This window comes from Cucurbita pepo, chromosome 6 (assembly GCF_057944985.1).
Source record: "Cucurbita pepo subsp. pepo isolate OVF chromosome 6, ASM5794498v1, whole genome shotgun sequence".
NCBI lineage: Eukaryota > Viridiplantae > Streptophyta > Magnoliopsida > Cucurbitales > Cucurbitaceae > Cucurbita > Cucurbita pepo.
Genome location: NC_141803.1, coordinates 13,961,098 through 14,102,984, shown reverse-complemented (window position 1 = coordinate 14,102,984; position 141,887 = coordinate 13,961,098). Strand labels below are relative to the sequence as shown.

Sequence of the window (141,887 nt, the reverse complement as noted above, 5' to 3'; positions counted from 1 at the left end):
AACTAACCCCATAAAAATACTCTAACTCTTCTTTGATCTAATCAAATTCTTCGAACATGAAGTGGTACGAAGGTTGTGTTTATAGGGAGTAGAAAGAGAGGGGCGAAGGGTTGTTTTAAGAGTATTGTTTGGTATTTAGTTTAATTATTTGTCATATAGTTAATATTTCTATTGTTATTTGTAAAGTTGTAAAAGCCAGGTTGAGTATTCAATAATATCATAACTTGACACTACGATTGTTTAGGTTTTCCTGAGTTATTACTAAGTCAAAATCTAACGCTTAATTGGGTTTTCATCTAATTTTCTTAATAATCATTTAAAACTCACCGTTCTTCCTTCTCAGACGGTGGCATACTCGTTGTGGCTAGTGTCTTCGTGCGGAATCCTAATGTCGCATCGTTCAAATACTCAAAAGCCACGATGGTGATTTACTACCACGGCGAGGTGATCGGAGAAGGGGAGACGCCGGCGGATTGACGAAGGCAAAGGACATGATGACGATGAATGTGACGGTGGAGACCGAGGCGGAGGAAATGGATGAGGGTCTGAGTTTGATGGAGGATTTGAAGTCGGGAGGTTTGAATATCAGTAGCCACACGGAAATGCCAGGAAGGGTCAAAATAATTGGATTCATCAAGAAAAGGATTGAGGTTAAAATGAACTACTCATCTACTTTCAATACTAAAACCCAAATGACTCAAAGGGAAGATTGTGACAAGCATGTACAAAATTTCTGATTAATGAAGAATTATGGGAGGAATTTGAAACCAAATGGCTACTAAGTTTGTAGTGTTTAATTACGAGGAGTATTAAAAATTTTAATTATGGTACGTAGGTTGTTTATACATTTTTTGGATTATATCACTTTTTACTTTGCTTATGTAACTATATTTGTACGTTGGATCAAGAGTGAATTTGTTTGACCATGAGTGAGTGTGACTCCCAAACCTTTGTAACGACTCATGTCTAGGATTTGACATGGTCAGGTTACCTACTCTTTGTTTCTAAGAGTGAAAGCTATTCTCGCGAACTAACTCGAGTTCTTCCGGCATGTCTTTTCCATATTCACATGCATCCTAGAAAAATTCTCCACAGGTTACGTGCATCATAGAATTGCTCCATGCAAAACATACCTAACCATGAAGTTCTTATAATTGAGCTATCGAAAAGGAAAATGAACCTTATTGGTATATGGAGTGACTATCCATGTTCTAAAGTATTTCTTGGCTATCATATCCTCAGGATACCTCTCGTTTGGAAGTGGTTTGGGTTCAGTCATGTACCCCTCATTTGCTCGGGTGTCACATACCTACCAACTTTCACATTAGTTCGTTTTGAAACCACATCTTACTGGGAGAGATACTGCCCTAATACAATTTGTAACGGCTCATGTCCAAGATTTAGAGCCATTAGGTATCGAATCTGCATTACAAATCTTGATCTATCCTAGACATGACGCGTTACAATTTTGGTCGACCCTAAAAGCTTGATCAAACATTTTAGAATGATCCACTAATCCAAAACCAGTTCGGTGTAATGGCTCGTCCCTTCAAAAGTTGGCCTGAGTTTAATGACGTGACTTTTTAACCCGCCATCAAGAAAAAAGAAAGAGAATTTGTTTGAAAAAAAAAGGTCAGATGGGCAATTTATTTTTTTATCAGTGGGGACATAAAATTATAGACCTCATTTTTTCTCCTTCCACACAATCAAATTCAAAAGGTGACATTTTCCAAGCGTGGGCATGGAGGCTCATAATATAAGTTCTTACCAAACTACACATCGAATAGCAAAACTACACGTCGAATTGTTTACGGTCAAAAAGACAAAGCAATCTGAATTTATTTATTGTATGCTTTGGACCTTCTAAATATGCGACATAAAAATTCAATGTTCAGAATATTCTACTTTCTCTCCTAGAATATATATATATATATATATATATATATATATATATATATATATATAAATTAATAAATGCATAGTATTGTATGAAAAGTGTATAAATAAAATATTTTCAATAATTTGATTACATTTTTTAAAATTAGATAATTAAGATGTTAACTATTCTATTTTTATTAAAATAATTTTATGTATTTGTGAATTATTAGGTGGAAAAATGTCCCCAACTCAAAAAATGTAGTAGGGGTATTATATAAGAACTTATCATAAACGTAGTTAGCTACTATTTTAATTTTTAATTTGAGACTGGAACAAGCTTCGAGTTTTATTTAAGAAAAAGGGGCCATAATGTTAAAATATTGGTTCTGTGGGCAAGATATGTATGAACGTTGCTAGCTTTGTTAGAAATATTTGCTTATTACTCAACAAATTATCAAAGTTAGAAACACAATTTATTAACAAAGCAACTGAATTAAGAAAAAAATGGAAGGAGTTTCACCGTTACATCGATCTTTGATCTTTTGAACAAATTTCAACCTATTAATGAGATATATAAGTAACCTTTGGGCTATGCTTCTCTCACCCCGATTCATAAAAGAGAAGAAAAAATGGGAAGAGCTTTTCAAGTTGTTCTTTTTCTAGCATTGTTTGTGTTTTTATCTCCTTCTGTTTATTCTTTACCGTTGTCAACAAAAGGAAGGTGGATCGTTGATTCGACAACAGGGCGTCGAGTGAAGCTTGTGTGCGTGAATTGGCCTTCCCACACACAGAGCATGCTAATAGAAGGTCTCAACCACAGGCCATTAAAAGAGCTGGCAGATGAGGCAATCAAGTTGAGGTTTAATTGTGTACGACTCACGTATGCAACTCAAATGTTCACTCGTTATGCAAATAGGACAGTTGAAGAGAATTTTGACCTCCTCGATTTAGAGCAAGCAAAAGCCGGATTGGCTCAATATAATCCTTTTGTGTTGAACAAGACTATTGCTGAAGCCTATGAAGCTGTTGTTGATGTGCTTGGAGAGAGTGGTTTAATGGTGATTGCCGACAACCATATGAGTCAGCCAAGATGGTGTTGCTCTCTTGACGATGGCAATGGATTTTTTGGAGACCGCTATTTTGACCCTCAAGAATGGCTACAAGGTCTTAGCTTAGTTGCTCAACGCTTTTCCAAGAAATCAACGGTACGTACAAATTAAGGAAAATTCTCACACTCTTGAAACTAAATTCTCACATTCTTTTGTTATGACATTTAGGTGGTTGGAATGAGCCTACGAAACGAGATACGAGGAACCAATGAAAATGCAAATGATTGGAACAATTATGTTACTCAAGGAGTAACAACAATCCACAACATTAACCCAAATGTTTTGGTGATTGTTTCGGGCCTAAATTTTGATAATGATCTTCGATGCTTAAAAGAGAAGCCCTTGAATGTAAGCACCTTAGACAACAAGTTGGTTTTTGAGGTGCACTTGTATTCGTTCAGTGGAGATCAAGAGAGTAAATTTATAAACCAGCCACTAAATAATATTTGTGCAAATATTATCGATGGCTTTGTAGACCATGCTGAATTTGTTAGAGAAGGACCAAACCCATTTCCTTTGTTTGTCAGCGAATATGGGTACGATCAGAGAGAGGTTAACGATGCAGAAAATCGGTTCATGAGTTGCTTCACAGCTCATCTTGCACAAGAAGATTTAGATTGGGCATTATGGACTTGGCAAGGTAGCTATTATTACAGGGAAGGTCAAGCAGGGCCGGCAGAAACTTTTGGAGTTCTCGACTCCAATTGGACTCAAATTAAAAATCCTAACTTTGTCCAGAAGTTTCAACTATTGCAGACTATGTTGCAAGGTAAGTATAAATATATTAACGATTTTGAATATATGGATCTATAACAAGTGTATAAGACATTTTTTTACGGTGCACAGATCCAAATTCCAATGCATCGTTCTCGTATGTTATATATCATCCACAAAGTGGCCAATGCATCCAAGTCTCAAATGACAACAAAGATATTTTCATGGGTAATTGCTCCATCTCAAGTCGATGGACTCATGACAATGATAGCACTCCAATTAGGATGTCAAGCACTGGTTTATGCTTAAAGACAAGCAGAGAAGGCCTTATGCCATCTCTCTCAACGGATTGCTTCGGCCCTCAGAGTTCTTGGAGAGCCATTTCAAACACTAAGCTTCATTTGGCCACCGTAACTCAAGATGGGAAGAGTCTTTGCTTGCAGGTTGAAAGCTCTAATTCTTCAAATATTGTGACAAACTCATGTATTTGCACTGATGGTGCTCCAAATTGCCTCCAAGACACCCAAAGTCAATGGTTTGAACTCGTTGAAACCAACACGTTGTGAGTTGCTTATGTATTGGGAAGAATAAATATATGACATGTCCGACTTTGAATTGGCCCCTATTTTATCTCTAATTCTATTCATGCTCGTGCTTGACTATAACCGATTTTATTTATCGTACAAACATATATGAAAAATAATACCAACAATAATGATCGTATAAAAGATTGGACATATAATAAATAATAGAAAAATAATTATTGACCATTTAACTGCGAATTTAAGCATAAAATCGACAACCCTAATATGACTCCGGCATTTTCAAAACTTTCATGCCAACCCTAAATTCAAATTCCAACAACTACTAGTATATTGGACCAAATTCTAAATTTCTATTTTAAACTAATTAATAGACTAAGCAACATTTGTTGGAACAAGTTTGAACCATTGGGGTTGAGGATCATCGGTGCAACTTCCCTCGTCTCTAAAGCAAATGCATTTCTTCACAACAACTATAGTATCAGATTCCTTCTCCAAACAAAAATTGTCTTCGCCAATTTTGTTGGCCAATTGGAGATTTGCTTTCGAAGCCACCGTCCAATTGCTTCCATCGCCAGAGCATTCGTCGGATACCACCGGTGCTTTTCCATCTCTGACGGATTTCAAACCCTGCCCGTTTGACAACAACTTCATCGGGACTTCCATCTCCACTATGGTTCCATTGCTTCGGAGTGGCACAATCGCCGAGTTCAACTCCTCCTTTGTCCTCGGATTTGACACATTGCCCTGATACGGGATGCAGCATTATGTATGATATTGGTGCTTTAGAATTTGGATCCGCAAGAAAAGAGCTTTAGTTTCAAATTCTAACTAAAGAAATATATAAAGGTTTGATTTGTTATAATGCACGGTTAGATTGAGAAGCAACAAATTAACCTTGATTCACTCTCTTGATAAGTGGAAGCATTTGTTTAAGTGACGGGGGTACTATCTTTAGTCCAAGAGTGGTCCATAACACCAAAACTTTCACTCAGGATCTTCATTACATCGTCTGTACATATAACTTCCTTGGAACGCCCACAAGCCCCAATCAATATCCTTCCCGGCAATTCGAGCCAAAAAGCAGCTCATGAACCGATTCTCAGCCTCGTTGCCCCCCGAACAAAGAAAAATAGATTAAAGAAATTAGAGAGAGTGAGTTTGCCATTGTGGGAAGGTAGAAGTGACAAGTACTGGTTTTGACGTAACAAAGCCAAAAACATAAACAATTGAAGTTTGAGGTGATAATATTATTGAAAAGTGAACTTGGCTTTTATAGCCTTACAAATAACCCTACATAGAAACGTTTCTATCCACAAATCTTCGAAATGGAAACAAATCTGGTAAACAAATCTGATAAATATTTAAACTAAATTCCTAAAAATACTCTTAACTCTTTTTCATCTAATCAAATTCTTCTCACCATTTCTCCCGTGAACTTATTCTTCTTTGTCAAGAATTAGTTCAAGTCAGAAAAACTCTGCACGCTAAGTTCTTCACGCAACTTCCGAAATGCTTTCTTATGTGTTTGGAACGTCCGTGTAGAACTGAATTTTTGGATAGCTTAATAGTTGAAGTATTACACACATTAGCTTTGTTCCTTCTATTTGAGAGTGACCAATCTCTTTGAGTATATCCTCCTCATCCAAACATCTTGACATGCACAAGAACTAGCAGCAACGAACTCAGCTTCTCTGGTTCATAAGTGACTATAGGCTGCTTACGAGAAAACCAAGCTACTGCTCCTCCACTAATCACAAGCACATGGCCTGAAGTACTCTTGCTTTCTTCCATGTCTCCGGCACAGTCACTACCAGTCGATCCAGTCAAATCACCGACTCCTCCTTTTTTATAAAATACACCATAATCTACCGTACCTTTCAAGTACCTTAAAACAGTTTTACCTGCTGCAAAATGTTGTTGTGTTGGACATGCCATAAAACGACTAATCAAACTTACAGCAAGCATGAGATCAAGACGAGTAGTTGTGAGATACATCAGACTTCCCACTATTTGTTTATACAAAGTTACATATACTTTTGCACCATTTTCATCTTTGCCAATTTTCTTTCCTGGAACAGTGGGATTACAAACAGAATTGTAATTCTCTATGCCAAGTCGATTTAAAACTTCAACAGCCTACTTTCTTTGACATGTGAAAATACCATCTAATCTTTGTATTACCTCTATTCCAAGAAAAAATTTCATCTGACCTAAGTCAGTCATATCAAACTCTTTCTTCAAGGAACGTTTAAACTCGTCCAATAGTTCTTCATCTGGTCTCCAGTAAATAAAAAATCATCAACGTAAATGCTTACGATAAGAATTTTACCTCCCTTCCTCTTGATGAAGAGTGTTTGCTCACTGGAACTGCTTTTGAATCCTTCCTTGATGAAGTAGGATTCTATTCGACCAAACCAGGTTCTAGGTGCTTGTTTTAATCCGTAGAGAGCCTTTTGGAGTTTGTACACCATCTCCTCACTTCCCTTTTTCTCATAGCCTTCACCGGAATCTGTTAACCATACAGGTGGATGTCGATTTCTCCCCTCCCTTACTGTCAAATCTGGTGCGACGGTTACTGGAAAAATTGTTTTCAGCAACTTGTTCAATTGTTTCAGCAACCGATTCAGTCGTTTCTTCCGTGATTTTTCTTTCTCCGTTTTCAGCAACTGGTTCAATTGTTTCAGCAACCGGTTCAGTCGTTTCCTCTGTTATTCCTCCTCCTTCCGCTGTGTTCTTATCTATTTCAATGTTTTCCCCCAGTCTAATTTTTCCGTTGCTCTCCATTTACCCATTTTTTGAAATGGAGTTCCGATGTTGCTTGCCTTTCATACATGCCTCACAGGTGGGGTTTGGAGCCCCAATTTGCGGAAGGCCTTTCACCTTGTTTTTGTGTTTCAAGGTGCACAAGCCTTTGTAGCCGAGATGACCATATCGATGGTGCCAAAGTGTTGACTGGTCCGTATTTGAAACTTGGAGGCATCTTTCTTCATTTGTTGTGGTAGATGGTTCAGCACCCAAAATAAACTGCCGATTTGCGATCATAATTGACTCTGCTATTTTTCCTTTTTGTGGATGATAAATGCTACATACACCATCTTCAAACAGCACTGCTACTCCTTTTTTCTTGTAGTTGTCCAACGCTCAAGAGATTATTTTTTAGTTCAGGTACCCAATACACATTACTAATAGTGCAACGAACCCCATGCAAAGTTAATTTCACTGCACCCTTTCCCATAACTTTCCTACCTGTATTATTTCCAAGTTTTTCAATGTGGGAAAATGTCTTGTCTAAGCTGGAAAACATACCTTCACTTGCACACATATGGTTTGAGCAACCCGAATCTAAGAACCAAGCATCACTCCTTTTTGCTTCATGTCTTAACATATGAGCCATTAACAGCATTTCATCCTCTTCTTCCAGCTCTGCATAATTCAATTCCTTATTCATCTTTGAACATTCATAATTAAAATGAGCTAAGTCATGACACCTATAACATTCAACCATTGCTTTGTTGAAAGTTGATCTTCCTCTTCCGCGTCCTCTGCCCCTGTAAGTTCCTCTTCCTCCATTACTTATTTTCGTTCGTCCTTCGACTTTCAGAACTTGCTCCTCTCCATTAATGCTGGATCTGTTAGTTTATTCAATCTTGTATTAACCGTAATTCATTCGTATTTGTTGTTTGTATTTTAAATTATGTCAGTTTTAGTATTTGTGGATAAGATCAAGGGAAGTTATTAGCAGTTATTAATGTGTGGCTGAGATTGTAAGAAGTTAGTTTTTCTTTCTGTCTATATATGTACTGTGTAACAAGTTGAATAAAATAAGTAACTTGGTTTTGTTTATTTTCTAAGTATTGTCTCTCTTAGAGAATAACGTTATTGTGCAAAAATCACTTCCTCGTATGTGTGTTTTCTGTCATTTGGTATCAGAGCACTGGTTACATGCCAAAGATCATGCCGAGAAATAATAACAACAATGGAGAGAGAGGAGAGTCGTCGAAGTCTGCAACAAAGGAAGGTCTGGTATCACTCCAATGCCCGACGTTATCGAGAACCAACTACTCAGCATGGGCTATGAAGATGAAGGTCTATTTGCGTGCTCAAGGGGTGTGGGACGCAATCCAATCAACTGAGTCTCTGGATAGTCTTGATGAAAGGAAGGATCAAATGGCCTTAGCAGCTATCTATCAAGCAATCCCTGAGGAGATGTTGTTTCCGTTAGCAGAGAAAGAGACAGCAAAAGAAGCATGGCAGACGTTAAAAACTATTCATGTGGGTGCTGAACGTGTAAAGGAGGCAAAGATCCAAACTCTGAAGATTGAGTTCGAAGTTATGAATATGAAGGAGTCCGAGACTATAGATGATTATGCAGCAAGATTGACATGAGTTGTTAATAAAATACGTACTTTTGGAGACAACTTCGAAGAGGCATGCTTGGTGAAAAAATTTCTCCGCTCAGTACCTTCTAAGTTTCTTCATATCGCATCGGCAATAGAGCAATTTGTCGATTTAAATGTGATGACCATGGAGGAAGTCATCGGCCGTCTTAAAGCATACGAGGAACGGATCGGTGGCAACAAAGAGAATGCTGAGCATGTCTTATTTACAAAAGGAGAATGGAAAGCAAAAGAATCGAAAGGCAAAGGTGAAAGTTCAACTTTCAAGAAAAAACGTAGCGACAATGGAGGCCATAGCCGAGGGCGAGGTCGCAGTGGTCGCTGGAGAGGGAGAGGTCATGGACGTGGAAACGACTCGTTACATCAAGAGAAGAAGAGTGACAAGAGCAAGGTAAAATGCTACAATTGTCAAGGCCTAGGCCACTATGCCTCAGAATGTCGGAAGGTGAAATGTTATAATTGTCAAAAGATTGGCCATTATGCATCCCACTGTAGATCGAAGAAAAGGGAGGATCAGGCGCACTTGACTGAGATGCAAGGTGATGAGGATGAGCCAGTCTTACTTATAGCACAGGTTTGTGAAGTCCGAACTCTCGGTTCACCAGAGTTGACGGAGATGGCTCTTTATGAAGAGAAGGTTGTCCCGGAAGAAATTGACAAGAAAAACAACACTTGGTTCCTAGATACGGGAGCCAGCAATCATATGACTGGTTGTCGAAGTTGGTTCTCGGAATTGAACGAGTCAGTGACCGGCACGGTGAAGTTCGGAGACCGATCACTTGTAGAGATAAAAGGACGTGGAGACGTGATGCTGCAATGTGAAAATGGAGATCACTGTATCCTTTCCGATGTATAATTCATTCCTAAACTTAAAAGTAACATTATAAGTTTAGGACAATTGGATGAACAGGGCTGTAAAGTTGAGATCGAACATGGTTTACTTGTCATTTTCGCAAAGGCAAAGGAGTTCTTGGCAAAAGTGAAGCGGTCACGAAATAGGCTATATACAATTAGCCTAAAAACAACGAAACCAACATGTCTACTTGGTAAGTTGTCTGAAGATTCTTGGTTGTGGCATGCTAGATATGGGCATTTGAATTTTGAGGCTTTAGGAAACCTGTCTACGAAACAAATGGTGAAAGGAATTCCGCACGTTGAAAGGATCGAACAAGTTTGTGATAGTTGTGTAATCACTAAACAACGAAGAACACCATTCCCACAACAAGCGAATTTTCGAGCCGTTAGTGTTCTACAATTGGTGCATGGCGATTTGTGTGGTCCAATTACTCCAACAACTCATGGAGGTAATAAATTCTTTTTGCTGTTGGTAGATGATTTTAGTAGATATATGTGGATTGAATTGCTCAAAAATAAATCTGATGCATTCTTGGGATCCAAACGTGTTTAAAATAAAATTGAAGCTGAATCCGGAAAGAAATTGCAAGCGCTTAGAACTGATAGAGGTGGAGAATTTACAAGTATTGAGTTCAAAGAATATTGTGAGAGCAGTGGGATTAAAAGATATTTAACAGAACCCTATTCTCCGCAACAAAATGGTGTGGTTGAACGACGAAACCAAACGGTTATTGCAATGGTGCGAAGCATGTTGAAGTGCAAAAATTTGCCGATGCATTTCTGGGCAGAGGCAGTGAAGACAGCTGTCTAAATCCTCAATAGATCCCCAACGAAGAGTGTAATTGAAGCAACTCCTCATGAGAAATGGAGAGGAAGAAAGCCTAATGTAGAGCATTTTAGAGTGTTCAAAAGCCTGGCGTATGGAAGAAATACAACACCAAATTTAACCAAATTACAAGACCGAAGTGTGCCAATGATTTTCGTGGGATATGAAGCAGGTTCAAAAGCTTATCGTTTGTATGATCCTAAAGCGAAAAGACTTCATATCAGCCGAGACGTCAAGTTTCTAGAAGAAGAAGAATATAAATGGGATGTGCAACAATTGGAAGAAAATAAGAAGGAAGGTGGTAAATTCGCTGTTCATTATGATCCTCAGGTCTATGTGAAGGACGAGGACATTTTAGAAGAGCGGGGAGAATCATCAGGGACTCTATTGGGAGACGATTCATCACCAGCAAATGATTTATCAATAGGAGACGATTCATACGTCTCATCTAGTCCAAGAAAATTTCGATCGTTAAGAGAAATTTACTCTGATTCTATTGAGTTGAATGAAGAAGCTGGGATGTGTTTTCTTTCACTTGAGGAGCCAAATTCATATATGGAAGCAAGAGATAATGAAAAATGGCAGCAAGCAATGCTAGAAGATTTGTCTGTTATTGAAAAAAATGGCACGTGAGAGTTCGCAAAACTACCAAAGGGACATCGAGCAATCGGGTTGAAATGGGTATATAAGTTGAATAGAAATTCGAATGGGGAGATCGTGAGGTATAAAGCCCGTTTAGTCGCAAAGGGTTTTGTCGAGAAATATGGAGTGGATTTTGATGAGGTATTTGCACCTGTTGCAAGGCTTGAAACAGTGCGAGTCTTGATTGCTATAGCAGCGCAGGAGAGTTGGGAGATTCATCATATGGATGTCAAGTCAGCGTTTCTTAATGGTGAGTTGAAGGAAGAGGTTTATGTAGAACTACCAGAAGAATTTGCTGTGGAAGGTCGAGAAGGGAATGTTTTACGACTTAGGAAAGCATTGTATGGCTTACGTCAAGCACCTCGTGCCTGGAATGCAAAACTGGATAATTTCTTAAAGTCTCTTGGATTTCAAAAGTGTCCTTTAGAGCATGCTGTGTATACACGTTGGAAAGAAAATAAAATTCAGATAGTTGGAGTTTATGTTGATGATTTAATTATTGTCGGGTCGAGCAAGGATGATATTTTGAGCTTCAACCAACAAATGAAGAAGTTGTTTGAAATGAGTGATTTAGGATTCCTGCCTTATTATTTGGGAATAGAAGTTAAACAAGACTTCGATGGAATCAGGTAATCTCAGTCGAGTTATGCGGCAAAGCTTTTGGCAAAACTTGGAATGATGGATTGTAATCCGTGTCATGTTTTCCTATGGAGCCGAGAACAAAGCTAAGCAAAGCGAGTAATTGTCGATCTGTGGATTCCACTCTTTACAAGAGTATTATCGGAAGTCTTCGTTATTTAGTGAACACACGACCTGACTTATCATATTCCGTTGGAGTTATGAGTCGTTATATGGAAGCTCCGACCATGGTTCATATGGAAGCTGTGAAGCAAATACTCAGGTACGTGAAAGGAACCATTGATATTGGATGTCATTATGTTAAGGCAAAGCAAGTAGAAAATCGATTAATCGGATATAGTGATAGTGATCTTGCTGGAGATATAGATGATCGAAAGAGCACTACGGGGACATTGTTTTTCTTATATGGCAATCCAATCACATGGACTTCAAAGAAACAAAAGATGGTGGCACTTTCATCCTTTGAAGCGGAGTATATTGCGGCGACGTCAGCTGCTTGTCAAGGAATGTGGTTAGGACGTTTACTGAAGGAATTGCATGGGAAGGAAGTAAATCCAGTTCGTTTAAATATCGATAACAAGTCTGCTATAGCATTAGCGAAAAAACCAGTTCATCATGATCGCAGCAAACATATAGACATGAGGTTCCATTTCATTCGTGAATGTGTGCAAAAAGGAGATTGAAGTGGATCATGTAAAAACTGAGGATTAATTGGCTGATATACTTACGAAGCCAATAGGACGACAAAAATTTGTGGAGCTTCGAGAAAGAATTGGTTTGAAGAATGTAAGAATGTGAAGATCGAAATACAAGATTAAGGGGATGATTTGTTAGTTTATTTAATCTTGTATTAACCGTAATTCATTTGTATTTGCTTTTTGTATTTTAAATTATGTCAGTTTTAGTATTTGTGGATAAGATCAAGGGAAGTTATTAGCAGTTATTAATGTGTGGCTAAGATTGTAAGAAGTTAGTTTTTCTCTCTGTCTGTATATATACTGTGTAACAAGTTGAATAAAATAAGTAAGTTGGTTTTGTTTATTTTCTAAGTATTGTCTCTCTTAGAGAATTACGTTATTGTGCAAAACTCACTTCCTCGTACGTGTGTTTTCTGTCAGGATCTTCGCAATTTTTGTTCATGCACCACCAATGAACTTTGTAATTCATCAATGGACATGTTATCAGTATCTTTGGATTCCTCCATGGATACTACAACATACTTAAATTTTTCAGTCAGGGTACGCATAATTTTTTCTACAATTTTCTTGTCTGGCATATCTTCTCCACTGCTTCTCATCTTGTTGGAGGTTATCATCACTCTTAAAAAATAATCTTTGATGCTTTTATCATTCTTCATCTCTAGGATCTCAAATTCTCTCCTTAATGCATTAAGAAGAGATATCTTCACTTTTTGGTTTCCACAAAATTTTCGTTTCATTGAGTCCCAAACAATCTTGGCTGTGCGACGATCCAAGATTTGCTCAAAGACAGCTCGATAAATTGCCTGGAAGAGGTAATGCTTTACTTGGTGATCTTTGAGTCTAGCATCATCAAGGTGGCCCTTTTGTGCCTCAGTCAACATTGTTCCTTCCTCTTGACCTGAGAAACCAATCTCCGCCACACTCCATAGACCTTTTGCTCTGAGCAAATATTCCATCAGCTCACTCCATCACTAAAATGATCAAAGTGACCATCGAAGTGAGGGATCTTCGTTAAAACTTTGTCTTCACTCATACTCTCTCTATTTGATCACTAAAAAATTGGGGCTATGATACCAATTGCTAGGTTTTGACACAACTAAGCCAGAAACATAAACAATTGAAGCTGGAAGTGATAATATTATTGAATATTGAACTTGGCTTTCGTAGTCTCACAAATAACCCTAAATAGAAACTAACCACAAATCTTGGAAACAAAAATCTTGTAAACAAATTTGGTAAACAAATCAAATATTTAAACTAACCCCATAAAAATACTCTAACTCTTCTTTGATCTAATCAAATTCTTCGAACATGAAGTGGTACGAAGGTTGTGTTTATAGGGAGTAGAAAGAGAGGGGCGAAGGGTTGTTTTAAGAGTATTGTTTGGTATTTAGTTTAATTATTTGTCATATAGTTAATATTTCTATTGTTATTTGTAAAGTTGTAAAAGCCAGGTTGAGTATTCAATAATATCATAACTTGACACTACGATTGTTTAGGTTTTCCTGAGTTATTACTAAGTCAAAATCTAACGCTTAATTGGGTTTTCATCTAATTTTCTTAATAATCATTTAAAACTCACCGTTCTTCCTTCTCAGACGGTGGCATACTCGTTGTGGCTAGTGTCTTCGTGCGGAATCCTAATGTCGCATCGTTCAAATACTCAAAAGCCACGATGGTGATTTACTACCACGGCGAGGTGATCGGAGAAGGGGAGACGCCGGCGGATTGACGAAGGCAAAGGACACGATGACGATGAGTGTGACGGTGGAGACCGAGGCGGAGGAAATGGATGAGGGTCTGAGTTTGATGGAGGATTTGAAGTCGGGAGGTTTGAATATCAGTAGCCACACGGAAATGCCAGGAAGGGTCAAAATAATTGGATTCATCAAGAAAAGGTTTGAGGTTAAAATGAACTACTCATCTACTTTCAATACTAAAACCCAAATGACTCAAAGGGAAGATTGTGACAAGCATGTACAAAATTTCTGATTAATGAAGAATTATGGGAGGAATTTGAAACCAAATGGCTACTAAGTTTGTAGTGTTTAATTACTAGGAGTATTAAAAATTTTAATTATGGTACGTAGGTTGTTTATACATTTTTTGGATTATATCACTTTTTACTTTGCTTATGTAACTATATTTGTACGTTGGATCAAGAGTGAATTTGTTTGACCATGAGTGAGTGTGACTCCCAAACCTTTGTAACGACTCATGTCTAGGATTTGACATGGTCAGGTTACCTACTCTTTGTTTCTAAGAGTGAAAGCTATTCTCGCGAACTAACTCGAGTTCTTCCGGCATGTCTTTTCCATATTCACATGCATCCTAGAAAAATTCTCCACAGGTTACGTGCATCATAGAATTGCTCCATGCAAAACATACCTAACCATGAAGTTCTTATAATTGAGCTATCGAAAAGGAAAATGAACCTTATTGGTATATGGAGTGACTATCCATGTTCTAAAGTATTTCTTGGCTATCATATCCTCAGGATACCTCTCGTTTGGAAGTGGTTTGGGTTCAGTCATGTACCCCTCATTTGCTCGGGTGTCACATACCTACCAACTTTCACATTAGTTCGTTTTGAAACCACATCATACTGGGAGAGATACTGCCCTAATACAATTTGTAACGGCTCATGTCCAAGATTTAGAGCCATTAGGTATCGAATCTGCATTACAAATCTTGATCTATCCTAGACATGACGCGTTACAATTTTGGTCGACCCTAAAAGCTTGATCAAACATTTTAGAATGATCCACTAATCCAAAACCAGTTCGGTGTAATGGCTCGTCCCTTCAAAAGTTGGCCTGAGTTTAATGACGTGACTTTTTAACCCGCCATCAAGAAAAAAGAAAGAGAATTTGTTTGAAAAAAAAAGGTCAGATGGGCAATTTATTTTTTTATCAGTGGGGACATAAAATTATAGACCTCATTTTTTCTCCTTCCACACAATCAAATTCAAAAGGTGACATTTTCCAAGCGTGGGCATGGAGGCTCATAATATAAGTTCTTACCAAACTACACATCGAATAGCAAAACTACACGTCGAATTGTTTACGGTCAAAAAGACAAAGCAATCTGAATTTATTTATTGTATGCTTTGGACCTTCTAAATATGCGACATAAAAATTCAATGTTCAGAATATTCTACTTTCTCTCCTAGAATATATATATATATATATATATATATATATATATATATATATATATATATATATAAATATATATATATATAAATTAATAAATGCATAGTATTGTATGAAAAGTGTATAAATAAAATATTTTCAATAATTTGATTACATTTTTTAAAATTAGATAATTAAGATGTTAACTATTCTATTTTTATTAAAATAATTTTATGTATTTGTGAATTATTAGGTGGAAAAATGTCCCCAACTCAAAAAATGTAGTAGGGGTATTATATAAGAACTTATCATAAACGTAGTTAGCTACTATTTTAATTTTTAATTTGAGACTGGAACAAGCTTCGAGTTTTATTTAAGAAAAAGGGGCCATAATGTTAAAATATTGGTTCTGTGGGCAAGATATGTATGAACGTTGCTAGCTTTGTTAGAAATATTTGCTTATTACTCAACAAATTATCAAAGTTAGAAACACAATTTATTAACAAAGCAACTGAATTAAGAAAAAAATGGAAGGAGTTTCACCGTTACATCGATCTTTGATCTTTTGAACAAATTTCAACCTATTAATGAGATATATAAGTAACCTTTGGGCTATGCTTCTCTCACCCCGATTCATAAAAGAGAAGAAAAAATGGGAAGAGCTTTTCAAGTTGTTCTTTTTCTAGCATTGTTTGTGTTTTTATCTCCTTCTGTTTATTCTTTACCGTTGTCAACAAAAGGAAGGTGGATCGTTGATTCGACAACAGGGCGTCGAGTGAAGCTTGTGTGCGTGAATTGGCCTTCCCACACACAGAGCATGCTAATAGAAGGTCTCAACCACAGGCCATTAAAAGAGCTGGCAGATGAGGCAATCAAGTTGAGGTTTAATTGTGTACGACTCACGTATGCAACTCAAATGTTCACTCGTTATGCAAATAGGACAGTTGAAGAGAATTTTGACCTCCTCGATTTAGAGCAAGCAAAAGCCGGATTGGCTCAATATAATCCTTTTGTGTTGAACAAGACTATTGCTGAAGCCTATGAAGCTGTTGTTGATGTGCTTGGAGAGAGTGGTTTAATGGTGATTGCCGACAACCATATGAGTCAGCCAAGATGGTGTTGCTCTCTTGACGATGGCAATGGATTTTTTGGAGACCGCTATTTTGACCCTCAAGAATGGCTACAAGGTCTTAGCTTAGTTGCTCAACGCTTTTCCAAGAAATCAACGGTACGTACAAATTAAGGAAAATTCTCACACTCTTGAAACTAAATTCTCACATTCTTTTGTTATGACATTTAGGTGGTTGGAATGAGCCTACGAAACGAGATACGAGGAACCAATGAAAATGCAAATGATTGGAACAATTATGTTACTCAAGGAGTAACAACAATCCACAACATTAACCCAAATGTTTTGGTGATTGTTTCGGGCCTAAATTTTGATAATGATCTTCGATGCTTAAAAGAGAAGCCCTTGAATGTAAGCACCTTAGACAACAAGTTGGTTTTTGAGGTGCACTTGTATTCGTTCAGTGGAGATCAAGAGAGTAAATTTATAAACCAGCCACTAAATAATATTTGTGCAAATATTATCGATGGCTTTGTAGACCATGCTGAATTTGTTAGAGAAGGACCAAACCCATTTCCTTTGTTTGTCAGCGAATATGGGTACGATCAGAGAGAGGTTAACGATGCAGAAAATCGGTTCATGAGTTGCTTCACAGCTCATCTTGCACAAGAAGATTTAGATTGGGCATTATGGACTTGGCAAGGTAGCTATTATTACAGGGAAGGTCAAGCAGGGCCGGCAGAAACTTTTGGAGTTCTCGACTCCAATTGGACTCAAATTAAAAATCCTAACTTTGTCCAGAAGTTTCAACTATTGCAGACTATGTTGCAAGGTAAGTATAAATATATTAACGATTTTGAATATATGGATCTATAACAAGTGTATAAGACATTTTTTTACGGTGCACAGATCCAAATTCCAATGCATCGTTCTCGTATGTTATATATCATCCACAAAGTGGCCAATGCATCCAAGTCTCAAATGACAACAAAGATATTTTCATGGGTAATTGCTCCATCTCAAGTCGATGGACTCATGACAATGATAGCACTCCAATTAGGATGTCAAGCACTGGTTTATGCTTAAAGACAAGCAGAGAAGGCCTTATGCCATCTCTCTCAACGGATTGCTTCGGCCCTCAGAGTTCTTGGAGAGCCATTTCAAACACTAAGCTTCATTTGGCCACCGTAACTCAAGATGGGAAGAGTCTTTGCTTGCAGGTTGAAAGCTCTAATTCTTCAAATATTGTGACAAACTCATGTATTTGCACTGATGGTGCTCCAAATTGCCTCCAAGACACCCAAAGTCAATGGTTTGAACTCGTTGAAACCAACACGTTGTGAGTTGCTTATGTATTGGGAAGAATAAATATATGACATGTCCGACTTTGAATTGGCCCCTATTTTATCTCTAATTCTATTCATGCTCGTGCTTGACTATAACCGATTTTATTTATCGTACAAACATATATGAAAAATAATACCAACAATAATGATCGTATAAAAGATTGGACATATAATAAATAATAGAAAAATAATTATTGACCATTTAACTGCGAATTTAAGCATAAAATCGACAACCCTAATATGACTCCGGCATTTTCAAAACTTTCATGCCAACCCTAAATTCAAATTCCAACAACTACTAGTATATTGGACCAAATTCTAAATTTCTATTTTAAACTAATTAATAGACTAAGCAACATTTGTTGGAACAAGTTTGAACCATTGGGGTTGAGGATCATCGGTGCAACTTCCCTCGTCTCTAAAGCAAATGCATTTCTTCACAACAACTATAGTATCAGATTCCTTCTCCAAACAAAAATTGTCTTCGCCAATTTTGTTGGCCAATTGGAGATTTGCTTTCGAAGCCACCGTCCAATTGCTTCCATCGCCAGAGCATTCGTCGGATACCACCGGTGCTTTTCCATCTCTGACGGATTTCAAACCCTGCCCGTTTGACAACAACTTCATCGGGACTTCCATCTCCACTATGGTTCCATTGCTTCGGAGTGGCACAATCGCCGAGTTCAACTCCTCCTTTGTCCTCGGATTTGACACATTGCCCTGATACGGGATGCAGCATTATGTATGATATTGGTGCTTTAGAATTTGGATCCGCAAGAAAAGAGCTTTAGTTTCAAATTCTAACCAAAGAAATATATAAAGGTTTGATTTGTTATAATGCACGGTTAGATTGAGAAGCAACAAATTAACCTTGATTCACTCTCTTGATAAGTGGAAGCATTTGTTTAAGTGACGGGGGTACTATCTTTAGTCCAAGAGTGGTCCATAACACCAAAACTTTCACTCAGGATCTTCATTACACCGTCTGTACATATAACTTCCTTGGAACGCCCACAAGCCCCAATCAATATCCTTCCCGGCAATTCGAGCCAAAAAGCAGCTCATGAACCGATTCTCAGCCTCGTTGCCCCCCGAACAAAGAAAAATAGATTAAAGAAATTAGAGAGAGTGAGTTTGCCATTGTGGGAAGGTAGAAGTGACAAGTACTGGTTTTGACGTAACAAAGCCAAAAACATAAACAATTGAAGTTTGAGGTGATAATATTATTGAAAAGTGAACTTGGCTTTTATAGCCTTACAAATAACCCTACATAGAAACGTTTCTATCCACAAATCTTCGAAATGGAAACAAATCTGGTAAACAAATCTGATAAATATTTAAACTAAATTCCTAAAAATACTCTTAACTCTTTTTCATCTAATCAAATTCTTCTCACCATTTCTCCCGTGAACTTATTCTTCTTTGTCAAGAATTAGTTCAAGTCAGAAAAACTCTGCACGCTAAGTTCTTCACGCAACTTCCGAAATGCTTTCTTATGTGTTTGGAACGTCCGTGTAGAACTGAATTTTTGGATAGCTTAATAGTTGAAGTATTACACACATTAGCTTTGTTCCTTCTATTTGAGAGTGACCAATCTCTTTGAGTATATCCTCCTCATCCAAACATCTTGACATGCACAAGAACTAGCAGCAACGAACTCAGCTTCTCTGGTTCATAAGTGACTATAGGCTGCTTACGAGAAAACCAAGCTACTGCTCCTCCACTAATCACAAGCACATGGCCTGAAGTACTCTTGCTTTCTTCCATGTCTCCGGCACAGTCACTACCAGTCGATCCAGTCAAATCACCGACTCCTCCTTTTTTATAAAATACACCATAATCTACCGTACCTTTCAAGTACCTTAAAACAGTTTTACCTGCTGCAAAATGTTGTTGTGTTGGACATGCCATAAAACGACTAATCAAACTTACAGCAAGCATGAGATCAAGACGAGTAGTTGTGAGATACATCAGACTTCCCACTATTTGTTTATACAAAGTTACATATACTTTTGCACCATTTTCATCTTTGCCAATTTTCTTTCCTGGAACAGTGGGATTACAAACAGAATTGTAATTCTCTATGCCAAGTCGATTTAAAACTTCAACAGCCTACTTTCTTTGACATGTGAAAATACCATCTAATCTTTGTATTACCTCTATTCCAAGAAAAAATTTCATCTGACCTAAGTCAGTCATATCAAACTCTTTCTTCAAGGAACGTTTAAACTCGTCCAATAGTTCTTCATCTGGTCTCCAGTAAATAAAAAATCATCAACGTAAATGCTTACGATAAGAATTTTACCTCCCTTCCTCTTGATGAAGAGTGTTTGCTCACTGGAACTGCTTTTGAATCCTTCCTTGATGAAGTAGGATTCTATTCGACCAAACCAGGTTCTAGGTGCTTGTTTTAATCCGTAGAGAGCCTTTTGGAGTTTGTACACCATCTCCTCACTTCCCTTTTTCTCATAGCCTTCACCGGAATCTGTTAACCATACAGGTGGATGTCGATTTCTCCCCTCCCTTACTGTCAAATCTGGTGCGACGGTTACTGGAAAAATTGTTTTCAGCAACTTGTTCAATTGTTTCAGCAACCGATTCAGTCGTTTCTTCCGTGATTTTTCTTTCTCCGTTTTCAGCAACTGGTTCAATTGTTTCAGCAACCGGTTCAGTCGTTTCCTCTGTTATTCCTCCTCCTTCCGCTGTGTTCTTATCTATTTCAATGTTTTCCCCCAGTCTAATTTTTCCGTTGCTCTCCATTTACCCATTTTTTGAAATGGAGTTCCGATGTTGCTTGCCTTTCATACATGCCTCACAGGTGGGGTTTGGAGCCCCAATTTGCGGAAGGCCTTTCACCTTGTTTTTGTGTTTCAAGGTGCACAAGCCTTTGTAGCCGAGATGACCATATCGATGGTGCCAAAGTGTTGACTGGTCCGTATTTGAAACTTGGAGGCATCTTTCTTCATTTGTTGTGGTAGATGGTTCAGCACCCAAAATAAACTGCCGATTTGCGATCATAATTGACTCTGCTATTTTTCCTTTTTGTGGATGATAAATGCTACATACACCATCTTCAAACAGCACTGCTACTCCTTTTTTCTTGTAGTTGTCCAACGCTCAAGAGATTATTTTTTAGTTCAGGTACCCAATACACATTACTAATAGTGCAACGAACCCCATGCAAAGTTAATTTCACTGCACCCTTTCCCATAACTTTCCTACCTGTATTATTTCCAAGTTTTTCAATGTGGGAAAATGTCTTGTCTAAGCTGGAAAACATACCTTCACTTGCACACATATGGTTTGAGCAACCCGAATCTAAGAACCAAGCATCACTCCTTTTTGCTTCATGTCTTAACATATGAGCCATTAACAGCATTTCATCCTCTTCTTCCAGCTCTGCATAATTCAATTCCTTATTCATCTTTGAACATTCATAATTAAAATGAGCTAAGTCATGACACCTATAACATTCAACCATTGCTTTGTTGAAAGTTGATCTTCCTCTTCCGCGTCCTCTGCCCCTGTAAGTTCCTCTTCCTCCATTACTTATTTTCGTTCGTCCTTCGACTTTCAGAACTTGCTCCTCTCCATTAATGCTGGATCTGTTAGTTTATTCAATCTTGTATTAACCGTAATTCATTCGTATTTGTTGTTTGTATTTTAAATTATGTCAGTTTTAGTATTTGTGGATAAGATCAAGGGAAGTTATTAGCAGTTATTAATGTGTGGCTGAGATTGTAAGAAGTTAGTTTTTCTTTCTGTCTATATATGTACTGTGTAACAAGTTGAATAAAATAAGTAACTTGGTTTTGTTTATTTTCTAAGTATTGTCTCTCTTAGAGAATAACGTTATTGTGCAAAAATCACTTCCTCGTATGTGTGTTTTCTGTCATTTGGTATCAGAGCACTGGTTACATGCCAAAGATCTGTTGGTGTTAATATAACACATGCGGAAGCATTTTGGATCTTAGGCACTTTTAGAACATCAATTATTGTAAATAACTAGCATGTTCATAAGTATTAAAACTTAATGGGTTTAAATACTAACCTTTTGTAGTTCAAACTCCTTTTGCCTCACGAACCGGTTTCGAACCACCACTAGTGTCTTCTCCACTATCCTCCGGCCTTAGAACGGGATTGTGGAATCCGGTGAGTGACTAAACTTGGGAGGGATTTTGTATATGTGAAAGAGAGTGTTTGTTTCAAGGTTTTTTCATCAAGATGAAGAATTTTATTTTCAAGTATCATGATCACTCTATTTAAAGAGTCAAGTTTGCATGTTCATGCAAACTTGAGATCACCAAATTTTGACACTTAAAATTCCACTCAAATGTTTGGGATTATGTGGCAAGCATGCATGTTTGAGTTAACCAAATTTTGACACTCAAAATTCCACTAAAACTTGTGGGGTTTATTTGGCAAACATGCAAGTTTGGTTAAACCAAATTTTGACACCTCAAAATTCCACTAACATGGAATTTTTCCATTAGATGAAAGTCAACATTTTGACTTTCTTCATTTTAATTCAACAATTAATTTGAATAATGAATTTCAAATTAAAGTAACATTAAATGATTAATTAAACTATTTAATTAATATTTAATATTAATTCAAATGTCAATCCCGATCAATTCCGACACATAATTGATTAAGATATTTAAATCTTATTTAAATATCTCATATTCTCTCTTTTCGTTTAATTCGTAAATAAAACAAAATTGCGGTTAAATATATCGTATATATGTAACGCATATTCCCTAATTTGAATTCGAACACTTCGAACTCACTCGTCACAGTGTTCTATGGTTTAGTCCGATATGAGCTAGCAGAGGGACCTAATGGACCTATAGATCATGGGCTCCAACGATCCAAGATTAACCGATTAAACTCATTAACCTGGTTAACCAACATTCGTTAACTACTAGGACACTCCACTATAGCCTAGTAGTTGCACTCCCCTCACTATAGATATATTTCTGTCCATCTGATATAACCATGATTAGTAAGTCGATCCTTCACAGGTTGTTCGTAACTAGAGCTGGGTCAATTTACCGTTTTACCCCTGAAGTTACTTCTTGTTCCTTATGTCTCACTGATCCTCTAATGAACAATTGGTTTGTGGTCCAACCAGTAAACCGAATCCCTCTCAGGCCAATGAGAGGGTGGGGCCCCTTGTTCAAGACCTGGATTCAGTGCTTAAGGGAACTACCTTTCTTCTATCCCTAAAAGTGGGTAGGAGTGAATTCCGTCTTGCACCCCACGTCCCCAGCCATTCACCCAGTCTTACCCCTGAAATGGGAGGCCTGTTGAGTCGGCGAACTAAAGCCACTCTCACCCATGCAAATCTAAGGATAATTCCGAATAAACAGGAGTTCATGGTTAGCTCAGGATTAAAACCGAGTTACCTAGGTTATCGAATGAAAAGAAAATCAGTCTCAACAGTAAACGACTTTATAAAGTGAGAGTGGTTTTCTTCATGGTCCGATCTTATGCAATACTCATTGCATAGGACGCCCCCACTCACATGTCTTCACATGCACAATTTAGTGATCACATTGTTTATATCATATACAAAAGTGGGCCGCATCCATAGTGTCCCGAGAATAAGGTACTCAGCCTTATCCTTATACTATAGATCATTTTGACTATATACTTGAACTTGATCCACTCTTATGTCTCTACATATAGTTCAAGTAATCATACTATAGCCAGAGTGTTCTTAGTTTATTGGATTTAGATTAATGATCGTAAAGTTCACTTTATTCAATAACAATTTTTACTGAATAAACATCAATAATAACTTTATTGAAAATAGAATATATCTTTGTTTACAAACTATGAGTTTTAGGACATAAAACCCAACAAACTCCCACTTGGACTAAAACTCTAGTGTGGTTTTATAACGTTGAGTAGAGAGAAATACAATAAACTTGGGCATCACATACTCATGCCTTTTCTCCCACTTGCCCTAGATTACATAACTCGTAGTCCTAGACTCACTAGGTGCCCTTCAAATACTTTAGCCGTGAGGGGCTTTGTAAATGGATCAGCAATGTTGTGTTCTGAAGCTATCTGTGTGACGATCACATCTCCTCGTTGCACAATCTCCCTTATGAGATGATATTTGCGCTCAATATGTTTTCCTCGCTTATGGCTTCTTGGTTCTTTTGAATTTGCAACTGCTCCACTATTATCACAATAAAGAGTGACGGGAAGATGCATATTTGGAACGACTTCCAAATCAGTTAAGAACTTCCTAAGCCATACAGATTCTTTCGCTGCTTCACAAGCAGCAACATACTCAGCTTCCATGGTGGAATCAGCAATGCAACCTTGCTTTATGCTTCTCCATATTATTGCTCCTCCGTTCAGAGTGAAGACAGATCCTGATGTCGATTTCCTCGAATCTACATCGGTCTGAAAATCTGAGTCAGTGTACCCTGTAAGGATCAGATCCTTAGCACCGTACCTTAGCATATAGTCCCTCGTTCTCCTAAGATACTTGAGGATATTCTTAACGGCAGTCCAATGAGCACGTCCCGGATTGGACTGATATCTGCTGACAATTCCCACAGCATAGCATATGTCGGGTCGGGTACATAGCATGGCATACATCAGACTACCGACTGCTGATGCATAGGGAATGTGTTTCATATCCTCAACTTCTTGAGGTGTCTTAGGACTTTGTTCCTTCGACAAATGAACTCCATGCCTGAAAGGTAATAATCCTTTGTTGGAGTCCTGCATCTTATATCGAATCAACATTTTGTCGATGTACGATGCTTGAGACAATGCTAGTGTTTTGTTCTTGCGATTCCGAACAATTTGGATTCCAAGAACAAACTGAGCCTCTCCCAAATCTTTCATTTGGAATTGTGTCGCCAGCCAATGCTTAATGTCAGTCAGAATTCCCACATCATTTCCAATGAGTAGGATATCGTCAACGTACAACACCAGGAAAGCTACTGTAGAGTTGACTATCCTTTTATAAACACAAGGTTCGTCAACATTCTGTTTAAAGCCATAAGATTTGATCGCAGTATCAAACTTTATGTTCCAGGATCGAGATGCTTGCTTCAACCCATAAATGGATCTTTTAAGCTTGCAAACCCTTTGCTCGTGATCCTGTTCAATGAACCCCTCTGGTTGAGCCATATAGATACTCTCTTCAAGATCGCCGTTTAGAAAAGCTGTCTTAACATCCATTTGCCAAATTTCATAATCATAAAATGTGGCAATAGACAAGAGTATTCTAATTGATTTAAGCATAGCAACAGGTGAGAAGGTTTCTTCATAGTCCACCCCCTCTCTTTGGGTATAACCCTTTGCTACTAGTCGTGCTTTAAAGGTCTGTACCTTACCGGTTTGGTCTCGTTTCCTCTTATAGATCCATTTGCAACCAATAGGTTTTACCCCATCTGGTTGATCTACAAGTTCCCAGACTGAATTGAAGTACATTGACTCCATTTCAAGATTCATGGCTTTAATCCACTGATCTCTATCTACATCATTCATTGCCTGTTTATAGGACAATGGATCCTCAATGCCATCATCAGGTATGATGACTTGAGTTTCTATCAACCCCAAGTAACGATCGGGTTGAGTTATAACCCTCCCACTACGTCGAGGCATTCTCAACTTTTGAGAAGGATGTGATTGACCAGAAGTGTCAGCTCCATCAACAACTCTGGTTGAAGGACCAGCTTGATCAACAACTCTTGTTGTTTTATCAGTAGCTTCTTTAGAAATCTCACTTAATACTAGTTTGCTACGAGGTTGATGATTTCTTACGTGGTCTTCCTCTAAGAATGTAGCGTTCGTTGATACAAACACTCTATTTTCTTGAGGATCATAAAACAAACCACCTTTCGTCTCTTTGGGGTATCCTACAAATAGACATAATTTTGAACGACGTTCTAATTTCTTGGGATTTTGCAACAACACATGTGCTGGACATCCCCAAATTCTGAAGTGACGTAAACTACCTTTACGCCCTTTCCATAACTCATAAGGTGTTTCTGAAACACTTTTAGTAGGAACCATGTTCAAAATGTATGTAGCAGTCTCCACTGCATATCCCCAAAACGGATCGGGTAATTGAGCGAAACTCATCATAGACCGAACCATGTCTAATAGAGTTCTATTTCTCCTTTCTGATACACCATTTTGTTGAGGCATACCAGGGGCTGAGAGTTGAGACCTTATTCCATGTTCTATCATATAGTCCTGAAATCTTAAATCCATGTACTCTCCTCCTCGATCTGATCGAAGTGTTTTAATAGTTTTACCTAATAGATTCTCAACCTCAGTCTTATACTCTCTGAATTTTTCAAGAGCTTCGGACTTGTGATGCATTAGGTAAAGATAGCCATACCTTGAATAATCATCAATAAAACTGATGAAATATTCATACCCTCCTCGTGCTTTGACATTCATTGGACCACAGAGATCTGTATGCACGAGTTCTAAGGTTTCTTTGGCTCTATAACCTTTTTCGCAAAATGATCGTTTAGTCATTTTACCCTCAAGACAAGACTCACATGGAGGTAAAGAATTGTCTTCTAACTTATTTAGAAGTCCTCTTTTAACCAATCTCTCAATCCTATTGAGATTAATGTGGCCTAGTCTTAAGTGCCAAAGATAGGTATTAGGAGAAATCTTTTGTCGTTTATTTTGAGTTTCAGCTGTTTTAAACATCTCAGTATTTAAAATAGCTTTTGTTTTGCTCGGTTTTAACATATATAAGTTGTTTTCTAGTTTTGCAGAACAAATATGAATACCTCTTTTGCAAATGAACACTTCATTGATTTCAAAAGATACTTTATACAACTGTTCTAATAAACAAGAGATGGATATTAGATTTCTTTTCATTCCAGGAACAAAAAGTACATTATCTAATATAATGAATCTATCTCCAAAAAACAACTTTAAATTTCCTACTGATCTTGCTGAGATAACCTCTCCTGTTCCAACCCTGAGTGTTATCTCGCCATCCGCAAGCATTCTCCAGGAGCTAGTTTCCTGGTAAAAAGAACAAATATGATTAGTCGCCCCTGAATCTAGTATCCAAGTTGAGTTGTCATACTCTACTAAACACATTTCTACAACGAGTAAATCATATTTACCTTGTTGTGTCTTTTCGGCTTTCTTCTCTGCAAGGTATTTTGGGCAGTTTCTCTTCCAGTGCCCGTTTTCGTTGCAATGGAAACATTTTCCTTTATCTGCTTTTTGAACCTTGTTCTTGCGGTTAGTAGGAATCTTATTTTTCCCTTTTCCCTTCTTCTTCATAAAAACACTTTTAGAAGTTGAAGGTCCAGACTTATTTTTGGAGGACGATCCTCGTTGTAATTTCTTGGAGATAGCAACATTTGCTTCTCCTGTTTGTCCCTTGTTTGTTAAGAGGGACTGATAAGTCTGTAGCTCATTGAGAAGAGCAGTCAAGTTATATTCTATTTTGTTCATAACCACATTGGTGCGGAACTGGAAGAAGCTCTTCGGAAGAGACATCATGATAAAACTGACTTGACTCTTCTCATCAATGACAGCTTCATTTTCTTCTGCCACATTGAAATGGACCATCATGTCCAGGACATGTTCTCTAACTGAGGTCCCTTCTTTCATACGGCAGTTGTAAATGTATTTTATGGCTTCATGTCTAAGGGAGAAGGACGGTTGTCCAAACATCCCTTTTAGAGATTCCATAATCTCTTTAGCAGTACCCATAACATCGTGTTTCTTAGCCAAAACATCAGATATGCTGGCTAGAATGTACACTCGGGCTTTGTCATTTGCCTTTATCCATCTGTCATATGCATCCCGAGCTATTCGATTTGCATTTGAGTTTGGGTTTGGAGGACACTCCTCAGTTAAAACAAACTTTAAATCATCAATGACCAGTATTGTGTTTAGGTTTGATTTCCAAGTTGAGTAGTTGTCGCCGTTTAATTTCTCAGAAGCGAGTAATTGTACTATTGAGTTTGTCATGCTGTGATATAAAGAAAATTCTATTAGTGATTTGACTTAATCCTGTTTAATCCAATCAGTTTTAGCAAATGTAATAATGTACCCAAATCATTATTAATTTGCAACGATACTTTAGTGAGTTAGAGCAACTGCTACCGAGGGGCAGTCAATCACTCATTCACTAAACCAAGACATTCTTGACTTAAACACTAATTCCAAAATAACTCTTGTTCCTATAGTGTTTTAGTTATCGCTATTTTGGTCAAGAATATACTAACTCTTAGTAATTCTTCGCAAGTGTGACCCACCAATTTTAGACCTCAGAAATCGGTCCCAACAACGCTATCGAATGAAAAAGCCAAAGTTGGGAATGGACCTAAGAAATCCTATCTATTTCTAGAGTTTGCGTTGTTCCGACTCCCATGTTACGACCCTCCGAATGGGTAGTTGCTCTAGGACAACATGCAGGCGGAACATGGGAATCTCACGGTGCAACCTAGTGGTGGAGACCATAGGACGTGTTGACTTCCTTCTCCCACTTACTATAAATACTTTCTCAATTCACCTTGTTATTGACTCATGCAAATACCTTCCGAATGGAGGACGCTCCCAGGGCGACACGAGGCCGAGCATGAATCTCACTGTGTGAATTTTACAGAGAGCGTGAAGAGAAAACGATGTATCTTATACACCTTTTTTCTCCCACTAAGTATTTTAGATGGTTGGGTATACTCATTACTTAAGTATATTCCGGCTAATTAAATATAACTTAAGTCTATTCGATTTTTCTAAATCTTACATCACTTAAGCATGCTCATAAAACTGGGCTAACTAAGCTCAAGTACTGGTCCGATCTCCAGGTAGTAGGTGTTCCGTAAACCGTCAACTTAAGTACCTTCAGCCTTAGACAAGATCGTGCCAGGTGAGCTTTCTCGTAACCGCAATTTTATAAGACATCGACCCTTTTTAACTGTTAAAATTGATCGTGCTCGGTTCTTAACCCTTAGTGAGCATGCACTTATCTTTATTATAGATTTTAACGTCTACCTTATTTTATGACGTTGAAAATAACCTATAACATGGTTTATATAACAGTTTATATAATCATCCATTCCATGGAATAATATAACAATTTATATCTATCACTCATGGAACCCTAAGACATGCATACTATACATTATAACACTTATAACATACTTGGAATGCATGAAACATGCTTAGCCTATGGTGGGATTTTAAATCTATATGACATACTTTATGCATATACATTTTCTATTTAATTAAAACATACATTCATAATGCATAATTAATTAAACACACTAAAGTGGGTTGGTTTTGGCATTTTAAAGCAAGCAATTAACTAAATTATTACATTAATAATTAAAAATAACTTGAGCCGCTCCCGAGGATCACGAACTGGACAAACCAACCCTTAAAAATGTTCAATCGGTCCCCAACGACAGAAAAAACACCCGAACCGCCTCTTCCATCTTCTTCGGTTCAGCTTGCTTATCTCTTCCATTTTCGATCAATTACAACATAAAATGGACTCTAATGACTCCATAAAAATTACAGACCTTTCTTCATTCATTAAAGCCCATACACCTTAGGCTTATTACAATAATTGTATCAAATGGAAGCATAAAAAAAATGCCAAAACCAAAACCATCCACTTTAGCAACCACAAATTTGATGCATGAAATGGTACCCACCATGATCAAATTAATGTAAATAAAGTGCCTAAACCTTGCTCTGATACCAATTGTTGGTGTTAATATAACACATGCGGAAGCATTTTGGATCTTAGGCACTTTTAGAACATCAATTATTGTAAATAACTAGCATGTTCATAAGTATTAAAACTTAATGGGTTTAAATACTAACCTTTTGTAGTTCAAACTCCTTTTGCCTCACGAACCGGTTTCGAACCACCACTAGTGTCTTCTCCACTATCCTCCGGCCTTAGAACGGGATTGTGGAATCCGGTGAGTGACTAAACTTGGGAGGGATTTTGTATATGTGAAAGAGAGTGTTTGTTTCAAGGTTTTTTCATCAAGATGAAGAATTTTATTTTCAAGTATCATGATCACTCTATTTAAAGAGTCAAGTTTGCATGTTCATGCAAACTTGAGATCACCAAATTTTGACACTTAAAATTCCACTCAAATGTTTGGGATTATGTGGCAAGCATGCATGTTTGAGTTAACCAAATTTTGACACTCAAAATTCCACTAAAACTTGTGGGGTTTATTTGGCAAACATGCAAGTTTGGTTAAACCAAATTTTGACACCTCAAAATTCCACTAACATGGAATTTTTCCATTAGATGAAAGTCAACATTTTGACTTTCTTCATTTTAATTCAACAATTAATTTGAATAATGAATTTCAAATTAAAGTAACATTAAATGATTAATTAAACTATTTAATTAATATTTAATATTAATTCAAATGTCAATCCCGATCAATTCCGACACATAATTGATTAAGATATTTAAATCTTATTTAAATATCTCATATTCTCTCTTTTCGTTTAATTCGTAAATAAAACAAAATTGCGGTTAAATATATCGTATATATGTAACGCATATTCCCTAATTTGAATTCGAACACTTCGAACTCACTCGTCACAGTGTTCTATGGTTTAGTCCGATATGAGCTAGCAGAGGGACCTAATGGACCTATAGATCATGGGCTCCAACGATCCAAGATTAACCGATTAAACTCATTAACCTGGTTAACCAACATTCGTTAACTACTAGGACACTCCACTATAGCCTAGTAGTTGCACTCCCCTCACTATAGATATATTTCTGTCCATCTGATATAACCATGATTAGTAAGTCGATCCTTCACAGGTTGTTCGTAACTAGAGCTGGGTCAATTTACCGTTTTACCCCTGAAGTTACTTCTTGTTCCTTATGTCTCACTGATCCTCTAATGAACAATTGGTTTGTGGTCCAACCAGTAAACCGAATCCCTCTCAGGCCAATGAGAGGGTGGGGCCCCTTGTTCAAGACCTGGATTCAGTGCTTAAGGGAACTACCTTTCTTCTATCCCTAAAAGTGGGTAGGAGTGAATTCCGTCTTGCACCCCACGTCCCCAGCCATTCACCCAGTCTTACCCCTGAAATGGGAGGCCTGTTGAGTCGGCGAACTAAAGCCACTCTCACCCATGCAAATCTAAGGATAATTCCGAATAAACAGGAGTTCATGGTTAGCTCAGGATTAAAACCGAGTTACCTAGGTTATCGAATGAAAAGAAAATCAGTCTCAACAGTAAACGACTTTATAAAGTGAGAGTGGTTTTCTTCATGGTCCGATCTTATGCAATACTCATTGCATAGGACGCCCCCACTCACATGTCTTCACATGCACAATTTAGTGATCACATTGTTTATATCATATACAAAAGTGGGCCGCATCCATAGTGTCCCGAGAATAAGGTACTCAGCCTTATCCTTATACTATAGATCATTTTGACTATATACTTGAACTTGATCCACTCTTATGTCTCTACATATAGTTCAAGTAATCATACTATAGCCAGAGTGTTCTTAGTTTATTGGATTTAGATTAATGATCGTAAAGTTCACTTTATTCAATAACAATTTTTACTGAATAAACATCAATAATAACTTTATTGAAAATAGAATATATCTTTGTTTACAAACTATGAGTTTTAGGACATAAAACCCAACAAGATCATGCCGAGAAATAATAACAACAATGGAGAGAGAGGAGAGTCGTCGAAGTCTGCAACAAAGGAAGGTCTGGTATCACTCCAATGCCCGACGTTATCGAGAACCAACAACTCAGCATGGGCTATGAAGATGAAGGTCTATTTGCGTGCTCAAGGGGTGTGGGACGCAATCCAATCAACTGAGTCTCTGGATAGTCTTGATGAAAGGAAGGATCAAATGGCCTTAGCAGCTATCTATCAAGCAATCCCTGAGGAGATGTTGTTTCCGTTAGCAGAGAAAGAGACAGCAAAAGAAGCATGGCAGACGTTAAAAACTATTCATGTGGGTGCTGAACGTGTAAAGGAGGCAAAGATCCAAACTCTGAAGATTGAGTTCGAAGTTATGAATATGAAGGAGTCCGAGACTATAGATGATTATGCAGCAAGATTGACATGAGTTGTTAATAAAATACGTACTTTTGGAGACAACTTCGAAGAGGCATGCTTGGTGAAAAAATTTCTCCGCTCAGTACCTTCTAAGTTTCTTCATATCGCATCGGCAATAGAGCAATTTGTCGATTTAAATGTGATGACCATGGAGGAAGTCATCGGCCGTCTTAAAGCATACGAGGAACGGATCGGTGGCAACAAAGAGAATGCTGAGCATGTCTTATTTACAAAAGGAGAATGGAAAGCAAAAGAATCGAAAGGCAAAGGTGAAAGTTCAACTTTCAAGAAAAAACGTAGCGACAATGGAGGCCATAGCCGAGGGCGAGGTCGCAGTGGTCGCTGGAGAGGGAGAGGTCATGGACGTGGAAACGACTCGTTACATCAAGAGAAGAAGAGTGACAAGAGCAAGGTAAAATGCTACAATTGTCAAGGCCTAGGCCACTATGCCGCAGAATGTCGGAAGGTGAAATGTTATAATTGTCAAAAGATTGGCCATTATGCATCCCACTGTAGATCGAAGAAAAGGGAGGATCAGGCGCACTTGACTGAGATGCAAGGTGATGAGGATGAGCCAGTCTTACTTATAGCACAGGTTTGTGAAGTCCGAACTCTCGGTTCACCAGAGTTGACGGAGATGGCTCTTTATGAAGAGAAGGTTGTCCCGGAAGAAATTGACAAGAAAAACAACACTTGGTTCCTAGATACGGGAGCCAGCAATCATATGACTGGTTGTCGAAGTTGGTTCTCGGAATTGAACGAGTCAGTGACCGGCACGGTGAAGTTCGGAGACCGATCACTTGTAGAGATAAAAGGACGTGGAGACGTGATGCTGCAATGTGAAAATGGAGATCACTGTATCCTTTCCGATGTATAATTCATTCCTAAACTTAAAAGTAACATTATAAGTTTAGGACAATTGGATGAACAGGGCTGTAAAGTTGAGATCGAACATGGTTTACTTGTCATTTTCGCAAAGGCAAAGGAGTTCTTGGCAAAAGTGAAGCGGTCACGAAATAGGCTATATACAATTAGCCTAAAAACAACGAAACCAACATGTCTACTTGGTAAGTTGTCTGAAGATTCTTGGTTGTGGCATGCTAGATATGGGCATTTGAATTTTGAGGCTTTAGGAAACCTGTCTACGAAACAAATGGTGAAAGGAATTCCGCACGTTGAAAGGATCGAACAAGTTTGTGATAGTTGTGTAATCACTAAACAACGAAGAACACCATTCCCACAACAAGCGAATTTTCGAGCCGTTAGTGTTCTACAATTGGTGCATGGCGATTTGTGTGGTCCAATTACTCCAACAACTCATGGAGGTAATAAATTCTTTTTGCTGTTGGTAGATGATTTTAGTAGATATATGTGGATTGAATTGCTCAAAAATAAATCTGATGCATTCTTGGGATCCAAACGTGTTTAAAATAAAATTGAAGCTGAATCCGGAAAGAAATTGCAAGCGCTTAGAACTGATAGAGGTGGAGAATTTACAAGTATTGAGTTCAAAGAATATTGTGAGAGCAGTGGGATTAAAAGATATTTAACAGAACCCTATTCTCCGCAACAAAATGGTGTGGTTGAACGACGAAACCAAACGGTTATTGCAATGGTGCGAAGCATGTTGAAGTGCAAAAATTTGCCGATGCATTTCTGGGCAGAGGCAGTGAAGACAGCTGTCTAAATCCTCAATAGATCCCCAACGAAGAGTGTAATTGAAGCAACTCCTCATGAGAAATGGAGAGGAAGAAAGCCTAATGTAGAGCATTTTAGAGTGTTCAAAAGCCTGGCGTATGGAAGAAATACAACACCAAATTTAACCAAATTACAAGACCGAAGTGTGCCAATGATTTTCGTGGGATATGAAGCAGGTTCAAAAGCTTATCGTTTGTATGATCCTAAAGCGAAAAGACTTCATATCAGCCGAGACGTCAAGTTTCTAGAAGAAGAAGAATATAAATGGGATGTGCAACAATTGGAAGAAAATAAGAAGGAAGGTGGTAAATTCGCTGTTCATTATGATCCTCAGGTCTATGTGAAGGACGAGGACATTTTAGAAGAGCGGGGAGAATCATCAGGGACTCTATTGGGAGACGATTCATCACCAGCAAATGATTTATCAATAGGAGACGATTCATACGTCTCATCTAGTCCAAGAAAATTTCGATCGTTAAGAGAAATTTACTCTGATTCTATTGAGTTGAATGAAGAAGCTGGGATGTGTTTTCTTTCACTTGAGGAGCCAAATTCATATATGGAAGCAAGAGATAATGAAAAATGGCAGCAAGCAATGCTAGAAGATTTGTCTGTTATTGAAAAAAATGGCACGTGAGAGTTCGCAAAACTACCAAAGGGACATCGAGCAATCGGGTTGAAATGGGTATATAAGTTGAATAGAAATTCGAATGGGGAGATCGTGAGGTATAAAGCCCGTTTAGTCGCAAAGGGTTTTGTCGAGAAATATGGAGTGGATTTTGATGAGGTATTTGCACCTGTTGCAAGGCTTGAAACAGTGCGAGTCTTGATTGCTATAGCAGCGCAGGAGAGTTGGGAGATTCATCATATGGATGTCAAGTCAGCGTTTCTTAATGGTGAGTTGAAGGAAGAGGTTTATGTAGAACTACCAGAAGAATTTGCTGTGGAAGGTCGAGAAGGGAATGTTTTACGACTTAGGAAAGCATTGTATGGCTTACGTCAAGCACCTCGTGCCTGGAATGCAAAACTGGATAATTTCTTAAAGTCTCTTGGATTTCAAAAGTGTCCTTTAGAGCATGCTGTGTATACACGTTGGAAAGAAAATAAAATTCAGATAGTTGGAGTTTATGTTGATGATTTAATTATTGTCGGGTCGAGCAAGGATGATATTTTGAGCTTCAACCAACAAATGAAGAAGTTGTTTGAAATGAGTGATTTAGGATTCCTGCCTTATTATTTGGGAATAGAAGTTAAACAAGACTTCGATGGAATCAGGTAATCTCAGTCGAGTTATGCGGCAAAGCTTTTGGCAAAACTTGGAATGATGGATTGTAATCCGTGTCATGTTTTCCTATGGAGCCGAGAACAAAGCTAAGCAAAGCGAGTAATTGTCGATCTGTGGATTCCACTCTTTACAAGAGTATTATCGGAAGTCTTCATTATTTAGTGAACACACGACCTGACTTATCATATTCCGTTGGAGTTATGAGTCGTTATATGGAAGCTCCGACCATGGTTCATATGGAAGCTGTGAAGCAAATACTCAGGTACGTGAAAGGAACCATTGATATTGGATGTCATTATGTTAAGGCAAAGCAAGTAGAAAATCGATTAATCGGATATAGTGATAGTGATCTTGCTGGAGATATAGATGATCGAAAGAGCACTACGGGGACATTGTTTTTCTTATATGGCAATCCAATCACATGGACTTCAAAGAAACAAAAGATGGTGGCACTTTCATCCTTTGAAGCGGAGTATATTGCGGCGACGTCAGCTGCTTGTCAAGGAATGTGGTTAGGACGTTTACTGAAGGAATTGCATGGGAAGGAAGTAAATCCAGTTCGTTTAAATATCGATAACAAGTCTGCTATAGCATTAGCGAAAAAACCAGTTCATCATGATCGCAGCAAACATATAGACATGAGGTTCCATTTCATTCGTGAATGTGTGCAAAAAGGAGATTGAACTGGATCATGTAAAAACTGAGGATTAATTGGCTGATATACTTACGAAGCCAATAGGACGACAAAAATTTGTGGAGCTTCGAGAAAGAATTGGTTTGAAGAATGTAAGAATGTGAAGATCGAAATACAAGATTAAGGGGATGATTTGTTAGTTTATTTAATCTTGTATTAACCGTAATTCATTTGTATTTGCTTTTTGTATTTTAAATTATGTCAGTTTTAGTATTTGTGGATAAGATCAAGGGAAGTTATTAGCAGTTATTAATGTGTGGCTAAGATTGTAAGAAGTTAGTTTTTCTCTCTGTCTGTATATATACTGTGTAACAAGTTGAATAAAATAAGTAAGTTGGTTTTGTTTATTTTCTAAGTATTGTCTCTCTTAGAGAATTACGTTATTGTGCAAAACTCACTTCCTCGTACGTGTGTTTTCTGTCAGGATCTTCGCAATTTTTGTTCATGCACCACTAATGAACTTTGTAATTCATCAATGGACATGTTATCAGTATCTTTGGATTCCTCCATGGATACTACAACATACTTAAATTTTTCAGTCAGGGTACGCATAATTTTTTCTACAATTTTCTTGTCTGGCATATCTTCTCCACTGCTTCTCATCTTGTTGGAGGTTATCATCACTCTTACAAAATAATCTTTGATGCTTTTATCATTCTTCATCTCTAGGATCTCAAATGCTCTCCTTAATGCATTAAGAAGAGATTTCTTCACTTTTTGGTTTCCACAAAATTTTCGTTTCATTGAGTCCCAAACAATCTTGGCTGTGCGACGATCCAAGATTTGCTCAAAGACAGCTCGATAAATTGCCTGGAAGAGGTAATGCTTTACTTGGTGATCTTTGAGTCTAGCATCATCAAGGTGGCCCTTTTGTGCCTCAGTCAACATTGTTCCTTCCTCTTGACCTGAGAAACCAATCTCCGCCACACTCCATAGACCTTTTGCTCTGAGCAAATATTCCATCAGCTCACTCCATCACTAAAATGATCAAAGTGACCATCGAAGTGAGGGATCTTCGTTAAAACTTTGTCTTCACTCATACTCTCTCTATTTGATCACTAAAAAATTGGGGCTATGATACCAATTGCTAGGTTTTGACACAACTAAGCCAGAAACATAAACAATTGAAGCGGGAAGTGATAATATTATTGAATATTGAACTTGGCTTTCGTAGTCTCACAAATAACCCTAAATAGAAACTAACCACAAATCTTGGAAACAAAAATCTTGTAAACAAATTTGGTAAACAAATCAAATATTTAAACTAACCCCATAAAAATACTCTAACTCTTCTTTGATCTAATCAAATTCTTCGAACATGAAGTGGTACGAAGGTTGTGTTTATAGGGAGTAGAAAGAGAGGGGCGAAGGGTTGTTTTAAGAGTATTGTTTGTTATTTAGTTTAATTATTTGTCATATAGTTAATATTTCTATTGTTATTTGTAAAGTTGTAAAAGCCAGGTTGAGTATTCAATAATATCATAACTTGACACTACGATTGTTTAGGTTTTCCTGAGTTATTACTAAGTCAAAATCTAACGCTTAATTGGGTTTTCATCTAATTTTCTTAATAATCATTTAAAACTCACCGTTCTTCCTTCTCAGACGGTGGCATACTCGTTGTGGCTAGTGTCTTCGTGCGGAATCCTAATGTCGCATCGTTCAAATACTCAAAAGCCACGATGGTGATTTACTACCACGGCGAGGTGATCGGAGAAGGGGAGACGCCGGCGGATTGACGAAGGCAAAGGACACGATGACGATGAATGTGACGGTGGAGACCGAGGCGGAGGAAATGGATGAGGGTCTGAGTTTGATGGAGGATTTGAAGTCGGGAGGTTTGAATATCAGTAGCCACACGGAAATGCCAGGAAGGGTCAAAATAATTGGATTCATCAAGAAAAGGATTGAGGTTAAAATGAACTACTCATCTACTTTCAATACTAAAACCCAAATGACTCAAAGGGAAGATTGTGACAAGCATGTACAAAATTTCTGATTAATGAAGAATTATGGGAGGAATTTGAAACCAAATGGCTACTAAGTTTGTAGTGTTTAATTACGAGGAGTATTAAAAATTTTAATTATGGTACGTAGGTTGTTTATACATTTTTTGGATTATATCACTTTTTACTTTGCTTATGTAACTATATTTGTACGTTGGATCAAGAGTGAATTTGTTTGACCATGAGTGAGTGTGACTCCCAAACCTTTGTAACGACTCATGTCTAGGATTTGACATGGTCAGGTTACCTACTCTTTGTTTCTAAGAGTGAAAGCTATTCTCGCGAACTAACTCGAGTTCTTCCGGCATGTCTTTTCCATATTCACATGCATCCTAGAAAAATTCTCCACAGGTTACGTGCATCATAGAATTGCTCCATGCAAAACATACCTAACCATGAAGTTCTTATAATTGAGCTATCGAAAAGGAAAATGAACCTTATTGGTATATGGAGTGACTATCCATGTTCTAAAGTATTTCTTGGCTATCATATCCTCAGGATACCTCTCGTTTGGAAGTGGTTTGGGTTCAGTCATGTACCCCTCATTTGCTCGGGTGTCACATACCTACCAACTTTCACATTAGTTCGTTTTGAAACCACATCATACTGGGAGAGATACTGCCCTAATACAATTTGTAACGGCTCATGTCCAAGATTTAGAGCCATTAGGTATCGAATCTGCATTACAAATCTTGATCTATCCTAGACATGACGCGTTACAATTTTGGTCGACCCTAAAAGCTTGATCAAACATTTTAGAATGATCCACTAATCCAAAACCAGTTCGGTGTAATGGCTCGTCCCTTCAAAAGTTGGCCTGAGTTTAATGACGTGACTTTTTAACCCACCATCAAGAAAAAAGAAAGAGAATTTGTTTGAAAAAAAAAGGTCAGATGGGCAATTTATTTTTTTATCAGTGGGGACATAAAATTATAGACCTCATTTTTTCTCCTTCCACACAATCAAATTCAAAAGGTGACATTTTCCAAGCGTGGGCATGGAGGCTCATAATATAAGTTCTTACCAAACTACACATCGAATAGCAAAACTACACGTCGAATTGTTTACGGTCAAAAAGACAAAGCAATCTGAATTTATTTATTGTATGCTTTGGACCTTCTAAATATGCGACATAAAAATTCAATGTTCAGAATATTCTACTTTCTCTCCTAGAATATATATATATATATATATATATATATATATATATAAATTAATAAATGCATAGTATTGTATGAAAAGTGTATAAATAAAATATTTTCAATAATTTGATTACATTTTTTAAAATTAGATAATTAAGATGTTAACTATTCTATTTTTATTAAAATAATTTTATGTATTTGTGAATTATTAGGTGGAAAAATGTCCCCAACTCAAAAAATGTAGTAGGGGTATTATATAAGAACTTATCATAAACGTAGTTAGCTACTATTTTAATTTTTAATTTGAGACTGGAACAAGCTTCGAGTTTTATTTAAGAAAAAGGGGCCATAATGTTAAAATATTGGTTCTGTGGGCAAGATATGTATGAACGTTGCTAGCTTTGTTAGAAATATTTGCTTATTACTCAACAAATTATCAAAGTTAGAAACACAATTTATTAACAAAGCAACTGAATTAAGAAAAAAATGGAAGGAGTTTCACCGTTACATCGATCTTTGATCTTTTGAACAAATTTCAACCTATTAATGAGATATATAAGTAACCTTTGGGCTATGCTTCTCTCACCCCGATTCATAAAAGAGAAGAAAAAATGGGAAGAGCTTTTCAAGTTGTTCTTTTTCTAGCATTGTTTGTGTTTTTATCTCATTCTGTTTATTCTTTACCGTTGTCAACAAAAGGAAGGTGGATCGTTGATTCGACAACAGGGCGTCGAGTGAAGCTTGTGTGCGTGAATTGGCCTTCCCACACACAGAGCATGCTAATAGAAGGTCTCAACCACAGGCCATTAAAAGAGCTGGCAGATGAGGCAATCAAGTTGAGGTTTAATTGTGTACGACTCACGTATGCAACTCAAATGTTCACTCGTTATGCAAATAGGACAGTTGAAGAGAATTTTGACCTCCTCGATTTAGAGCAAGCAAAAGCCGGATTGGCTCAATATAATCCTTTTGTGTTGAACAAGACTATTGCTGAAGCCTATGAAGCTGTTGTTGATGTGCTTGGAGAGAGTGGTTTAATGGTGATTGCCGACAACCATATGAGTCAGCCAAGATGGTGTTGCTCTCTTGACGATGGCAATGGATTTTTTGGAGACCGCTATTTTGACCCTCAAGAATGGCTACAAGGTCTTAGCTTAGTTGCTCAACGCTTTTCCAAGAAATCAACGGTACGTACAAATTAAGGAAAATTCTCACACTCTTGAAACTAAATTCTCACATTCTTTTGTTATGACATTTAGGTGGTTGGAATGAGCCTACGAAACGAGATACGAGGAACCAATGAAAATGCAAATGATTGGAACAATTATGTTACTCAAGGAGTAACAACAATCCACAACATTAACCCAAATGTTTTGGTGATTGTTTCGGGCCTAAATTTTGATAATGATCTTCGATGCTTAAAAGAGAAGCCCTTGAATGTAAGCACCTTAGACAACAAGTTGGTTTTTGAGGTGCACTTGTATTCGTTCAGTGGAGATCAAGAGAGTAAATTTATAAACCAGCCACTAAATAATATTTGTGCAAATATTATCGATGGCTTTGTAGACCATGCTGAATTTGTTAGAGAAGGACCAAACCCATTTCCTTTGTTTGTCAGCGAATATGGGTACGATCAGAGAGAGGTTAACGATGCAGAAAATCGGTTCATGAGTTGCTTCACAGCTCATCTTGCACAAGAAGATTTAGATTGGGCATTATGGACTTGGCAAGGTAGCTATTATTACAGGGAAGGTCAAGCAGGGCCGGCAGAAACTTTTGGAGTTCTCGACTCCAATTGGACTCAAATTAAAAATCCTAACTTTGTCCAGAAGTTTCAACTATTGCAGACTATGTTGCAAGGTAAGTATAAATATATTAACGATTTTGAATATATGGATCTATAACAAGTGTATAAGACATTTTTTTACGGTGCACAGATCCAAATTCCAATGCATCGTTCTCGTATGTTATATATCATCCACAAAGTGGCCAATGCATCCAAGTCTCAAATGACAACAAAGATATTTTCATGGGTAATTGCTCCATCTCAAGTCGATGGACTCATGACAATGATAGCACTCCAATTAGGATGTCAAGCACTGGTTTATGCTTAAAGACAAGCGGAGAAGGCCTTATGCCATCTCTCTCAACGGATTGCTTCGGCCCTCAGAGTTCTTGGAGAGCCATTTCAAACACTAAGCTTCATTTGGCCACCGTAACTCAAGATGGGAAGAGTCTTTGCTTGCAGGTTGAAAGCTCTAATTCTTCAAATATTGTGACAAACTCATGTATTTGCACTGATGGTGCTCCAAATTGCCTCCAAGACACCCAAAGTCAATGGTTTGAACTGGTTGAAACCAACACGTTGTGAGTTGCTTATGTATTGGGAAGAATAAATATATGACATGTCCGACTTTGAATTGGCCCCTATTTTATCTCTAATTCTATTCATGCTCGTGCTTGACTATAACCGATTTTATTTATCGTACAAACATATATGAAAAATAATACCAACAATAATGATCGTATAAAAGATTGGACATATAATAAATAATAGAAAAATAATTATTGACCATTTAACTGCGAATTTAAGCATAAAATCGACAACCCTAATATGACTCCGTCATTTTCAAAACTTTCATGCCAACCCTAAATTCAAATTCCAACAACTACTAGTATATTGGACCAAATTCTAAATTTCTATTTTAAACTAATTAATAGACTAAGCAACATTTGTTGGAACAAGTTTGAACCATTGGGGTTGAGGATCATCGGTGCAACTTCCCTCGTCTCTAAAGCAAATGCATTTCTTCACAACAACTATAGTATCAGATTCCTTCTCCAAACAAAAATTGTCTTCGCCAATTTTGTTGGCCAATTGGAGATTTGCTTTCGAAGCCACCGTCCAATTGCTTCCATCGCCAGAGCATTCGTCGGATACCACCGGTGCTTTTCCATCTCTGACGGATTTCAAACCCTGCCCGTTTGACAACAACTTCATCGGGACTTCCATCTCCACTATGGTTCCATTGCTTCGGAGTGGCACAATCGCCGAGTTCAACTCCTCCTTTGTCCTCGGATTTGACACATTGCCCTGATACGGGATGCAGCATTATGTATGATATTGGTGCTTTAGAATTTGGATCCGCAAGAAAAGAGCTTTAGTTTCAAATTCTAACTAAAGAAATATATAAAGGTTTGATTTGTTATAATGCACGGTTAGATTGAGAAGCAACAAATTAACCTTGATTCACTCTCTTGATAAGTGGAAGCATTTGTTTAAGTGACGGGGGTACTATCTTTAGTCCAAGAGTGATCCATAACACCAAAACTTTCACTCAGGATCTTCATTACACCGTCTGTACATATAACTTCCTTGGAACGCCCACAAGCCCCAATCAATATCCTTCCCGGCAATTCGAGCCTAAAAGCAGCTCATGAACCGATTCTCAGCCTCGTTGCCCCCCGAACAAAGAAAAATAGATTAGAGAAATTAGAGAGAGTGAGTTTGCCATTGTGGGAAGGTAGAAGTGACAAGTACTGGTTTTGACGTAACAAAGCCAAAAACATAAACAATTGAAGTTTGAGGTGATAATATTATTGAAAAGTGAACTTGGCTTTTATAGCCTTACAAATAACCCTACATAGAAACGTTTCTATCCACAAATCTTGGAAATGGAAACAAATCTGGTAAACAAATCTGAGAAATATTTAAACTAAATTCCTAAAAATACTCTTAACTCTTTTTCATCTAATCAAATTCTTCTGACCATTTCTCCCGTGAACTTATTCTTCTTTGTCAAGAATTAGTTCAAGTCAGAAAAACTCTGCACGCTAAGTTCTTCACGCAACTTCCGAAATGCTTTCTTATGTGTTTGGAACGTCCGTGTAGAACTGAATTTTTGGATAGCTTAATAGTTGAAGTATTACACACATTAGCTTTGTTCCTTCTATTTTAGAGTGACCAATCTCTTTGAGTATATCCTCCTCATCCAAACATCTTGACATGCACAAGAACTAGCAGCAACGAACTCAGCTTCTCTGGTTCATAAGTGACTATAGGCTGCTTACGAGAAAACCAAGCTACTGCTCCTCCACTAATCACAAGCACATGGCCTGAAGTACTCTTGCTTTCTTCCATGTCTCCGGCACAGTCACTACCAGTCGATCCAGTCAAATCACCGACTCCTCCTTTTTTATAAAATACACCATAATCTACCGTACCTTTCAAGTACCTTAAAACAGTTTTACCTGCTGCAAAATGTTGTTGTGTTGGACATGCCATAAAACGACTAATCAAACTTACAGCAAGCATGAGATCAAGACGAGTAGTTGTGAGATACATCAGACTTCCCACTATTTGTTTATACAAAGTTACATATACTTTTGCACCATTTTCATCTTTGCCAATTTTCTTTCCTGGAACAGTGGGATTACAAACAGAATTGTAATTCTCTATGCCAAGTCGATTTAAAACTTCAACAGCCTACTTTCTTTGACATGTGAAAATACCATCTAATCTTTGTATTACCTCTATTCCAAGAAAAAATTTCATCTGACCTAAGTCAGTCATATCAAACTCTTTCTTCAAGGAACGTTTAAACTCGTCCAATAGTTCTTCATCTGGTCTCCAGTAAATAAAAAATCATCAACGTAAATGCTTACGATAAGAATTTTACCTCCCTTCCTCTTGATGAAGAGTGTTTGCTCACTGGAACTGCTTTTGAATCCTTCCTTGATGAAGTAGGATTCTATTCGACCAAACCAGGTTCTAGGTGCTTGTTTTAATCCGTAGAGAGCCTTTTGGAGTTTGTACACCATCTCCTCACTTCCCTTTTTCTCATAGCCTTCACCGGAATCTGTTAACCATACAGGTGGATGTCGATTTCTCCCCTCCCTTACTGTCAAATCTGGTGCGACGGTTACTGGAAAAATTGTTTTCAGCAACTTGTTCAATTGTTTCAGCAACCGATTCAGTCGTTTCTTCCGTGATTTTTCTTTCTCCGTTTTCAGCAACTGGTTCAATTGTTTCAGCAACCGGTTCAGTCGTTTCCTCTGTTATTCCTCCTCCTTCCGCTGTGTTCTTATCTATTTCAATGTTTTCCCCCAGTCTAATTTTTCCGTTGCTCTCCATTTACCCATTTTTTGAAATGGAGTTCCGATGTTGCTTGCCTTTCATACATGCCTCACAGGTGGGGTTTGGAGCCCCAATTTGCGGAAGGCCTTTCACCTTGTTTTTGTGTTTCAAGGTGCACAAGCCTTTGTAGCCGAGATGACCATATCGATGGTGCCAAAGTGTTGACTGGTCCGTATTTGAAACTTGGAGGCATCTTTCTTCATTTGTTGTGGTAGATGGTTCAGCACCCAAAATAAACTGCCGATTTGCGATCATAATTGACTCTGCTATTTTTCCTTTTTGTGGATGATAAATGCTACATACACCATCTTCAAACAGCACTGCTACTCCTTTTTTCTTGTAGTTGTCCAACGCTCAAGAGATTATTTTTTAGTTCAGGTACCCAATACACATTACTAATAGTGCAACGAACCCCATGCAAAGTTAATTTCACTGCACCCTTTCCCATAACTTTCCTACCTGTATTATTTCCAAGTTTTTCAATGTGGGAAAATGTCTTGTCTAAGCTGGAAAACATACCTTCACTTGCACACATATGGTTTGAGCAACCCGAATCTAAGAACCAAGCATCACTCCTTTTTGCTTCATGTCTTAACATATGAGCCATTAACAGCATTTCATCCTCTTCTTCCAGCTCTGCATAATTCAATTCCTTATTCATCTTTGAACATTCATAATTAAAATGAGCTAAGTCATGACACCTATAACATTCAACCATTGCTTTGTTGAAAGTTGATCTTCCTCTTCCGCGTCCTCTGCCCCTGTAAGTTCCTCTTCCTCCATTACTTATTTTCGTTCGTCCTTCGACTTTCAGAACTTGCTCCTCTCCATTAATGCTGGATCTGTTAGTTTATTCAATCTTGTATTAACCGTAATTCATTCGTATTTGTTGTTTGTATTTTAAATTATGTCAGTTTTAGTATTTGTGGATAAGATCAAGGGAAGTTATTAGCAGTTATTAATGTGTGGCTGAGATTGTAAGAAGTTAGTTTTTCTTTCTGTCTATATATGTACTGTGTAACAAGTTGAATAAAATAAGTAACTTGGTTTTGTTTATTTTCTAAGTATTGTCTCTCTTAGAGAATAACGTTATTGTGCAAAAATCACTTCCTCGTATGTGTGTTTTCTGTCATTTGGTATCAGAGCACTGGTTACATGCCAAAGATCTGTTGGTGTTAATATAACACATGCGGAAGCATTTTGGATCTTAGGCACTTTTAGAACATCAATTATTCTAAATAACTAGCATGTTCATAAGTATTAAAACTTAATGGGTTTAAATACTAACCTTTTGTAGTTCAAACTCCTTTTGCCTCACGAACCGGTTTCGAACCACCACTAGTGTCTTCTCCACTATCCTCCGGCCTTAGAACGGGATTGTGGAATCCGGTGAGTGACTAAACTTGGGAGGGATTTTGTATATGTGAAAGAGAGTGTTTGTTTCAAGGTTTTTTCATCAAGATGAAGAATTTTATTTTCAAGTATCATGATCACTCTATTTAAAGAGTCAAGTTTGCATGTTCATGCAAACTTGAGATCACCAAATTTTGACACTTAAAATTCCACTCAAATGTTTGGGATTATGTGGCAAGCATGCATGTTTGAGTTAACCAAATTTTGACACTCAAAATTCCACTAAAACTTGTGGGGTTTATTTGGCAAACATGCAAGTTTGGTTAAACCAAATTTTGACACCTCAAAATTCCACTAACATGGAATTTTTCCATTAGATGAAAGTCAACATTTTGACTTTCTTCATTTTAATTCAACAATTAATTTGAATAATGAATTTCAAATTAAAGTAACATTAAATGATTAATTAAACTATTTAATTAATATTTAATATTAATTCAAATGTCAATCCCGATCAATTCCGACACATAATTGATTAAGATATTTAAATCTTATTTAAATATCTCATATTCTCTCTTTTCGTTTAATTCGTAAATAAAACAAAATTGCGGTTAAATATATCGTATATATGTAACGCATATTCCCTAATTTGAATTCGAACACTTCGAACTCACTCGTCACAGTGTTCTATGGTTTAGTCCGATATGAGCTAGCAGAGGGACCTAATGGACCTATAGATCATGGGCTCCAACGATCCAAGATTAACCGATTAAACTCATTAACCTGGTTAACCAACATTCGTTAACTACTAGGACACTCCACTATAGCCTAGTAGTTGCACTCCCCTCACTATAGATATATTTCTGTCCATCTGATATAACCATGATTAGTAAGTCGATCCTTCACAGGTTGTTCGTAACTAGAGCTGGGTCAATTTACCGTTTTACCCCTGAAGTTACTTCTTGTTCCTTATGTCTCACTGATCCTCTAATGAACAATTGGTTTGTGGTCCAACCAGTAAACCGAATCCCTCTCAGGCCAATGAGAGGGTGGGGCCCCTTGTTCAAGACCTGGATTCAGTGCTTAAGGGAACTACCTTTCTTCTATCCCTAAAAGTGGGTAGGAGTGAATTCCGTCTTGCACCCCACGTCCCCAGCCATTCACCCAGTCTTACCCCTGAAATGGGAGGCCTGTTGAGTCGGCGAACTAAAGCCACTCTCACCCATGCAAATCTAAGGATAATTCCGAATAAACAGGAGTTCATGGTTAGCTCAGGATTAAAACCGAGTTACCTAGGTTATCGAATGAAAAGAAAATCAGTCTCAACAGTAAACGACTTTATAAAGTGAGAGTGGTTTTCTTCATGGTCCGATCTTATGCAATACTCATTGCATAGGACGCCCCCACTCACATGTCTTCACATGCACAATTTAGTGATCACATTGTTTATATCATATACAAAAGTGGGCCGCATCCATAGTGTCCCGAGAATAAGGTACTCAGCCTTATCCTTATACTATAGATCATTTTGACTATATACTTGAACTTGATCCACTCTTATGTCTCTACATATAGTTCAAGTAATCATACTATAGCCAGAGTGTTCTTAGTTTATTGGATTTAGATTAATGATCGTAAAGTTCACTTTATTCAATAACAATTTTTACTGAATAAACATCAATAATAACTTTATTGAAAATAGAATATATCTTTGTTTACAAACTATGAGTTTTAGGACATAAAACCCAACAAACTCCCACTTGGACTAAAACTCTAGTGTGGTTTTATAACGTTGAGTAGAGAGAAATACAATAAACTTGGGCATCACATACTCATGCCTTTTCTCCCACTTGCCCTAGATTACATAACTCGTAGTCCTAGACTCACTAGGTGCCCTTCAAATACTTTAGCCGTGAGGGGCTTTGTAAATGGATCAGCAATGTTGTGTTCTGAAGCTATCTGTGTGACGATCACATCTCCTCGTTGCACAATCTCCCTTATGAGATGATATTTGCGCTCAATATGTTTTCCTCGCTTATGGCTTCTTGGTTCTTTTGAATTTGCAACTGCTCCACTATTATCACAATAAAGAGTGACGGGAAGATGCATATTTGGAACGACTTCCAAATCAGTTAAGAACTTCCTAAGCCATACAGATTCTTTCGCTGCTTCACAAGCAGCAACATACTCAGCTTCCATGGTGGAATCAGCAATGCAACCTTGCTTTATGCTTCTCCATATTATTGCTCCTCCGTTCAGAGTGAAGACAGATCCTGATGTCGATTTCCTCGAATCTACATCGGTCTGAAAATCTGAGTCAGTGTACCCTGTAAGGATCAGATCCTTAGCACCGTACCTTAGCATATAGTCCCTCGTTCTCCTAAGATACTTGAGGATATTCTTAACGGCAGTCCAATGAGCACGTCCCGGATTGGACTGATATCTGCTGACAATTCCCACAGCATAGCATATGTCGGGTCGGGTACATAGCATGGCATACATCAGACTACCGACTGCTGATGCATAGGGAATGTGTTTCATATCCTCAACTTCTTGAGGTGTCTTAGGACTTTGTTCCTTCGACAAATGAACTCCATGCCTGAAAGGTAATAATCCTTTGTTGGAGTCCTGCATCTTATATCGAATCAACATTTTGTCGATGTACGATGCTTGAGACAATGCTAGTGTTTTGTTCTTGCGATTCCGAACAATTTGGATTCCAAGAACAAACTGAGCCTCTCCCAAATCTTTCATTTGGAATTGTGTCGCCAGCCAATGCTTAATGTCAGTCAGAATTCCCACATCATTTCCAATGAGTAGGATATCGTCAACGTACAACACCAGGAAAGCTACTGTAGAGTTGACTATCCTTTTATAAACACAAGGTTCGTCAACATTCTGTTTAAAGCCATAAGATTTGATCGCAGTATCAAACTTTATGTTCCAGGATCGAGATGCTTGCTTCAACCCATAAATGGATCTTTTAAGCTTGCAAACCCTTTGCTCGTGATCCTGTTCAATGAACCCCTCTGGTTGAGCCATATAGATACTCTCTTCAAGATCGCCGTTTAGAAAAGCTGTCTTAACATCCATTTGCCAAATTTCATAATCATAAAATGTGGCAATAGACAAGAGTATTCTAATTGATTTAAGCATAGCAACAGGTGAGAAGGTTTCTTCATAGTCCACCCCCTCTCTTTGGGTATAACCCTTTGCTACTAGTCGTGCTTTAAAGGTCTGTACCTTACCGGTTTGGTCTCGTTTCCTCTTATAGATCCATTTGCAACCAATAGGTTTTACCCCATCTGGTTGATCTACAAGTTCCCAGACTGAATTGAAGTACATTGACTCCATTTCAAGATTCATGGCTTTAATCCACTGATCTCTATCTACATCATTCATTGCCTGTTTATAGGACAATGGATCCTCAATGCCATCATCAGGTATGATGACTTGAGTTTCTATCAACCCCAAGTAACGATCGGGTTGAGTTATAACCCTCCCACTACGTCGAGGCATTCTCAACTTTTGAGAAGGATGTGATTGACCAGAAGTGTCAGCTCCATCAACAACTCTGGTTGAAGGACCAGCTTGATCAACAACTCTTGTTGTTTTATCAGTAGCTTCTTTAGAAATCTCACTTAATACTAGTTTGCTACGAGGTTGATGATTTCTTACGTGGTCTTCCTCTAAGAATGTAGCGTTCGTTGATACAAACACTCTATTTTCTTGAGGATCATAAAACAAACCACCTTTCGTCTCTTTGGGGTATCCTACAAATAGACATAATTTTGAACGACGTTCTAATTTCTTGGGATTTTGCAACAACACATGTGCTGGACATCCCCAAATTCTGAAGTGACGTAAACTACCTTTACGCCCTTTCCATAACTCATAAGGTGTTTCTGAAACACTTTTAGTAGGAACCATGTTCAAAATGTATGTAGCAGTCTCCACTGCATATCCCCAAAACGGATCGGGTAATTGAGCGAAACTCATCATAGACCGAACCATGTCTAATAGAGTTCTATTTCTCCTTTCTGATACACCATTTTGTTGAGGCATACCAGGGGCTGAGAGTTGAGACCTTATTCCATGTTCTATCATATAGTCCTGAAATCTTAAATCCATGTACTCTCCTCCTCGATCTGATCGAAGTGTTTTAATAGTTTTACCTAATAGATTCTCAACCTCAGTCTTATACTCTCTGAATTTTTCAAGAGCTTCGGACTTGTGATGCATTAGGTAAAGATAGCCATACCTTGAATAATCATCAATAAAACTGATGAAATATTCATACCCTCCTCGTGCTTTGACATTCATTGGACCACAGAGATCTGTATGCACGAGTTCTAAGGTTTCTTTGGCTCTATAACCTTTTTCGCAAAATGATCGTTTAGTCATTTTACCCTCAAGACAAGACTCACATGGAGGTAAAGAATTGTCTTCTAACTTATTTAGAAGTCCTCTTTTAACCAATCTCTCAATCCTATTGAGATTAATGTGGCCTAGTCTTAAGTGCCAAAGATAGGTATTAGGAGAAATCTTTTGTCGTTTATTTTGAGTTTCAGCTGTTTTAAACATCTCAGTATTTAAAATAGCTTTTGTTTTGCTCGGTTTTAACATATATAAGTTGTTTTCTAGTTTTGCAGAACAAATATGAATACCTCTTTTGCAAATGAACACTTCATTGATTTCAAAAGATACTTTATACAACTGTTCTAATAAACAAGAGATGGATATTAGATTTCTTTTCATTCCAGGAACAAAAAGTACATTATCTAATATAATGAATCTATCTCCAAAAAACAACTTTAAATTTCCTACTGATCTTGCTGAGATAACCTCTCCTGTTCCAACCCTGAGTGTTATCTCGCCATCCGCAAGCATTCTCCAGGAGCTAGTTTCCTGGTAAAAAGAACAAATATGATTAGTCGCCCCTGAATCTAGTATCCAAGTTGAGTTGTCATACTCTACTAAACACATTTCTACAACGAGTAAATCATATTTACCTTGTTGTGTCTTTTCGGCTTTCTTCTCTGCAAGGTATTTTGGGCAGTTTCTCTTCCAGTGCCCGTTTTCGTTGCAATGGAAACATTTTCCTTTATCTGCTTTTTGAACCTTGTTCTTGCGGTTAGTAGGAATCTTATTTTTCCCTTTTCCCTTCTTCTTCATAAAAACACTTTTAGAAGTTGAAGGTCCAGACTTATTTTTGGAGGACGATCCTCGTTGTAATTTCTTGGAGATAGCAACATTTGCTTCTCCTGTTTGTCCCTTGTTTGTTAAGAGGGACTGATAAGTCTGTAGCTCATTGAGAAGAGCAGTCAAGTTATATTCTATTTTGTTCATAACCACATTGGTGCGGAACTGGAAGAAGCTCTTCGGAAGAGACATCATGATAAAACTGACTTGACTCTTCTCATCAATGACAGCTTCATTTTCTTCTGCCACATTGAAATGGACCATCATGTCCAGGACATGTTCTCTAACTGAGGTCCCTTCTTTCATACGGCAGTTGTAAATGTATTTTATGGCTTCATGTCTAAGGGAGAAGGACGGTTGTCCAAACATCCCTTTTAGAGATTCCATAATCTCTTTAGCAGTACCCATAACATCGTGTTTCTTAGCCAAAACATCAGATATGCTGGCTAGAATGTACACTCGGGCTTTGTCATTTGCCTTTATCCATCTGTCATATGCATCCCGAGCTATTCGATTTGCATTTGAGTTTGGGTTTGGAGGACACTCCTCAGTTAAAACAAACTTTAAATCATCAATGACCAGTATTGTGTTTAGGTTTGATTTCCAAGTTGAGTAGTTGTCGCCGTTTAATTTCTCAGAAGCGAGTAATTGTACTATTGAGTTTGTCATGCTGTGATATAAAGAAAATTCTATTAGTGATTTGACTTAATCCTGTTTAATCCAATCAGTTTTAGCAAATGTAATAATGTACCCAAATCATAATTAATTTGCAACGATACTTTAGTGAGTTAGAGCAACTGCTACCGAGGGGCAGTCAATCACTCATTCACTAAACCAAGACATTCTTGACTTAAACACTAATTCCAAAATAACTCTTGTTCCTATAGTGTTTTAGTTATCGCTATTTTGGTCAAGAATATACTAACTCTTAGTAATTCTTCGCAAGTGTGACCCACCAATTTTAGACCTCAGAAATCGGTCCCAACAACGCTATCGAATGAAAAAGCCAAAGTTGGGAATGGACCTAAGAAATCCTATCTATTTCTAGAGTTTGCGTTGTTCCGACTCCCATGTTACGACCCTCCGAATGGGTAGTTGCTCTAGGACAACATGCAGGCGGAACATGGGAATCTCACGGTGCAACCTAGTGGTGGAGACCATAGGACGTGTTGACTTCCTTCTCCCACTTACTATAAATACTTTCTCAATTCACCTTGTTATTGACTCATGCAAATACCTTCCGAATGGAGGACGCTCCCAGGGCGACACGAGGCCGAGCATGAATCTCACTGTGTGAATTTTACAGAGAGCGTGAAGAGAAAACGATGTATCTTATACACCTTTTTTCTCCCACTAAGTATTTTAGATGGTTGGGTATACTCATTACTTAAGTATATTCCGGCTAATTAAATATAACTTAAGTCTATTCGATTTTTCTAAATCTTACATCACTTAAGCATGCTCATAAAACTGGGCTAACTAAGCTCAAGTACTGGTCCGATCTCCAGGTAGTAGGTGTTCCGTAAACCGTCAACTTAAGTACCTTCAGCCTTAGACAAGATCGTGCCAGGTGAGCTTTCTCGTAACCGCAATTTTATAAGACATCGACCCTTTTTAACTGTTAAAATTGATCGTGCTCGGTTCTTAACCCTTAGTGAGCATGCACTTATCTTTATTATAGATTTTAACGTCTACCTTATTTTATGACGTTGAAAATAACCTATAACATGGTTTATATAACAGTTTATATAATCATCCATTCCATGCAATAATATAACAATTTATATCTATCACTCATGGAACCCTAAGACATGCATACTATACATTATAACACTTATAACATACTTGGAATGCATGAAACATGCTTAGCCTATGGTGGGATTTTAAATCTATATGACATACTTTATGCATATACATTTTCTATTTAATTAAAACATACATTCATAATGCATAATTAATTAAACACACTAAAGTGGGTTGGTTTTGGCATTTTAAAGCAAGCAATTAACTAAATTATTACATTAATAATTAAAAATAACTTGAGCCGCTCCCGAGGATCACGAACTGGACAAACCAACCCTTAAAAATGTTCAATCGGTCCCCAACGACAGAAAAAACACCCGAACCGCCTCTTCCATCTTCTTCGGTTCAGCTTGCTTATCTCTTCCATTTTCGATCAATTACAACATAAAATGGACTCTAATGACTCCATAAAAATTACAGACCTTTCTTCATTCATTAAAGCCCATACACCTTAGGCTTATTACAATAATTGTATCAAATGGAAGCATAAAAAAAATGCCAAAACCAAAACCATCCACTTTAGCAACCACAAATTTGATGCATGAAATGGTACCCACCATGATCAAATTAATGTAAATAAAGTGCCTAAACCTTGCTCTGATACCAATTGTTGGTGTTAATATAACACATGCGGAAGCATTTTGGATCTTAGGCACTTTTAGAACATCAATTATTGTAAATAACTAGCATGTTCATAAGTATTAAAACTTAATGGGTTTAAATACTAACCTTTTGTAGTTCAAACTCCTTTTGCCTCACGAACCGGTTTCGAACCACCACTAGTGTCTTCTCCACTATCCTCCGGCCTTAGAACGGGATTGTGGAATCCGGTGAGTGACTAAACTTGGGAGGGATTTTGTATATGTGAAAGAGAGTGTTTGTTTCAAGGTTTTTTCATCAAGATGAAGAATTTTATTTTCAAGTATCATGATCACTCTATTTAAAGAGTCAAGTTTGCATGTTCATGCAAACTTGAGATCACCAAATTTTGACACTTAAAATTCCACTCAAATGTTTGGGATTATGTGGCAAGCATGCATGTTTGAGTTAACCAAATTTTGACACTCAAAATTCCACTAAAACTTGTGGGGTTTATTTGGCAAACATGCAAGTTTGGTTAAACCAAATTTTGACACCTCAAAATTCCACTAACATGGAATTTTTCCATTAGATGAAAGTCAACATTTTGACTTTCTTCATTTTAATTCAACAATTAATTTGAATAATGAATTTCAAATTAAAGTAACATTAAATGATTAATTAAACTATTTAATTAATATTTAATATTAATTCAAATGTCAATCCCGATCAATTCCGACACATAATTGATTAAGATATTTAAATCTTATTTAAATATCTCATATTCTCTCTTTTCGTTTAATTCGTAAATAAAACAAAATTGCGGTTAAATATATCGTATATATGTAACGCATATTCCCTAATTTGAATTCGAACACTTCGAACTCACTCGTCACAGTGTTCTATGGTTTAGTCCGATATGAGCTAGCAGAGGGACCTAATGGACCTATAGATCATGGGCTCCAACGATCCAAGATTAACCGATTAAACTCATTAACCTGGTTAACCAACATTCGTTAACTACTAGGACACTCCACTATAGCCTAGTAGTTGCACTCCCCTCACTATAGATATATTTCTGTCCATCTGATATAACCATGATTAGTAAGTCGATCCTTCACAGGTTGTTCGTAACTAGAGCTGGGTCAATTTACCGTTTTACCCCTGAAGTTACTTCTTGTTCCTTATGTCTCACTGATCCTCTAATGAACAATTGGTTTGTGGTCCAACCAGTAAACCGAATCCCTCTCAGGCCAATGAGAGGGTGGGGCCCCTTGTTCAAGACCTGGATTCAGTGCTTAAGGGAACTACCTTTCTTCTATCCCTAAAAGTGGGTAGGAGTGAATTCCGTCTTGCACCCCACGTCCCCAGCCATTCACCCAGTCTTACCCCTGAAATGGGAGGCCTGTTGAGTCGGCGAACTAAAGCCACTCTCACCCATGCAAATCTAAGGATAATTCCGAATAAACAGGAGTTCATGGTTAGCTCAGGATTAAAACCGAGTTACCTAGGTTATCGAATGAAAAGAAAATCAGTCTCAACAGTAAACGACTTTATAAAGTGAGAGTGGTTTTCTTCATGGTCCGATCTTATGCAATACTCATTGCATAGGACGCCCCCACTCACATGTCTTCACATGCACAATTTAGTGATCACATTGTTTATATCATATACAAAAGTGGGCCGCATCCATAGTGTCCCGAGAATAAGGTACTCAGCCTTATCCTTATACTATAGATCATTTTGACTATATACTTGAACTTGATCCACTCTTATGTCTCTACATATAGTTCAAGTAATCATACTATAGCCAGAGTGTTCTTAGTTTATTGGATTTAGATTAATGATCGTAAAGTTCACTTTATTCAATAACAATTTTTACTGAATAAACATCAATAATAACTTTATTGAAAATAGAATATATCTTTGTTTACAAACTATGAGTTTTAGGACATAAAACCCAACAAGATCATGCCGAGAAATAATAACAACAATGGAGAGAGAGGAGAGTCGTCGAAGTCTGCAACAAAGGAAGGTCTGGTATCACTCCAATGCCCGACGTTATCGAGAACCAACAACTCAGCATGGGCTATGAAGATGAAGGTCTATTTGCGTGCTCAAGGGGTGTGGGACGCAATCCAATCAACTGAGTCTCTGGATAGTCTTGATGAAAGGAAGGATCAAATGGCCTTAGCAGCTATCTATCAAGCAATCCCTGAGGAGATGTTGTTTCCGTTAGCAGAGAAAGAGACAGCAAAAGAAGCATGGCAGACGTTAAAAACTATTCATGTGGGTGCTGAACGTGTAAAGGAGGCAAAGATCCAAACTCTGAAGATTGAGTTCGAAGTTATGAATATGAAGGAGTCCGAGACTATAGATGATTATGCAGCAAGATTGACATGAGTTGTTAATAAAATACGTACTTTTGGAGACAACTTCGAAGAGGCATGCTTGGTGAAAAAATTTCTCCGCTCAGTACCTTCTAAGTTTCTTCATATCGCATCGGCAATAGAGCAATTTGTCGATTTAAATGTGATGACCATGGAGGAAGTCATCGGCCGTCTTAAAGCATACGAGGAACGGATCGGTGGCAACAAAGAGAATGCTGAGCATGTCTTATTTACAAAAGGAGAATGGAAAGCAAAAGAATCGAAAGGCAAAGGTGAAAGTTCAACTTTCAAGAAAAAACGTAGCGACAATGGAGGCCATAGCCGAGGGCGAGGTCGCAGTGGTCGCTGGAGAGGGAGAGGTCATGGACGTGGAAACGACTCGTTACATCAAGAGAAGAAGAGTGACAAGAGCAAGGTAAAATGCTACAATTGTCAAGGCCTAGGCCACTATGCCGCAGAATGTCGGAAGGTGAAATGTTATAATTGTCAAAAGATTGGCCATTATGCATCCCACTGTAGATCGAAGAAAAGGGAGGATCAGGCGCACTTGACTGAGATGCAAGGTGATGAGGATGAGCCAGTCTTACTTATAGCACAGGTTTGTGAAGTCCGAACTCTCGGTTCACCAGAGTTGACGGAGATGGCTCTTTATGAAGAGAAGGTTGTCCCGGAAGAAATTGACAAGAAAAACAACACTTGGTTCCTAGATACGGGAGCCAGCAATCATATGACTGGTTGTCGAAGTTGGTTCTCGGAATTGAACGAGTCAGTGACCGGCACGGTGAAGTTCGGAGACCGATCACTTGTAGAGATAAAAGGACGTGGAGACGTGATGCTGCAATGTGAAAATGGAGATCACTGTATCCTTTCCGATGTATAATTCATTCCTAAACTTAAAAGTAACATTATAAGTTTAGGACAATTGGATGAACAGGGCTGTAAAGTTGAGATCGAACATGGTTTACTTGTCATTTTCGCAAAGGCAAAGGAGTTCTTGGCAAAAGTGAAGCGGTCACGAAATAGGCTATATACAATTAGCCTAAAAACAACGAAACCAACATGTCTACTTGGTAAGTTGTCTGAAGATTCTTGGTTGTGGCATGCTAGATATGGGCATTTGAATTTTGAGGCTTTAGGAAACCTGTCTACGAAACAAATGGTGAAAGGAATTCCGCACGTTGAAAGGATCGAACAAGTTTGTGATAGTTGTGTAATCACTAAACAACGAAGAACACCATTCCCACAACAAGCGAATTTTCGAGCCGTTAGTGTTCTACAATTGGTGCATGGCGATTTGTGTGGTCCAATTACTCCAACAACTCATGGAGGTAATAAATTCTTTTTGCTGTTGGTAGATGATTTTAGTAGATATATGTGGATTGAATTGCTCAAAAATAAATCTGATGCATTCTTGGGATCCAAACGTGTTTAAAATAAAATTGAAGCTGAATCCGGAAAGAAATTGCAAGCGCTTAGAACTGATAGAGGTGGAGAATTTACAAGTATTGAGTTCAAAGAATATTGTGAGAGCAGTGGGATTAAAAGATATTTAACAGAACCCTATTCTCCGCAACAAAATGGTGTGGTTGAACGACGAAACCAAACGGTTATTGCAATGGTGCGAAGCATGTTGAAGTGCAAAAATTTGCCGATGCATTTCTGGGCAGAGGCAGTGAAGACAGCTGTCTAAATCCTCAATAGATCCCCAACGAAGAGTGTAATTGAAGCAACTCCTCATGAGAAATGGAGAGGAAGAAAGCCTAATGTAGAGCATTTTAGAGTGTTCAAAAGCCTGGCGTATGGAAGAAATACAACACCAAATTTAACCAAATTACAAGACCGAAGTGTGCCAATGATTTTCGTGGGATATGAAGCAGGTTCAAAAGCTTATCGTTTGTATGATCCTAAAGCGAAAAGACTTCATATCAGCCGAGACGTCAAGTTTCTAGAAGAAGAAGAATATAAATGGGATGTGCAACAATTGGAAGAAAATAAGAAGGAAGGTGGTAAATTCGCTGTTCATTATGATCCTCAGGTCTATGTGAAGGACGAGGACATTTTAGAAGAGCGAGGAGAATCATCAGGGACTCTATTGGGAGACGATTCATCACCAGCAAATGATTTATCAATAGGAGACGATTCATACGTCTCATCTAGTCCAAGAAAATTTCGATCGTTAAGAGAAATTTACTCTGATTCTATTGAGTTGAATGAAGAAGCTGGGATGTGTTTTCTTTCACTTGAGGAGCCAAATTCATATATGGAAGCAAGAGATAATGAAAAATGGCAGCAAGCAATGCTAGAAGATTTGTCTGTTATTGAAAAAAATGGCACGTGAGAGTTCGCAAAACTACCAAAGGGACATCGAGCAATCGGGTTGAAATGGGTATATAAGTTGAATAGAAATTCGAATGGGGAGATCGTGAGGTATAAAGCCCGTTTAGTCGCAAAGGGTTTTGTCGAGAAATATGGAGTGGATTTTGATGAGGTATTTGCACCTGTTGCAAGGCTTGAAACAGTGCGAGTCTTGATTGCTATAGCAGCGCAGGAGAGTTGGGAGATTCATCATATGGATGTCAAGTCAGCGTTTCTTAATGGTGAGTTGAAGGAAGAGGTTTATGTAGAACTACCAGAAGAATTTGCTGTGGAAGGTCGAGAAGGGAATGTTTTACGACTTAGGAAAGCATTGTATGGCTTACGTCAAGCACCTCGTGCCTGGAATGCAAAACTGGATAATTTCTTAAAGTCTCTTGGATTTCAAAAGTGTCCTTTAGAGCATGCTGTGTATACACGTTGGAAAGAAAATAAAATTCAGATAGTTGGAGTTTATGTTGATGATTTAATTATTGTCGGGTCGAGCAAGGATGATATTTTGAGCTTCAACCAACAAATGAAGAAGTTGTTTGAAATGAGTGATTTAGGATTCCTGCCTTATTATTTGGGAATAGAAGTTAAACAAGACTTCGATGGAATCAGGTAATCTCAGTCGAGTTATGCGGCAAAGCTTTTGGCAAAACTTGGAATGATGGATTGTAATCCGTGTCATGTTTTCCTATGGAGCCGAGAACAAAGCTAAGCAAAGCGAGTAATTGTCGATCTGTGGATTCCACTCTTTACAAGAGTATTATCGGAAGTCTTCGTTATTTAGTGAACACACGACCTGACTTATCATATTCCGTTGGAGTTATGAGTCGTTATATGGAAGCTCCGACCATGGTTCATATGGAAGCTGTGAAGCAAATACTCAGGTACGTGAAAGGAACCATTGATATTGGATGTCATTATGTTAAGGCAAAGCAAGTAGAAAATCGATTAATCGGATATAGTGATAGTGATCTTGCTGGAGATATAGATGATCGAAAGAGCACTACGGGGACATTGTTTTTCTTATATGGCAATCCAATCACATGGACTTCAAAGAAACAAAAGATGGTGGCACTTTCATCCTTTGAAGCGGAGTATATTGCGGCGACGTCAGCTGCTTGTCAAGGAATGTGGTTAGGACGTTTACTGAAGGAATTGCATGGGAAGGAAGTAAATCCAGTTCGTTTAAATATCGATAACAAGTCTGCTATAGCATTAGCGAAAAAACCAGTTCATCATGATCGCAGCAAACATATAGACATGAGGTTCCATTTCATTCGTGAATGTGTGCAAAAAGGAGATTGAAGTGGATCATGTAAAAACTGAGGATTAATTGGCTGATATACTTACGAAGCCAATAGGACGACAAAAATTTGTGGAGCTTCGAGAAAGAATTGGTTTGAAGAATGTAAGAATGTGAAGATCGAAATACAAGATTAAGGGGATGATTTGTTAGTTTATTTAATCTTGTATTAACCGTAATTCATTTGTATTTGCTTTTTGTATTTTAAATTATGTCAGTTTTAGTATTTGTGGATAAGATCAAGGGAAGTTATTAGCAGTTATTAATGTGTGGCTAAGATTGTAAGAAGTTAGTTTTTCTCTCTGTCTGTATATATACTGTGTAACAAGTTGAATAAAATAAGTAAGTTGGTTTTGTTTATTTTCTAAGTATTGTCTCTCTTAGAGAATTACGTTATTGTGCAAAACTCACTTCCTCGTACGTGTGTTTTCTGTCAGGATCTTCGCAATTTTTGTTCATGCACCACCAATGAACTTTGTAATTCATCAATGGACATGTTATCAGTATCTTTGGATTCCTCCATGGATACTACAACATACTTAAATTTTTCAGTCAGGGTACGCATAATTTTTTCTACAATTTTCTTGTCTGGCATATCTTCTCCACTGCTTCTCATCTTGTTGGAGGTTATCATCACTCTTAAAAAATAATCTTTGATGCTTTTATCATTCTTCATCTCTAGGATCTCAAATTCTCTCCTTAATGCATTAAGAAGAGATTTCTTCACTTTTTGGTTTCCACAAAATTTTCGTTTCATTGAGTCCCAAACAATCTTGGCTGTGCGACGATCCAAGATTTGCTCAAAGACAGCTCGATAAATTGCCTGGAAGAGGTAATGCTTTACTTGGTGATCTTTGAGTCTAGCATCATCAAGGTGGCCCTTTTGTGCCTCAGTCAACATTGTTCCTTCCTCTTGACCTGAGAAACCAATCTCCGCCACACTCCATAGACCTTTTGCTCTGAGCAAATATTCCATCAGCTCACTCCATCACTAAAATGATCAAAGTGACCATCGAAGTGAGGGATCTTCGTTAAAACTTTGTCTTCACTCATACTCTCTCTATTTGATCACTAAAAAATTGGGGCTATGATACCAATTGCTAGGTTTTGACACAACTAAGCCAGAAACATAAACAATTGAAGCGGGAAGTGATAATATTATTGAATATTGAACTTGGCTTTCGTAGTCTCACAAATAACCCTAAATAGAAACTAACCACAAATCTTGGAAACAAAAATCTTGTAAACAAATTTGGTAAACAAATCAAATATTTAAACTAACCCCATAAAAATACTCTAACTCTTCTTTGATCTAATCAAATTCTTCGAACATGAAGTGGTACGAAGGTTGTGTTTATAGGGAGTAGAAAGAGAGGGGCGAAGGGTTGTTTTAAGAGTATTGTTTGTTATTTAGTTTAATTATTTGTCATATAGTTAATATTTCTATTGTTATTTGTAAAGTTGTAAAAGCCAGGTTGAGTATTCAATAATATCATAACTTGACACTACGATTGTTTAGGTTTTCCTGAGTTATTACTAAGTCAAAATCTAACGCTTAATTGGGTTTTCATCTAATTTTCTTAATAATCATTTAAAACTCACCGTTCTTCCTTCTCAGACGGTGGCATACTCGTTGTGGCTAGTGTCTTCGTGCGGAATCCTAATGTCGCATCGTTCAAATACTCAAAAGCCACGATGGTGATTTACTACCACGGCGAGGTGATCGGAGAAGGGGAGACGCCGGCGGATTGATGAAGGCAAAGGACACGATGACGATGAATGTGACGGTGGAGACCGAGGCGGAGGAAATGGATGAGGGTCTGAGTTTGATGGAGGATTTGAAGTCGGGAGGTTTGAATATCAGTAGCCACACGGAAATGCCAGGAAGGGTCAAAATAATTGGATTCATCAAGAAAAGGTTTGAGGTTAAAATGAACTACTCATCTACTTTCAATACTAAAACCCAAATGACTCAAAGGGAAGATTGTGACAAGCATGTACAAAATTTCTGATTAATGAAGAATTATGGGAGGAATTTGAAACCAAATGGCTACTAAGTTTGTAGTGTTTAATTACGAGGAGTATTAAAAATTTTAATTATGGTACGTAGGTTGTTTATACATTTTTTGGATTATATCACTTTTTACTTTGCTTATGTAACTATATTTGTACGTTGGATCAAGAGTGAATTTGTTTGACCATGAGTGAGTGTGACTCCCAAACCTTTGTAACGACTCATGTCTAGGATTTGACATGGTCAGGTTACCTACTCTTTGTTTCTAAGAGTGAAAGCTATTCTCGCGAACTAACTCGAGTTCTTCCGGCATGTCTTTTCCATATTCACATGCATCCTAGAAAAATTCTCCACAGGTTACGTGCATCATAGAATTGCTCCATGCAAAACATACCTAACCATGAAGTTCTTATAATTGAGCTATCGAAAAGGAAAATGAACCTTATTGGTATATGGAGTGACTATCCATGTTCTAAAGTATTTCTTGGCTATCATATCCTCAGGATACCTCTCGTTTGGAAGTGGTTTGGGTTCAGTCATGTACCCCTCATTTGCTCGGGTGTCACATACCTACCAACTTTCACATTAGTTCGTTTTGAAACCACATCATACTGGGAGAGATACTGCCCTAATACAATTTGTAACGGCTCATGTCCAAGATTTAGAGCCATTAGGTATCGAATCTGCATTACAAATCTTGATCTATCCTAGACATGACGCGTTACAATTTTGGTCGACCCTAAAAGCTTGATCAAACATTTTAGAATGATCCACTAATCCAAAACCAGTTCGGTGTAATGGCTCGTCCCTTCAAAAGTTGGCCTGAGTTTAATGACGTGACTTTTTAACCCGCCATCAAGAAAAAAGAAAGAGAATTTGTTTGAAAAAAAAAGGTCAGATGGGCAATTTATTTTTTTATCAGTGGGGACATAAAATTATAGACCTCATTTTTTCTCCTTCCACACAATCAAATTCAAAAGGTGACATTTTCCAAGCGTGGGCATGGAGGCTCATAATATAAGTTCTTACCAAACTACACATCGAATAGCAAAACTACACGTCGAATTGTTTACGGTCAAAAAGACAAAGCAATCTGAATTTATTTATTGTATGCTTTGGACCTTCTAAATATGCGACATAAAAATTCAATGTTCAGAATATTCTACTTTCTCTCCTAGAATATATATATATATATATATATATATATATATATATATATATATATATATATATATATATATATATATATATATATATATATATAAATTAATAAATGCATAGTATTGTATGAAAAGTGTATAAATAAAATATTTTCAATAATTTGATTACATTTTTTAAAATTAGATAATTAAGATGTTAACTATTCTATTTTTATTAAAATAATTTTATGTATTTGTGAATTATTAGGTGGAAAAATGTCCCCAACTCAAAAAATGTAGTAGGGGTATTATATAAGAACTTATCATAAACGTAGTTAGCTACTATTTTAATTTTTAATTTGAGACTGGAACAAGCTTCGAGTTTTATTTAAGAAAAAGGGGCCATAATGTTAAAATATTGGTTCTGTGGGCAAGATATGTATGAACGTTGCTAGCTTTGTTAGAAATATTTGCTTATTACTCAACAAATTATCAAAGTTAGAAACACAATTTATTAACAAAGCAACTGAATTAAGAAAAAAATGGAAGGAGTTTCACCGTTACATCGATCTTTGATCTTTTGAACAAATTTCAACCTATTAATGAGATATATAAGTAACCTTTGGGCTATGCTTCTCTCACCCCGATTCATAAAAGAGAAGAAAAAATGGGAAGAGCTTTTCAAGTTGTTCTTTTTCTAGCATTGTTTGTGTTTTTATCTCCTTCTGTTTATTCTTTACCGTTGTCAACAAAAGGAAGGTGGATCGTTGATTCGACAACAGGGCGTCGAGTGAAGCTTGTGTGCGTGAATTGGCCTTCCCACACACAGAGCATGCTAATAGAAGGTCTCAACCACAGGCCATTAAAAGAGCTGGCAGATGAGGCAATCAAGTTGAGGTTTAATTGTGTACGACTCACGTATGCAACTCAAATGTTCACTCGTTATGCAAATAGGACAGTTGAAGAGAATTTTGACCTCCTCGATTTAGAGCAAGCAAAAGCCGGATTGGCTCAATATAATCCTTTTGTGTTGAACAAGACTATTGCTGAAGCCTATGAAGCTGTTGTTGATGTGCTTGGAGAGAGTGGTTTAATGGTGATTGCCGACAACCATATGAGTCAGCCAAGATGGTGTTGCTCTCTTGACGATGGCAATGGATTTTTTGGAGACCGCTATTTTGACCCTCAAGAATGGCTACAAGGTCTTAGCTTAGTTGCTCAACGCTTTTCCAAGAAATCAACGGTACGTACAAATTAAGGAAAATTCTCACACTCTTGAAACTAAATTCTCACATTCTTTTGTTATGACATTTAGGTGGTTGGAATGAGCCTACGAAACGAGATACGAGGAACCAATGAAAATGCAAATGATTGGAACAATTATGTTACTCAAGGAGTAACAACAATCCACAACATTAACCCAAATGTTTTGGTGATTGTTTCGGGCCTAAATTTTGATAATGATCTTCGATGCTTAAAAGAGAAGCCCTTGAATGTAAGCACCTTAGACAACAAGTTGGTTTTTGAGGTGCACTTGTATTCGTTCAGTGGAGATCAAGAGAGTAAATTTATAAACCAGCCACTAAATAATATTTGTGCAAATATTATCGATGGCTTTGTAGACCATGCTGAATTTGTTAGAGAAGGACCAAACCCATTTCCTTTGTTTGTCAGCGAATATGGGTACGATCAGAGAGAGGTTAACGATGCAGAAAATCGGTTCATGAGTTGCTTCACAGCTCATCTTGCACAAGAAGATTTAGATTGGGCATTATGGACTTGGCAAGGTAGCTATTATTACAGGGAAGGTCAAGCAGGGCCGGCAGAAACTTTTGGAGTTCTCGACTCCAATTGGACTCAAATTAAAAATCCTAACTTTGTCCAGAAGTTTCAACTATTGCAGACTATGTTGCAAGGTAAGTATAAATATATTAACGATTTTGAATATATGGATCTATAACAAGTGTATAAGACATTTTTTTACGGTGCACAGATCCAAATTCCAATGCATCGTTCTCGTATGTTATATATCATCCACAAAGTGGCCAATGCATCCAAGTCTCAAATGACAACAAAGATATTTTCATGGGTAATTGCTCCATCTCAAGTCGATGGACTCATGACAATGATAGCACTCCAATTAGGATGTCAAGCACTGGTTTATGCTTAAAGACAAGCGGAGAAGGCCTTATGCCATCTCTCTCAACGGATTGCTTCGGCCCTCAGAGTTCTTGGAGAGCCATTTCAAACACTAAGCTTCATTTGGCCACCGTAACTCAAGATGGGAAGAGTCTTTGCTTGCAGGTTGAAAGCTCTAATTCTTCAAATATTGTGACAAACTCATGTATTTGCACTGATGGTGCTCCAAATTGCCTCCAAGACACCCAAAGTCAATGGTTTGAACTGGTTGAAACCAACACGTTGTGAGTTGCTTATGTATTGGGAAGAATAAATATATGACATGTCCGACTTTGAATTGGCCCCTATTTTATCTCTAATTCTATTCATGCTCGTGCTTGACTATAACCGATTTTATTTATCGTACAAACATATATGAAAAATAATACCAACAATAATGATCGTATAAAAGATTGGACATATAATAAATAATAGAAAAATAATTATTGACCATTTAACTGCGAATTTAAGCATAAAATCGACAACCCTAATATGACTCCGGCATTTTCAAAACTTTCATGCCAACCCTAAATTCAAATTCCAACAACTACTAGTATATTGGACCAAATTCTAAATTTCTATTTTAAACTAATTAATAGACTAAGCAACATTTGTTGGAACAAGTTTGAACCATTGGGGTTGAGGATCATCGGTGCAACTTCCCTCGTCTCTAAAGCAAATGCATTTCTTCACAACAACTATAGTATCAGATTCCTTCTCCAAACAAAAATTGTCTTCGCCAATTTTGTTGGCCAATTGGAGATTTGCTTTCGAAGCCACCGTCCAATTGCTTCCATCGCCAGAGCATTCGTCGGATACCACCGGTGCTTTTCCATCTCTGACGGATTTCAAACCCTGCCCGTTTGACAACAACTTCATCGGGACTTCCATCTCCACTATGGTTCCATTGCTTCGGAGTGGCACAATCGCCGAGTTCAACTCCTCCTTTGTCCTCGGATTTGACACATTGCCCTGATACGGGATGCAGCATTATGTATGATATTGGTGCTTTAGAATTTGGATCCGCAAGAAAAGAGCTTTAGTTTCAAATTCTAACTAAAGAAATATATAAAGGTTTGATTTGTTATAATGCACGGTTAGATTGAGAAGCAACAAATTAACCTTGATTCACTCTCTTGATAAGTGGAAGCATTTGTTTAAGTGACGGGGGTACTATCTTTAGTCCAAGAGTGATCCATAACACCAAAACTTTCACTCAGGATCTTCATTACACCGTCTGTACATATAACTTCCTTGGAACGCCCACAAGCCCCAATCAATATCCTTCCCGGCAATTCGAGCCTAAAAGCAGCTCATGAACCGATTCTCAGCCTCGTTGCCCCCCGAACAAAGAAAAATAGATTAGAGAAATTAGAGAGAGTGAGTTTGCCATTGTGGGAAGGTAGAAGTGACAAGTACTGGTTTTGACGTAACAAAGCCAAAAACATAAACAATTGAAGTTTGAGGTGATAATATTATTGAAAAGTGAACTTGGCTTTTATAGCCTTACAAATAACCCTACATAGAAACGTTTCTATCCACAAATCTTGGAAATGGAAACAAATCTGGTAAACAAATCTGAGAAATATTTAAACTAAATTCCTAAAAATACTCTTAACTCTTTTTCATCTAATCAAATTCTTCTGACCATTTCTCCCGTGAACTTATTCTTCTTTGTCAAGAATTAGTTCAAGTCAGAAAAACTCTGCACGCTAAGTTCTTCACGCAACTTCCGAAATGCTTTCTTATGTGTTTGGAACGTCCGTGTAGAACTGAATTTTTGGATAGCTTAATAGTTGAAGTATTACACACATTAGCTTTGTTCCTTCTATTTTAGAGTGACCAATCTCTTTGAGTATATCCTCCTCATCCAAACATCTTGACATGCACAAGAACTAGCAGCAACGAACTCAGCTTCTCTGGTTCATAAGTGACTATAGGCTGCTTACGAGAAAACCAAGCTACTGCTCCTCCACTAATCACAAGCACATGGCCTGAAGTACTCTTGCTTTCTTCCATGTCTCCGGCACAGTCACTACCAGTCGATCCAGTCAAATCACCGACTCCTCCTTTTTTATAAAATACACCATAATCTACCGTACCTTTCAAGTACCTTAAAACAGTTTTACCTGCTGCAAAATGTTGTTGTGTTGGACATGCCATAAAACGACTAATCAAACTTACAGCAAGCATGAGATCAAGACGAGTAGTTGTGAGATACATCAGACTTCCCACTATTTGTTTATACAAAGTTACATATACTTTTGCACCATTTTCATCTTTGCCAATTTTCTTTCCTGGAACAGTGGGATTACAAACAGAATTGTAATTCTCTATGCCAAGTCGATTTAAAACTTCAACAGCCTACTTTCTTTGACATGTGAAAATACCATCTAATCTTTGTATTACCTCTATTCCAAGAAAAAATTTCATCTGACCTAAGTCAGTCATATCAAACTCTTTCTTCAAGGAACGTTTAAACTCGTCCAATAGTTCTTCATCTGGTCTCCAGTAAATAAAAAATCATCAACGTAAATGCTTACGATAAGAATTTTACCTCCCTTCCTCTTGATGAAGAGTGTTTGCTCACTGGAACTGCTTTTGAATCCTTCCTTGATGAAGTAGGATTCTATTCGACCAAACCAGGTTCTAGGTGCTTGTTTTAATCCGTAGAGAGCCTTTTGGAGTTTGTACACCATCTCCTCACTTCCCTTTTTCTCATAGCCTTCACCGGAATCTGTTAACCATACAGGTGGATGTCGATTTCTCCCCTCCCTTACTGTCAAATCTGGTGCGACGGTTACTGGAAAAATTGTTTTCAGCAACTTGTTCAATTGTTTCAGCAACCGATTCAGTCGTTTCTTCCGTGATTTTTCTTTCTCCGTTTTCAGCAACTGGTTCAATTGTTTCAGCAACCGGTTCAGTCGTTTCCTCTGTTATTCCTCCTCCTTCCGCTGTGTTCTTATCTATTTCAATGTTTTCCCCCAGTCTAATTTTTCCGTTGCTCTCCATTTACCCATTTTTTGAAATGGAGTTCCGATGTTGCTTGCCTTTCATACATGCCTCACAGGTGGGGTTTGGAGCCCCAATTTGCGGAAGGCCTTTCACCTTGTTTTTGTGTTTCAAGGTGCACAAGCCTTTGTAGCCGAGATGACCATATCGATGGTGCCAAAGTGTTGACTGGTCCGTATTTGAAACTTGGAGGCATCTTTCTTCATTTGTTGTGGTAGATGGTTCAGCACCCAAAATAAACTGCCGATTTGCGATCATAATTGACTCTGCTATTTTTCCTTTTTGTGGATGATAAATGCTACATACACCATCTTCAAACAGCACTGCTACTCCTTTTTTCTTGTAGTTGTCCAACGCTCAAGAGATTATTTTTTAGTTCAGGTACCCAATACACATTACTAATAGTGCAACGAACCCCATGCAAAGTTAATTTCACTGCACCCTTTCCCATAACTTTCCTACCTGTATTATTTCCAAGTTTTTCAATGTGGGAAAATGTCTTGTCTAAGCTGGAAAACATACCTTCACTTGCACACATATGGTTTGAGCAACCCGAATCTAAGAACCAAGCATCACTCCTTTTTGCTTCATGTCTTAACATATGAGCCATTAACAGCATTTCATCCTCTTCTTCCAGCTCTGCATAATTCAATTCCTTATTCATCTTTGAACATTCATAATTAAAATGAGCTAAGTCATGACACCTATAACATTCAACCATTGCTTTGTTGAAAGTTGATCTTCCTCTTCCGCGTCCTCTGCCCCTGTAAGTTCCTCTTCCTCCATTACTTATTTTCGTTCGTCCTTCGACTTTCAGAACTTGCTCCTCTCCATTAATGCTGGATCTGTTAGTTTATTCAATCTTGTATTAACCGTAATTCATTCGTATTTGTTGTTTGTATTTTAAATTATGTCAGTTTTAGTATTTGTGGATAAGATCAAGGGAAGTTATTAGCAGTTATTAATGTGTGGCTGAGATTGTAAGAAGTTAGTTTTTCTTTCTGTCTATATGTGTACTGTGTAACAAGTTGAATAAAATAAGTAACTTGGTTTTGTTTATTTTCTAAGTATTGTCTCTCTTAGAGAATAACGTTATTGTGCAAAAATCACTTCCTCGTATGTGTGTTTTCTGTCATTTGGTATCAGAGCACTGGTTACATGCCAAAGATCATGCCGAGAAATAATAACAACAATGGAGAGAGAGGAGAGTCGTCGAAGTCTGCAACAAAGGAAGGTCTGGTATCACTCCAATGCCCGACGTTATCGAGAACCAACAACTCAGTATGGGCTATGAAGATGAAGGTCTATTTGCGTGCTCAAGGGGTGTGGGACGCAATCCAATCAACTGAGTCTCTGGATAGTCTTGATGAAAGGAAGGATCAAATGGCCTTAGCAGCTATCTATCAAGCAATCCCTGAGGAGATGTTGTTTCCGTTAGCAGAGAAAGAGACAGCAAAAGAAGCATGGCAGACGTTAAAAACTATTCATGTGGGTGCTGAACGTGTAAAGGAGGCAAAGATCCAAACTCTGAAGATTGAGTTCGAAGTTATGAATATGAAGGAGTCCGAGACTATAGATGATTATGCAGCAAGATTGACATGAGTTGTTAATAAAATACGTACTTTTGGAGACAACTTCGAAGAGGCATGCTTGGTGAAAAAATTTCTCCGCTCAGTACCTTCTAAGTTTCTTCATATCGCATCGGCAATAGAGCAATTTGTCGATTTAAATGTGATGACCATGGAGGAAGTCATCGGCCGTCTTAAAGCATACGAGGAACGGATCGGTGGCAACAAAGAGAATGCTGAGCATGTCTTATTTACAAAAGGAGAATGGAAAGCAAAAGAATCGAAAGGCAAAGGTGAAAGTTCAACTTTCAAGAAAAAACGTAGCGACAATGGAGGCCATAGCCGAGGGCGAGGTCGCAGTGGTCGCTGGAGAGGGAGAGGTCATGGACGTGGAAACGACTCGTTACATCAAGAGAAGAAGAGTGACAAGAGCAAGGTAAAATGCTACAATTGTCAAGGCCTAGGCCACTATGCCTCAGAATGTCGGAAGGTGAAATGTTATAATTGTCAAAAGATTGGCCATTATGCATCCCACTGTAGATCGAAGAAAAGGGAGGATCAGGCGCACTTGACTGAGATGCAAGGTGATTAGGATGAGCCAGTCTTACTTATAGCACAAGTTTGTGAAGTCCGAACTCTCGGTTCACCAGAGTTGACGGAGATGGCTCTTTATGAAGAGAAGGTTGTCCCGGAAGAAATTGACAAGAAAAACAACACTTGGTTCCTAGATACGGGAGCCAGCAATCATATGACTGGTTGTCGAAGTTGGTTCTCGGAATTGAACGAGTCAGTGACCGGCACGGTGAAGTTCGGAGACGGATCACTTGTAGAGATAAAAGGACGTGGAGACGTGATGCTGCAATGTGAAAATGGAGATCACTGTATCCTTTCCGATGTATAATTCATTCCTAAACTTAAAAGTAACATTATAAGTTTAGGACAATTGGATGAACAGGGCTGTAAAGTTGAGATCGAACATGGTTTACTTGTCATTTTCACAAAGGCAAAGGAGTTCTTGGCAAAAGTGAAGCGGTCACGAAATAGGATATATACAATTAGCCTAAAAACAACGAAACCAACATGTCTACTTGGTAAGTTGTCTGAAGATTCTTGGTTGTGGCATGCTAGATATGGGCATTTGAATTTTGAGGCTTTAAGAAACCTGTCTACGAAACAAATGGTGAAAGGAATTCCGCACGTTGAAAGGATCGAACAAGTTTGTGATAGTTGTGTAATCACTAAACAACGAAGAACACCATTCCCACAACAAGCGAATTTTCGAGCCGTTAGTGTTCTACAATTGGTGCATGGCGATTTGTGTGGTCCAATTACTCCAACAACTCATGGAGGTAATAAATTCTTTTTGCTGTTGGTAGATGATTTTAGTAGATATATGTGGATTGAATTGCTAAAAAATAAATCTGATGCATTCTTGGGATTCAAACGTGTTTAAAATAAAATTGAAGCTGAATCCGGAAAGAAATTGCAAGCGCTTAGAACTGATAGAGGTGGAGAATTTACAAGTATTGAGTTCAAAGAATATTGTGAGAGCAGTGGGATTAAAAGATATTTAACAGCACCCTATTCTCCGCAACAAAATGGTGTGGTTGAACGACGAAACCAAACGGTTATTGCAATGGTGCGAAGCATGTTGAAGTGCAAAAATTTGCCGATGCATTTCTGGGCAGAAGCAGTGAAGACAGCTGTCTAAATCCTCAATAGATCCCCAACGAAGAGTGTAATTGAAGCAACTCCTCATGAGAAATGGAGAGGAAGAAAGCCTAATGTAGAGCATTTTAGAGTGTTCGAAAGCCTGGCGTATGGAAGAAATACAACACCAAATTTAACCAAATTACAAGACCGAAGTGTGCCAATGATTTTCGTGGGATATGAAGCAGGTTCAAAAGCTTATCGTTTGTATGATCCTAAAGCGAAAAGACTTCATATCAGCCGAGACGTCAAGTTTCTAGAAGAAGAAGAATATAAATGGGATGTGCAACAATTGGAAGAAAATAAGAAGGAAGGTGGTAAATTCGCTGTTCATTATGATCCTCAGGTCTATGTGAAGGACGAGGACATTTTAGAAGAGCGGGGAGAATCATCAGGGACTCTATTGGGAGACGATTCATCACCAGCAAATGATTTATCAATAGGAGACGATTCATACGTCTCATCTAGTCCAAGAAAATTTCGATCGTTAAGAGAAATTTACTCTGATTCTATTGAGTTGAATGAAGAAGCTGGGATGTGTTTTCTTTCACTTGAGGAGCCAAATTCATATATGGAAGCAAGAGATAATGAAAAATGGCAGCAAGCAATGCTAGAAGAGTTGTCTGTTATTGAAAAAAATGGCACGTGAGAGTTCGCAAAACTACCAAAGGGACATCGAGCAATCGGGTTGAAATGGGTATATAAGTTGAATAAAAATTCGAATGGGGAGATCGTGAGGTATAAAGCCCGTTTAGTCGCAAAGGGTTTTGTCGAGAAATATGGAGTGGATTTTGATGAGGTATTTGCACCTGTTGCAAGGCTTGAAACAGTGCGAGTCTTGATTGCTATAGCAGCGCAGGAGAGTTGGGAGATTCATCATATGGATGTCAAGTCAGCGTTTCTTAATGGTGAGTTGAAGGAAGAGGTTTATGTAGAACTACCAGAAGAATTTGCTGTGGAAGGTCGAGAAGGGAATGTTTTACGACTTAGGAAAGCATTGTATGGCTTACGTCAAGCACCTCGTGCCTGGAATGCAAAACTGGATAATTTCTTAAAGTCTCTTGGATTTCAAAAGTGTCCTTTAGAGCATGCTGTGTATACACGTTGGAAAGAAAATAAAATTCAGATAGTTGGAGTTTATGTTGATGATTTAATTATTGTCGGGTCAAGCAAGGATGATATTTTGAGCTTCAACCAACAAATGAAGAAGTTGTTTGAAATGAGTGATTTAGGATTCCTGCCTTATTATTTGGGAATAGAAGTTAAACAAGACGTTGATGGAATCAGGTAATCTCAGTCGAGTTATGCGGCAAAGCTTTTGGCAAAACTTGGAATGATGGATTGTAATCCGTGTCATGTTTTCCTATGGAGCCGAAAACAAAGCTAAGCAAAGCGAGTAATTGTCCATCTGTTGATTCCACTTTTTACAAGAGTATTATCGGAAGTCTTCGTTATTTAGTGAACACACGACCTGACTTATCATATTCCGTTGGAGTTATGAGTCGTTATATGGAAGCTCCGACCATGGTTCATATGGAAGCTGTGAAGCAAATACTCAGGTACGTGAAAGGAACCATTGATATTGGATGTCATTATGTGAAGGCAAAGCAAGTAGAAAATCGATTAATCGGATATAGTGATAGTGATCTTGCTGGAGATATAGATGATCGAAAGAGCACTACGGGGACATTGTTTTTCTTATATGGCAATCCAATTACATGGACTTCAAAGAAACAAAAGATGGTGGCACTTTCATCCTGTGAAGCGGAGTATATTGCGGCGACGTCAGCTGCTTGTCAAGGAATGTGGTTAGGACGTTTACTGAAGGAATTGCATGGGAAGGAAGTAAATCCAGTTCGTTTAAATATCGATAACAAGTCTGCTATAGCATTAGCGAAAAAACCAGTTCATCATGATCGCAGCAAACATATAGACATGAGGTTCCATTTCATTCGTGAATGTGTGCAAAAAGGAGATTGAAGTGGATCATGTAAAAACTGAGGATTAATTGGCTGATATACTTACGAAGCCAATAGGACGACAAAAATTTGTGGAGCTTCGAGAAAGAATTGGTTTGAAGAATGTAAGAATGTGAAGATCGAAATACAAGATTAAGGGGATGATTTGTTAGTTTATTTAATCTTGTATTAACCGTAATTCATTTGTATTTGCTTTTTGTATTTTAAATTATGTCAGTTTTAGTATTTGTGGATAAGATCAAGGGAAGTTATTAGCAGTTATTAATGTGTGGCTAAGATTGTAAGAAGTTAGTTTTTCTCTCTGTCTGTATATATACTGTGTAACAAGTTGAATAAAATAAGTAAGTTGGTTTTGTTTATTTTCTAAGTATTGTCTCTCTTAGAGAATTACGTTATTGTGCAAAACTCACTTCCTCGTACGTGTGTTTTCTGTCAGGATCTTCGCAATTTTTGTTCATGCACCACCAATGAACTTTGTAATTCATCAATGGACATGTTATCAGTATCTTTGGATTCCTCCATGGATACTACAACATACTTAAATTTTTCAGTCAGGGTACGCATAATTTTTTCTACAATTTTCTTGTCTGGCATATCTTCTCCACTGCTTCTCATCTTGTTGGAGGTTATCATCACTCTTAAAAAATAATCTTTGATGCTTTTATCATTCTTCATCTCTAGGATCTCAAATTCTCTCCTTAATGCATTAAGAAGAGATTTCTTCACTTTTTGGTTTCCACAAAATTTTCGTTTCATTGAGTCCCAAACAATCTTGGCTGTGCGACGATCCAAGATTTGCTCAAAGACAGCTCGATAAATTGCCTGGAAGAGGTAATGCTTTACTTGGTGATCTTTGAGTCTAGCATCATCAAGGTGGCCCTTTTGTGCCTCAGTCAACATTGTTCCTTCCTCTTGACCTGAGAAACCAATCTCCGCCACACTCCATAGACCTTTTGCTCTGAGCAAATATTCCATCAGCTCACTCCATCACTAAAATGATCAAAGTGACCATCGAAGTGAGGGATCTTCGTTAAAACTTTGTCTTCACTCATACTCTCTCTATTTGATCACTAAAAAATTGGGGCTATGATACCAATTGCTAGGTTTTGACACAACTAAGCCAGAAACATAAACAATTGAAGCTGGAAGTGATAATATTATTGAATATTGAACTTGGCTTTCGTAGTCTCACAAATAACCCTAAATAGAAACTAACCACAAATCTTGGAAACAAAAATCTTGTAAACAAATTTGGTAAACAAATCAAATATTTAAACTAACCCCATAAAAATACTCTAACTCTTCTTTGATCTAATCAAATTCTTCGAACATGAAGTGGTACGAAGGTTGTGTTTATAGGGAGTAGAAAGAGAGGGGCGAAGGGTTGTTTTAAGAGTATTGTTTGGTATTTAGTTTAATTATTTGTCATATAGTTAATATTTCTATTGTTATTTGTAAAGTTGTAAAAGCCAGGTTGAGTATTCAATAATATCATAACTTGACACTACGATTGTTTAGGTTTTCCTGAGTTATTACTAAGTCAAAATCTAACGCTTAATTGGGTTTTCATCTAATTTTCTTAATAATCATTTAAAACTCACCGTTCTTCCTTCTCAGACGGTGGCATACTCGTTGTGGCTAGTGTCTTCGTGCGGAATCCTAATGTCGCATCGTTCAAATACTCAAAAGCCACGATGGTGATTTACTACCACGGCGAGGTGATCGGAGAAGGGGAGACGCCGGCGGATTGACGAAGGCAAAGGACACGATGACGATGAATGTGACGGTGGAGACCGAGGCGGAGGAAATGGATGAGGGTCTGAGTTTGATGGAGGATTTGAAGTCGGGAGGTTTGAATATCAGTAGCCACACGGAAATGCCAGGAAGGGTCAAAATAATTGGATTCATCAAGAAAAGGTTTGAGGTTAAAATGAACTACTCATCTACTTTCAATACTAAAACCCAAATGACTCAAAGGGAAGATTGTGACAAGCATGTACAAAATTTCTGATTAATGAAGAATTATGGGAGGAATTTGAAACCAAATGGCTACTAAGTTTGTAGTGTTTAATTACGAGGAGTATTAAAAATTTTAATTATGGTACGTAGGTTGTTTATACATTTTTTGGATTATATCACTTTTTACTTTGCTTATGTAACTATATTTGTACGTTGGATCAAGAGTGAATTTGTTTGACCATGAGTGAGTGTGACTCCCAAACCTTTGTAACGACTCATGTCTAGGATTTGACATGGTCAGGTTACCTACTCTTTGTTTCTACGAGTGAAAGCTATTCTCGCGAACTAACTCGAGTTCTTCCGGCATGTCTTTTCCATATTCACATGCATCCTAGAAAAATTCTCCACAGGTTACGTGCATCATAGAATTTCTCCAAGCAAAACATACCTAACCATGAAGTTCTTATAATTGAGCTATCGAAAAGGAAAATGAACCTTATTGGTATATGGAGTGACTATCCATGTTCTAAAGTATTTCTTGGCTATCATATCCTCAGGATACCTCTCGTTTGGAAGTGGTTTCGGTTCAGTCATGTACCCCTCATTTGCTCGGGTGTCACATACCTACCAACTTTCACATTAGTTCGTTTTCAAACCACATCTTACTGGGAGAGATACTGCCCTAATACAATTTGTAACGGCTCATGTCCAAGATTTAGAGCCATTAGGTATCGAATCTGCATTACAAATCTTGATCTATCCTAGACATGACGCGTTACAATTTTGGTCGACCCTAAAAGCTTGATCAAACATTTTAGAATGATCCACTAATCCAAAACCAGTTCGGTGTAATGGCTCGTCCCTTCAAAAGTTGGCCTGAGTTTAACGACGTGACTTTTTAACCCGCCATCAAGAAAAAAGAAAGAGAATTTGTTTGAAAAAAGAAGGTCAGATGGCCAATTTATTTTTTTATGAGTGGGGACATAAAATTATAGACCTCATTTTTTCTCCTTCCACACAATCAAATTCAAAAGGTGACATTTTCCAAGCGTGGGCATGGAGGCTCATAATATAAGTTCTTACCAAACTACACATCGAATAGCCAAACTACACGTCGAATTGTTTACGGTCAAAAAGACAAAGCAATCTGAATTTATTTATTGTATGCTTTGGACCTTCTAAATATGCGACATAAAAATTCAATGTTCAGAATATTCTACTTTCTCTCCTAGAATATATATATATATATATATATATATATATATATATATAAATTAATAAATGCATAGTATTGTATGAAAAGTGTATAAATAAAATATTTTAAATAATTTGATTACATTTTTTAAAATTAGATAATTAAGATGTTAACTATTCTATTTTTATTAAAATAATTTTATGTATTTGTGAATTATTAGGTGGAAAAATGTCCCCAACTCAAAAAATGTAGTAGGGGTATTATATAAGAACTTATCATAAACGTAGTTAGCTACTATTTTAATTTTTAATTTGAGACTGGAACAAGCTTCGAGTTTTATTTAAGAAAAAGGGGCCATAATGTTAAAATATTGGTTCTGTGGGCAAGATATGTATGAACGTTGCTAGCTTTGTTAGAAATATTTGCTTATTACTCAACAAATTATCAAAGTTAGAAACACAATTTATTAACAAAGCAACTGAATTAAGAAAAAAATGGAAGGAGTTTCACCGTTACATCGATCTTTGATCTTTTGAACAAATTTCAACCTATTAATGAGATATATAAGTAACCTTTGGGCTATGCTTCTCTCACCCCGATTCATAAAAGAGAAGAAAAAATGGGAAGAGCTTTTCAAGTTGTTCTTTTTCTAGCATTGTTTGTGTTTTTATCTCCTTCTGTTTATTCTTTACCGTTGTCAACAAAAGGAAGGTGGATCGTTGATTCGACAACAGGGCGTCGAGTGAAGCTTGTGTGCGTGAATTGGCCTTCCCACACACAGAGCATGCTAATAGAAGGTCTCAACCACAGGCCATTAAAAGAGCTGGCAGATGAGGCAATCAAGTTGAGGTTTAATTGTGTACGACTCACGTATGCAACTCAAATGTTCACTCGTTATGCAAATAGGACAGTTGAAGAGAATTTTGACCTCCTCGATTTAGAGCAAGCAAAAGCCGGATTGGCTCAATATAATCCTTTTGTGTTGAACAAGACTATTGCTGAAGCCTATGAAGCTGTTGTTGATGTGCTTGGAGAGAGTGGTTTAATGGTGATTGCCGACAACCATATGAGTCAGCCAAGATGGTGTTGCTCTCTTGACGATGGCAATGGATTTTTTGGAGACCGCTATTTTGACCCTCAAGAATGGCTACAAGGTCTTAGCTTAGTTGCTCAACGCTTTTCCAAGAAATCAACGGTACGTACAAATTAAGGAAAATTCTCACACTCTTGAAACTAAATTCTCACATTCTTTTGTTATGACATTTAGGTGGTTGGAATGAGCCTACGAAACGAGATACGAGGAACCAATGAAAATGCAAATGATTGGAACAATTATGTTACTCAAGGAGTAACAACAATCCACAACATTAACCCAAATGTTTTGGTGATTGTTTCGGGCCTAAATTTTGATAATGATCTTCGATGCTTAAAAGAGAAGCCCTTGAATGTAAGCACCTTAGACAACAAGTTGGTTTTTGAGGTGCACTTGTATTCGTTCAGTGGAGATCAAGAGAGTAAATTTATAAACCAGCCACTAAATAATATTTGTGCAAATATTATCGATGGCTTTGTAGACCATGCTGAATTTGTTAGAGAAGGACCAAACCCATTTCCTTTGTTTGTCAGCGAATATGGGTACGATCAGAGAGAGGTTAACGATGCAGAAAATCGGTTCATGAGTTGCTTCACAGCTCATCTTGCACAAGAAGATTTAGATTGGGCATTATGGACTTGGCAAGGTAGCTATTATTACAGGGAAGGTCAAGCAGGGCCGGCAGAAACTTTTGGAGTTCTCGACTCCAATTGGACTCAAATTAAAAATCCTAACTTTGTCCAGAAGTTTCAACTATTGCAGACTATGTTGCAAGGTAAGTATAAATATATTAACGATTTTGAATATATGGATCTATAACAAGTGTATAAGACATTTTTTTACGGTGCACAGATCCAAATTCCAATGCATCGTTCTCGTATGTTATATATCATCCACAAAGTGGCCAATGCATCCAAGTCTCAAATGACAACAAAGATATTTTCATGGGTAATTGCTCCATCTCATGTCGATGGACTCATGACAATGATAGCACTCCAATTAGGATGTCAAGCACTTGTTTATGCTTAAAGACAAGCGGAGAAGGCCTTATGCCATCTCTCTCAACGGATTGCTTCGGCCCTCAGAGTTCTTGGAGAGCCATTTCAAACACTAAGCTTCATTTGGCCACCGTAACTCAAGATGGGAAGAGTCTTTGCTTGCAGGTTGAAAGCTCTAATTCTTCAAATATTGTGACAAACTCATGTATTTGCACTGATGGTGCTCCAAATTGCCTCCAAGACACCCAAAGTCAATGGTTTGAACTCGTTGAAACCAACACGTTGTGAGTTGCTTATGTATTGGGAAGAATAAATATATGACATGCCCGACTTTGAATTGGCCCCTATTTTATCTCTAATTCTATTCATGCTCGTGCTTAACTATAACCGATTTTATTTATCGTACAAACATATATGAAAAATAATACCAACAATAATGATCGTATAAAAGATTGGACATATAATAAATAATAGAAAAATAATTATTGACCATTTAACTGCGAATTTAAGCATAAAATCGACAACCCTAATATGACTCCGGCATTTTCAAAACTTTCATGCCAACCCTAAATTCAAATTCCAACAACTACTAGTATATTGGACCAAATTCTAAATTTCTATTTTAAACTAATTAATAGACTAAGCAACATTTGTTGGAACAAGTTTGAACCATTGGGGTTGAGGATCATCGGTGCAACTTCCCTCGTCTCTAAAGCAAATGCATTTCTTCACAACAACTATAGTATCAGATTCCTTCTCCAAACAAAAATTGTCTTCGCCTATTTTGTTGGCCAATTGGAGATTTGCTTTCGAAGCCACCGTCCAATTGCTTCCATCGCCAGAGCATTCGTCGGATACCACCGGTGCTTTTCCATCTCTGACGGATTTCAAACCCTGCCCGTTTGACAACAACTTCATCGGGACTTCCATCTCCACTATGGTTCCATTGCTTCGGAGTGGCACAATCGCCGAGTTCAACTCCTCCTTTGTCCTCGGATTTGACACATTGCCCTGATACGGGATGCAGCATTATGTATGATATTGGTGCTTTAGAATTTGGATCCGCAAGAAAAGAGCTTTAGTTTCAAATTCTAACTAAAGAAATATATAAAGGTTTGATTTGTTATAATGCACGGTTAGATTGAGAAGCAACAAATTAACCTTGATTCACTCTCTTGATAAGTGGAAGCATTTGTTTAAGTGACGGGGGTACTATCTTTAGTCCAAGAGTGATCCATAACGCCAAAACTTTCACTCAGGATCTTCATTACACCGTCTGTACATATAACTTCCTTGGAACGCCCACAAGCCCCAATCAATATCCTTCCCGGCAATTCGAGCCAAAAAGCAGCTCATGAACCGATTCTCAGCCTCGTTGCCCCCCGAACAAAGAAAAATAGATTAAAGAAATTAGAGAGAGTGAGTTTGCCATTGTGGGAAGGTAGAAGTGACAAGTACTGGTTTTGACGTAACAAAGCCAAAAACATAAACAATTGAAGTTTGAGGTGATAATATTATTGAAAAGTGAACTTGGCTTTTATAGCCTTACAAATAACCCTACATAGAAACGTTTCTATCCACAAATCTTGGAAATGGAAACAAATCTGGTAAACAAATCTGAGAAATATTTAAACTAAATTCCTAAAAATACTCTTAACTCTTTTTCATCTAATCAAATTCTTCTGACCATTTCTCCCGTGTACTTATTCTTCTTTGTCAAGAATTAGTTCAAGTCAGAAAAACTCTGCACGCTAAGTTCTTCACGCAACTTCCGAAATGCTTTCTTATGTGTTTGGAACGTCCGTGTAGAACTGAATTTTTGGATAGCTTAATAGTTGAAGTATTACACACATTAGCTTTGTTCCTTCTATTTGAGAGTGACCAATCTCTTTGAGTATATCCTCCTCATCCAAACATCTTGACATGCACAAGAACTAGCAGCAACGAACTCAGCTTCTCTGGTTCATAAGTGACTATAGGCTGCTTACGAGAAAACCAAGCTACTGCTCCTCCACTAATCACAAGCACATGGCCTGAAGTACTCTTGCTTTCTTCCATGTCTCCGGCACAGTCACTACCAGTCGATCCAGTCAAATCACCGACTCCTCCTTTTTTATAAAATACACCATAATCTACCGTACCTTTCAAGTACCTTAAAACAGTTTTACCTGCTGCAAAATGTTGTTGTGTTGGACATGCCATAAAACGACTAATCAAACTTACAGCAAGCATGAGATCAAGACGAGTAGTTGTGAGATACATCAGACTTCCCACTATTTGTTTATACAAAGTTACATATACTTTTGCACCATTTTCATCTTTGCCAATTTTCTTTCCTGGAACAGTGGGATTACAAACAGAATTGTAATTCTCTATGCCAAGTCGATTTAAAACTTCAACAGCCTACTTTCTTTGACATGTGAAAATACCATCTAATCTTTGTATTACCTCTATTCCAAGAAAAAATTTCATCTGACCTAAGTCAGTCATATCAAACTCTTTCTTCAAGGAACGTTTAAACTCGTCCAATAGTTCTTCATCTGGTCTCCAGTAAATAAAAAATCATCAACGTAAATGCTTACGATAAGAATTTTACCTCCCTTCCTCTTGATGAAGAGTGTTTGCTCACTGGAACTGCTTTTGAATCCTTCCTTGATGAAGTAGGATTCTATTCGACCAAACCAGGTTCTAGGTGCTTGTTTTAATCCGTAGAGAGCCTTTTGGAGTTTGTACACCATCTCCTCACTTCCCTTTTTCTCATAGCCTTCACCGGAATCTGTTAACCATACAGGTGGATGTCGATTTCTCCCCTCCCTTACTGTCAAATCTGGTGCGACGGTTACTGGAAAAATTGTTTTCAGCAACTTGTTCAATTGTTTCAGCAACCGATTCAGTCGTTTCTTCCGTGATTTTTCTTTCTCCGTTTTCAGCAACTGGTTCAATTGTTTCAGCAACCGGTTCAGTCGTTTCCTCTGTTATTCCTCCTCCTTCCGCTGTGTTCTTATCTATTTCAATGTTTTCCCCCAGTCTAATTTTTCCGTTGCTCTCCATTTACCCATTTTTTGAAATGGAGTTCCGATGTTGCTTGCCTTTCATACATGCCTCACAGGTGGGGTTTGGAGCCCCAATTTGCGGAAGGCCTTTCACCTTGTTTTTGTGTTTCAAGGTGCACAAGCCTTTGTAGCCGAGATGACCATATCGATGGTGCCAAAGTGTTGACTGGTCCGTATTTGAAACTTGGAGGCATCTTTCTTCATTTGTTGTGGTAGATGGTTCAGCACCCAAAATAAACTGCCGATTTGCGATCATAATTGACTCTGCTATTTTTCCTTTTTGTGGATGATAAATGCTACATACACCATCTTCAAACAGCACTGCTACTCCTTTTTTCTTGTAGTTGTCCAACGCTCAAGAGATTATTTTTTAGTTCAGGTACCCAATACACATTACTAATAGTGCAACGAACCCCATGCAAAGTTAATTTCACTGCACCCTTTCCCATAACTTTCCTACCTGTATTATTTCCAAGTTTTTCAATGTGGGAAAATGTCTTGTCTAAGCTGGAAAACATACCTTCACTTGCACACATATGGTTTGAGCAACCCGAATCTAAGAACCAAGCATCACTCCTTTTTGCTTCATGTCTTAACATATGAGCCATTAACAGCATTTCATCCTCTTCTTCCAGCTCTGCATAATTCAATTCCTTATTCATCTTTGAACATTCATAATTAAAATGAGCTAAGTCATGACACCTATAACATTCAACCATTGCTTTGTTGAAAGTTGATCTTCCTCTTCCGCGTCCTCTGCCCCTGTAAGTTCCTCTTCCTCCATTACTTATTTTCGTTCGTCCTTCGACTTTCAGAACTTGCTCCTCTCCATTAATGCTGGATCTGTTAGTTTATTCAATCTTGTATTAACCGTAATTCATTCGTATTTGTTGTTTGTATTTTAAATTATGTCAGTTTTAGTATTTGTGGATAAGATCAAGGGAAGTTATTAGCAGTTATTAATGTGTGGCTGAGATTGTAAGAAGTTAGTTTTTCTTTCTGTCTATATATGTACTGTGTAACAAGTTGAATAAAATAAGTAACTTGGTTTTGTTTATTTTCTAAGTATTGTCTCTCTTAGAGAATAACGTTATTGTGCAAAAATCACTTCCTCGTATGTGTGTTTTCTGTCATTTGGTATCAGAGCACTGGTTACATGCCAAAGATCATGCCGAGAAATAATAACAACAATGGAGAGAGAGGAGAGTCGTCGAAGTCTGCAACAAAGGAAGGTCTGGTATCACTCCAATGCCCGACGTTATCGAGAACCAACTACTCAGCATGGGCTATGAAGATGAAGGTCTATTTGCGTGCTCAAGGGGTGTGGGACGCAATCCAATCAACTGAGTCTCTGGATAGTCTTGATGAAAGGAAGGATCAAATGGCCTTAGCAGCTATCTATCAAGCAATCCCTGAGGAGATGTTGTTTCTGTTAGCAGAGAAAGAGACAGCAAAAGAAGCATGGCAGACGTTAAAAACTATTCATGTGGGTGCTGAACGTGTAAAGGAGGCAAAGATCCAAACTCTGAAGATTGAGTTCGAAGTTATGAATATGAAGGAGTCCGAGACTATAGATGATTATGCAGCAAGATTGACATGAGTTGTTAATAAAATACGTACTTTTGGAGACAACTTCGAAGAGGCATGCTTGGTGAAAAAATTTCTCCGCTCAGTACCTTCTAAGTTTCTTCATATCGCATCGGCAATAGAGCAATTTGTCGATTTAAATGTGATGACCATGGAGGAAGTCATCGGCCGTCTTAAAGCATACGAGGAACGGATCGGTGGCAACAAAGAGAATGCTGAGCATGTCTTATTTACAAAAGGAGAATGGAAAGCAAAAGAATCGAAAGGCAAAGGTGAAAGTTCAACGTTCGAGAAAAAACGTAGCGACAATGGAGGCCATAGCCGAGGGCGAGGTCGCAGTGGTCGCTGGAGAGGGAGAGGTCATGGATGTGGAAACGACTCGTTACATCAAGAGAAGAAGAGTGACAAGAGCAAGGTAAAATGCTACAATTGTCGAGGCCTAGGCCACTATGCCTCAGAATGTCGGAAGGTGAAATGTTATAATTGTCAAAAGATTGGCCATTATGCATCCCACTGTAGATCGAAGAAAAGGGAGGATCAGGCGCACTTGACTGAGATGCAAGGTGATGAGGATGAGCCAGTCTTACTTATAGCACAAGTTTGTGAAGTCCGAACTCTCGGTTCACCAGAGTTGACGGAGATGGCTCTTTATGAAGAGAAGGTTGTCCCGGAAGAAATTGACAAGAAAAACAACACTTGGTTCCTAGATACGGGAGCCAGCAATCATATGACTGGTTGTCGAAGTTGGTTCTCGGAATTGAACGAGTCAGTGACCGGCACGGTGAAGTTCGGAGACGGATCACTTGTAGAGATAAAAGGACGTGGAGACGTGATGCTGCAATGTGAAAATGGAGATCACTGTATCCTTTCCGATGTATAATTCATTCCTAAACTTAAAAGTAACATTATAAGTTTAGGACAATTGGATGAACAGGGCTGTAAAGTTGAGATCGAACATGGTTTACTTGTCATTTTCACAAAGGCAAAGGAGTTCTTGGCAAAAGTGAAGCGGTCACGAAATAGGATATATACAATTAGCCTAAAAACAACGAAACCAACATGTCTACTTGGTAAGTTGTCTGAAGATTCTTGGTTGTGGCATGCTAGATATGGGCATTTGAATTGTGAGGCTTTAAGAAACCTGTCTACGAAACAAATGGTGAAAGGAATTCCGCACGTTGAAAGGATCGAATAAGTTTGTGATAGTTGTGTAATCACTAAACAACGAAGAACACCATTCCCACAACAAGCGAATTTTCGAGCCGTTAGTGTTCTACAATTGGTGCATGAAGATTTGTGTGGTCCAATTACTCCAACAACTCATGGAGGTAATAAATTCTTTTTGCTGTTGGTAGATGATTTTAGTAGATATATGTGGATTGAATTGCTAAAAAATAAATCTGATGCATTCTTGGGATTCAAACGTGTTTAAAATAAAATTGAAGCTGAATCCGGAAAGAAATTGCAAGCGCTTAGAACTGATAGAGGTGGAGAATTTACAAGTATTGAGTTCAAAGAATATTGTGAGAGCAGTGGGATTAAAAGATATTTAACAGCACCCTATTCTCCGCAACAAAATGGTGTGGTTGAACGACGAAACCAAACGGTTATTGCAATGGTGCGAAGCATGTTGAAGTGCAAAAATTTGCCGATGCATTTCTGGGCAGAAGCAGTGAAGACAGCTGTCTAAATCCTCAATAGATCCCCAACGAAGAGTGTAATTGAAGCAACTCCTCATGAGAAATGGAGAGGAAGAAAGCCTAATGTAGAGCATTTTAGAGTGTTCGAAAGCCTGGCGTATGGAAGAAATACAACACCAAATTTAACCAAATTACAAGACCGAAGTGTGCCAATGATTTTCGTGGGATATGAAGCAGGTTCAAAAGCTTATCGTTTGTATGATCCTAAAGCGAAAAGACTTCATATCAGCCGAGACGTCAAGTTTCTAGAAGAAGAAGAATATAAATGGGATGTGCAACAATTGGAAGAAAATAAGAAGGAAGGTGGTAAATTCGCTGTTCATTATGATCCTCAGGTCTATGTGAAGGACGAGTACATTTTAGAAGAGCGGGGAGAATCATCAGGGACTCTATTGGGAGACGATTCATCACCAGCAAATGATTTATCAATAGGAGACGATTCATACGTCTCATCTAGTCCAAGAAAATTTCGATCGTTAAGAGAAATTTACTCTGATTCTATTGAGTTGAATGAAGAAGCTGGGATGTGTTTTCTTTCACTTGAGGAGCCAAATTCATATATGGAAGCAAGAGATAATGAAAAATGGCAGCAAGCAATGCTAGAAGATTTGTCTGTTATTGAAAATAATGGCACGTGAGAGTTCGCAAAACTACCAAAGGGACATCGAGCAATCGGGTTGAAATGGGTATATAAGTTGAATAGAAATTCGAATGGGGAGATCGTGAGGTATAAAGCCCGTTTAGTCGCAAAGGGTTTTGTCGAGAAATATGGAGTGGATTTTGATGAGGTATTTGCACCTGTTGCAAGGCTTGAAACAGTGCGAGTCTTGATTGCTATAGCAGCGCAGGAGAGTTGGGAGATTCATCATATGGATGTCAAGTCAGCGTTTCTTAATGGTGAGTTGAAGGAAGAGGTTTATGTAGAACTACCAGAAGAATTTGCTGTGGAAGGTCGAGAAGGGAATGTTTTACGACTTAGGAAAGCATTGTATGGCTTACGTCAAGCACCTCGTGCCTGGAATGCAAAACTGGATAATTTCTTAAAGTCTCTTGGATTTCAAAAGTGTCCTTTAGAGCATGCTGTGTATACACGTTGGAAAGAAAATAAAATTCAGATAGTTGGAGTTTATGTTGATGATTTAATTATTGTCGGGTCGAGCAAGGATGATATTTTGAGCTTCAACCAACAAATGAAGAAGTTGTTTGAAATGAGTGATTTAGGATTCCTGCCTTATTATTTGGGAATAGAAGTTAAACAAGACTTCGATGGAATCAGGTAATCTCAGTCGAGTTATGCGGCAAAGCTTTTGGCAAAACTTGGAATGATGGATTGTAATCCGTGTCATGTTTTCCTATGGAGCCGAGAACAAAGCTAAGCAAAGCGAGTAATTGTCGATCTGTGGATTCCACTCTTTACAAGAGTATTATCGGAAGTCTTCGTTATTTAGTGAACACACGACCTGACTTATTATATTCCGTTGGAGTTATGAGTCGTTATATGGAAGCTCCGACCATGGTTCATATGGAAGCTGTGAAGCAAATACTCAGGTACGTGAAAGGAACCATTGATATTGGATGTCATTATGTTAAGGCAAAGCAAGTAGAAAATCGATTAATCGGATATAGTGATAGTGATCTTGCTGGAGATATAGATGATCGAAAGAGCACTACGGGGACATTGTTTTTCTTATATGGCAATCCAATCACATGGACTTCAAAGAAACAAAAGATGGTGGCACTTTCATCCTTTGAAGCGGAGTATATTGCGGCGACGTCAGCTGCTTGTCAAGGAATGTGGTTAGGACGTTTACTGAAGGAATTGCATGGGAAGGAAGTAAATCCAGTTCGTTTAAATATCGATAACAAGTCTGCTATAGCATTAGCGAAAAAACCAGTTCATCATGATCGCAGCAAACATATAGACATGAGGTTCCATTTCATTCGTGAATGTGTGCAAAAAGGAGATTGAACTGGATCATGTAAAAACTGAGGATTAATTGGCTGATATACTTACGAAGCCAATAGGACGACAAAAATTTGTGGAGCTTCGAGAAAGAATTGGTTTGAAGAATGTAAGAATGTGAAGATCGAAATACAAGATTAAGGGAATGATTTGTTAGTTTATTTAATCTTGTATTAACCGTAATTCATTTGTATTTGCTTTTTGTATTTTAAATTATGTCAGTTTTAGTATTTGTGGATAAGATCAAGGGAAGTTATTAGCAGTTATTAATGTGTGGCTAAGATGGTAAGAAGTTAGTTTTTCTCTCTGTCTGTATATATACTGTGTAACAAGTTGAATAAAATAAGTAAGTTGGTTTTGTTTATTTTCTAAGTATTGTCTCTCTTAGAGAATTACGTTATTGTGCAAAACTCACTTCCTCGTACGTGTGTTTTCTGTCAGGATCTTCGCAATTTTTGTTCATGCACCACTAATGAACTTTGTAATTCATCAATGGACATGTTATCAGTATCTTTGGATTCCTCCATGGATACTACAACATACTTAAATTTTTCAGTCAGGGTACGCATAATTTTTTCTACAATTTTCTTGTCTGGCATATCTTCTCCACTGCTTCTCATCTTGTTGGAGGTTATCATCACTCTTACAAAATAATCTTTGATGCTTTTATCATTCTTCATCTCTAGGATCTCAAATGCTCTCCTTAATGCATTAAGAAGAGATTTCTTCACTTTTTGGTTTCCACAAAATTTTCGTTTCATTGAGTCCCAAACAATCTTGGCTGTGCGACGATCCAAGATTTGCTCAAAGACAGCTCGATAAATTGCCTGGAAGAGGTAATGCTTTACTTGGTGATCTTTGAGTCTAGCATCATCAAGGTGGCCCTTTTGTGCCTCAGTCAACATTGTTCCTTCCTCTTGACCTGAGAAACCAATCTCCGCCACACTCCATAGACCTTTTGCTCTGAGCAAATATTCCATCAGCTCACTCCATCACTAAAATGATCAAAGTGACCATCGAAGTGAGGGATCTTCGTTAAAACTTTGTCTTCACTCATACTCTCTCTATTTGATCACTAAAAAATTGGGGCTATGATACCAATTGCTAGGTTTTGACACAACTAAGCCAGAAACATAAACAATTGAAGCTGGAAGTGATAATATTATTGAATATTGAACTTGGCTTTCGTAGTCTCACAAATAACCCTAAATAGAAACTAACCACAAATCTTGGAAACAAAAATCTTGTAAACAAATTTGGTAAACAAATCAAATATTTAAACTAACCCCATAAAAATACTCTAACTCTTCTTTGATCTAATCAAATTCTTCGAACATGAAGTGGTACGAAGGTTGTGTTTATAGGGAGTAGAAAGAGAGGGGCGAAGGGTTGTTTTAAGAGTATTGTTTGGTATTTAGTTTAATTATTTGTCATATAGTTAATATTTCTATTGTTATTTGTAAAGTTGTAAAAGCCAGGTTGAGTATTCAATAATATCATAACTTGACACTACGATTGTTTAGGTTTTCCTGAGTTATTACTAAGTCAAAATCTAACGCTTAATTGGGTTTTCATCTAATTTTCTTAATAATCATTTAAAACTCACCGTTCTTCCTTCTCAGACGGTGGCATACTCGTTGTGGCTAGTGTCTTCGTGCGGAATCCTAATGTCGCATCGTTCAAATACTCAAAAGCCACGATGGTGATTTACTACCACGGCGAGGTGATCGGAGAAGGGGAGACGCCGGCGGATTGACGAAGGCAAAGGACACGATGACGATGAATGTGACGGTGGAGACCGAGGCGGAGGAAATGGATGAGGGTCTGAGTTTGATGGAGGATTTGAAGTCGGGAGGTTTGAATATCAGTAGCCACACGGAAATGCCAGGAAGGGTCAAAATAATTGGATTCATCAAGAAAAGGTTTGAGGTTAAAATGAACTACTCATCTACTTTCAATACTAAAACCCAAATGACTCAAAGGGAAGATTGTGACAAGCATGTACAAAATTTCTGATTAATGAAGAATTATGGGAGGAATTTGAAACCAAATGGCTACTAAGTTTGTAGTGTTTAATTACGAGGAGTATTAAAAATTTTAATTATGGTACGTAGGTTGTTTATACATTTTTTGGATTATATCACTTTTTACTTTGCTTATGTAACTATATTTGTACGTTGGATCAAGAGTGAATCTGTTTGACCATGAGTGAGTGTGACTCCCAAACCTTTGTAACGACTCATGTCTAGGATTTGACATGGTCAGGTTACCTACTCTTTGTTTCTAAGAGTGAAAGCTATTCTCGCGAACTAACTCGAGTTCTTCCGGCATGTCTTTTCCATATTCACATGCATCCTAGAAAAATTCTCCACAGGTTACGTGCATCATAGAATTGCTCCATGCAAAACATACCTAACCATGAAGTTCTTATAATTAAGCTATCGAAAAGGAAAATGAACCTTATTGGTATATGGAGTGACTATCCATGTTCTAAAGTATTTCTTGGCTATCATATCCTCAGGATACCTCTCGTTTGGAAGTGGTTTCGGTTCAGTCATGTACCCCTCATTTGCTCGGGTGTCACATACCTACCAACTTTCACATTAGTTCGTTTTCCAACCACATCTTACTGGGAGAGATACTGCCCTAATACAATTTGTAACGGCTCATGTCCAAGATTTAGAGCCATTAGGTATCGAATCTGCATTACAAATCTTGATCTATCCTAGACATGACGCGTTACAATTTTGGTCGACCCTAAAAGCTTGATCAAACATTTTAGAATGATCCACTAATCCAAAACCAGTTCGGTGTAATGGCTCGTCCCTTCAAAAGTTGGCCTGAGTTTAACGACGTGACTTTTTAACCCGCCATCAAGAAAAAAGAAAGAGAATTTGTTTGAAAAAAGAAGGTCAGATGGCCAATTTATTTTTTTATGAGTGGGGACATAAAATTATAGACCTCATTTTTTCTCCTTCCACACAATCAAATTCAAAAGGTGACATTTTCCAAGCGTGGGCATGGAGGCTCATAATATAAGTTCTTACCAAACTACACATCGAATAGCCAAACTACACGTCGAATTGTTTACGGTCAAAAAGACAAAGCAATCTGAATTTATTTATTGTATGCTTTGGACCTTCTAAATATGCGACATAAAAATTCAATGTTCAGAATATTCTACTTTCTCTCCTAGAATATATATATATATATATATATATATATATATATATATATATATATATATATATATAAATTAATAAATGCATAGTATTGTATGAAAAGTGTATAAATAAAATATTTTCAATAATTTGATTACATTTTTTAAAATTAGATAATTAAGATGTTAACTATTCTATTTTTATTAAAATAATTTTATGTATTTGTGAATTATTAGGTGGAAAAATGTCCCCAACTCAAAAAATGTAGTAGGGGTATTATATAAGAACTTATCATAAACGTAGTTAGCTACTATTTTAATTTTTAATTTGAGACTGGAACAAGCTTCGAGTTTTATTTAAGAAAAAGGGGCCATAATGTTAAAATATTGGTTATGTGGGCAAGATATGTATGAACGTTGCTAGCTTTGTTAGAAATATTTGCTTATTACTCAACAAATTATCAAAGTTAGAAACACAATTTATTAACAAAGCAACTGAATTAAGAAAAAAATGGAAGGAGTTTCACCGTTACATCGATCTTTGATCTTTTGAACAAATTTCAACCTATTAATGAGATATATAAGTAACCTTTGGGCTATGCTTCTCTCACCCCGATTCATAAAAGAGAAGAAAAAATGGGAAGAGCTTTTCAAGTTGTTCTTTTTCTAGCATTGTTTGTGTTTTTATCTCCTTCTGTTTATTCTTTACCGTTGTCAACAAAAGGAAGGTGGATCGTTGATTCGACAACAGGGCGTCGAGTGAAGCTTGTGTGCGTGAATTGGCCTTCCCACACACAGAGCATGCTAATAGAAGGTCTCAACCACAGGCCATTAAAAGAGCTGGCAGATGAGGCAATCAAGTTGAGGTTTAATTGTGTACGACTCACGTATGCAACTCAAATGTTCACTCGTTATGCAAATAGGACAGTTGAAGAGAATTTTGACCTCCTCGATTTAGAGCAAGCAAAAGCCGGATTGGCTCAATATAATCCTTTTGTGTTGAACAAGACTATTGCTGAAGCCTATGAAGCTGTTGTTGATGTGCTTGGAGAGAGTGGTTTAATGGTGATTGCCGACAACCATATGAGTCAGCCAAGATGGTGTTGCTCTCTTGACGATGGCAATGGATTTTTTGGAGACCGCTATTTTGACCCTCAAGAATGGCTACAAGGTCTTAGCTTAGTTGCTCAACGCTTTTCCAAGAAATCAACGGTACGTACAAATTAAGGAAAATTCTCACACTCTTGAAACTAAATTCTCACATTCTTTTGTTATGACATTTAGGTGGTTGGAATGAGCCTACGAAACGAGATACGAGGAACCAATGAAAATGCAAATGATTGGAACAATTATGTTACTCAAGGAGTAACAACAATCCACAACATTAACCCAAATGTTTTGGTGATTGTTTCGGGCCTATATTTTGATAATGATCTTCGATGCTTAAAAGAGAAGCCCTTGAATGTAAGCACCTTAGACAACAAGTTGGTTTTTGAGGTGCACTTGTATTCGTTCAGTGGAGATCAAGAGAGTAAATTTATAAACCAGCCACTAAATAATATTTGTGCAAATATTATCGATGGCTTTGTAGACCATGCTGAATTTGTTAGAGAAGGACCAAACCCATTTCCTTTGTTTGTCAGCGAATATGGGTACGATCAGAGAGAGGTTAACGATGCAGAAAATCGGTTCATGAGTTGCTTCACAGCTCATCTTGCACAAGAAGATTTAGATTGGGCATTATGGACTTGGCAAGGTAGCTATTATTACAGGGAAGGTCAAGCAGGGCCGGCAGAAACTTTTGGAGTTCTCGACTCCAATTGGACTCAAATTAAAAATCCTAACTTTGTCCAGAAGTTTCAACTATTGCAGACTATGTTGCAAGGTAAGTATAAATATATTAACGATTTTGAATATATGGATCTATAACAAGTGTATAAGACATTTTTTTACGGTGCACAGATCCAAATTCCAATGCATCGTTCTCGTATGTTATATATCATCCACAAAGTGGCCAATGCATCCAAGTCTCAAATGACAACAAAGATATTTTCATGGGTAATTGCTCCATCTCAAGTCGATGGACTCATGACAATGATAGCACTCCAATTAGGATGTCAAGCACTGGTTTATGCTTAAAGACAAGCGGAGAAGGCCTTATGCCATCTCTCTCAACGGATTGCTTCGGCCCTCAGAGTTCTTGGAGAGCCATTTCAAACACCAAGCTTCATTTGGCCACCGTAACTCAAGATGGGAAGAGTCTTTGCTTGCAGGTTGAAAGCTCTAATTCTTCAAATATTGTGACAAACTCATGTATTTGCACTGATGGTGCTCCAAATTGCCTCCAAGACACCCAAAGTCAATGGTTTGAACTCGTTGAAACCAACACGTTGTGAGTTGCTTATGTATTGGGAAGAATAAATATATGACATGCCCGACTTTGAATTGGCCCCTATTTTATCTCTAATTCTATTCATGCTCGTGCTTAACTATAACCGATTTTATTTATCGTACAAACATATATGAAAAATAATACCAACAATAATGATCGTATAAAAGATTGGACATATAATAAATAATAGAAAAATAATTATTGACCATTTAACTGCAAATTTAAGCATAAAATCGACAACCCTAATATGACTCCGGCATTTTCAAAACTTTCATGCCAACCCTAAATTCAAATTCCAACAACTACTAGTATATTGGACCAAATTCTAAATTTCTATTTTAAACTAATTAATAGACTAAGCAACATTTGTTGGAACAAGTTTGAACCATTGGGGTTGAGGATCATCGGTGCAACTTCCCTCGTCTCTAAAGCAAATGCATTTCTTCACAACAACTATAGTATCAGATTCCTTCTCCAAACAAAAATTGTCTTCGCCTATTTTGTTGGCCAATTGGAGATTTGCTTTCGAAGCCACCGTCCAATTGCTTCCATCGCCAGAGCATTCGTCGGATACCACCGGTGCTTTTCCATCTCTGACGGATTTCAAACCCTGCCCGTTTGACAACAACTTCATCGGGACTTCCATCTCCACTATGGTTCCATTGCTTCGGAGTGGCACAATCGCCGAGTTCAACTCCTCCTTTGTCCTCGGATTTGACACATTGCCCTGATACGGGATGCAGCATTATGTATGATATTGGTGCTTTAGAATTTGGATCCGCAAGAAAAGAGCTTTAGTTTCAAATTCTAACTAAAGAAATATATAAAGGTTTGATTTGTTATAATGCACGGTTAGATTGAGAAGCAACAAATTAACCTTGATTCACTCTCTTGATAAGTGGAAGCATTTGTTTAAGTGACGGGGGTACTATCTTTAGTCCAAGAGTGATCCATAACGCCAAAACTTTCACTCAGGATCTTCATTACACCGTCTGTACATATAACTTCCTTGGAACGCCCACAAGCCCCAATCAATATCCTTCCCGGCAATTCGAGCCAAAAAGCAGCTCATGAACCGATTCTCAGCCTCGTTGCCCCCCGAACAAAGAAAAATAGATTAAAGAAATTAGAGAGAGTGAGTTTGCCATTGTGGGAAGGTAGAAGTGACAAGTACTGGTTTTGACGTAACAAAGCCAAAAACATAAACAATTGAAGTTTGAGGTGATAATATTATTGAAAAGTGAACTTGGCTTTTATAGCCTTACAAATAACCCTACATAGAAACGTTTCTATCCACAAATCTTGGAAATGGAAACAAATCTGGTAAACAAATCTGAGAAATATTTAAACTAAATTCCTAAAAATACTCTTAACTCTTTTTCATCTAATCAAATTCTTCTGACCATTTCTCCCGTGTACTTATTCTTCTTTGTCAAGAATTAGTTCAAGTCAGAAAAACTCTGCACGCTAAGTTCTTCACGCAACTTCCGAAATGCTTTCTTATGTGTTTGGAACGTCCGTGTAGAACTGAATTTTTGGATAGCTTAATAGTTGAAGTATTACACACATTAGCTTTGTTCCTTCTATTTGAGAGTGACCAATCTCTTTGAGTATATCCTCCTCATCCAAACATCTTGACATGCACAAGAACTAGCAGCAACGAACTCAGCTTCTCTGGTTCATAAGTGACTATAGGCTGCTTACGAGAAAACCAAGCTACTGCTCCTCCACTAATCACAAGCACATGGCCTGAAGTACTCTTGCTTTCTTCCATGTCTCCGGCACAGTCACTACCAGTCGATCCAGTCAAATCACCGACTCCTCCTTTTTTATAAAATACACCATAATCTACCGTACCTTTCAAGTACCTTAAAACAGTTTTACCTGCTGCAAAATGTTGTTGTGTTGGACATGCCATAAAACGACTAATCAAACTTACAGCAAGCATGAGATCAAGACGAGTAGTTGTGAGATACATCAGACTTCCCACTATTTGTTTATACAAAGTTACATATACTTTTGCACCATTTTCATCTTTGCCAATTTTCTTTCCTGGAACAGTGGGATTACAAACAGAATTGTAATTCTCTATGCCAAGTCGATTTAAAACTTCAACAGCCTACTTTCTTTGACATGTGAAAATACCATCTAATCTTTGTATTACCTCTATTCCAAGAAAAAATTTCATCTGACCTAAGTCAGTCATATCAAACTCTTTCTTCAAGGAACGTTTAAACTCGTCCAATAGTTCTTCATCTGGTCTCCAGTAAATAAAAAATCATCAACGTAAATGCTTACGATAAGAATTTTACCTCCCTTCCTCTTGATGAAGAGTGTTTGCTCACTGGAACTGCTTTTGAATCCTTCCTTGATGAAGTAGGATTCTATTCGACCAAACCAGGTTCTAGGTGCTTGTTTTAATCCGTAGAGAGCCTTTTGGAGTTTGTACACCATCTCCTCACTTCCCTTTTTCTCATAGCCTTCACCGGAATCTGTTAACCATACAGGTGGATGTCGATTTCTCCCCTCCCTTACTGTCAAATCTGGTGCGACGGTTACTGGAAAAATTGTTTTCAGCAACTTGTTCAATTGTTTCAGCAACCGATTCAGTCGTTTCTTCCGTGATTTTTCTTTCTCCGTTTTCAGCAACTGGTTCAATTGTTTCAGCAACCGGTTCAGTCGTTTCCTCTGTTATTCCTCCTCCTTCCGCTGTGTTCTTATCTATTTCAATGTTTTCCCCCAGTCTAATTTTTCCGTTGCTCTCCATTTACCCATTTTTTGAAATGGAGTTCCGATGTTGCTTGCCTTTCATACATGCCTCACAGGTGGGGTTTGGAGCCCCAATTTGCGGAAGGCCTTTCACCTTGTTTTTGTGTTTCAAGGTGCACAAGCCTTTGTAGCCGAGATGACCATATCGATGGTGCCAAAGTGTTGACTGGTCCGTATTTGAAACTTGGAGGCATCTTTCTTCATTTGTTGTGGTAGATGGTTCAGCACCCAAAATAAACTGCCGATTTGCGATCATAATTGACTCTGCTATTTTTCCTTTTTGTGGATGATAAATGCTACATACACCATCTTCAAACAGCACTGCTACTCCTTTTTTCTTGTAGTTGTCCAACGCTCAAGAGATTATTTTTTAGTTCAGGTACCCAATACACATTACTAATAGTGCAACGAACCCCATGCAAAGTTAATTTCACTGCACCCTTTCCCATAACTTTCCTACCTGTATTATTTCCAAGTTTTTCAATGTGGGAAAATGTCTTGTCTAAGCTGGAAAACATACCTTCACTTGCACACATATGGTTTGAGCAACCCGAATCTAAGAACCAAGCATCACTCCTTTTTGCTTCATGTCTTAACATATGAGCCATTAACAGCATTTCATCCTCTTCTTCCAGCTCTGCATAATTCAATTCCTTATTCATCTTTGAACATTCATAATTAAAATGAGCTAAGTCATGACACCTATAACATTCAACCATTGCTTTGTTGAAAGTTGATCTTCCTCTTCCGCGTCCTCTGCCCCTGTAAGTTCCTCTTCCTCCATTACTTATTTTCGTTCGTCCTTCGACTTTCAGAACTTGCTCCTCTCCATTAATGCTGGATCTGTTAGTTTATTCAATCTTGTATTAACCGTAATTCATTCGTATTTGTTGTTTGTATTTTAAATTATGTCAGTTTTAGTATTTGTGGATAAGATCAAGGGAAGTTATTAGCAGTTATTAATGTGTGGCTGAGATTGTAAGAAGTTAGTTTTTCTTTCTGTCTATATATGTACTGTGTAACAAGTTGAATAAAATAAGTAACTTGGTTTTGTTTATTTTCTAAGTATTGTCTCTCTTAGAGAATAACGTTATTGTGCAAAAATCACTTCCTCGTATGTGTGTTTTCTGTCATTTGGTATCAGAGCACTGGTTACATGCCAAAGATCATGCCGAGAAATAATAACAACAATGGAGAGAGAGGAGAGTCGTCGAAGTCTGCAACAAAGGAAGGTCTGGTATCACTCCAATGCCCGACGTTATCGAGAACCAACTACTCAGCATGGGCTATGAAGATGAAGGTCTATTTGCGTGCTCAAGGGGTGTGGGACGCAATCCAATCAACTGAGTCTCTGGATAGTCTTGATGAAAGGAAGGATCAAATGGCCTTAGCAGCTATCTATCAAGCAATCCCTGAGGAGATGTTGTTTCTGTTAGCAGAGAAAGAGACAGCAAAAGAAGCATGGCAGACGTTAAAAACTATTCATGTGGGTGCTGAACGTGTAAAGGAGGCAAAGATCCAAACTCTGAAGATTGAGTTCGAAGTTATGAATATGAAGGAGTCCGAGACTATAGATGATTATGCAGCAAGATTGACATGAGTTGTTAATAAAATACGTACTTTTGGAGACAACTTCGAAGAGGCATGCTTGGTGAAAAAATTTCTCCGCTCAGTACCTTCTAAGTTTCTTCATATCGCATCGGCAATAGAGCAATTTGTCGATTTAAATGTGATGACCATGGAGGAAGTCATCGGCCGTCTTAAAGCATACGAGGAACGGATCGGTGGCAACAAAGAGAATGCTGAGCATGTCTTATTTACAAAAGGAGAATGGAAAGCAAAAGAATCGAAAGGCAAAGGTGAAAGTTCAACGTTCGAGAAAAAACGTAGCGACAATGGAGGCCATAGCCGAGGGCGAGGTCGCAGTGGTCGCTGGAGAGGGAGAGGTCATGGATGTGGAAACGACTCGTTACATCAAGAGAAGAAGAGTGACAAGAGCAAGGTAAAATGCTACAATTGTCGAGGCCTAGGCCACTATGCCTCAGAATGTCGGAAGGTGAAATGTTATAATTGTCAAAAGATTGGCCATTATGCATCCCACTGTAGATCGAAGAAAAGGGAGGATCAGGCGCACTTGACTGAGATGCAAGGTGATGAGGATGAGCCAGTCTTACTTATAGCACAAGTTTGTGAAGTCCGAACTCTCGGTTCACCAGAGTTGACGGAGATGGCTCTTTATGAAGAGAAGGTTGTCCCGGAAGAAATTGACAAGAAAAACAACACTTGGTTCCTAGATACGGGAGCCAGCAATCATATGACTGGTTGTCGAAGTTGGTTCTCGGAATTGAACGAGTCAGTGACCGGCACGGTGAAGTTCGGAGACGGATCACTTGTAGAGATAAAAGGACGTGGAGACGTGATGCTGCAATGTGAAAATGGAGATCACTGTATCCTTTCCGATGTATAATTCATTCCTAAACTTAAAAGTAACATTATAAGTTTAGGACAATTGGATGAACAGGGCTGTAAAGTTGAGATCGAACATGGTTTACTTGTCATTTTCACAAAGGCAAAGGAGTTCTTGGCAAAAGTGAAGCGGTCACGAAATAGGATATATACAATTAGCCTAAAAACAACGAAACCAACATGTCTACTTGGTAAGTTGTCTGAAGATTCTTGGTTGTGGCATGCTAGATATGGGCATTTGAATTGTGAGGCTTTAAGAAACCTGTCTACGAAACAAATGGTGAAAGGAATTCCGCACGTTGAAAGGATCGAATAAGTTTGTGATAGTTGTGTAATCACTAAACAACGAAGAACACCATTCCCACAACAAGCGAATTTTCGAGCCGTTAGTGTTCTACAATTGGTGCATGAAGATTTGTGTGGTCCAATTACTCCAACAACTCATGGAGGTAATAAATTCTTTTTGCTGTTGGTAGATGATTTTAGTAGATATATGTGGATTGAATTGCTAAAAAATAAATCTGATGCATTCTTGGGATTCAAACGTGTTTAAAATAAAATTGAAGCTGAATCCGGAAAGAAATTGCAAGCGCTTAGAACTGATAGAGGTGGAGAATTTACAAGTATTGAGTTCAAAGAATATTGTGAGAGCAGTGGGATTAAAAGATATTTAACAGCACCCTATTCTCCGCAACAAAATGGTGTGGTTGAACGACGAAACCAAACGGTTATTGCAATGGTGCGAAGCATGTTGAAGTGCAAAAATTTGCCGATGCATTTCTGGGCAGAAGCAGTGAAGACAGCTGTCTAAATCCTCAATAGATCCCCAACGAAGAGTGTAATTGAAGCAACTCCTCATGAGAAATGGAGAGGAAGAAAGCCTAATGTAGAGCATTTTAGAGTGTTCGAAAGCCTGGCGTATGGAAGAAATACAACACCAAATTTAACCAAATTACAAGACCGAAGTGTGCCAATGATTTTCGTGGGATATGAAGCAGGTTCAAAAGCTTATCGTTTGTATGATCCTAAAGCGAAAAGACTTCATATCAGCCGAGACGTCAAGTTTCTAGAAGAAGAAGAATATAAATGGGATGTGCAACAATTGGAAGAAAATAAGAAGGAAGGTGGTAAATTCGCTGTTCATTATGATCCTCAGGTCTATGTGAAGGACGAGTACATTTTAGAAGAGCGGGGAGAATCATCAGGGACTCTATTGGGAGACGATTCATCACCAGCAAATGATTTATCAATAGGAGACGATTCATACGTCTCATCTAGTCCAAGAAAATTTCGATCGTTAAGAGAAATTTACTCTGATTCTATTGAGTTGAATGAAGAAGCTGGGATGTGTTTTCTTTCACTTGAGGAGCCAAATTCATATATGGAAGCAAGAGATAATGAAAAATGGCAGCAAGCAATGCTAGAAGATTTGTCTGTTATTGAAAATAATGGCACGTGAGAGTTCGCAAAACTACCAAAGGGACATCGAGCAATCGGGTTGAAATGGGTATATAAGTTGAATAGAAATTCGAATGGGGAGATCGTGAGGTATAAAGCCCGTTTAGTCGCAAAGGGTTTTGTCGAGAAATATGGAGTGGATTTTGATGAGGTATTTGCACCTGTTGCAAGGCTTGAAACAGTGCGAGTCTTGATTGCTATAGCAGCGCAGGAGAGTTGGGAGATTCATCATATGGATGTCAAGTCAGCGTTTCTTAATGGTGAGTTGAAGGAAGAGGTTTATGTAGAACTACCAGAAGAATTTGCTGTGGAAGGTCGAGAAGGGAATGTTTTACGACTTAGGAAAGCATTGTATGGCTTACGTCAAGCACCTCGTGCCTGGAATGCAAAACTGGATAATTTCTTAAAGTCTCTTGGATTTCAAAAGTGTCCTTTAGAGCATGCTGTGTATACACGTTGGAAAGAAAATAAAATTCAGATAGTTGGAGTTTATGTTGATGATTTAATTATTGTCGGGTCGAGCAAGGATGATATTTTGAGCTTCAACCAACAAATGAAGAAGTTGTTTGAAATGAGTGATTTAGGATTCCTGCCTTATTATTTGGGAATAGAAGTTAAACAAGACTTCGATGGAATCAGGTAATCTCAGTCGAGTTATGCGGCAAAGCTTTTGGCAAAACTTGGAATGATGGATTGTAATCCGTGTCATGTTTTCCTATGGAGCCGAGAACAAAGCTAAGCAAAGCGAGTAATTGTCGATCTGTGGATTCCACTCTTTACAAGAGTATTATCGGAAGTCTTCGTTATTTAGTGAACACACGACCTGACTTATTATATTCCGTTGGAGTTATGAGTCGTTATATGGAAGCTCCGACCATGGTTCATATGGAAGCTGTGAAGCAAATACTCAGGTACGTGAAAGGAACCATTGATATTGGATGTCATTATGTTAAGGCAAAGCAAGTAGAAAATCGATTAATCGGATATAGTGATAGTGATCTTGCTGGAGATATAGATGATCGAAAGAGCACTACGGGGACATTGTTTTTCTTATATGGCAATCCAATCACATGGACTTCAAAGAAACAAAAGATGGTGGCACTTTCATCCTTTGAAGCGGAGTATATTGCGGCGACGTCAGCTGCTTGTCAAGGAATGTGGTTAGGACGTTTACTGAAGGAATTGCATGGGAAGGAAGTAAATCCAGTTCGTTTAAATATCGATAACAAGTCTGCTATAGCATTAGCGAAAAAACCAGTTCATCATGATCGCAGCAAACATATAGACATGAGGTTCCATTTCATTCGTGAATGTGTGCAAAAAGGAGATTGAACTGGATCATGTAAAAACTGAGGATTAATTGGCTGATATACTTACGAAGCCAATAGGACGACAAAAATTTGTGGAGCTTCGAGAAAGAATTGGTTTGAAGAATGTAAGAATGTGAAGATCGAAATACAAGATTAAGGGGATGATTTGTTAGTTTATTTAATCTTGTATTAACCGTAATTCATTTGTATTTGCTTTTTGTATTTTAAATTATGTCAGTTTTAGTATTTGTGGATAAGATCAAGGGAAGTTATTAGCAGTTATTAATGTGTGGCTAAGATGGTAAGAAGTTAGTTTTTCTCTCTGTCTGTATATATACTGTGTAACAAGTTGAATAAAATAAGTAAGTTGGTTTTGTTTATTTTCTAAGTATTGTCTCTCTTAGAGAATTACGTTATTGTGCAAAACTCACTTCCTCGTACGTGTGTTTTCTGTCAGGATCTTCGCAATTTTTGTTCATGCACCACTAATGAACTTTGTAATTCATCAATGGACATGTTATCAGTATCTTTGGATTCCTCCATGGATACTACAACATACTTAAATTTTTCAGTCAGGGTACGCATAATTTTTTCTACAATTTTCTTGTCTGGCATATCTTCTCCACTGCTTCTCATCTTGTTGGAGGTTATCATCACTCTTACAAAATAATCTTTGATGCTTTTATCATTCTTCATCTCTAGGATCTCAAATGCTCTCCTTAATGCATTAAGAAGAGATTTCTTCACTTTTTGGTTTCCACAAAATTTTCGTTTCATTGAGTCCCAAACAATCTTGGCTGTGCGACGATCCAAGATTTGCTCAAAGACAGCTCGATAAATTGCCTGGAAGAGGTAATGCTTTACTTGGTGATCTTTGAGTCTAGCATCATCAAGGTGGCCCTTTTGTGCCTCAGTCAACATTGTTCCTTCCTCTTGACCTGAGAAACCAATCTCCGCCACACTCCATAGACCTTTTGCTCTGAGCAAATATTCCATCAGCTCACTCCATCACTAAAATGATCAAAGTGACCATCGAAGTGAGGGATCTTCGTTAAAACTTTGTCTTCACTCATACTCTCTCTATTTGATCACTAAAAAATTGGGGCTATGATACCAATTGCTAGGTTTTGACACAACTAAGCCAGAAACATAAACAATTGAAGCTGGAAGTGATAATATTATTGAATATTGAACTTGGCTTTCGTAGTCTCACAAATAACCCTAAATAGAAACTAACCACAAATCTTGGAAACAAAAATCTTGTAAACAAATTTGGTAAACAAATCAAATATTTAAACTAACCCCATAAAAATACTCTAACTCTTCTTTGATCTAATCAAATTCTTCGAACATGAAGTGGTACGAAGGTTGTGTTTATAGGGAGTAGAAAGAGAGGGGCGAAGGGTTGTTTTAAGAGTATTGTTTGGTATTTAGTTTAATTATTTGTCATATAGTTAATATTTCTATTGTTATTTGTAAAGTTGTAAAAGCCAGGTTGAGTATTCAATAATATCATAACTTGACACTACGATTGTTTAGGTTTTCCTGAGTTATTACTAAGTCAAAATCTAACGCTTAATTGGGTTTTCATCTAATTTTCTTAATAATCATTTAAAACTCACCGTTCTTCCTTCTCAGACGGTGGCATACTCGTTGTGGCTAGTGTCTTCGTGCGGAATCCTAATGTCGCATCGTTCAAATACTCAAAAGCCACGATGGTGATTTACTACCACGGCGAGGTGATCGGAGAAGGGGAGACGCCGGCGGATTGACGAAGGCAAAGGACACGATGACGATGAATGTGACGGTGGAGACCGAGGCGGAGGAAATGGATGAGGGTCTGAGTTTGATGGAGGATTTGAAGTCGGGAGGTTTGAATATCAGTAGCCACACGGAAATGCCAGGAAGGGTCAAAATAATTGGATTCATCAAGAAAAGGTTTGAGGTTAAAATGAACTACTCATCTACTTTCAATACTAAAACCCAAATGACTCAAAGGGAAGATTGTGACAAGCATGTACAAAATTTCTGATTAATGAAGAATTATGGGAGGAATTTGAAACCAAATGGCTACTAAGTTTGTAGTGTTTAATTACGAGGAGTATTAAAAATTTTAATTATGGTACGTAGGTTGTTTATACATTTTTTGGATTATATCACTTTTTACTTTGCTTATGTAACTATATTTGTACGTTGGATCAAGAGTGAATCTGTTTGACCATGAGTGAGTGTGACTCCCAAACCTTTGTAACGACTCATGTCTAGGATTTGACATGGTCAGGTTACCTACTCTTTGTTTCTAAGAGTGAAAGCTATTCTCGCGAACTAACTCGAGTTCTTCCGGCATGTCTTTTCCATATTCACATGCATCCTAGAAAAATTCTCCACAGGTTACGTGCATCATAGAATTGCTCCATGCAAAACATACCTAACCATGAAGTTCTTATAATTGAGCTATCGAAAAGGAAAATGAACCTTATTGGTATATGGAGTGACTATCCATGTTCTAAAGTATTTCTTGGCTATCATATCCTCAGGATACCTCTCGTTTGGAAGTGGTTTCGGTTCAGTCATGTACCCCTCATTTGCTCGGGTGTCACATACCTACCAACTTTCACATTAGTTCGTTTTCCAACCACATCTTACTGGGAGAGATACTGCCCTAATACAATTTGTAACGGCTCATGTCCAAGATTTAGAGCCATTAGGTATCGAATCTGCATTACAAATCTTGATCTATCCTAGACATGACGCGTTACAATTTTGGTCGACCCTAAAAGCTTGATCAAACATTTTAGAATGATCCACTAATCCAAAACCAGTTCGGTGTAATGGCTCGTCCCTTCAAAAGTTGGCCTGAGTTTAACGACGTGACTTTTTAACCCGCCATCAAGAAAAAAGAAAGAGAATTTGTTTGAAAAAAGAAGGTCAGATGGCCAATTTATTTTTTTATGAGTGGGGACATAAAATTATAGACCTCATTTTTTCTCCTTCCACACAATCAAATTCAAAAGGTGACATTTTCCAAGCGTGGGCATGGAGGCTCATAATATAAGTTCTTACCAAACTACACATCGAATAGCCAAACTACACGTCGAATTGTTTACGGTCAAAAAGACAAAGCAATCTGAATTTATTTATTGTATGCTTTGGACCTTCTAAATATGCGACATAAAAATTCAATGTTCAGAATATTCTACTTTCTCTCCTAGAATATATATATATATATATATATATATATATATATATATATATATATATATATATATAAATTAATAAATGCATAGTATTGTATGAAAAGTGTATAAATAAAATATTTTCAATAATTTGATTACATTTTTTAAAATTAGATAATTAAGATGTTAACTATTCTATTTTTATTAAAATAATTTTATGTATTTGTGAATTATTAGGTGGAAAAATGTCCCCAACTCAAAAAATGTAGTAGGGGTATTATATAAGAACTTATCATAAACGTAGTTAGCTACTATTTTAATTTTTAATTTGAGACTGGAACAAGCTTCGAGTTTTATTTAAGAAAAAGGGGCCATAATGTTAAAATATTGGTTATGTGGGCAAGATATGTATGAACGTTGCTAGCTTTGTTAGAAATATTTGCTTATTACTCAACAAATTATCAAAGTTAGAAACACAATTTATTAACAAAGCAACTGAATTAAGAAAAAAATGGAAGGAGTTTCACCGTTACATCGATCTTTGATCTTTTGAACAAATTTCAACCTATTAATGAGATATATAAGTAACCTTTGGGCTATGCTTCTCTCACCCCGATTCATAAAAGAGAAGAAAAAATGGGAAGAGCTTTTCAAGTTGTTCTTTTTCTAGCATTGTTTGTGTTTTTATCTCCTTCTGTTTATTCTTTACCGTTGTCAACAAAAGGAAGGTGGATCGTTGATTCGACAACAGGGCGTCGAGTGAAGCTTGTGTGCGTGAATTGGCCTTCCCACACACAGAGCATGCTAATAGAAGGTCTCAACCACAGGCCATTAAAAGAGCTGGCAGATGAGGCAATCAAGTTGAGGTTTAATTGTGTACGACTCACGTATGCAACTCAAATGTTCACTCGTTATGCAAATAGGACAGTTGAAGAGAATTTTGACCTCCTCGATTTAGAGCAAGCAAAAGCCGGATTGGCTCAATATAATCCTTTTGTGTTGAACAAGACTATTGCTGAAGCCTATGAAGCTGTTGTTGATGTGCTTGGAGAGAGTGGTTTAATGGTGATTGCCGACAACCATATGAGTCAGCCAAGATGGTGTTGCTCTCTTGACGATGGCAATGGATTTTTTGGAGACCGCTATTTTGACCCTCAAGAATGGCTACAAGGTCTTAGCTTAGTTGCTCAACGCTTTTCCAAGAAATCAACGGTACGTACAAATTAAGGAAAATTCTCACACTCTTGAAACTAAATTCTCACATTCTTTTGTTATGACATTTAGGTGGTTGGAATGAGCCTACGAAACGAGATACGAGGAACCAATGAAAATGCAAATGATTGGAACAATTATGTTACTCAAGGAGTAACAACAATCCACAACATTAACCCAAATGTTTTGGTGATTGTTTCGGGCCTATATTTTGATAATGATCTTCGATGCTTAAAAGAGAAGCCCTTGAATGTAAGCACCTTAGACAACAAGTTGGTTTTTGAGGTGCACTTGTATTCGTTCAGTGGAGATCAAGAGAGTAAATTTATAAACCAGCCACTAAATAATATTTGTGCAAATATTATCGATGGCTTTGTAGACCATGCTGAATTTGTTAGAGAAGGACCAAACCCATTTCCTTTGTTTGTCAGCGAATATGGGTACGATCAGAGAGAGGTTAACGATGCAGAAAATCGGTTCATGAGTTGCTTCACAGCTCATCTTGCACAAGAAGATTTAGATTGGGCATTATGGACTTGGCAAGGTAGCTATTATTACAGGGAAGGTCAAGCAGGGCCGGCAGAAACTTTTGGAGTTCTCGACTCCAATTGGACTCAAATTAAAAATCCTAACTTTGTCCAGAAGTTTCAACTATTGCAGACTATGTTGCAAGGTAAGTATAAATATATTAACGATTTTGAATATATGGATCTATAACAAGTGTATAAGACATTTTTTTACGGTGCACAGATCCAAATTCCAATGCATCGTTCTCGTATGTTATATATCATCCACAAAGTGGCCAATGCATCCAAGTCTCAAATGACAACAAAGATATTTTCATGGGTAATTGCTCCATCTCAAGTCGATGGACTCATGACAATGATAGCACTCCAATTAGGATGTCAAGCACTGGTTTATGCTTAAAGACAAGCGGAGAAGGCCTTATGCCATCTCTCTCAACGGATTGCTTCGGCCCTCAGAGTTCTTGGAGAGCCATTTCAAACACCAAGCTTCATTTGGCCACCGTAACTCAAGATGGGAAGAGTCTTTGCTTGCAGGTTGAAAGCTCTAATTCTTCAAATATTGTGACAAACTCATGTATTTGCACTGATGGTGCTCCAAATTGCCTCCAAGACACCCAAAGTCAATGGTTTGAACTCGTTGAAACCAACACGTTGTGAGTTGCTTATGTATTGGGAAGAATAAATATATGACATGCCCGACTTTGAATTGGCCCCTATTTTATCTCTAATTCTATTCATGCTCGTGCTTAACTATAACCGATTTTATTTATCGTACAAACATATATGAAAAATAATACCAACAATAATGATCGTATAAAAGATTGGACATATAATAAATAATAGAAAAATAATTATTGACCATTTAACTGCGAATTTAAGCATAAAATCGACAACCCTAATATGACTCCGGCATTTTCAAAACTTTCATGCCAACCCTAAATTCAAATTCCAACAACTACTAGTATATTGGACCAAATTCTAAATTTCTATTTTAAACTAATTAATAGACTAAGCAACATTTGTTGGAACAAGTTTGAACCATTGGGGTTGAGGATCATCGGTGCAACTTCCCTCGTCTCTAAAGCAAATGCATTTCTTCACAACAACTATAGTATCAGATTCCTTCTCCAAACAAAAATTGTCTTCGCCTATTTTGTTGGCCAATTGGAGATTTGCTTTCGAAGCCACCGTCCAATTGCTTCCATCGCCAGAGCATTCGTCGGATACCACCGGTGCTTTTCCATCTCTGACGGATTTCAAACCCTGCCCGTTTGACAACAACTTCATCGGGACTTCCATCTCCACTATGGTTCCATTGCTTCGGAGTGGCACAATCGCCGAGTTCAACTCCTCCTTTGTCCTCGGATTTGACACATTGCCCTGATACGGGATGCAGCATTATGTATGATATTGGTGCTTTAGAATTTGGATCCGCAAGAAAAGAGCTTTAGTTTCAAATTCTAACTAAAGAAATATATAAAGGTTTGATTTGTTATAATGCACGGTTAGATTGAGAAGCAACAAATTAACCTTGATTCACTCTCTTGATAAGTGGAAGCATTTGTTTAAGTGACGGGGGTACTATCTTTAGTCCAAGAGTGATCCATAACGCCAAAACTTTCACTCAGGATCTTCATTACACCGTCTGTACATATAACTTCCTTGGAACGCCCACAAGCCCCAATCAATATCCTTCCCGGCAATTCGAGCCAAAAAGCAGCTCATGAACCGATTCTCAGCCTCGTTGCCCCCCGAACAAAGAAAAATAGATTAAAGAAATTAGAGAGAGTGAGTTTGCCATTGTGGGAAGGTAGAAGTGACAAGTACTGGTTTTGACGTAACAAAGCCAAAAACATAAACAATTGAAGTTTGAGGTGATAATATTATTGAAAAGTGAACTTGGCTTTTATAGCCTTACAAATAACCCTACATAGAAACGTTTCTATCCACAAATCTTGGAAATGGAAACAAATCTGGTAAACAAATCTGAGAAATATTTAAACTAAATTCCTAAAAATACTCTTAACTCTTTTTCATCTAATCAAATTCTTCTGACCATTTCTCCCGTGTACTTATTCTTCTTTGTCAAGAATTAGTTCAAGTCAGAAAAACTCTGCACGCTAAGTTCTTCACGCAACTTCCGAAATGCTTTCTTATGTGTTTGGAACGTCCGTGTAGAACTGAATTTTTGGATAGCTTAATAGTTGAAGTATTACACACATTAGCTTTGTTCCTTCTATTTGAGAGTGACCAATCTCTTTGAGTATATCCTCCTCATCCAAACATCTTGACATGCACAAGAACTAGCAGCAACGAACTCAGCTTCTCTGGTTCATAAGTGACTATAGGCTGCTTACGAGAAAACCAAGCTACTGCTCCTCCACTAATCACAAGCACATGGCCTGAAGTACTCTTGCTTTCTTCCATGTCTCCGGCACAGTCACTACCAGTCGATCCAGTCAAATCACCGACTCCTCCTTTTTTATAAAATACACCATAATCTACCGTACCTTTCAAGTACCTTAAAACAGTTTTACCTGCTGCAAAATGTTGTTGTGTTGGACATGCCATAAAACGACTAATCAAACTTACAGCAAGCATGAGATCAAGACGAGTAGTTGTGAGATACATCAGACTTCCCACTATTTGTTTATACAAAGTTACATATACTTTTGCACCATTTTCATCTTTGCCAATTTTCTTTCCTGGAACAGTGGGATTACAAACAGAATTGTAATTCTCTATGCCAAGTCGATTTAAAACTTCAACAGCCTACTTTCTTTGACATGTGAAAATACCATCTAATCTTTGTATTACCTCTATTCCAAGAAAAAATTTCATCTGACCTAAGTCAGTCATATCAAACTCTTTCTTCAAGGAACGTTTAAACTCGTCCAATAGTTCTTCATCTGGTCTCCAGTAAATAAAAAATCATCAACGTAAATGCTTACGATAAGAATTTTACCTCCCTTCCTCTTGATGAAGAGTGTTTGCTCACTGGAACTGCTTTTGAATCCTTCCTTGATGAAGTAGGATTCTATTCGACCAAACCAGGTTCTAGGTGCTTGTTTTAATCCGTAGAGAGCCTTTTGGAGTTTGTACACCATCTCCTCACTTCCCTTTTTCTCATAGCCTTCACCGGAATCTGTTAACCATACAGGTGGATGTCGATTTCTCCCCTCCCTTACTGTCAAATCTGGTGCGACGGTTACTGGAAAAATTGTTTTCAGCAACTTGTTCAATTGTTTCAGCAACCGATTCAGTCGTTTCTTCCGTGATTTTTCTTTCTCCGTTTTCAGCAACTGGTTCAATTGTTTCAGCAACCGGTTCAGTCGTTTCCTCTGTTATTCCTCCTCCTTCCGCTGTGTTCTTATCTATTTCAATGTTTTCCCCCAGTCTAATTTTTCCGTTGCTCTCCATTTACCCATTTTTTGAAATGGAGTTCCGATGTTGCTTGCCTTTCATACATGCCTCACAGGTGGGGTTTGGAGCCCCAATTTGCGGAAGGCCTTTCACCTTGTTTTTGTGTTTCAAGGTGCACAAGCCTTTGTAGCCGAGATGACCATATCGATGGTGCCAAAGTGTTGACTGGTCCGTATTTGAAACTTGGAGGCATCTTTCTTCATTTGTTGTGGTAGATGGTTCAGCACCCAAAATAAACTGCCGATTTGCGATCATAATTGACTCTGCTATTTTTCCTTTTTGTGGATGATAAATGCTACATACACCATCTTCAAACAGCACTGCTACTCCTTTTTTCTTGTAGTTGTCCAACGCTCAAGAGATTATTTTTTAGTTCAGGTACCCAATACACATTACTAATAGTGCAACGAACCCCATGCAAAGTTAATTTCACTGCACCCTTTCCCATAACTTTCCTACCTGTATTATTTCCAAGTTTTTCAATGTGGGAAAATGTCTTGTCTAAGCTGGAAAACATACCTTCACTTGCACACATATGGTTTGAGCAACCCGAATCTAAGAACCAAGCATCACTCCTTTTTGCTTCATGTCTTAACATATGAGCCATTAACAGCATTTCATCCTCTTCTTCCAGCTCTGCATAATTCAATTCCTTATTCATCTTTGAACATTCATAATTAAAATGAGCTAAGTCATGACACCTATAACATTCAACCATTGCTTTGTTGAAAGTTGATCTTCCTCTTCCGCGTCCTCTGCCCCTGTAAGTTCCTCTTCCTCCATTACTTATTTTCGTTCGTCCTTCGACTTTCAGAACTTGCTCCTCTCCATTAATGCTGGATCTGTTAGTTTATTCAATCTTGTATTAACCGTAATTCATTCGTATTTGTTGTTTGTATTTTAAATTATGTCAGTTTTAGTATTTGTGGATAAGATCAAGGGAAGTTATTAGCAGTTATTAATGTGTGGCTGAGATTGTAAGAAGTTAGTTTTTCTTTCTGTCTATATATGTACTGTGTAACAAGTTGAATAAAATAAGTAACTTGGTTTTGTTTATTTTCTAAGTATTGTCTCTCTTAGAGAATAACGTTATTGTGCAAAAATCACTTCCTCGTATGTGTGTTTTCTGTCATTTGGTATCAGAGCACTGGTTACATGCCAAAGATCATGCCGAGAAATAATAACAACAATGGAGAGAGAGGAGAGTCGTCGAAGTCTGCAACAAAGGAAGGTCTGGTATCACTCCAATGCCCGACGTTATCGAGAACCAACTACTCAGCATGGGCTATGAAGATGAAGGTCTATTTGCGTGCTCAAGGGGTGTGGGACGCAATCCAATCAACTGAGTCTCTGGATAGTCTTGATGAAAGGAAGGATCAAATGGCCTTAGCAGCTATCTATCAAGCAATCCCTGAGGAGATGTTGTTTCTGTTAGCAGAGAAAGAGACAGCAAAAGAAGCATGGCAGACGTTAAAAACTATTCATGTGGGTGCTGAACGTGTAAAGGAGGCAAAGATCCAAACTCTGAAGATTGAGTTCGAAGTTATGAATATGAAGGAGTCCGAGACTATAGATGATTATGCAGCAAGATTGACATGAGTTGTTAATAAAATACGTACTTTTGGAGACAACTTCGAAGAGGCATGCTTGGTGAAAAAATTTCTCCGCTCAGTACCTTCTAAGTTTCTTCATATCGCATCGGCAATAGAGCAATTTGTCGATTTAAATGTGATGACCATGGAGGAAGTCATCGGCCGTCTTAAAGCATACGAGGAACGGATCGGTGGCAACAAAGAGAATGCTGAGCATGTCTTATTTACAAAAGGAGAATGGAAAGCAAAAGAATCGAAAGGCAAAGGTGAAAGTTCAACGTTCGAGAAAAAACGTAGCGACAATGGAGGCCATAGCCGAGGGCGAGGTCGCAGTGGTCGCTGGAGAGGGAGAGGTCATGGATGTGGAAACGACTCGTTACATCAAGAGAAGAAGAGTGACAAGAGCAAGGTAAAATGCTACAATTGTCGAGGCCTAGGCCACTATGCCTCAGAATGTCGGAAGGTGAAATGTTATAATTGTCAAAAGATTGGCCATTATGCATCCCACTGTAGATCGAAGAAAAGGGAGGATCAGGCGCACTTGACTGAGATGCAAGGTGATGAGGATGAGCCAGTCTTACTTATAGCACAAGTTTGTGAAGTCCGAACTCTCGGTTCACCAGAGTTGACGGAGATGGCTCTTTATGAAGAGAAGGTTGTCCCGGAAGAAATTGACAAGAAAAACAACACTTGGTTCCTAGATACGGGAGCCAGCAATCATATGACTGGTTGTCGAAGTTGGTTCTCGGAATTGAACGAGTCAGTGACCGGCACGGTGAAGTTCGGAGACGGATCACTTGTAGAGATAAAAGGACGTGGAGACGTGATGCTGCAATGTGAAAATGGAGATCACTGTATCCTTTCCGATGTATAATTCATTCCTAAACTTAAAAGTAACATTATAAGTTTAGGAAAATTGGATGAACAGGGCTGTAAAGTTGAGATCGAACATGGTTTACTTTTCATTTTCACAAAGGCAAAGGAGTTCTTGGAAAAAGTGAAGCGGTCACGAAATAGGCTATATACAATTAGCCTAAAAACAACGAAACCAACATGTCTACTTGGTAAGTTGTCTGAAGATTCTTGGTTGTGGCATGCTAGATATGGGCATTTGAATTTTGAGGCTTTAAGAAACCTGTCTACGAAACAAATGGTGAAAGGAATTCCGCACGTTGAAAGGATCGAACAAGTTTGTGATAGTTGTGTAATCACTAAACAACGAAGAACACCATTCCCACAACAAGCGAATTTTCGAGCCGTTAGTGTTCTACAATTGGTGCATGGCGATTTGTGTGGTCCAATTACTCCAACAACTCATGGAGGTAATAAATTCTTTTTGCTGTTGGTAGATGATTTTAGTAGATATATGTGGATTGAATTGCTAAAAAATAAATCTGATGCATTCTTGGGATTCAAACGTGTTTAAAATAAAATTGAAGCTGAATCCGGAAAGAAATTGCAAGCGCTTAGAACTGATAGAGGTGGAGAATTTACAAGTATTGAGTTCAAAGAATATTGTGAGAGCAGTGGGATTAAAAGATATTTAACAGCATCCTATTCTCCGCAACAAAATGGTGTGGTTGAACGACGAAACCAAACGGTTATTGCAATGGTGCGAAGCATGTTGAAGTGCAAAAATTTGCCGATGCATTTCTGGGCAGAAGCAGTGAAGACAGCTGTCTAAATCCTCAATAGATCCCCAACGAAGAGTGTAATTGAAGCAACTCCTCATGAGAAATGGAGAGGAAGAAAGCCTAATGTAGAGCATTTTAGAGTGTTCGAAAGCCTGGCGTATGGAAGAAATACAACACCAAATTTAACCAAATTACAAGACCGAAGTGTGCCAATGATTTTCGTGGGATATGAAGCAGGTTCAAAAGCTTATCGTTTGTATGATCCTAAAGCGAAAAGACTTCATATCAGCCGAGACGTCAAGTTTCTAGAAGAAGAAGAATATAAATGGGATGTGCAACAATTGGAAGAAAATAAGAAGGAAGGTGGTAAATTCGCTGTTCATTATGATCCTCAGGTCTATGTGAAGGACGTGGACATTTTAGAAGAGCGGGGAGAATCATCAGGGACTCTATTGGGAGACGATTCATCACCAGCAAATGATTTATCAATAGGAGACGATTCATACGTCTCATCTAGTCCAAGAAAATTTCGATCGTTAAGAGAAATTTACTCTGATTCTATTGAGTTGAATGAAGAAGCTGGGATGTGTTTTCTTTCACTTGAGGAGCCAAATTCATATATGGAAGCAAGAGATAATGAAAAATGGCAGCAAGCAATGCTAGAAGATTTGTCTGTTATTGAAAAAAATGGCACGTGAGAGTTCGCAAAACTACCAAAGGGACATCGAGCAATCGGGTTGAAATGGGTATATAAGTTGAATAGAAATTCGAAAGGGGAGATCGTGAGGTATAAAGCCCGTTTAGTCGCAAAGGTTTTTGTCGAGAAATATGGAGTGGATTTTGATGAGGTATTTGCACCTGTTGCAAGGCTTGAAACAGTGCGAGTCTTGATTGCTATAGCAGCGCAGGAGAGTTGGGAGATTCATCATATGGATGTCAAGTCAGCGTTTCTTAATGGTGAGTTGAAGGAAGAGGTTTATGTAGAACTACCAGAAGAATTTGCTGTGGAAGGTCGAGAAGGGAATGTTTTACGACTTAGGAAAGCATTGTATGGCTTACGTCAAGCACCTCGTGCCTGGAATGCAAAACTGGATAATTTCTTAAAGTCTCTTGGATTTCAAAAGTGTCCTTTAGAGCATGCTGTGTATACACGTTGGAAAGAAAATAAAATTCAGATAGTTGGAGTTTATGTTGATGATTTAATTATTGTCGGGTCAAGCAAGGATGATATTTTGAGCTTCAACCAACAAATGAAGAAGTTGTTTGAAATGAGTGATTTAGGATTCCTGCCTTATTATTTGGGAATAGAAGTTAAACAAGACGTTGATGGAATCAGGTAATCTCAGTCGAGTTATGCGGCAAAGCTTTTGGCAAAACTTGGAATGATGGATTGTAATCCGTGTCATGTTTTCCTATGGAGCCGAAAACAAAGCTAAGCAAAGCGAGTAATTGTCCATCTGTTGATTCCACTTTTTACAAGAGTATTATCGGAAGTCTTCGTTATTTAGTGAACACACGACCTGACTTATCATATTCCGTTGGAGTTATGAGTCGTTATATGGAAGCTCCGACCATGGTTCATATGGAAGCTGTGAAGCAAATACTCAGGTACGTGAAAGGAACCATTGATATTGGATGTCATTATGTGAAGGCAAAGCAAGTAGAAAATCGATTAATCGGATATAGTGATAGTGATCTTGCTGGAGATATAGATGATCGAAAGAGCACTACGGGGACATTGTTTTTCTTATATGGCAATCCAATTACATGGACTTCAAAGAAACAAAAGATGGTGGCACTTTCATCCTGTGAAGCGGAGTATATTGCGGCGACGTCAGCTGCTTGTCAAGGAATGTGGTTAGGACGTTTACTGAAGGAATTGCATGGGAAGGAAGTAAATCCAGTTCGTTTATATATCGATAACAAGTCTGCTATAGCATTAGCGAAAAAACCAGTTCATCATGATCGCAGCAAACATATAGACATGAGGTTCCATTTCATTCGTGAATGTGTGCAAAAAGGAGATTGAAGTGGATCATGTAAAAACTGAGGATTAATTGGCTGATATACTTACGAAGCCAATAGGACGACAAAAATTTGTGGAGCTTCGAGAAAGAATTGGTTTGAAGAATGTAAGAATGTGAAGATCGAAATACAAGATTAAGGGGATGATTTGTTAGTTTATTTAATCTTGTATTAACCGTAATTCATTTGTATTTGCTTTTTGTATTTTAAATTATGTCAGTTTTAGTATTTGTGGATAAGATCAAGGGAAGTTATTAGCAGTTATTAATGTGTGGCTAAGATGGTAAGAAGTTAGTTTTTCTCTCTGTCTGTATATATACTGTGTAACAAGTTGAATAAAATAAGTAAGTTGGTTTTGTTTATTTTCTAAGTATTGTCTCTCTTAGAGAATTACGTTATTGTGCAAAACTCACTTCCTCGTACGTGTGTTTTCTGTCAGGATCTTCGCAATTTTTGTTCATGCACCACTAATGAACTTTGTAATTCATCAATGGACATGTTATCAGTATCTTTGGATTCCTCCATGGATACTACAACATACTTAAATTTTTCAGTCAGGGTACGCATAATTTTTTTCTACAATTTTCTTGTCTGGCATATCTTCTCCACTGCTTCTCATCTTGTTGGAGGTTATCATCACTCTTACAAAATAATCTTTGATGCTTTTATCATTCTTCATCTCTAGGATCTCAAATGCTCTCCTTAATGCATTAAGAAGAGATTTCTTCACTTTTTGGTTTCCACAAAATTTTCGTTTCATTGAGTCCCAAACAATCTTGGCTGTGCGACGATCCAAGATTTGCTCAAAGACAGCTCAATAAATTGCCTGGAAGAGGTAATGCTTTACTTGGTGATCTTTGAGTCTAGCATCATCAAGGTGGCCCTTTTGTGCCTCAGTCAACATTGTTCCTTCCTCTTGACCTGAGAAACCAATCTCCGCCACACTCCATAGACCTTTTGCTCTGAGCAAATATTCCATCAGCTCACTCCATCACTAAAATGATCAAAGTGACCATCGAAGTGAGGGATCTTCGTTAAAACTTTGTCTTCACTCATACTCTCTCTATTTGATCACTAAAAAATTGGGGCTATGATACCAATTGCTAGGTTTTGACACAACTAAGCCAGAAACATAAACAATTGAAGCTGGAAGTGATAATATTATTGAATATTGAACTTGGCTTTCGTAGTCTCACAAATAACCCTAAATAGAAACTAACCACAAATCTTGGAAACAAAAATCTTGTAAACAAATTTGGTAAACAAATCAAATATTTAAACTAACCCCATAAAAATACTCTAACTCTTCTTTGATCTAATCAAATTCTTCGAACATGAAGTGGTACGAAGGTTGTGTTTATAGGGAGTAGAAAGAGAGGGGCGAAGGGTTGTTTTAAGAGTATTGTTTGGTATTTAGTTTAATTATTTGTCATATAGTTAATATTTCTATTGTTATTTGTAAAGTTGTAAAAGCCAGGTTGAGTATTCAATAATATCATAACTTGACACTACGATTGTTTAGGTTTTCCTGAGTTATTACTAAGTCAAAATCTAACGCTTAATTGGGTTTTCATCTAATTTTCTTAATAATCATTTAAAACTCACCGTTCTTCCTTCTCAGACGGTGGCATACTCGTTGTGGCTAGTGTCTTCGTGCGGAATCCTAATGTCGCATCGTTCAAATACTCAAAAGCCACGATGGTGATTTACTACCACGGCGAGGTGATCGGAGAAGGGGAGACGCCGGCGGATTGACGAAGGCAAAGGACACGATGACGATGAATGTGACGGTGGAGACCGAGGCGGAGGAAATGGATGAGGGTCTGAGTTTGATGGAGGATTTGAAGTCGGGAGGTTTGAATATCAGTAGCCACACGGAAATGCCAGGAAGGGTCAAAATAATTGGATTCATCAAGAAAAGGTTTGAGGTTAAAATGAACTACTCATCTACTTTCAATACTAAAACCCAAATGACTCAAAGGGAAGATTGTGACAAGCATGTACAAAATTTCTGATTAATGAAGAATTATGGGAGGAATTTGAAACCAAATGGCTACTAAGTTTGTAGTGTTTAATTACGAGGAGTATTAAAAATTTTAATTATGGTACGTAGGTTGTTTATACATTTTTTGGATTATATCACTTTTTACTTTGCTTATGTAACTATATTTGTACGTTGGATCAAGAGTGAATCTGTTTGACCATGAGTGAGTGTGACTCCCAAACCTTTGTAACGACTCATGTCTAGGATTTGACATGGTCAGGTTACCTACTCTTTGTTTCTAAGAGTGAAAGCTATTCTCGCGAACTAACTCGAGTTCTTCCGGCATGTCTTTTCCATATTCACATGCATCCTAGAAAAATTCTCCACAGGTTACGTGCATCATAGAATTGCTCCAAGCAAAACATACCTAACCATGAAGTTCTTATAATTGAGCTATCGAAAAGGAAAATGAACCTTATTGGTATATGGAGTGACTATCCATGTTCTAAAGTATTTCTTGGCTATCATATCCTCAGGATACCTCTCGTTTGGAAGTGGTTTCGGTTCAGTCATGTACCCCTCATTTGCTCGGGTGTCACATACCTACCAACTTTCACATTAGTTCGTTTTCAAACCACATCTTACTGGGAGAGATACTGCCCTAATACAATTTGTAACGGCTCATGTCCAAGATTTAGAGCCATTAGGTATCGAATCTGCATTACAAATCTTGATCTATCCTAGACATGACGCGTTACAATTTTGGTCGACCCTAAAAGCTTGATCAAACATTTTAGAATGATCCACTAATCCAAAACCAGTTCGGTGTAATGGCTCGTCCCTTCAAAAGTTGGCCTGAGTTTAACGACGTGACTTTTTAACCCGCCATCAAGAAAAAAGAAAGAGAATTTGTTTGAAAAAAGAAGGTCAGATGGCCAATTTATTTTTTTATGAGTGGGGACATAAAATTATAGACCTCATTTTTTCTCCTTCCACACAATCAAATTCAAAAGGTGACATTTTCCAAGCGTGGGCATGGAGGCTCATAATATAAGTTCTTACCAAACTACACATCGAATAGCCAAACTACACGTCGAATTGTTTACGGTCAAAAAGACAAAGCAATCTGAATTTATTTATTGTATGCTTTGGACCTTCTAAATATGCGACATAAAAATTCAATGTTCAGAATATTCTACTTTCTCTCCTAGAATATATATATATATATATATATATATATATATATATATATATATAAATTAATAAATGCATAGTATTGTATGAAAAGTGTATAAATAAAATATTTTCAATAATTTGATTACATTTTTTAAAATTAGATAATTAAGATGTTAACTATTCTATTTTTATTAAAATAATTTTATGTATTTGTGAATTATTAGGTGGAAAAATGTCCCCAACTCAAAAAATGTAGTAGGGGTATTATATAAGAACTTATCATAAACGTAGTTAGCTACTATTTTAATTTTTAATTTGAGACTGGAACAAGCTTCGAGTTTTATTTAAGAAAAAGGGGCCATAATGTTAAAATATTGGTTCTGTGGGCAAGATATGTATGAACGTTGCTAGCTTTGTTAGAAATATTTGCTTATTACTCAACAAATTATCAAAGTTAGAAACACAATTTATTAACAAAGCAACTGAATTAAGAAAAAAATGGAAGGAGTTTCACCGTTACATCGATCTTTGATCTTTTGAACAAATTTCAACCTATTAATGAGATATATAAGTAACCTTTGGGCTATGCTTCTCTCACCCCGATTCATAAAAGAGAAGAAAAAATGGGAAGAGCTTTTCAAGTTGTTCTTTTTCTAGCATTGTTTGTGTTTTTATCTCCTTCTGTTTATTCTTTACCGTTGTCAACAAAAGGAAGGTGGATCGTTGATTCGACAACAGGGCGTCGAGTGAAGCTTGTGTGCGTGAATTGGCCTTCCCACACACAGAGCATGCTAATAGAAGGTCTCAACCACAGGCCATTAAAAAAGCTGGCAGATGAGGCAATCAAGTTGAGGTTTAATTGTGTACGACTCACGTATGCAACTCAAATGTTCACTCGTTATGCAAATAGGACAGTTGAAGAGAATTTTGACCTCCTCGATTTAGAGCAAGCAAAAGCCGGATTGGCTCAATATAATCCTTTTGTGTTGAACAAGACTATTGCTGAAGCCTATGAAGCTGTTGTTGATGTGCTTGGAGAGAGTGGTTTAATGGTGATTGCCGACAACCATATGAGTCAGCCAAGATGGTGTTGCTCTCTTGACGATGGCAATGGATTTTTTGGAGACCGCTATTTTGACCCTCAAGAATGGCTACAAGGTCTTAGCTTAGTTGCTCAACGCTTTTCCAAGAAATCAACGGTACGTACAAATTAAGGAAAATTCTCACACTCTTGAAACTAAATTCTCACATTCTTTTGTTATGACATTTAGGTGGTTGGAATGAGCCTACGAAACGAGATACGAGGAACCAATGAAAATGCAAATGATTGGAACAATTATGTTACTCAAGGAGTAACAACAATCCACAACATTAACCCAAATGTTTTGGTGATTGTTTCGGGCCTAAATTTTGATAATGATCTTCGATGCTTAAAAGAGAAGCCCTTGAATGTAAGCACCTTAGACAACAAGTTGGTTTTTGAGGTGCACTTGTATTCGTTCAGTGGAGATCAAGAGAGTAAATTTATAAACCAGCCACTAAATAATATTTGTGCAAATATTATCGATGGCTTTGTAGACCATGCTGAATTTGTTAGAGAAGGACCAAACCCATTTCCTTTGTTTGTCAGCGAATATGGGTACGATCAGAGAGAGGTTAACGATGCAGAAAATCGGTTCATGAGTTGCTTCACAGCTCATCTTGCACAAGAAGATTTAGATTGGGCATTATGGACTTGGCAAGGTAGCTATTATTACAGGGAAGGTCAAGCAGGGCCGGCAGAAACTTTTGGAGTTCTCGACTCCAATTGGACTCAAATTAAAAATCCTAACTTTGTCCAGAAGTTTCAACTATTGCAGACTATGTTGCAAGGTAAGTATAAATATATTAACGATTTTGAATATATGGATCTATAACAAGTGTATAAGACATTTTTTTACGGTGCACAGATCCAAATTCCAATGCATCGTTCTCGTATGTTATATATCATCCACAAAGTGGCCAATGCATCCAAGTCTCAAATGACAACAAAGATATTTTCATGGGTAATTGCTCCATCTCATGTCGATGGAGTCATGACAATGATAGCACTCCAATTAGGATGTCAAGCACTGGTTTATGCTTAAAGACAAGCGGAGAAGGCCTTATGCCATCTCTCTCAACGGATTGCTTCGGCCCTCAGAGTTCTTGGAGAGCCATTTCAAACACTAAGCTTCATTTGGCCACCGTAACTCAAGATGGGAAGAGTCTTTGCTTGCAGGTTGAAAGCTCTAATTCTTCAAATATTGTGACAAACTCATGTATTTGCACTGATGGTGCTCCAAATTGCCTCCAAGACACCCAAAGTCAATGGTTTGAACTCGTTGAAACCAACACGTTGTGAGTTGCTTATGTATTGGGAAGAATAAATATATGACATGCCCGACTTTGAATTGGCCCCTATTTTATCTCTAATTCTATTCATGCTCGTGCTTAACTATAACCGATTTTATTTATCGTACAAACATATATGAAAAATAATACCAACAATAATGATCGTATAAAAGATTGGACATATAATAAATAATAGAAAAATAATTATTGACCATTTAACTGCGAATTTAAGCATAAAATCGACAACCCTAATATGACTCCGGCATTTTCAAAACTTTCATGCCAACCCTAAATTCAAATTCCAACAACTACTAGTATATTGGACCAAATTCTAAATTTCTATTTTAAACTAATTAATAGACTAAGCAACATTTGTTGGAACAAGTTTGAACCATTGGGGTTGAGGATCATCGGTGCAACTTCCCTCGTCTCTAAAGCAAATGCATTTCTTCACAACAACTATAGTATCAGATTCCTTCTCCAAACAAAAATTGTCTTCGCCTATTTTGTTGGCCAATTGGAGATTTGCTTTCGAAGCCACCGTCCAATTGCTTCCATCGCCAGAGCATTCGTCGGATACCACCGGTGCTTTTCCATCTCTGACGGATTTCAAACCCTACCCGTTTGACAACAACTTCATCGGGACTTCCATCTCCACTATGGTTCCATTGCTTCGGAGTGGCACAATCGCCGAGTTCAACTCCTCCTTTGTCCTCGGATTTGACACATTGCCCTGATACGGGATGCAGCATTATGTATGATATTGGTGCTTTAGAATTTGGATCCGCAAGAAAAGAGCTTTAGTTTCAAATTCTAACTAAAGAAATATATAAAGGTTTGATTTGTTATAATGCACGGTTAGATTGAGAAGCAACAAATTAACCTTGATTCACTCTCTTGATAAGTGGAAGCATTTGTTTAAGTGACGGGGGTACTATCTTTAGTCCAAGAGTGATCCATAACGCCAAAACTTTCACTCAGGATCTTCATTACACCGTCTGTACATATAACTTCCTTGGAACGCCCACAAGCCCCAATCAATATCCTTCCCGGCAATTCGAGCCAAAAAGCAGCTCATGAACCGATTCTCAGCCTCGTTGCCCCCCGAACAAAGAAAAATAGATTAAAGAAATTAGAGAGAGTGAGTTTGCCATTGTGGGAAGGTAGAAGTGACAAGTACTGGTTTTGACGTAACAAAGCCAAAAACATAAACAATTGAAGTTTGAGGTGATAATATTATTGAAAAGTGAACTTGGCTTTTATAGCCTTACAAATAACCCTACATAGAAACGTTTCTATCCACAAATCTTGGAAATGGAAACAAATCTGGTAAACAAATCTGAGAAATATTTAAACTAAATTCCTAAAAATACTCTTAACTCTTTTTCATCTAATCAAATTCTTCTGACCATTTCTCCCGTGTACTTATTCTTCTTTGTCAAGAATTAGTTCAAGTCAGAAAAACTCTGCACGCTAAGTTCTTCACGCAACTTCCGAAATGCTTTCTTATGTGTTTGGAACGTCCGTGTAGAACTGAATTTTTGGATAGCTTAATAGTTGAAGTATTACACACATTAGCTTTGTTCCTTCTATTTGAGAGTGACCAATCTCTTTGAGTATATCCTCCTCATCCAAACATCTTGACATGCACAAGAACTAGCAGCAACGAACTCAGCTTCTCTGGTTCATAAGTGACTATAGGCTGCTTACGAGAAAACCAAGCTACTGCTCCTCCACTAATCACAAGCACATGGCCTGAAGTACTCTTGCTTTCTTCCATGTCTCCGGCACAGTCACTACCAGTCGATCCAGTCAAATCACCGACTCCTCCTTTTTTATAAAATACACCATAATCTACCGTACCTTTCAAGTACCTTAAAACAGTTTTACCTGCTGCAAAATGTTGTTGTGTTGGACATGCCATAAAACGACTAATCAAACTTACAGCAAGCATGAGATCAAGACGAGTAGTTGTGAGATACATCAGACTTCCCACTATTTGTTTATACAAAGTTACATATACTTTTGCACCATTTTCATCTTTGCCAATTTTCTTTCCTGGAACAGTGGGATTACAAACAGAATTGTAATTCTCTATGCCAAGTCGATTTAAAACTTCAACAGCCTACTTTCTTTGACATGTGAAAATACCATCTAATCTTTGTATTACCTCTATTCCAAGAAAAAATTTCATCTGACCTAAGTCAGTCATATCAAACTCTTTCTTCAAGGAACGTTTAAACTCGTCCAATAGTTCTTCATCTGGTCTCCAGTAAATAAAAAATCATCAACGTAAATGCTTACGATAAGAATTTTACCTCCCTTCCTCTTGATGAAGAGTGTTTGCTCACTGGAACTGCTTTTGAATCCTTCCTTGATGAAGTAGGATTCTATTCGACCAAACCAGGTTCTAGGTGCTTGTTTTAATCCGTAGAGAGCCTTTTGGAGTTTGTACACCATCTCCTCACTTCCCTTTTTCTCATAGCCTTCACCGGAATCTGTTAACCATACAGGTGGATGTCGATTTCTCCCCTCCCTTACTGTCAAATCTGGTGCGACGGTTACTGGAAAAATTGTTTTCAGCAACTTGTTCAATTGTTTCAGCAACCGATTCAGTCGTTTCTTCCGTGATTTTTCTTTCTCCGTTTTCAGCAACTGGTTCAATTGTTTCAGCAACCGGTTCAGTCGTTTCCTCTGTTATTCCTCCTCCTTCCGCTGTGTTCTTATCTATTTCAATGTTTTCCCCCAGTCTAATTTTTCCGTTGCTCTCCATTTACCCATTTTTTGAAATGGAGTTCCGATGTTGCTTGCCTTTCATACATGCCTCACAGGTGGGGTTTGGAGCCCCAATTTGCGGAAGGCCTTTCACCTTGTTTTTGTGTTTCAAGGTGCACAAGCCTTTGTAGCCGAGATGACCATATCGATGGTGCCAAAGTGTTGACTGGTCCGTATTTGAAACTTGGAGGCATCTTTCTTCATTTGTTGTGGTAGATGGTTCAGCACCCAAAATAAACTGCCGATTTGCGATCATAATTGACTCTGCTATTTTTCCTTTTTGTGGATGATAAATGCTACATACACCATCTTCAAACAGCACTGCTACTCCTTTTTTCTTGTAGTTGTCCAACGCTCAAGAGATTATTTTTTAGTTCAGGTACCCAATACACATTACTAATAGTGCAACGAACCCCATGCAAAGTTAATTTCACTGCACCCTTTCCCATAACTTTCCTACCTGTATTATTTCCAAGTTTTTCAATGTGGGAAAATGTCTTGTCTAAGCTGGAAAACATACCTTCACTTGCACACATATGGTTTGAGCAACCCGAATCTAAGAACCAAGCATCACTCCTTTTTGCTTCATGTCTTAACATATGAGCCATTAACAGCATTTCATCCTCTTCTTCCAGCTCTGCATAATTCAATTCCTTATTCATCTTTGAACATTCATAATTAAAATGAGCTAAGTCATGACACCTATAACATTCAACCATTGCTTTGTTGAAAGTTGATCTTCCTCTTCCGCGTCCTCTGCCCCTGTAAGTTCCTCTTCCTCCATTACTTATTTTCGTTCGTCCTTCGACTTTCAGAACTTGCTCCTCTCCATTAATGCTGGATCTGTTAGTTTATTCAATCTTGTATTAACCGTAATTCATTCGTATTTGTTGTTTGTATTTTAAATTATGTCAGTTTTAGTATTTGTGGATAAGATCAAGGGAAGTTATTAGCAGTTATTAATGTGTGGCTGAGATTGTAAGAAGTTAGTTTTTCTTTCTGTCTATATATGTACTGTGTAACAAGTTGAATAAAATAAGTAACTTGGTTTTGTTTATTTTCTAAGTATTGTCTCTCTTAGAGAATAACGTTATTGTGCAAAAATCACTTCCTCGTATGTGTGTTTTCTGTCATTTGGTATCAGAGCACTGGTTACATGCCAAAGATCATGCCGAGAAATAATAACAACAATGGAGAGAGAGGAGAGTCGTCGAAGTCTGCAACAAAGGAAGGTCTGGTATCACTCCAATGCCCGACGTTATCGAGAACCAACTACTCAGCATGGGCTATGAAGATGAAGGTCTATTTGCGTGCTCAAGGGGTGTGGGACGCAATCCAATCAACTGAGTCTCTGGATAGTCTTGATGAAAGAAAGGATCAAATGGCCTTAGCAGCTATCTATCAAGCAATCCCTGAGGAGATGTTGTTTCTGTTAGCAGAGAAAGAGACAGCAAAAGAAGCATGGCAGACGTTAAAAACTATTCATGTGGGTGCTGAACGTGTAAAGGAGGCAAAGATCCAAACTCTGAAGATTGAGTTCGAAGTTATGAATATGAAGGAGTCCGAGACTATAGATGATTATGCAGCAAGATTGACATGAGTTGTTAATAAAATACGTACTTTTGGAGACAACTTCGAAGAGGCATGCTTGGTGAAAAAATTTCTCCGCTCAGTACCTTCTAAGTTTCTTCATATCGCATCGGCAATAGAGCAATTTGTCGATTTAAATGTGATGACCATGGAGGAAGTCATCGGCCGTCTTAAAGCATACGAGGAACGGATCGGTGGCAACAAAGAGAATGCTGAGCATGTCTTATTTACAAAAGGAGAATGGAAAGCAAAAGAATCGAAAGGCAAAGGTGAAAGTTCAACGTTCGAGAAAAAACGTAGCGACAATGGAGGCCATAGCCGAGGGCGAGGTCGCAGTGGTCGCTGGAGAGGGAGAGGTCATGGATGTGGAAACGACTCGTTACATCAAGAGAAGAAGAGTGACAAGAGCAAGGTAAAATGCTACAATTGTCGAGGCCTAGGCCACTATGCCTCAGAATGTCGGAAGGTGAAATGTTATAATTGTCAAAAGATTGGCCATTATGCATCCCACTGTAGATCGAAGAAAAGGGAGGATCAGGCGCACTTGACTGAGATGCAAGGTGATGAGGATGAGCCAGTCTTACTTATAGCACAAGTTTGTGAAGTCCGAACTCTCGGTTCACCAGAGTTGACGGAGATGGCTCTTTATGAAGAGAAGGTTGTCCCGGAAGAAATTGACAAGAAAAACAACACTTGGTTCCTAGATACGGGAGCCAGCAATCATATGACTGGTTGTCGAAGTTGGTTCTCGGAATTGAACGAGTCAGTGACCGGCACGGTGAAGTTCGGAGACGGATCACTTGTAGAGATAAAAGGACGTGGAGACGTGATGCTGCAATGTGAAAATGGAGATCACTGTATCCTTTCCGATGTATAATTCATTCCTAAACTTAAAAGTAACATTATAAGTTTAGGAAAATTGGATGAACAGGGCTGTAAAGTTGAGATCGAACATGGTTTACTTTTCATTTTCACAAAGGCAAAGGAGTTCTTGGAAAAAGTGAAGCGGTCACGAAATAGGCTATATACAATTAGCCTAAAAACAACGAAACCAACATGTCTACTTGGTAAGTTGTCTGAAGATTCTTGGTTGTGGCATGCTAGATATGGGCATTTGAATTTTGAGGCTTTAAGAAACCTGTCTACGAAACAAATGGTGAAAGGAATTCCGCACGTTGAAAGGATCGAACAAGTTTGTGATAGTTGTGTAATCACTAAACAACGAAGAACACCATTCCCACAACAAGCGAATTTTCGAGCCGTTAGTGTTCTACAATTGGTGCATGGCGATTTGTGTGGTCCAATTACTCCAACAACTCATGGAGGTAATAAATTCTTTTTGCTGTTGGTAGATGATTTTAGTAGATATATGTGGATTGAATTGCTAAAAAATAAATCTGATGCATTCTTGGGATTCAAACGTGTTTAAAATAAAATTGAAGCTGAATCCGGAAAGAAATTGCAAGCGCTTAGAACTGATAGAGGTGGAGAATTTACAAGTATTGAGTTCAAAGAATATTGTGAGAGCAGTGGGATTAAAAGATATTTAACAGCACCCTATTCTCCGCAACAAAATGGTGTGGTTGAACGACGAAACCAAACGGTTATTGCAATGGTGCGAAGCATGTTGAAGTGCAAAAATTTGCCGATGCATTTCTGGGCAGAAGCAGTGAAGACAGCTGTCTAAATCCTCAATAGATCCCCAACGAAGAGTGTAATTGAAGCAACTCCTCATGAGAAATGGAGAGGAAGAAAGCCTAATGTAGAGCATTTTAGAGTGTTCGAAAGCCTGGCGTATGGAAGAAATACAACACCAAATTTAACCAAATTACAAGACCGAAGTGTGCCAATGATTTTCGTGGGATATGAAGCAGGTTCAAAAGCTTATCGTTTGTATGATCCTAAAGCGAAAAGACTTCATATCAGCCGAGACGTCAAGTTTCTAGAAGAAGAAGAATATAAATGGGATGTGCAACAATTGGAAGAAAATAAGAAGGAAGGTGGTAAATTCGCTGTTCATTATGATCCTCAGGTCTATGTGAAGGACGAGGACATTTTAGAAGAGCGGGGAGAATCATCAGGGACTCTATTGGGAGACGATTCATCACCAGCAAATGATTTATCAATAGGAGACGATTCATACGTCTCATCTAGTCCAAGAAAATTTCGATCGTTAAGAGAAATTTACTCTGATTCTATTGAGTTGAATGAAGAAGCTGGGATGTGTTTTCTTTCACTTGAGGAGCCAAATTCATATATGGAAGCAAGAGATAATGAAAAATGGCAGCAAGCAATGCTAGAAGAGTTGTCTGTTATTGAAAAAAATGGCACGTGAGAGTTCGCAAAACTACCAAAGGGACATCGAGCAATCGGGTTGAAATGGGTATATAAGTTGAATAGAAATTCGAATGGGGAGATCGTGAGGTATAAAGCCCGTTTAGTCGCAAAGGGTTTTGTCGAGAAATATGGAGTGGATTTTGATGAGGTATTTGCACCTGTTGCAAGGCTTGAAACAGTGCGAGTCTTGATTGCTATAGCAGCGCAGGAGAGTTGGGAGATTCATCATATGGATGTCAAGTCAGCGTTTCTTAATGGTGAGTTGAAGGAAGAGGTTTATGTAGAACTACCAGAAGAATTTGCTGTGGAAGGTCGAGAAGGGAATGTTTTACGACTTAGGAAAGCATTGTATGGCTTACGTCAAGCACCTCGTGCCTGGAATGCAAAACTGGATAATTTCTTAAAGTCTCTTGGATTTCAAAAGTGTCCTTTAGAGCATGCTGTGTATACACGTTGGAAAGAAAATAAAATTCAGATAGTTGGAGTTTATGTTGATGATTTAATTATTGTCGGGTCAAGCAAGGATGATATTTTGAGCTTCAACCAACAAATGAAGAAGTTGTTTGAAATGAGTGATTTAGGATTCCTGCCTTATTATTTGGGAATAGAAGTTAAACAAGACGTTGATGGAATCAGGTAATCTCAGTCGAGTTATGCGGCAAAGCTTTTGGCAAAACTTGGAATGATGGATTGTAATCCGTGTCATGTTTTCCTATGGAGCCGAAAACAAAGCTAAGCAAAGCGAGTAATTGTCCATCTGTTGATTCCACTTTTTACAAGAGTATTATCAGAAGTCTTCGTTATTTAGTGAACACACGACCTGACTTATCATATTCCGTTGGAGTTATGAGTCGTTATATGGAAGCTCCGACCATGGTTCATATGGAAGCTGTGAAGCAAATACTCAGGTACGTGAAAGGAACCATTGATATTGGATGTCATTATGTGAAGGCAAAGCAAGTAGAAAATCGATTAATCGGATATAGTGATAGTGATCTTGCTGGAGATATAGATGATCGAAAGAGCACTACGGGGACATTGTTTTTCTTATATGGCAATCCAATTACATGGACTTCAAAGAAACAAAAGATGGTGGCACTTTCATCCTGTGAAGCGGAGTATATTGCGGCGACGTCAGCTGCTTGTCAAGGAATGTGGTTAGGACGTTTACTGAAGGAATTGCATGGGAAGGAAGTAAATCCAGTTCGTTTAAATATCGATAACAAGTCTGCTATAGCATTAGCGAAAAAACCAGTTCATCATGATCGCAGCAAACATATAGACATGAGGTTCCATTTCATTCGTGAATGTGTGCAAAAAGGAGATTGAACTGGATCACGTAAAAACTGAGGATTAATTGGCTGATATACTTACGAAGCCAATAGGACGACAAAAATTTGTGGAGCTTCGAGAAAGAATTGGTTTGAAGAATGTAAGAATGTGAAGATCGAAATACAAGATTAAGGGGATGATTTGTTAGTTTATTTAATCTTGTATTAACCGTAATTCATTTGTATTTGCTTTTTGTATTTTAAATTATGTCAGTTTTAGTATTTGTGGATAAGATCAAGGGAAGTTATTAGCAGTTATTAATGTGTGGCTAAGATTGTAAGAAGTTAGTTTTTCTCTCTGTCTGTATATATACTGTGTAACAAGTTGAATAAAATAAGTAAGTTGGTTTTGTTTATTTTCTAAGTATTGTCTCTCTTAGAGAATTACGTTATTGTGCAAAACTCACTTCCTCGTACGTGTGTTATCTGTCAGGATCTTCGAAATTTTTGTTCATGCACCACTAATGAACTTTGTAATTCATCAATGGACATGTTATCAGTATCTTTGGATTCCTCCATGGATACTACAACATACTTAAATTTTTCAGTCAGGGTACGCATAATTTTTTCTACAATTTTCTTATCTGGCATATTTTCTCCACTGCTTCTCATCTTGTTGGAGGTTATCATCACTCTTACAAAATAATCTTTGATGCTTTTATCATTCTTCATCTCTAGGATCTCAAATTCTCTCCTTAATGCATTAAGAAGAGATTTCTTCACTTTTTGGTTTCCACAAAATTTTCGTTTCATTGAGTCCCAAACAATCTTGGCTGTGCGACGATCCAAGATTTGCTCAAAGACAGCTCGATAAATTGCTTGGAAGAGGTAATGCTTTACTTGGTGATCTTTGAGTCTAGCATCATCAAGGTGGCCCTTTTGTGCCTCAGTCAACATTGTTCCTTCCTCTTGACCTGAGAAACCAATCTCCGCCACACTCCATAGACCTTTTGCTCTGAGCAAATATTCCATCAGCTCACTCCATCACTAAAATGATCAAAGTGACCATCGAAGTGAGGGATCTTCGTTAAAACTTTGTCTTCACTCATACTCTCTCTATTTGATCACTAAAAAATTGGGGCTATGATACCAATTGCTAGGTTTTGACACAACTAAGCCAGAAACATAAACAATTGAAGCTGGAAGTGATAATATTATTGAATATTGAACTTGGCTTTCGTAGTCTCACAAATAACCCTAAATAGAAACTAACCACAAATCTTGGAAACAAAAATCTTGTAAACAAATTTGGTAAACAAATCAAATATTTAAACTAACCCCATAAAAATACTCTAACTCTTCTTTGATCTAATCAAATTCTTCGAACATGAAGTGGTACGAAGGTTGTGTTTATAGGGAGTAGAAAGAGAGGGGCGAAGGGTTGTTTTAAGAGTATTGTTTGGTATTTAGTTTAATTATTTGTCATATAGTTAATATTTCTATTGTTATTTGTAAAGTTGTAAAAGCCAGGTTGAGTATTCAATAATATCATAACTTGACACTACGATTGTTTAGGTTTTCCTGAGTTATTACTAAGTCAAAATCTAACGCTTAATTGGGTTTTCATCTAATTTTCTTAATAATCATTTAAAACTCACCGTTCTTCCTTCTCAGACGGTGGCATACTCGTTGTGGCTAGTGTCTTCGTGCGGAATCCTAATGTCGCATCGTTCAAATACTCAAAAGCCACGATGGTGATTTACTACCACGGCGAGGTGATCGGAGAAGGGGAGACGCCGGCGGATTGACGAAGGCAAAGGACACGATGACGATGAATGTGACGGTGGAGACCGAGGCGGAGGAAATGGATGAGGGTCTGAGTTTGATGGAGGATTTGAAGTCGGGAGGTTTGAATATCAGTAGCCACACGGAAATGCCAGGAAGGGTCAAAATAATTGGATTCATCAAGAAAAGGTTTGAGGTTAAAATGAACTACTCATCTACTTTCAATACTAAAACCCAAATGACTCAAAGGGAAGATTGTGACAAGCATGTACAAAATTTCTGATTAATGAAGAATTATGGGAGGAATTTGAAACCAAATGGCTACTAAGTTTGTAGTGTTTAATTACGAGGAGTATTAAAAATTTTAATTATGGTACGTAGGTTGTTTATACATTTTTTGGATTATATCACTTTTTACTTTGCTTATGTAACTATATTTGTACGTTGGATCAAGAGTGAATTTGTTTGACCATGAGTGAGTGTGACTCCCAAACCTTTGTAACGACTCATGTCTAGGATTTGACATGGTCAGGTTACCTACTCTTTGTTTCTAAGAGTGAAAGCTATTCTCGCGAACTAACTCGAGTTCTTCCGGCATGTCTTTTCCATATTCACATGCATCCTAGAAAAATTCTCCACAGGTTACGTGCATCATAGAATTGCTCCAAGCAAAACATACCTAACCATGAAGTTCTTATAATTGAGCTATCGAAAAGGAAAATGAACCTTATTGGTATATGGAGTGACTATCCATGTTCTAAAGTATTTCTTGGCTATCATATCCTCAGGATACCTCTCGTTTGGAAGTGGTTTCGGTTAAGTCATGTACCCCTCATTTGCTCGGGTGTCACATACCTACCAACTTTCACATTAGTTCGTTTTCAGACCACATCTTACTGGGAGAGATACTGCCCTAATACAATTTGTAACGGCTCATGTCCAAGATTTAGAGCCATTAGGTATCGAATCTGCATTACAAATCTTGATCTATCCTAGACATGACGCGTTACAATTTTGGTCGACCCTAAAAGCTTGATCAAACATTTTAGAATGATCCACTAATCCAAAACCAGTTCGGTGTAATGGCTCGTCCCTTCAAAAGTTGGCCTGAGTTTAACGACGTGACTTTTTAACCCGCCATCAAGAAAAAAGAAAGAGAATTTGTTTGAAAAAAGAAGGTCAGATGGCCAATTTATTTTTTTATCAGTGGGGACATAAAATTATAGACCTCATTTTTTCTCCTTCCACATAATCAAATTCAAAAGGTGACATTTTCCAAGCGTGGGCATGGAGGCTCATAATATAAGTTCTTACCAAACTACACATCGAATAGCCAAACTACACGTCGAATTGTTTACGGTCAAAAAGACAAAGCAATCTGAATTTATTTATTGTATGCTTTGGACCTTCTAAATATGCGACATAAAAATTCAATGTTCAGAATATTCTACTTTCTCTCCTAGAATATATATATATATATATATATATATATATATATATATATATAAATTAATAAATGCATAGTATTGTATGAAAAGTGTATAAATAAAATATTTTCAATAATTTGATTACATTTTTTAAAATTAGATAATTAAGATGTTAACTATTCTATTTTTATTAAAATAATTTTATGTATTTGTGAATTATTAGGTGGAAAAATGTCCCCAACTCAAAAAATGTAGTAGGGGTATTATATAAGAACTTATCATAAACGTAGTTAGCTACTATTTTAATTTTTAATTTGAGACTGGAACAAGCTTCGAGTTTTATTTAAGAAAAAGGGGCCATAATGTTAAAATATTGGTTCTGTGGGCAAGATATGTATGAACGTTGCTAGCTTTGTTAGAAATATTTGCTTATTACTCAACAAATTATCAAAGTTAGAAACACAATTTATTAACAAAGCAACTGAATTAAGAAAAAAATGGAAGGAGTTTCACCGTTACATCGATCTTTGATCTTTTGAACAAATTTCAACCTATTAATGAGATATATAAGTAACCTTTGGGCTATGCTTCTCTCACCCCGATTCATAAAAGAGAAGAAAAAATGGGAAGAGCTTTTCAAGTTGTTCTTTTTCTAGCATTGTTTGTGTTTTTATCTCCTTCTGTTTATTCTTTACCGTTGTCAACAAAAGGAAGGTGGATCGTTGATTCGACAACAGGGCGTCGAGTGAAGCTTGTGTGCGTGAATTGGCCTTCCCACACACAGAGCATGCTAATAGAAGGTCTCAACCACAGGCCATTAAAAAAGCTGGCAGATGAGGCAATCAAGTTGAGGTTTAATTGTGTACGACTCACGTATGCAACTCAAATGTTCACTCGTTATGCAAATAGGACAGTTGAAGAGAATTTTGACCTCCTCGATTTAGAGCAAGCAAAAGCCGGATTGGCTCAATATAATCCTTTTGTGTTGAACAAGACTATTGCTGAAGCCTATGAAGCTGTTGTTGATGTGCTTGGAGAGAGTGGTTTAATGGTGATTGCCGACAACCATATGAGTCAGCCAAGATGGTGTTGCTCTCTTGACGATGGCAATGGATTTTTTGGAGACCGCTATTTTGACCCTCAAGAATGGCTACAAGGTCTTAGCTTAGTTGCTCAACGCTTTTCCAAGAAATCAACGGTACGTACAAATTAAGGAAAATTCTCACACTCTTGAAACTAAATTCTCACATTCTTTTGTTATGACATTTAGGTGGTTGGAATGAGCCTACGAAACGAGATACGAGGAACCAATGAAAATGCAAATGATTGGAACAATTATGTTACTCAAGGAGTAACAACAATCCACAACATTAACCCAAATGTTTTGGTGATTGTTTCGGGCCTAAATTTTGATAATGATCTTCGATGCTTAAAAGAGAAGCCCTTGAATGTAAGCACCTTAGACAACAAGTTGGTTTTTGAGGTGCACTTGTATTCGTTCAGTGGAGATCAAGAGAGTAAATTTATAAACCAGCCACTAAATAATATTTGTGCAAATATTATCGATGGCTTTGTAGACCATGCTGAATTTGTTAGAGAAAGACCAAACCCATTTCCTTTGTTTGTCAGCGAATATGGGTACGATCAGAGAGAGGTTAACGATGCAGAAAATCGGTTCATGAGTTGCTTCACAGCTCATCTTGCACAAGAAGATTTAGATTGGGCATTATGGACTTGGCAAGGTAGCTATTATTACAGGGAAGGTCAAGCAGGGCCGGCAGAAACTTTTGGAGTTCTCGACTCCAATTGGACTCAAATTAAAAATCCTAACTTTGTCCAGAAGTTTCAACTATTGCAGACTATGTTGCAAGGTAAGTATAAATATATTAACGATTTTGAATATATGGATCTATAACAAGTGTATAAGACATTTTTTTACGGTGCACAGATCCAAATTCCAATGCATCGTTCTCGTATGTTATATATCATCCACAAAGTGGCCAATGCATCCAAGTCTCAAATGACAACAAAGATATTTTCATGGGTAATTGCTCCATCTCATGTCGATGGACTCATGACAATGATAGCACTCCAATTAGGATGTCAAGCACTGGTTTATGCTTAAAGACAAGCGGAGAAGGCCTTATGCCATCTCTCTCAACGGATTGCTTCGGCCCTCAGAGTTCTTGGAGAGCCATTTCAAACACTAAGCTTCATTTGGCCACCGTAACTCAAGATGGGAAGAGTCTTTGCTTGTAGGTTGAAAGCTCTAATTCTTCAAATATTGTGACAAACTCATGTATTTGCACTGATGGTGCTCCAAATTGCCTCCAAGACACCCAAAGTCAATGGTTTGAACTCGTTGAAACCAACACGTTGTGAGTTGCTTATGTATTGGGAAGAATAAATATATGACATGCCCGACTTTGAATTGGCCCCTATTTTATCTCTAATTCTATTCATGCTCGTGCTTAACTATAACCGATTTTATTTATCGTACAAACATATATGAAAAATAATACCAACAATAATGATCGTATAAAAGATTGGACATATAATAAATAATAGAAAAATAATTATTGACCATTTAACTGCGAATTTAAGCATAAAATCGACAACCCTAATATGACTCCGGCATTTTCAAAACTTTCATGCCAACCCTAAATTCAAATTCCAACAACTACTAGTATATTGGACCAAATTCTAAATTTCTATTTTAAACTAATTAATAGACTAAGCAACATTTGTTGGAACAAGTTTGAACCATTGGGGTTGAGGATCATCGGTGCAACTTCCCTCGTCTCTAAAGCAAATGCATTTCTTCACAACAACTATAGTATCAGATTCCTTCTCCAAACAAAAATTGTCTTTGCCTATTTTGTTGGCCAATTGGAGATTTGCTTTCGAAGCCACCGTCCAATTGCTTCCATCGCCAGAGCATTCGTCGGATACCACCGGTGCTTTTCCATCTCTGACGGATTTCAAACCCTGCCCGTTTGACAACAACTTCATCGGGACTTCCATCTCCACTATGGTTCCATTGCTTCGGAGTGGCACAATCGCCGAGTTCAACTCCTCCTTTGTCCTCGGATTTGACACATTGCCCTGATACGGGATGCAGCATTATGTATGATATTGGTGCTTTAGAATTTGGATCCGCAAGAAAAGAGCTTTAGTTTCAAATTCTAACTAAAGAAATATATAAAGGTTTGATTTGTTATAATGCACGGTTAGATTGAGAAGCAACAAATTAACCTTGATTCACTCTCTTGATAAGTGGAAGCATTTGTTTAAGTGACGGGGGTACTATCTTTAGTCCAAGAGTGATCCATAACGCCAAAACTTTCACTCAGGATCTTCATTACACCGTCTGTACATATAACTTCCTTGGAACGCCCACAAGCCCCAATCAATATCCTTCCCGGCAATTCGAGCCAAAAAGCAGCTCATGAACCGATTCTCAGCCTCGTTGCCCCCCGAACAAAGAAAAATAGATTAAAGAAATTAGAGAGAGTGAGTTTGCCATTGTGGGAAGGTAGAAGTGACAAGTACTGGTTTTGACGTAACAAAGCCAAAAACATAAACAATTGAAGTTTGAGGTGATAATATTATTGAAAAGTGAACTTGGCTTTTATAGCCTTACAAATAACCCTACATAGAAACGTTTCTATCCACAAATCTTGGAAATGGAAACAAATCTGGTAAACAAATCTGAGAAATATTTAAACTAAATTCCTAAAAATACTCTTAACTCTTTTTCATCTAATCAAATTCTTCTGACCATTTCTCCCGTGTACTTATTCTTCTTTGTCAAGAATTAGTTCAAGTCAGAAAAACTCTGCACGCTAAGTTCTTCACGCAACTTCCGAAATGCTTTCTTATGTGTTTGGAACGTCCGTGTAGAACTGAATTTTTGGATAGCTTAATAGTTGAAGTATTACACACATTAGCTTTGTTCCTTCTATTTGAGAGTGACCAATCTCTTTGAGTATATCCTCCTCATCCAAACATCTTGACATGCACAAGAACTAGCAGCAACGAACTCAGCTTCTCTGGTTCATAAGTGACTATAGGCTGCTTACGAGAAAACCAAGCTACTGCTCCTCCACTAATCACAAGCACATGGCCTGAAGTACTCTTGCTTTCTTCCATGTCTCCGGCACAGTCACTACCAGTCGATCCAGTCAAATCACCGACTCCTCCTTTTTTATAAAATACACCATAATCTACCGTACCTTTCAAGTACCTTAAAACAGTTTTACCTGCTGCAAAATGTTGTTGTGTTGGACATGCCATAAAACGACTAATCAAACTTACAGCAAGCATGAGATCAAGACGAGTAGTTGTGAGATACATCAGACTTCCCACTATTTGTTTATACAAAGTTACATATACTTTTGCACCATTTTCATCTTTGCCAATTTTCTTTCCTGGAACAGTGGGATTACAAACAGAATTGTAATTCTCTATGCCAAGTCGATTTAAAACTTCAACAGCCTACTTTCTTTGACATGTGAAAATACCATCTAATCTTTGTATTACCTCTATTCCAAGAAAAAATTTCATCTGACCTAAGTCAGTCATATCAAACTCTTTCTTCAAGGAACGTTTAAACTCGTCCAATAGTTCTTCATCTGGTCTCCAGTAAATAAAAAATCATCAACGTAAATGCTTACGATAAGAATTTTACCTCCCTTCCTCTTGATGAAGAGTGTTTGCTCACTGGAACTGCTTTTGAATCCTTCCTTGATGAAGTAGGATTCTATTCGACCAAACCAGGTTCTAGGTGCTTGTTTTAATCCGTAGAGAGCCTTTTGGAGTTTGTACACCATCTCCTCACTTCCCTTTTTCTCATAGCCTTCACCGGAATCTGTTAACCATACAGGTGGATGTCGATTTCTCCCCTCCCTTACTGTCAAATCTGGTGCGACGGTTACTGGAAAAATTGTTTTCAGCAACTTGTTCAATTGTTTCAGCAACCGATTCAGTCGTTTCTTCCGTGATTTTTCTTTCTCCGTTTTCAGCAACTGGTTCAATTGTTTCAGCAACCGGTTCAGTCGTTTCCTCTGTTATTCCTCCTCCTTCCGCTGTGTTCTTATCTATTTCAATGTTTTCCCCCAGTCTAATTTTTCCGTTGCTCTCCATTTACCCATTTTTTGAAATGGAGTTCCGATGTTGCTTGCCTTTCATACATGCCTCACAGGTGGGGTTTGGAGCCCCAATTTGCGGAAGGCCTTTCACCTTGTTTTTGTGTTTCAAGGTGCACAAGCCTTTGTAGCCGAGATGACCATATCGATGGTGCCAAAGTGTTGACTGGTCCGTATTTGAAACTTGGAGGCATCTTTCTTCATTTGTTGTGGTAGATGGTTCAGCACCCAAAATAAACTGCCGATTTGCGATCATAATTGACTCTGCTATTTTTCCTTTTTGTGGATGATAAATGCTACATACACCATCTTCAAACAGCACTGCTACTCCTTTTTTCTTGTAGTTGTCCAACGCTCAAGAGATTATTTTTTAGTTTAGGTACCCAATACACATTACTAATAGTGCAACGAACCCCATGCAAAGTTAATTTCACTGCACCCTTTCCCATAACTTTCCTACCTGTATTATTTCCAAGTTTTTCAATGTGGGAAAATGTCTTGTCTAAGCTGGAAAACATACCTTCACTTGCACACATATGGTTTGAGCAACCCGAATCTAAGAACCAAGCATCACTCCTTTTTGCTTCATGTCTTAACATATGAGCCATTAACAGCATTTCATCCTCTTCTTCCAGCTCTGCATAATTCAATTCCTTATTCATCTTTGAACATTCATAATTAAAATGAGCTAAGTCATGACACCTATAACATTCAACCATTGCTTTGTTGAAAGTTGATCTTCCTCTTCCGCGTCCTCTGCCCCTGTAAGTTCCTCTTCCTCCATTACTTATTTTCGTTCGTCCTTCGACTTTCAGAACTTGCTCCTCTCCATTAATGCTGGATCTGTTAGTTTATTCAATCTTGTATTAACCGTAATTCATTCGTATTTGTTGTTTGTATTTTAAATTATGTCAGTTTTAGTATTTGTGGATAAGATCAAGGGAAGTTATTAGCAGTTATTAATGTGTGGCTGAGATTGTAAGAAGTTAGTTTTTCTTTCTGTCTATATATGTACTGTGTAACAAGTTGAATAAAATAAGTAACTTGGTTTTGTTTATTTTCTAAGTATTGTCTCTCTTAGAGAATAACGTTATTGTGCAAAAATCACTTCCTCGTATGTGTGTTTTCTGTCATTTGGTATCAGAGCACTGGTTACATGCCAAAGATCATGCCGAGAAATAATAACAACAATGGAGAGAGAGGAGAGTCGTCGAAGTCTGCAACAAAGTGTTAAAAGATTACGTGTTTAGATTGCTGTATTTGATTTAAATCTTCTGATGGTTAGGAGTCGATTTGTTTTTTATTTGATTTACTCTTGATTTGATTAGATTTTGTTTTGATTTGTTTACGGATTTGTTACCAGATTTTCTGATTTCTAGGTAGATTTTCTAGATATCTCTTTCTATTCTCTGTGTATATATAGAGCATTCTTGCTCTTCAAAATTCAATCATCTCATCAATTATTCAATCAATCCCTCTTTCACTAACAATTGGTATCAGAGCTATCTTCTTAAGGGATCTGTGAGATCAAAATGGGAGGAGAATCCAGTTTTTCCGCTATTGCACCACCAATTTTCAATGGTAGACAATTATCAAATGTGGGCAGTTCGTATGGAGACTTATTTGGAGGCCTTGGATCTTTGGGAAGCAGTAGAAGCGGATTACGAGGTCCCTCCACTCCCAGCAAATCCTACTGTAGCACAAATCAAATTACATAAGGAAAAGAAGACGAGGAAATCAAAGGCGAAAGCTTGCCTATTTGCCGCTGTATCTCAAATGATCTTCATGCGAATAATGTCCCTCAAAACAGCAAAGGAAATCTGGGATTATCTCAAGACCGAATATGAAGGAGATGAGAGGATTCGTGGAATGAAAGTCCTGAATTTGATCAGGGATTTCGAGTTGCAGAAGATGAAGGAGTCAGAGTCGATAAAAGAGTACTCTGACAGACTTCTCAGCATCGCCAACAAGGTGAGATTGCTCGGTTCTGTATTAAATGATTCCAGGATCGTTGAAAAGCTGCTAGTCACTGTTCCAGAGAAGTTTGAAGCCACCATTACTACTCTGGAGAACACCAAAGACTTGTCAAAGATTTCTCTTACAGAGCTCTTGAATGCTTTACAAGCACAAGAGCAAAGGAGGTCTATGAGGCAAGAAAGGGTGATTGAAGATGCCTTACCTGTTAAGCATCAGGACAGGTATAAAAACAAGAAAATTTTCAAAAACCAATCGACGTATGGAGATCCATCTGCAGATTATCAGAAGACACAAGGAGGAGGTTTCAGAAAATCCTATCCACCTTGCCGCCATTGTGAGAAGAAAGGTCATCCACCATTCAAGTGTTGGAGAAGACCTGACGCCTTCTGCTCCAAATGCAATCAACTTGGACATGAAGCTGTGATCTGTAAAGCCAAAGATCAGGTGAAAGAAGTAGTTGCAGAGGTAGTTGATCAAGAAGAGGAAGAAGAAGATCAATTGCTTGTGGCCACTTGTTTCTCAGGCAAAGAATCAAGCGAGAGTTGGTTGATTGATAGTGGGTGCACAAATCATATGACATATGACAAGGAGTTTTTTGAGGAATTAAGAGACACTAACGTCAAGAGAGTGAGGATTGGCAACGGTGAACACTTGGAAGTCAAAGGAAAAGGCACAGTAGCTATAACAAGTTATGAAGGTACAAAATTTATTCCAGATGTTTTATTTGTACCTAAAATTGATCAAAATCTCTTAAGTGTTGGTCAATTACTTGATAAAGGCTATAAAGTGTTGTTTGAGAATAAACAGTGTTTTATCAAAGATGCTAGTGGCAAAGACTTGTTCAATGTCAAAATGAAAGGAAAAAGCTTTGCTCTAAATCCGATGGAGAAAGAGCAGATGGCCTTTATATCCAAAGCTAGTGCCACTGAGATTTGGCACAAAAGACTTGGGCACTTTCATCATCGAGGTTTGCTTCAGATGCAGTCAAAGAAGCTGGTGGAAGGACTCGCTGACATTAATGATGACATGCCTCCTTGCCGTGCTTGCAATTTTGGGAAGCAACATAGGCAACCCTTTCCTCAACAGGCATGGAGAGCCTCGAAAAAACTGCAGCTGGTTCATACTGATCTTTGTGGTCCTCAGCGAACACCATCATTAAATGGTAATCTTTATTACATTATTTTTATTGATGATCTAACAAGAATGTGTTGGATCTTCTTTATGAAGCAAAAGTCAGAGGTTGCGGGTGTATTTTGGAAACTCAAGGCCAGAGTCGAGAATGAAAGTGCATGCTTGATTCAGACTGTAAGATCAGATAATGGCAAGGAGTACACTTCAGAAACTTTTAACAGGTTTTGTGAAGAGGCTGGAATTGAACATCAGTTGACAGCACCATACACTCCTCAACAGAATGGCGTCAGTGAAAGGAGGAATAGATTCATAATGGAGATGACGAGATGCATGCTTCATGAGAAGGATCTTCCAAAACGTTTTTGGGGAGAAGCAGCAAACACTGCTGTGTACTTGCAAAATCGAATTTCAACAAAAGCTGTGAAGAACATGACGCCATTTGAAGCTTGGTATGGTTACAAACCTTCTTTAAAGTTCCTTAAAGTATTTGGGTGTCTTTGCTTCACTTACATTCCACAGATCAAGCGTGATAAGCTTGACAAGAAGGCAGAAGCTGGCATATTTGTTGGGTATAGCACTATATCCAAAGCTTACAGAGTTTTTCAACCGCACACTAGTCGAGTTATTATGAGCCGAGATGTTCATTTTGCTGAAAATGAGCAATGGAATTGGGAAGAACTGACAAAGGTGAATCAGATTCCTAATGCACCAAACAATTTAACCTTTGGTAGCATGTTAGAAGAATCTGAAGATGAACGACAAGAAGAGTCTGAAGATGAACAACAAGATGATTTGGTTGATGATGCACCTGTGAGAGGTACAAGGTCACTATCTGATATTTATCAAAGGTGTAATGTAGCTATTTGTGAGCCTGCAGGGTTCCATGATGCAAAAAACAGCCAACATTGGATGGCTGCAATGCAGGAGGAGCTTTCGATGATCGAGAAAAACAAAACATGGAAGTTGGTTGATCGACCTCTAAACAGAAAGATAATTGGAGTAAGATGGGTATTCAGAACAAAGCTAAATCCTGATGGTTCAGTTAACAAATACAAAGCAAGACTTGTTGTGAAGGGATATGCACAAGTTTTTGGAGTTGACTATTCAGAAACATTTGCACCTGTTGCCAGGCTTGATACAGTAAGATTGTTGCTTGCTCTTGCTGCTCAAAAGAGTTGGAAAGTATTCCAGTTAGATGTTAAATCTGCATTCTTAAATGGAGTCTTGCAAGAAGAAATTTTTGTCGAGCAACCTGAAGGTTTTGTTAGCAGAGGCAATGAAGATAAAGTCTACTTGCTGAGAAGGGCTTTATATGGTCTTAAACAGGCTCCGCGAGCATGGTACAGTAAAATTGATGATCATTTGGTTGGTCTTGGCTTTCAGAAAAGTCAATCTGAACTCACACTGTATGTCAAGCATGAAGGTACAAATACTTTAGTCATTTCTCTTTATGTAGATGACTTATTAATTACAGGAAGCAATCCAAAGCAAATTAACAAGTTCAAACTGGAAATGAAAAAGATATTCGAAATGACAGACCTTGGTCTGATGTCATATTTCCTTGGCATTGAGATCAAGCAAACCCAAGATGAAGTGTTCATTTGTCAAAAAAAGTATGCAAAGGAGATACTAAAAAAATTTCAGATGGAGGATTGCAAAGCAATGAATACTCCTATGAATCAAAAGGAGAAGTTGGTCAAAGATGATGATTCTGCCAAAGTTATTGAAGCTGAGTTCCGGAGCTTGGTAGGGTGCCTGATGTACTTAACAACAACCAGACCTGATATCGTAAATGCTGTAAGTATTCTCTCCAGATTTATGCATTGTCCCAATGAGACTCACATGAAAGCTGCAAAGAGAGTTATCAGATACATCAAGGGGACCTGGAATTATGGAGTGAAGTTCTTAAAGCACAAGGAAATGAAGCTAATTGGTTTCTCTGACAGTGATTGGGGTGGCTCAATCGATGACATGAGGAGTACATCTGGTTACTGTTTTTGCCTCGGATCAGGCATGTTCTCTTGGTGCTCAAGAAAGCAAGAAACTGTAGCTCAATCCACTGCTGAGGCAGAATTGATAGCTGCAACCGCCGCAGTAAATCAAGCTCTCTGGTTAAGGAAAATTCTCGTGGATCTAAACTTGGAGCAAAAACACAGCACTGAGATACTAGTTGATAACCAAGCTGCTATTGCAATCTCCAATAATCCAGTTTTTCATGGAAAGACTAAGCATTTCAACATCAAGTTATTCTTTGTTCGAGAAGTTCAAAAGAGTGGTGATGTGACTCTTTGCTATTGCAAATCTGAAGATCAAATTGCAGATGTCCTTACCAAACCGCTGCCACTTAGCAAGTTTGAAGATTTCAGAAAAAAACTTGGAGTTTGCAGCATCTAAACCAGGAGGAGTGTTAAAAGATTACGTGTTTAGATTGCTGTATTTGATTTAAATCTTCTGATGGTTAGGAGTCGATTTGTTTTTTATTTGATTTACTCTTGATTTGATTAGATTTTGTTTTGATTTGTTTACGGATTTGTTACCAGATTTTCTGATTTCTAGGTAGATTTTCTAGATATCTCTTTCTATTCTCTGTGTATATATAGAGCATTCTTGCTCTTCAAAATTCAATCATCTCATCAATTATTCAATCAATCCCTCTTTCACTAACACAAAGGAAGGTCTGGTATCACTCCAATGCCCGACGTTATCGAGAACCAACTACTCAGCATGGGCTATGAAGATGAAGGTCTATTTGCGTGCTCAAGGGGTGTGGGACGCAATCCAATCAACTGAGTCTCTGGATAGTCTTGATGAAAGGAAGGATCAAATGGCCTTAGCAGCTATCTATCAAGCAATCCCTGAGGAGATGTTGTTTCTGTTAGCAGAGAAAGAGACAGCAAAAGAAGCATGGCAGACGTTAAAAACTATTCATGTGGGTGCTGAACGTGTAAAGGAGGCAAAGATCCAAACTCTGAAGATTGAGTTCGAAGTTATGAATATGAAGGAGTCCGAGACTATAGATGATTATGCAGCAAGATTGACATGAGTTGTTAATAAAATACGTACTTTTGGAGACAACTTCGAAGAGGCATGCTTGGTGAAAAAATTTCTCCGCTCAGTACCTTCTAAGTTTCTTCATATCGCATCGGCAATAGAGCAATTTGTCGATTTAAATGTGATGACCATGGAGGAAGTCATCGGCCGTCTTAAAGCATACGAGGAACGGATCGGTGGCAACAAAGAGAATGCTGAGCATGTCTTATTTACAAAAGGAGAATGGAAAGCAAAAGAATCGAAAGGCAAAGGTGAAAGTTCAACGTTCGAGAAAAAACGTAGCGACAATGGAGGCCATAGCCGAGGGTGAGGTCGCAGTGGTCGCTGGAGAGGGAGAGGTCATGGATGTGGAAACGACTCGTTACATCAAGAGAAGAAGAGTGACAAGAGCAAGGTAAAATGCTACAATTGTCGAGGCCTAGGCCACTATGCCTCTGAATGTCGGAAGGTGAAATGTTATAATTGTCAAAAGATTGGCCATTATGCATCCCACTGTAGATCGAAGAAAAGGGAGGATCAGGCGCACTTGACTGAGATGCAAGGTGATGAGGATGAGCCAGTCTTACTTATAGCACAAGTTTGTGAAGTCCGAACTCTCGGTTCACCAGAGTTGACGGAGATGGCTCTTTATGAAGAGAAGGTTGTCCCGGAAGAAATTGACAAGAAA

The 141,887-nt window shown here is 37.9% G+C and overlaps 14 protein-coding genes and 7 pseudogenes across 14 annotated transcripts; 17 read left to right on the top strand and 4 right to left on the bottom strand.

Moving 5' to 3' along the window:
• Window positions 1-2,507: 2,507 nt before the first annotated feature.
• On the top strand, window positions 2,508-4,267 carry LOC147792401 (glycosyl hydrolase 5 family protein-like). Its single transcript, XM_087124576.1, has 3 exons — window positions 2,508-3,083; window positions 3,156-3,756; window positions 3,834-4,267. The coding sequence occupies exons 1-3, from the start codon at window positions 2,508-2,510 to the stop codon at window positions 4,265-4,267; spliced, it is 1,611 nt and encodes a 536-aa protein (XP_086980702.1).
• Window positions 4,268-11,673: 7,406 nt separating this feature from the next.
• LOC147792400 (secreted RxLR effector protein 161 pseudogene) lies at window positions 11,674-12,288 on the top strand (annotated as a pseudogene).
• A 431-nt stretch (window positions 12,289-12,719) lies between these two features.
• LOC147792399 (uncharacterized) lies at window positions 12,720-13,262 on the bottom strand. The gene has a single exon (XM_087124470.1). It carries the CDS (start codon window positions 13,260-13,262, stop codon window positions 12,720-12,722), a length of 543 nt encoding a protein of 180 aa, XP_086980596.1.
• Window positions 13,263-16,092: 2,830 nt separating this feature from the next.
• On the top strand, window positions 16,093-17,852 carry LOC147792398 (glycosyl hydrolase 5 family protein-like). Its single transcript, XM_087124577.1, has 3 exons — window positions 16,093-16,668; window positions 16,741-17,341; window positions 17,419-17,852. Exons 1-3 carry the CDS (start codon window positions 16,093-16,095, stop codon window positions 17,850-17,852), a joined length of 1,611 nt encoding a protein of 536 aa, XP_086980703.1.
• A 17,147-nt stretch (window positions 17,853-34,999) lies between these two features.
• LOC147792397 (secreted RxLR effector protein 161 pseudogene) lies at window positions 35,000-35,614 on the top strand (annotated as a pseudogene).
• A 431-nt stretch (window positions 35,615-36,045) lies between these two features.
• Window positions 36,046-36,588, bottom strand: LOC147792396 (uncharacterized). Its single transcript, XM_087124469.1, has one exon. The coding sequence runs from the start codon at window positions 36,586-36,588 to the stop codon at window positions 36,046-36,048; it is 543 nt and encodes a 180-aa protein (XP_086980595.1).
• Window positions 36,589-39,384: 2,796 nt separating this feature from the next.
• Window positions 39,385-41,144, top strand: LOC147792395 (glycosyl hydrolase 5 family protein-like). Its single transcript, XM_087124560.1, has 3 exons — window positions 39,385-39,960; window positions 40,033-40,633; window positions 40,711-41,144. The coding sequence occupies exons 1-3, from the start codon at window positions 39,385-39,387 to the stop codon at window positions 41,142-41,144; spliced, it is 1,611 nt and encodes a 536-aa protein (XP_086980686.1).
• A 17,147-nt stretch (window positions 41,145-58,291) lies between these two features.
• LOC147792394 (secreted RxLR effector protein 161 pseudogene) lies at window positions 58,292-58,906 on the top strand (annotated as a pseudogene).
• A 3,818-nt stretch (window positions 58,907-62,724) lies between these two features.
• Window positions 62,725-64,484, top strand: LOC147792393 (glycosyl hydrolase 5 family protein-like). The gene is made up of 3 exons (XM_087124561.1): window positions 62,725-63,300; window positions 63,373-63,973; window positions 64,051-64,484. Exons 1-3 carry the CDS (start codon window positions 62,725-62,727, stop codon window positions 64,482-64,484), a joined length of 1,611 nt encoding a protein of 536 aa, XP_086980687.1.
• Window positions 64,485-71,890: 7,406 nt separating this feature from the next.
• LOC147792392 (secreted RxLR effector protein 161 pseudogene) lies at window positions 71,891-72,505 on the top strand (annotated as a pseudogene).
• Window positions 72,506-76,277: 3,772 nt separating this feature from the next.
• LOC147792391 (glycosyl hydrolase 5 family protein-like) lies at window positions 76,278-78,037 on the top strand. The gene is made up of 3 exons (XM_087124586.1): window positions 76,278-76,853; window positions 76,926-77,526; window positions 77,604-78,037. Exons 1-3 carry the CDS (start codon window positions 76,278-76,280, stop codon window positions 78,035-78,037), a joined length of 1,611 nt encoding a protein of 536 aa, XP_086980712.1.
• A 7,406-nt stretch (window positions 78,038-85,443) lies between these two features.
• Window positions 85,444-86,058, top strand: LOC147792390 (secreted RxLR effector protein 161 pseudogene; annotated as a pseudogene).
• A 431-nt stretch (window positions 86,059-86,489) lies between these two features.
• Window positions 86,490-87,032, bottom strand: LOC147792389 (uncharacterized). Its single transcript, XM_087124468.1, has one exon. It carries the CDS (start codon window positions 87,030-87,032, stop codon window positions 86,490-86,492), a length of 543 nt encoding a protein of 180 aa, XP_086980594.1.
• A 2,816-nt stretch (window positions 87,033-89,848) lies between these two features.
• Window positions 89,849-91,608, top strand: LOC147792388 (glycosyl hydrolase 5 family protein-like). The gene is made up of 3 exons (XM_087124566.1): window positions 89,849-90,424; window positions 90,497-91,097; window positions 91,175-91,608. The coding sequence occupies exons 1-3, from the start codon at window positions 89,849-89,851 to the stop codon at window positions 91,606-91,608; spliced, it is 1,611 nt and encodes a 536-aa protein (XP_086980692.1).
• A 7,406-nt stretch (window positions 91,609-99,014) lies between these two features.
• LOC147792387 (secreted RxLR effector protein 161 pseudogene) lies at window positions 99,015-99,629 on the top strand (annotated as a pseudogene).
• A 431-nt stretch (window positions 99,630-100,060) lies between these two features.
• On the bottom strand, window positions 100,061-100,603 carry LOC147792386 (uncharacterized). Its single transcript, XM_087124467.1, has one exon. It carries the CDS (start codon window positions 100,601-100,603, stop codon window positions 100,061-100,063), a length of 543 nt encoding a protein of 180 aa, XP_086980593.1.
• A 2,816-nt stretch (window positions 100,604-103,419) lies between these two features.
• LOC147792385 (glycosyl hydrolase 5 family protein-like) lies at window positions 103,420-105,179 on the top strand. Its single transcript, XM_087124558.1, has 3 exons — window positions 103,420-103,995; window positions 104,068-104,668; window positions 104,746-105,179. The coding sequence occupies exons 1-3, from the start codon at window positions 103,420-103,422 to the stop codon at window positions 105,177-105,179; spliced, it is 1,611 nt and encodes a 536-aa protein (XP_086980684.1).
• Window positions 105,180-112,585: 7,406 nt separating this feature from the next.
• Window positions 112,586-113,200, top strand: LOC147792384 (secreted RxLR effector protein 161 pseudogene; annotated as a pseudogene).
• Window positions 113,201-116,979: 3,779 nt separating this feature from the next.
• LOC147792383 (glycosyl hydrolase 5 family protein-like) lies at window positions 116,980-118,739 on the top strand. The gene is made up of 3 exons (XM_087124583.1): window positions 116,980-117,555; window positions 117,628-118,228; window positions 118,306-118,739. Exons 1-3 carry the CDS (start codon window positions 116,980-116,982, stop codon window positions 118,737-118,739), a joined length of 1,611 nt encoding a protein of 536 aa, XP_086980709.1.
• A 9,788-nt stretch (window positions 118,740-128,527) lies between these two features.
• On the top strand, window positions 128,528-132,173 carry LOC147792382 (glycosyl hydrolase 5 family protein-like). The gene is made up of 4 exons (XM_087124466.1): window positions 128,528-128,676; window positions 130,824-131,112; window positions 131,185-131,785; window positions 131,863-132,173. Exons 1-4 carry the CDS (start codon window positions 128,528-128,530, stop codon window positions 132,171-132,173), a joined length of 1,350 nt encoding a protein of 449 aa, XP_086980592.1.
• A 4,121-nt stretch (window positions 132,174-136,294) lies between these two features.
• On the top strand, window positions 136,295-138,321 carry LOC147792381 (uncharacterized). Its single transcript, XM_087124465.1, has 3 exons — window positions 136,295-137,735; window positions 137,859-138,154; window positions 138,241-138,321. Exons 1-3 carry the CDS (start codon window positions 136,640-136,642, stop codon window positions 138,319-138,321), a joined length of 1,473 nt encoding a protein of 490 aa, XP_086980591.1. The 5' UTR covers window positions 136,295-136,639.
• The last annotated feature ends 3,566 nt before the right edge of the window (window positions 138,322-141,887 follow it).

What these genes read in the sequence shown, in the direction of transcription:
- LOC147792401 (XM_087124576.1), top strand. Translation starts at nt 2,508, where the DNA reads ATGGGAAGAGCTTTTCAAGTTGTTCTTTTTCTAGCATTGTTTGTGTTT. An exon ending in GCTTTTCCAAGAAATCAACG is followed by an intron (nt 3,084 to 3,155) that starts GTACGTACAAAT and finishes TATGACATTTAG; the next exon opens with GTGGTTGGAATGAGCCTACG. An exon ending in ATTGCAGACTATGTTGCAAG is followed by an intron (nt 3,757 to 3,833) that starts GTAAGTATAAAT and finishes TACGGTGCACAG; the next exon opens with ATCCAAATTCCAATGCATCG.
- LOC147792399 (XM_087124470.1), bottom strand. Translation starts at nt 13,262, where the DNA reads ATGGAATATTTGCTCAGAGCAAAAGGTCTATGGAGTGTGGCGGAGATT.
- LOC147792398 (XM_087124577.1), top strand. Translation starts at nt 16,093, where the DNA reads ATGGGAAGAGCTTTTCAAGTTGTTCTTTTTCTAGCATTGTTTGTGTTT. An exon ending in GCTTTTCCAAGAAATCAACG is followed by an intron (nt 16,669 to 16,740) that starts GTACGTACAAAT and finishes TATGACATTTAG; the next exon opens with GTGGTTGGAATGAGCCTACG. An exon ending in ATTGCAGACTATGTTGCAAG is followed by an intron (nt 17,342 to 17,418) that starts GTAAGTATAAAT and finishes TACGGTGCACAG; the next exon opens with ATCCAAATTCCAATGCATCG.
- LOC147792396 (XM_087124469.1), bottom strand. Translation starts at nt 36,588, where the DNA reads ATGGAATATTTGCTCAGAGCAAAAGGTCTATGGAGTGTGGCGGAGATT.
- LOC147792395 (XM_087124560.1), top strand. Translation starts at nt 39,385, where the DNA reads ATGGGAAGAGCTTTTCAAGTTGTTCTTTTTCTAGCATTGTTTGTGTTT. An exon ending in GCTTTTCCAAGAAATCAACG is followed by an intron (nt 39,961 to 40,032) that starts GTACGTACAAAT and finishes TATGACATTTAG; the next exon opens with GTGGTTGGAATGAGCCTACG. An exon ending in ATTGCAGACTATGTTGCAAG is followed by an intron (nt 40,634 to 40,710) that starts GTAAGTATAAAT and finishes TACGGTGCACAG; the next exon opens with ATCCAAATTCCAATGCATCG.
- LOC147792393 (XM_087124561.1), top strand. Translation starts at nt 62,725, where the DNA reads ATGGGAAGAGCTTTTCAAGTTGTTCTTTTTCTAGCATTGTTTGTGTTT. An exon ending in GCTTTTCCAAGAAATCAACG is followed by an intron (nt 63,301 to 63,372) that starts GTACGTACAAAT and finishes TATGACATTTAG; the next exon opens with GTGGTTGGAATGAGCCTACG. An exon ending in ATTGCAGACTATGTTGCAAG is followed by an intron (nt 63,974 to 64,050) that starts GTAAGTATAAAT and finishes TACGGTGCACAG; the next exon opens with ATCCAAATTCCAATGCATCG.
- LOC147792391 (XM_087124586.1), top strand. Translation starts at nt 76,278, where the DNA reads ATGGGAAGAGCTTTTCAAGTTGTTCTTTTTCTAGCATTGTTTGTGTTT. An exon ending in GCTTTTCCAAGAAATCAACG is followed by an intron (nt 76,854 to 76,925) that starts GTACGTACAAAT and finishes TATGACATTTAG; the next exon opens with GTGGTTGGAATGAGCCTACG. An exon ending in ATTGCAGACTATGTTGCAAG is followed by an intron (nt 77,527 to 77,603) that starts GTAAGTATAAAT and finishes TACGGTGCACAG; the next exon opens with ATCCAAATTCCAATGCATCG.
- LOC147792389 (XM_087124468.1), bottom strand. Translation starts at nt 87,032, where the DNA reads ATGGAATATTTGCTCAGAGCAAAAGGTCTATGGAGTGTGGCGGAGATT.
- LOC147792388 (XM_087124566.1), top strand. Translation starts at nt 89,849, where the DNA reads ATGGGAAGAGCTTTTCAAGTTGTTCTTTTTCTAGCATTGTTTGTGTTT. An exon ending in GCTTTTCCAAGAAATCAACG is followed by an intron (nt 90,425 to 90,496) that starts GTACGTACAAAT and finishes TATGACATTTAG; the next exon opens with GTGGTTGGAATGAGCCTACG. An exon ending in ATTGCAGACTATGTTGCAAG is followed by an intron (nt 91,098 to 91,174) that starts GTAAGTATAAAT and finishes TACGGTGCACAG; the next exon opens with ATCCAAATTCCAATGCATCG.
- LOC147792386 (XM_087124467.1), bottom strand. Translation starts at nt 100,603, where the DNA reads ATGGAATATTTGCTCAGAGCAAAAGGTCTATGGAGTGTGGCGGAGATT.
- LOC147792385 (XM_087124558.1), top strand. Translation starts at nt 103,420, where the DNA reads ATGGGAAGAGCTTTTCAAGTTGTTCTTTTTCTAGCATTGTTTGTGTTT. An exon ending in GCTTTTCCAAGAAATCAACG is followed by an intron (nt 103,996 to 104,067) that starts GTACGTACAAAT and finishes TATGACATTTAG; the next exon opens with GTGGTTGGAATGAGCCTACG. An exon ending in ATTGCAGACTATGTTGCAAG is followed by an intron (nt 104,669 to 104,745) that starts GTAAGTATAAAT and finishes TACGGTGCACAG; the next exon opens with ATCCAAATTCCAATGCATCG.
- LOC147792383 (XM_087124583.1), top strand. Translation starts at nt 116,980, where the DNA reads ATGGGAAGAGCTTTTCAAGTTGTTCTTTTTCTAGCATTGTTTGTGTTT. An exon ending in GCTTTTCCAAGAAATCAACG is followed by an intron (nt 117,556 to 117,627) that starts GTACGTACAAAT and finishes TATGACATTTAG; the next exon opens with GTGGTTGGAATGAGCCTACG. An exon ending in ATTGCAGACTATGTTGCAAG is followed by an intron (nt 118,229 to 118,305) that starts GTAAGTATAAAT and finishes TACGGTGCACAG; the next exon opens with ATCCAAATTCCAATGCATCG.
- LOC147792382 (XM_087124466.1), top strand. Translation starts at nt 128,528, where the DNA reads ATGACGATGAATGTGACGGTGGAGACCGAGGCGGAGGAAATGGATGAG. An exon ending in ATTGGATTCATCAAGAAAAG is followed by an intron (nt 128,677 to 130,823) that starts GTTTGAGGTTAA and finishes TTATGCAAATAG; the next exon opens with GACAGTTGAAGAGAATTTTG. An exon ending in ATTGCAGACTATGTTGCAAG is followed by an intron (nt 131,786 to 131,862) that starts GTAAGTATAAAT and finishes TACGGTGCACAG; the next exon opens with ATCCAAATTCCAATGCATCG.
- LOC147792381 (XM_087124465.1), top strand. Translation starts at nt 136,640, where the DNA reads ATGGTAGACAATTATCAAATGTGGGCAGTTCGTATGGAGACTTATTTG. An exon ending in AGCTATAACAAGTTATGAAG is followed by an intron (nt 137,736 to 137,858) that starts GTACAAAATTTA and finishes GTTTTATCAAAG; the next exon opens with ATGCTAGTGGCAAAGACTTG. An exon ending in CCTCGAAAAAACTGCAGCTG is followed by an intron (nt 138,155 to 138,240) that starts GTTCATACTGAT and finishes TGATCTAACAAG; the next exon opens with AATGTGTTGGATCTTCTTTA.